The 144,179-nt window shown below is 37.1% G+C and overlaps 3 protein-coding genes across 4 annotated transcripts in view; 1 reads left to right on the top strand and 2 right to left on the bottom strand.

Annotated features, from left to right (window-relative positions):
* Positions 1-48,090: 48,090 nt before the first annotated feature.
* Positions 48,091-74,630, top strand: LOC121389044 (insulin-like growth factor-binding protein complex acid labile subunit). 2 transcript variants are annotated; one of them, XM_041520652.1, is made up of 4 exons: positions 48,091-48,283; positions 55,400-57,687; positions 73,398-73,513; positions 74,336-74,630. In XM_041520652.1, the coding sequence occupies exons 1-3, from the start codon at positions 48,258-48,260 to the stop codon at positions 73,451-73,453; spliced, it is 2,370 nt and encodes a 789-aa protein (XP_041376586.1). In that variant the 5' UTR covers positions 48,091-48,257; the 3' UTR covers positions 73,454-73,513; positions 74,336-74,630. The 2 variants fall into 2 exon arrangements, with proteins under 2 accessions (XP_041376586.1, XP_041376585.1); XM_041520651.1 differs by lacking the exons at positions 73,398-73,513; positions 74,336-74,630 and having other exon boundaries at positions 55,400-58,614.
* A 480-nt stretch (positions 74,631-75,110) lies between these two features.
* LOC121388472 (serine/threonine-protein kinase PRP4 homolog) lies at positions 75,111-125,337 on the bottom strand. Its single transcript, XM_041519821.1, has 17 exons — positions 125,300-125,337; positions 121,713-122,495; positions 119,817-120,062; positions 116,494-116,667; positions 112,438-112,525; positions 110,644-111,001; positions 109,467-109,561; positions 108,321-108,402; positions 99,659-99,806; positions 97,021-97,158; positions 93,805-94,073; positions 91,384-91,622; positions 88,392-88,803; positions 83,484-86,446; positions 80,645-80,763; positions 77,688-77,747; positions 75,111-75,480 (listed from the first exon to the last, which is right to left on the bottom strand). The coding sequence occupies exons 1-13, from the start codon at positions 125,335-125,337 to the stop codon at positions 88,600-88,602; spliced, it is 2,862 nt and encodes a 953-aa protein (XP_041375755.1). The 3' UTR covers positions 75,111-75,480; positions 77,688-77,747; positions 80,645-80,763; positions 83,484-86,446; positions 88,392-88,599.
* Positions 125,338-135,004: 9,667 nt separating this feature from the next.
* Positions 135,005-144,179, bottom strand: part of LOC121388257 (gamma-aminobutyric acid receptor-associated protein-like 2) — an 11,632-nt gene continuing 2,457 nt past the window's right edge. Inside the window, exons 3-4 of the mRNA XM_041519528.1 lie at positions 141,568-141,740; positions 135,005-138,420 (exon numbers count right to left, since the gene is read on the bottom strand). Coding sequence (XP_041375462.1) covers positions 138,309-138,420; positions 141,568-141,740 — 285 coding nt within the window. The 3' untranslated portion in view covers positions 135,005-138,308. The remainder of the gene's footprint in view (positions 138,421-141,567; positions 141,741-144,179) is intronic.

Here is a 144,179-nt window from a genome sequence, read left to right as displayed (position 1 = left end):
ATCGATCCTAGACCGACCGCGCATCAAGTGAACGCTTTACCGCTGGGCTACATCCTGCAACCCGCCACACACTCTTAACTCCTAATGTGTGTGTGTGTGTGCGTGTGTGTGCGTGCGTAACGTGCGTGCGTGCGTGCGTGTGTGTGTGATTGAGCTGATGAGCCCATAAAAATGGGTCAAAGGCTTATTTAGAAATATTATTTTATTTAAGAAAAGTGTAGTGTTCTTTTCTTTTCCATCTCTCTCTCTCTCTCTCTCTCTCTCTCTCTCTTCTCTCTCTCTCTCTCTCTCTCTCTCTCTCTCTCTCTCTCTACAGCATATCCTTACTAGAGACCAACAATCTTTCGTACTTGTCCTTTTCCGTTTATAAACTACTTTATCAATATAAATTATTCTCAGCTAAATCACACGCGATCTTAGTCTGTTAGTGATTACTAACTGTCTTGGAAGACAATCATTCTAGATTCTGTATCAGAATGTTGTTTTATTTCCAAATAGCTGGATTAACCCACATATTCTGAACACAAGTGTCTCGGAAGTTCTGTTAGTGTACAACATTTAAGTGTGATGTCTGGCTAGCGGTCTGGCGTTGATTTGTCAACGAGAACAATGAGAAAATAGCTCTGCGTTCGGCTAAATGTCAAAACCCATTAGCAGAATGCCCATCAAGATCAATCTTGTATTCATTGACTGTTTCTCTGACGTTTTTGTTTAGTCTCCTAAACTGAAGTATCTTCGCGCGCATTTGTTCTATCAAATAGCATTTTTTCCAGTGATAATGTGAGCACACAATAATTACCGTTCATCGTTTTTCAGTGATAATGTGAGAACACAATAATTACCGTTCATCGTTTTTCTTCTGTTGTGTTGTATCTCGTCTAGCGGGTGGGAGTAAGCTTGGTCGGTAGAACGCTCACTTGAGATGCTTGGGTCGAAGGATTGAACACCCTCGGTTGACCTGTTCTATGATTGGGCTTTTCCCGTTCCAAACAGTGCCCCCACAAGTATATATATATATATATATATATATATATATATATATATATATATATATATTATATATATATATATATATATATATACATACATACATACATATATATATAATATATATATATATATATATATATATATATATATATATATATATATAGAGAGAGAGAGAGAGAGAGAGAGAGAGAGAGAGAGAGAGAGAGAGAGAGAGAGATACATACATATACACACACGGCCGTGGTATGTGCTATCCTGTTTGAGGGAAAGTGCATATTAACAGACTCCATCAAATGTGATCATGTGGTGTAGAACAAGTACACCAGGTGTGATGGAAATTTCGACCAGCGACGAGGATGTACTTTATCTATCCCACATGACCGCATATAACTTGTTAACGAGGACAAAGGGAAAATAGCACTGCGTTCAACTAAATGGCAGTTGAACAAGTACGTTACAATGCAATATATAAGTGTAATGCAGAATTACATAGTATTATATCCATAAAGGTTACAACGTAATAGAGTTTGTAAGAAGCGCATGTACATTTTAGTGCAGAATGTCTAACACAGACTGTAAAATACTATAATAGGCCTCAATGTTCATGATGTAAAAAAAAAAAACAATACATGCGTAATCGTGACATTTTCCAATTATATAGACAAGCAATTGTCTACAGAGACTGGGGCCAGAGTGAAAACGACAAAATAACACGAATCACATGGACTGAAAATGACAAAATAATATGAATCACATATGCCTATAATGTCGGAGAAATATCAACGCTGTGCGGCTCTGATACACATGGCGGTGCTGCACTACACACACACACACACACACACACACACACACACACGCACAGAGAGAAAGAGCGAGAGAGAGAGAGAGAGAGAGAGAGAGGAGAGAGAGAGAGAGAGAGAGAGAGAGACAGACAGACAGACAGACAGAGACAGAGAGACAGAGACAGACAGAGAGAAACGGAGAGGGAGAGAGACAGAGACAGAGACAGAGAGAGAGAGAGAGAGAGAGAGAGAGAGAGAGAGAGAGAGAGAGAGAGAGAGAGAGAGAGAGAGAGAGAGACAGACAGAGACAGACAGACAGACAGACAGAGACAGAGAGACAGAGAGAAACGGATAGAGAGAGAGACAGAGAGAGAGAGAGAGAGAGAGAGAGAGAGAGAGAGAGAGAGAGACCCGATCAGGAATGTTTACTGGACGATCCACAATACCCTTATCTAACAACATTGTACCACCAGCAAAAACACAGCAACAAGAAACAAGACAATATTTACTAAACAGAAAAGGCATTACGTAAATTCAATAATACAAACAGTGTTCATGATGTAAAAAAAAAAAAAAACATTTTATTCTGTTTTCACATGGAGAAATAACAATAGATTCGCAAGCGTGATTTTACAACCTGACATTTTCCAGTTACATAGACAAGCAATTCTCTACAGATACTGGAGAGAGTGTGAAAATGTCAAAATACTACGAATCACATGGACGGAAGTTACTGATAAAACCCGGAAAACAATAACTGAAGACAAGCTAGCAATAACAATAGTAGACAGCCAGAGAAAACAGAGTTAACTAGCTTCAACCATGCTCTCTTTTGTGATAATATAGCACAACTCCGGGCTACAACTCTGGGCTACGTAGCGTGCTACGTAGGTTGGCCGATTAACAGCGCGAGACGAGCATTCCTCTTTGTTCCTATTTAAATCATTTCGTATTTCACGTCTTTGAGAATGTAACTTCTAGAAGTTCCGTAGCCCGAGTACTCTGACTGTAAGAGAGCTAGACGGACATTTGGACATAAACACGCTCTCATTACAGTCAGAGACCAACCTATGTCTTTTTTTGGCAATTCCTGACTACCAAACGGTAGGCAACGAGTCCCGCTCTAATACCACAACAATCCTATGTTTGACGTCAAATACCTTTACATCAATCATTTTCGAGTTAAGTGATACAAAAAAATCCACATATTAATCACTAATACACATACTACAGAAAGAAACCCGACAGCACCCACATTCAGCTACGCTTCGTGACACTCCGTCGCAACAATTGCAAAGCTCGGCGATCTATTTCGAGACGTAGACCACGTGATCGCGCACTGGGCGATTCCGCCAAGTGCAGCAGTTACAGGGGCCGTCTCATATCAAGCGAAGTTACAACATGGAAGAGTTGGCTAATGCCGTTTTGGATGAATTTGGATTTCATTACGTCATTAAACCAAAACAATTACACATTATTGATTCCATTTTGAATTTGAAGGATACATTTGGGGTGTTATCGACAGGATACGGCAAAAGTATGTGCTACGTACTGCCTCCTCTTATGAGACGACCCCTGTAACTGCTGCACAAGGCGGAATCGCCCAGTCTCGAAATAGATCGCCGAGCTTTGTAATTGTTGCAACGGAGTGTCACGAAGCGTAGCTGAATGTGGGTGCTGTCGGGTTTCTTTCTGTAGTATGTGTATTAGTGATTAATATGTGGATTTTTTTGTATCACTTAACTCGAAAATGATTGATGTAAAGGTATTTGACGTCAAACATAGGATTGTTGTGGTATTAGAGCGGGACTCGTTGCCTACCGTTTGGTAGTCAGAAATTGCCAAAAAAAGACATAGGCTGGTCTCTGACTGTAATGAGAGCGTGTTTATGTCCAAATGTCCGTCTAGCTCTCTTACAGTCAGAGTACTCGGGCTAGAAGTTCCGTAGAGTATAAACAAGTAAAGTTTGTTTTATTTAACGACGCCACTAGAGCACATTGATTTTTTATCTTATCATCGGCTATTGGACGTCAAACATTTGGTCATTCTGACACTGGGTTTTTTAGAGGAAACCCGCTGTCGCCACATAGGCTACTCTTTTACGACAGGCAGCAAGGGATATTTTATTTGCGCTTCCCACAGGCAGGATAGCATAAACCATGGCCTTTGTTGAACTCGTTATGGATCACTGGTCGGTGCAAGTGGTTTACACCTACCCACTGAGCCTTGCGGAGCACTCGCTCAGGGTTTGGAATTGGTATCTGGATTAAAAATCCCATGCCTCGACTGGGATCCGAACCCAGTACCTACCAGCCTGTAGACCCGTAGAGTATAGCGACAGACAATGAAAACCAAAACATGCCGGATGTAAGCAGTTAACCATTCAACATCCAGCGCGCTAAAATTAAATACACTATGTGGTGTCGGGCCGAGACCTTAGAAGTGGTGGGAAATTTGTTTAACGGCACCACTAGAGTACATTGATTTATTAATCATCGGCTATTGAATGTCAAACATAATTTTGGCAGTTTTAGAGAGGAAACTCGCTACACTTTCCCATTATTATCAAGGGATCCTGCACTTTCCCACAGACAGTAAAGCACATACCAAGGCCTTTGTCCAGTTGTGGTGCACTGGTTGGAACGGGAAAAAACAACCAGCTGAATGGATCCTCCGGGGTGGTTCGATCCTGCGACGTACGCACCCCAAGCGAGCTCTCAACCGACAGAGCTCACGGGCGTTACTAAGTAGGACAGGGCCAGTCTAAGTAGGTCAGGGACAGTGTAAGTGGGTCAGACTACGTAGGTCAGGGCCGGGCCGTGGTCACGTGACAAGCCCGTGACGTCATCAAGGTCAAGGTCACGGACAACATGCCAGTTAATGTTTCAGAGGCAGGCTCAGCTATGTGTTGAGAAGGAGGTTTCAAAACTTTCTGATATTGCCCTGAAAATAGCTAATGGGGAAATTAATAGCAGTGATGTTGCCACACTCATGCAGCTTGAGGATAGCAAAACGTTAAGCACCACTGAACAAGAACTTCCACGCACAAAAACACCAACAGCATATCGACATCAGTATCTATTGATCATTCACATTAATATACCGAGAGAGTATGTATTATGGAATCTACCGTGAGCCATTCCGAAGTTGATATTGAGTAAGAAATTAATGATGACAGTAGCAGTACGCAACCTAAACAGCTGTTAAACAGAACAAATAGAGCAAAACGAACACCGTTGAAAGTAAACAACTTTAAACGCACGACGCGAAAAAGTAACCAGTGCACTGGCATCGCACTAGACTTTACCCATCAGTTCTCTGCTTCATTGGCCAACATGTTCCACAACGTACGATAAAGGTGTCGTTCTACCCCGGTCATGGAGTTAACAAACTGGACAGAACAAGTAAAGAACTTGTCTAAAAAAAAAAACGATTGTGCAGAATGTTGTTATTCACGTTGGAATAAATGACTGCCATTCTCCTCCTGATTATTCCTTTAAAATAAGTGCATACAAACAACTTTTGAATGAAGTTAAAGATAAATTCCTAATGCAGCTATTTACTTTTCACTCATCATTCCTTCTCTATCCCGATGTCAACTCTATGATGCCATCAAAAGTGATAATGAGAAAGCAAAACAATTAGCACACTCCTTGAATATCAACACAATTGATCCTTCAGCCCTGTTTGCCACAGCGTATGGTGCACCAAAAAACCCAGAACATGTATCATGACAAAGTTCACCCCAGTAAATACAAATCTCGTGTTCTCGTCAGCTAATTTTTGGAGTCAACATGGCTTGCATGTAGATATGAGAACAGAAGATTAGGTTATGATATCGGCATTCATTCATACCGGAATTCGGGTACACCCAGCAATATTTCCCATCATTACCGTCTCGTTGTACTTACCAACGTTCAACTGCTGCCCCAACAAAACAACAACTACAGCAGGTACGTTGATCCTACCGAGAGAAACACGCAGAAAGAAAGTGTTATTCAGCCAACGAGACCTGTTAATACTTACCTGCATTACAATGACGGGATGAATGGACAACAGATAAAACAGTTATCCATATAGAGCCAACGGCGTCTCATATTCAAATAACAGAATTAACAGTCAACGGGCGTCAAATGGTAATCCATTCTCATCCTATCTGCACTCCATCTATGCACCAGTTAAGGACAACAATGTTGTCTGGGATGCCCCAGTAATTGCTAACAGTGGACCATCATTCATTGATCATGAGAGTGCCCAGTACGTACTTCAACGTTCAACAAACCTATTCAGATACACATGTGCATAATTGCTTGTAAATGAATGAATGAATGAATGAATGAATGTTTAACGACACCCCAGCACGAAAAATACATCGGCTATTGGGTGTCAAACTATGGTAATGCAAACAAATAACGTGATGATCAACATCAATATAAAAATTCAAGATTTAAATAAAAACAGTGTAAAGAACTGTGCAAAAACACAACTATCACAGATAGATACTGACTTTCACTCAGTATTTCAAGTTGTGCTGTATTGGCCATTCTCAAAGAGAATGATACACCCCTGCACCACGGTGGGGTTACAGCACGCGCAGGGGTGCTTGTAAATGTACATATATTGATATACATAATAGTAGGGAGTAAACAGCCTGCTTATCAGCGTTTTGACAAAAGAGATTTTGAGTAATATTTTGCAATAAAATTCTCAACTTAACATTTCATTGTGGAATGTGCCAGGTTTATTCAACCTAAAACATGACGACTTTAATAAATGTTATTTTGTTAATTATATTGGTCTCTCTGAGGGTTAGGAAGCTAGAGTGACTTAAATTATATAATATATTATTCTATTTCTAATCCATGCAGACATTTTGTGCAAACATCCCGCGATTTTTGTGTGTGTAAAACTGATTTAAAGCCTTTTGTTTCTTTTGTAGTATGTAGTGAGTTTGCATTATCGATTAGACTTAGTAGACAGTTTTTATCTGTTGACAAAGATATATCTGTTTGCACAACCTACGTATCTCCGGAAAATTCAACACACTAAAACAAATATAACAACAGACCCTTTTGATGTGATAAACAGTGAAGTGTTAAAATATTCCCAGCTTGGATCTACTTAGTCTCATAGACCGTTTACATGCCATATATATAATGGGCAGAGCGTTGTGGATTATATCGTTAACTGATGAACACTATGGCTATTTTAAATATTTCAACATTAAACCACTTTCATGGTCATCAGCTCACTCTCTCTCTCTCTCTCTCTCTCTCTCTCTCTCTCTCTCTCTCTCTCTCTCTCTCTCTCTCTCTCTCTCTCTCTCTCTGACAAGTAATGTAAAAGTGCCGTGGCATTGCTCTCAGTAGTTGTATTGGTAAAAAATAAAACCAGACAATTCGGTCAATATATCGGATCATGAGTTGCGAAAGAAGGTAACTATTGACGACCCGGTCCGGTTGAGCTTGGGTGAGAGGGTCTTTGAGGGTCAGGTGTACATATCTGCCCCCCCCCCCCCCCCCCCCACACACCAAGAACAATATATTGTGGGTATCAATGGTTAGAGCGTGTGGACGTTTAGTTTGAGTTGAAAAAGTGACAGCGGCGAAAGAGGTTGTGTTATCGCCGTATTCGGCTGTTCGGTTTAGGTGCATTAGGTGCTGCTGGGGATCGAGCTTCGACATATGTGGGCAACATCGGTGGTAAATTGGTGGTCTTGAAGGCCGGCCAGTTAGTCTCTCAAATAGGGGTGTGGGCGATACTTATTAGACCTGTCTGATAGATCGAGAGTTCAGCTGAGCCCCAAGAGTAATTTGGATTTTAGTACAAACACTACAGTGGAATATTAGACAGACACAGGGATGACTAGGCCCGTCAAGGAGCGGATGCGGCAAACATCACGTACTCATGGACCAGGAGACCTACTTACATATTTTTTCTATGATTTTGTATGGGCTTATGTTTAAACACCTAACATTTAAACTATTTTAGAGGAAAGTAGAGTTCCTTGGTATGGTAATTACAGGATGGAAATGGGACCGGATATATAGCTTGTGCAAAAAAAAAATGGAAGGCCATTGTTTGCCATTTTTACAAAGGAAATAACCAATTGTTTTTAAATATGGGTAAAATTTACACAATATCATCTTACAAATATTATTTTGATGTTCTCTGACCCCACAACCCAAGGATTTGACACCAAAAACACATTCCTAACTGGAACAGCCACCGAGTTATGAACGTTAAACTCTGAAACATACGCCATCTTGGAAAATAGCAGCCATTTTTTCGCACGCATTTTTGACGCTATTGTCAAGTGGTTTCATGCTCACAACACCCCATTGATCATTTCTAGCCATGAGGACAAATGTCACCTTTCCGTGACCACCTACTCAAAAACTAAGCGTCGTTTATGGCTCTGTTTGCAGGAATAATCAGCGAGATGTACGTCAGAGCTATGACGCAACGTTGTCTCTTGTTATCAACTTGCAAACAGTCTCGTTTGAAAATTTTCCAAAAGATAATACAAATTGATAATGGGTAATAAATAAGATATCCAACTCGCTACTCGGCAATATCGTTCATCTTGCACTCGTGAATTGATGTTGCTCGGACAACATCAATAGACAACTTCGGAGCTCCGAACTGCGCATGCGCGACATATGGAAACAGAGTCAGTCAAAGGTCAATACGTCCTAGAAATCACCGTGTGGCATCGTACATAGGATATTGCGAGCTCTGAAGCGAGAGGAATGCAAACATCAACTCACCAAGGTAAACTATTCCACGTTTTCTTTGACTTAATGACGATTTATGTTGCTCAAAATCATGCCATTACTTGCTGGATAATCTGTGAATAAATTTCCTTTGTCGGAAGGCCATTTGAAACAACAGATATTTTGTTATTGCTGCATAAATAACATATTAGCTCATCGCCAATAAATAATCACAGGGACTTGGATACAAAACAAGACATGCAAATTATCCTTTGACTGTCTCAAAAGTGCTGTGCAAGTTACAATATCTACAAATACGTTTATATATAACTGTCTAAAACTCAAAACTGGTGTACTGAAAATTGAGATTACAGGGCATTGTAGTGTATTGTTAATTGATGATAAGACAATCTTGCTTTTCTAGAATAGATGCCTATGCTTGGGTTTTGTTTCCCCAAGTTAAATCTCGAATAACGTATTTAATTACCAATGATTTAGTGTATATATATTTATTCTATAAATAGTATTATACTACAAATTGATGTTATGCAATATATACTTATGTAAAATTGTCTTGCATATGGACTTGACAACCTCATCTGTTGATCTTTCTGGAGTTTCCGAAGAGGTGAAAACTAGAAAGACTATGGAACACAAGTGTGACAGTTGCACGTACTCAACAAATACAATTTCTAACCTACAGAGACATTTGAAAACTCGCTTACTAAAAGGTACAAGTACTCCCGTCAAAGAGTTAAAATCGGTGTCTTTAATGTGCTTACCAGTGTGGAAAATCGTTTAGGTCTCATTACACAGATGTCATCTGCCATTGAAATCCATGTTAAATTGACCAACTTCAAATGAAGATTGACAATAGAACGGGTTCTCGTTGGCACTAACAACATACACCATTGCGAACATACATATATATAAGCATTTTATTTTCACTCCAAAATTGAGAACATTTCCTTCTCAGTTTTTAGCTATATAATCGCATTTGATTGTTGTATCGGTCCGAACAGCTGGTTCAGGAACCCACCGGCTCTTCCGCTATACACCCATGTCCCAAAAGGTCAATGCACAATATTACAAAATAACATGAGCAAAATCCAACCAGAAGGTTTACCACTGAAAAGACCAATTGTTTTAATTCTTCCTTAATTACTAGAAGTGCACATGCCAACCACAACATATGTTACAATTAGGAACTATAGTGGACCGTGATGAATGAACAAGAGGTTTAATCAACGGGTGCAATACAGATTCCACTGCGCAAATCATGTCGGCATGTCATTCGAGAAGGCTTAATCAACAGAACAGAACAGAACAGAACAGAACAGAAACTTTATTACGACTCAGGCCGTTACACAATGGCATATGAGGTTTATGCAATACACAATATAATATAGTGACAAGATATGGTTTACAGGAGATAATATGGTAATTTGCTAATTATTTCGTATTATTTTGACAAAATAGTGATAATATACAAGTAATGCAAGTAGTACCTGTATGATATATAGCATATTAAAGACACGTATGTGAACACTATATACACAATATAAATGAGTTAATAATTCTAATAATAAACAAATCATACACTCGAACATAATTATCCAAAATACTTTTCTGTTGTTCTTTAGGGTTTATGGCATTTGTCCATAATTTCTCTTATTCATTTACACAAATTCTTAAGAACACTTATTTTATTATTTGTCATTAATTGTTTAAATTTAAGCATGTTAGGTTTAATATAGTAATATGGTTTTAACAATGATTTACGAGAGTTTGCAAAAAACGTACACATGAATAAATAGTGAAATTCGTCACCAATATCATTATTACAAAATATACATGTTCTATATTCTACTGGAATGTTGTTCCAGCGTCCTGTTTCGATTGGCAGATAGTGATTGGATGTTCTGAATTTTAATAAAGTTGTCCAGGATTTCTGTGGTAATAAAGTAAAGTATTTCTCTAAACAAAGATTTTCTTTAAATATGGAGTACGTTTTGCCTCTTGATGATGAGGATTTGTCACTATTCCATTGTTGTAAATACTGGTCATTTTGCCTTAATTTAACATGATCAAGAAGAGAACGTACTGAGGTAAATCTAAGTGACAACCAAATATTTGTCATACCTAAGTTATTGAATATATCTTCTACATGTCTCATCCATTTATAATGATAGTTATGTAAAGAAGAGTCGTTTAACATTAGCTGATACAATAAGAACGATATTTTTGTTTGCTTGCCAGAGACAATCCGGGTCCAGAAACCTATAATTCTTTGTTGGATAATAAACTTGAGACGTTTTCTTCCTAGTTCTCCATATAACATGAAAAATGGGGTTCCTTTTTTCACAGGTAAGATAATGTCTCAAAACATTTATGTGGATGGCTTCAATAATGTCTATATTTTCGTAACCCCAGATTTCACACCCATATAAAAGAATCGGAAGTACCAATGAGTGAAATAATTTTAGTTTACGTTCTATTAATAAGTTGTTGTCTTTGGATTTTGATAGAACAAAATGCATTGCTTTTGTTGCCTTTTGTTTTAACTTTTTTTTTGTTATATTAAATTTGTTTAGTTTAGTGAAAGTTACACCTAAATATTTGTAATCATTTACGTTTTCTAGTTTGTGGTTTCCTATGGTATAAGCTTTTTTATAATCATTTCTGTTGCCATTAAATATTATTATTTTAGTTTTATTTGCCATACAGATTCCACTGTGCAAATCATGTCGGCATGTCATTAGAGAAGGCTTAATCAGCGGGTGCCATACAGATTTCACTGTGCAAATCATGTCGGCATGTCATTAGAGAAGGCTTAATCAGCGGGTGCCATACAGATTCCACTGTGCAAATCATGTCGGCATGTCATTAGAGAAGGCTTAATCAGCGGGTGCCATACAGATTCTACTGTGCAAATCATGTCGGCATGTCATTAGAGAAGGCTTAATCAGCGGGTGCCATACAGATTTCACTGTGCAAATCATGTCGGCATGTCATTAGAGAAGGCTTAATCAGCGGGTGCCATACAGATTTCACTGTGCAAATCATGTCGGCATGTCATTAGAGAAGGCTTAATCAGCGGGTGCCATACAGATTCCACTGTGCAAATCATGTCGGCATGTCATTAGAGAAGGCTTAATCAGCGGGTGCCATACAGATTTCACTGTGCAAATCATGTCGGCATGTCATTAGAGAAGGCTTAATCAGCGGGTGCCATACAGATTTCACTGTGCAAATCATGTCGGCATGTCATTAGAGAAGGCTTAATCAGCGGGTGCCATACAGATTTCACTGTGCAAATCATGTCGGCATGTCATTAGAGAAGGCTTAATCAGCGGGTGCCATACAGATTTCACTGTGCAAATCATGTCGGCATGTCATTAGAGAAGGCTTAATCAGCGGGTGCCATACAGATTCCACTGTGCAAATCATGTCGGCATGTCATTAGAGAAGGCTTAATCAGCGGGTGCCATACAGATTTCACTGTGCAAATCATGTCGGCATGTCATTAGAGAAGGCTTAATCAGCGGGTGCCATACAGATTTCACTGTGCAAATCATGTCGGCATGTCATTAGAGAAGGCTTAATCAACGGGTGCAATACACATGTCAGCATGTCATTAGAGAAGGCTTAATCAACGGGTGCAATACACATGTCAGCATGTCATTAGAGAAATGTCTATTTTGCAATAAAGAATTTACAGCTCATGGATCACTAAAAAGGCATCAGATATCATGTGAACAACACCCAGATGGGGTTCCGGAAGACTAGTTCGTTTGCGAAGTGTGTGGCAAGTGAATGAAAAGTAGGCGCAGAACCTGTATTACCACTAAAAAGGCATGCATCCCCCTGAAGGTACAAATGTTATGAATGTGGCAAAAAATTTAAATGGACATCAAGCCTTAAGGTTCACAAAAGAAGTGCCTTCATAAGCATTTTTATTTGGACTGTTGTCGACACAAGAGTATTAATAAACTTTTCACTGGACAGTTTATTGCATCTTTTTTTATTGGTGAAGTTTTAACGTATATTGTTATTTCTAGTCACATCCTTATATTTTTATTACTACAAAAATGTACGCCATATCAGTGGATACTCTTATCATACATGAGAAAATGTATGTTTTACGAAGTTATGACTGAAACTGTCTTTATTTCCAGTGATATATTAATTATTTGTTTTGTGTTTAACCTGTGCAAGAATGTTTTATGCTAACATTATTAGTCCCCTACATGTCCAACCGGAGGGGACTATAGGTTTTATTTCGGTCCTTCTGTCTGTCTGTCTGTCTGTATGTCCGTCCGTCTGTCCCACATATAGTTTTCTGGATTTTTTAAATTCTTTTTTAGAATGCCTTAAGATAATGAGCTGAAATTTTATGTATAGGTGTATCATGTACTGTTAAAGTTCAAGGTTTCGTGTCGTTTTATGTTTCATTTTGGACTGAGTTATGGCCCCTGAATTTAGGCAATGTGAAAATTAGTTTTCGGGACTTCTTTTTTAGAAGGCCTTGAGATATTGAACTGAAATTTTGTATACAGCTTTATCATGTACTGTTACAGATGAATTATAACTTTCATGGCAATGTATTCAGTTTTGACAGAGTTATGGAACAAATATTCCGGACTTTTGTTTTGCAATACCTGGGGATATTGAGGTGAAATGTGGTATATATAGCTTTAGCATGTACTGTTACTGATAAAGTTTAACTTTCATGGTGATTTACCCACTTTTTACAAAGGTATTGCCCTTGAAGTTAGGAGACACGAAATTTTTTGGGGTAACGGTACGTGCGTTGTCCAATAATTCTATGATGTGTATAATGTTTATACATGTTGATATCACATTAAACGCGTACACCAACAAAAACCAAAATTTAGTAGAGCAGGTTTTGTTTCCGTTAATAGCATGGCGGCGTACTCCAGATATTTTTACTTTCTGTTTCACGATACTGCCACGTGATTTAAAGCCAAGGACATTGACCTTGGTAGAGTCAGATTTCTAGTACATGTAATCGGTTGACGGGCACCTGAAACAAACCTACACCGATTTAATTTCAACTCAGCATGTATATTTTAAAATTAAATTTACATTAGGTTGGTTTTGTTTGTTTGTTTGTTAGTTGTTTTGTTTTTTTGTTTGTTTTTTGTTTGTTTTGGGTTGGGGTTTGTTTTTTTGGGTTGGGGTTTTGGTTTTGGGGGGGGGGGGGGGGGGGGGGGGGGGGGGGGGGGTATGGGTTGCTATGATTCGAGTTAGTAGTATAATAAATGGCATGTTAACTACAGTACACCGATAATCAAAGTTAATCTTGTTTGTAAATATATATATTTATAAAAATTGTAGTAAGATATATTTGGGTAGAAAATAATAGATGTTGACATTTTCTGTTATGACGTTATTTTATTTATTTTTTTAAATAGAGAATTAGCAGGTACATAACATGTATATTATGATATCATGATAAATGTGATAACCCTGTGCCATGTGGTTGTTACACTTTTATATTCAGTTCAAAGGTTTGTGTCCATGGAGAAATCATATCATTCTGCGATGAAAACTAAAATTATTGTACTTGTTTAAATAAAACAGAATAAGCACAAACAAATCAGTTTCAATTCCTTATTCATAAATAGTCAACAGATTATAATGATTCAGAATTTTAATGCAACATGATATGCATATAATACATAAGAAATCAACAAATGTGTTCATGGTGTTTCTTTATCTTGACCCATTCCTTCCATCTTTGTGAACAACCATCATATTAGTTAAATTAGGATATTTATTTTGAAAACACAAAACATTAACCCTTAAGATATTTAATTTAGAAACTATTGATCCTCAAACTTAATCATGTTCATGGGTGCAATTCCTCTCGGTCTCTTGCTTCTAATTCTGTTTATTTTGAGGGGTGCGATTTTTTCCTCCTCTGCATTTTGAGGAGTGTAATTTCCACTCCCCTCGTAAGCATTTAGAGGAGTGCGATTTTTTGCACTCCTGGTTTTTTCAAAAACGAAAGTCTGAAATCTGATTATATATATATAATGTGTTTATAACTCTGAGACAAGGGTGGCCTATTGATAGACAAATCAATGTATTAAATAGCAGCACGTTCTGTGATATTGAGAAGAAAACAGTTGTAATAAAGCAAATTAGTTACTGATATTTAAAAGCTCAAATATCCAAACCCATGCATAAACAGTCTCAATACTATGAGTTAAAGTTTGTTTGGTTTCACGACAGCACTAGAGCACATTGATTTAGCAGGACTAATAACCGGAAGGAAGGAAGGAAGGAAATGTTTTATTTAACGACGCACTCATCACATTTTATTTACGGTTATATGGCGTCAGACATATGGTTAAGGACCACACAGATACTGAGAGAGGAAACCCACTGTCGCCACTTCATGGGCTACCTTTTTCAAATTAGTAGTAACGGGTCTTTTATATGCACCATCCCACAGACAGGATAGCAAATATCACGGCCTTTGGTATGCCAGTCGTGGTGCACTGGCTGGAACGAGAAATATCCGAATAGGCCCACAGACGGAGATCGATTCCACACCGATCCCGCATCAGGTGAGCGTTTTATCACTGGGCTAATTTCCCAGTATTATGCAGCGTGGGTTTTAAAGGCATATTGTCACAGACCACTGACCTATGTAATGACCTAACAAAGTATTATTTGAAAATATATATATTGGATCTGTCCTTAAATGTACTTTATTCAACCATTTACGTAACCACCATATTCCACTTATTAAGGATATTTTGTACAAATAATTGAATTATGGCAGTGGTCCATAAATAAACAACTAAAATTGCGGAAAGGGTTGACATGGATTTCACTCCATCATGGTTTAGTTATGGTGATGCGATAGCTAGATTTGGTTTCCAAAAATTAATGTAATTTTCATTTATTATCAATTTTTACAGAAATAAGGTCCTTAAATCCGTGACAGTATGCCTTTAAGAATTTGAGATTAGTAGTAGTATACAGTGGACAGACAAAGTATGGTTCTTCTGATGGCTGACAATCATCTTCCATTAAAGTATTAATGTGGTACACTTTGGCTCTTGACAGTGACATATGAAACTTGCGATCTGACGTCAACATTGTATTTAACAGTTGGCGCATGGTCTTCAGCGCAGATGCAATTTGTTCTGCGTTAATGACACCACTACCTTTGGGATCAATGTCAAAGTCAAAGTATATTTTCTATAACTGCCAAGTGATCTGACGTTATATTTTCCAGACTTTGTGTATGGACATATTTGCTGTCTTCTTTCGACATTAGTAACAAAGCCTTCAAACGTAATACGTGGTATGCCTTTAACGTATGCTCCGTATGGGGAAAAGGTACAAAAGTAAACGCTGGTCAGAAGCCATTTTTCACAATGATATAGAAAAAGCTGCTAAACAAGCTGATAAGGCAACCCAAAAACACAACGAAGTTTCGCAGAATCAGCAGGAAGCTTTACAAACAAAAGTTAACGCTGGTCAGAAGCCATTTTTCATAATGATAATCGTCACCAACATCGCTCTACTGCATCAATTCCTGGTTCATCCTCTGCTTCATAGAATTCACTGATAATTTTACAGAAATACGCCTCATTCTCGTAACCTAATCTCTGCATAGCCAATTCAACGTCCATTGAAAATGTTTCTCGGGCAATCGAATCACTTTACTTATCAGAAAGGTCCTCCAACGTGTCAAACGTTCAATTTTTTGTTTGCTGTTCTCACGTGTAACATCAATCCATGCTTGTTTGTTTACATTTCTTTCCCGAAAACCATCTTTGCACACCTTTATTCGACAGTTTGTTATCAGTTGGGGAATATTAAGAAAAAGAACATGTGTACGATAAGGTGTCGATATTGAATTCAGGCATGGAAAACCATGTGATGTCGCCGATATCAGTTATGTGTATTGTGACACCAAACGAGCTATTCTTTCTCTAAGTGTTCACTTGAGAAATGAAGTCTTGTTCAGTCATTATCGTGTTTAGCGTAGTTTGTTTTGGTATTTGATGTATTACTATTTTACACATGCTGGACAGCTTTGAAGGTGGTCGCCTCTATGCACTTTCTTTTCTTCTTCTTTTTTTTTTTTTTTTTATCCCACTGCCCTCTTTCTGTTTTACTCCTTTGAATTCCATTTCATTTCTTCCCAATCCCGCATCACCTCCTGTCTTTTAACTTATTTCGCTGTTCACCCCTATGCACTTTTCAGTGGCACAGCCTGTTTCCATGGTGGTTATATGCACGCTTGATGAAGGAAAATCTACCACTCTTGGCTTTAACCATGATCTTAAATATTTTATTTCTACCCTGGAAATAGATTCCTGAACAGCTGTTAAACAGATATCAATTTCATATTTTGTCACATTTATAACTGCTGTATCAACAGTCTCTTTTAAAATACTAGCTTTGGTTCTCTCTTTAACCTGATTGTAAATTTTATTTAGTAGTTCCAAAAGTGTCAGTTGTATTTCGTCACTGATTTTAAAAGCTATGGATGTCCATTATCCATCATAAGCAATAGCTGGTGTTTATATGCCGTTCAGTAATAGGGCATACAACACTTGTTGAATCATGTTACGCATAACTTCGGCTTTCATGCTGTGTCCTCTCAAAGCGTGTGCTATAGGATAAGCATGAATAACGGTTTCTGCTTTCGACGTTCTATCTAGGTCATTGAGTAGAAAAACAATTTTGCTTGCACGCTGAACGCATTAGACGTGGCAATTTACAACAAGTTCTTTACATTTCATGTAAGATTTTTTTTTATGAAATCCTTTATGTCTTGCTCACGCTTTACTGCCTCATCTTTTGTGTGCATATGTTGATGATAAATCCTTTTCCCCTTTTGCATATTGGGTGGATGATGGTTTCCAAGAATTAAGACATTTTCGAGAACCTAACTTTAAAGTCAGTGGGTATTTTTATAGTGTTCACTTTTAACTATTAATAAAAACAGACGACTTTACTGGGTGATAATGAAACAAACCAATTCGCAGTACATATAACATTGGATACATTGCAATAAGCTTATACTCAATCTCAATTTGCAACACACCGCAGTTTCTAGTTTTAGACAATTATATTTTCAAATGTATAAATATTTGTGGATATTACAACGTTACTTGCACAGCATGTTCGAGATAGTCAAGGGTGTATTCTACCAAATCAAATCTCATAGACGACAATAGTAACATATGTGGCTAAAACTCCTACCTGCAGCGTATCAATCGATATAAACGCCACGGATATAAATACTTCCACCCCTTACAGGCCCGTACGCAGAAATTTATATGGGGGGTGCATAATCGACAGCCCAGAGGGCCGGAGTTTCTAGCGGGTCCGGAGGCATGCTCCCCCGAAATTTTTTAAAATCTAGAATGCAGGAGACGCATTTTCCTGCATTCTGGGAAGTAAATTTGAAATGTTTCTTTGTCTCAAAATATGTCAAATATATTTTTTAAACATTCACGGACAGACCTCGGCAGACTATGGGGAGTGTGTACGCACCCTCGCACCCCCCACCCCCTGCGTACGGGCCTGCCTTACCCTTAAAGTGAATCAGAAAAAATTGGAGGTCAAGCTGCTCATTTCTGCGATAACGGGTAGCGTCTGTGACTACCCTAGTTCCGCACAAAATTCGAGTACTCTTTTTTACAGGTACCCCATACATGTTTCAAGCACAAGGCTACGTGACACAGTGGTACTAGATGAAATAAAATTGCATACATTTTTTGCCCAGATGAAACTTTTTTTTTTTACAACCAACACACTCACATTTATCACCAGTCACAGGACTTGTGGTGTTCACTTCTTTACCAAACGTTCGGTGCACTTCGAACGTTGACCCAGCCGGAAGTTATTTGGTTTAGTACTACCTCAAAGGATAATTTACATGTCTTGTTGTCACGGGGATTCTATAATTCCCGTAACTGAATAAACACGATTATCCAAATCTCTCTCCTAACTGTATATCTATTAGATCTCTCTGTAACAGGCGGTTAAACCCTAGTATGGCTCGTCTAGGTATGATCAGAGCTACGATCTTATATAAAGTATATATTATTATAGCACGTTTAGCTCACTAGAAACACAACAAAACACAATACACTTTGGAATCTGTATTATCCTACGCTGACAAATGTACAGCCGTAGTAGTTAATTAATAACAGCAATAATAACAACCCAGAACTGATCACTTAATTAGTTAATCTCTAGGTGTCTAGTTACACAATATGCGAATCACTTCACCGTTACACCACACCCACACGTGTGATAATTGAGAAACGCTTCCAGGAGAAGTTAATTAATAAAGGAATTACAACACCATTCCTAACTGGTTAATTTTTAATTAACCCTTACTACTCGTTCAGTAACGTGTGATAATTTAGGAACGCTTCCAGGGGAACTTAATTAATAAAGGAATTACAGCTCTATTCCTAACGGGTTAATTTTTAATTAACCCTAACTACTCATTAAGTAAACTTGTAACACAGAATTAATACTGGTACCTATCACAATAAAGACAATAACCTACAGTTTACCTAGGTCGTCTAGGATGACTGGCTAAGCTTTATATTACCAAATACTCGTATAATGTTAGAACAAAAAGTCTACGATTTACTTCGTCAGATGACCGAAGACACTGTCTAAAGAATATTGGTATAATACAGTATTAAAATATTTAAAGTCACATCAATCACATCAAGGTTATACACAGAGCAGAAATAAAAATATTTACCAAAGTCCAACGGACTACGTTCCCTGGGAGCCTTCCTATTCTGGTTCTCCCAGATATCTCTAAATCCTAGCTATTTATTATAAATCAGAATACGCCTGGGGGTACAAGGCGGTACCTCCCCCTATCATCTGTTATTCCACCTCTACTAGAGTCGGTATATTTCTCTCTGATCGTCAGACTTACTGACGCCATCGTCGCCAAATCACAGTTGTAAAAACCGCACTCGCAGAGGTATTACGTAACTACTCGCCACATGGCCTCCGCACCTGGCTGGATGTGTATTAGGCGTACCGATCGAGGACCGTCGCGCGGAGATATTACGTAACAAGTTGCCCATCTGGGCTTAAGTGCAATTAAACTGCACACGGCCCTCTAACACAATTAAAATCGCCACAGGCGAAAACAAATTTAAGAGCATGTTCCGTCACACACCCCCACCTCAAAAAGGATATTTCCTCTACTCTAGGAATAGGGAAATATACTACATTAAAACAAAAAGGTGCGTTAACCGACGCATACGGGCATTTATAACACATGTAATAATAAGGTGACTACCAGTAATCACACTGAGTCTCTGAGTCCCTGGTATACAAATAAAATATATATAAACAAAACAGAAATAAAGAATGTCAACACATTATCATAACGTTCAACTTCGGGACAGGGCATCAGCGATTACATTGGATGTGCCCTTGATATGTCCAATGGTAATTGGGTATTCTTGCAGAAGAAGACTCCATCTCAAAACTCTCTGGTTGGAGGCTTTCATTAGGATGGTCCAGTCCATTTCCGTCTTCCTGGAACAGCACAGCTCCAGCACCCACGTCACTGGCTCTCACAGCTAGCTTGAAAGGCACTCGGTAGTCTGGTGCTGCCATCACGGGAGACGAGTAGCGCATCTGCTTGATACGGTTGAATGACTTCTCGCATTCACCTGACCACTGGAACTTCGTTTCTTTCTTTTTCAGTGTCGCACGTTTTCCAGGTTTTCTCCGATAGGCATGTTGTCGAATCGGTGTAGCGTTGGGTTCCAGGCGCACATCCTGGCTTAAGGTATTAGTAACCGTTGGAAGGTTCTGACAAATGGAAACATTGTCTTGTTTCGACGTAGTCAACTTTGCTCGCTGGGGGTTCAAGTCTGCTAGAATCTGGCCGTTGGCCAACTTGACCTCTGCAGTCTTGACGTCATCACAGGAAATTGAGTGTCTCTCAATTTGGACCGGTCTCTCTGGAACTATCGGCAGTCTGTCAAAATAACCTTTTAGCAAATTGATGTGACAATACCTACTTTTCCTAACCCTATCAGGAGTGTTTATCACATAACCTGTCTCATTAACCCGTTTGTGCACAACATAGGGCCCGAAATACCTGTTCTGTAATGAACCCCGTTTAATGGGAAGGTACAGCAGCACCTTATCCCCTGGTTTAAATTCCCGACTCTTAGCCTTCCTATCAAACACTGTTTTTATTTTGCTCTGAGCATGGCTCAGTTGCTTCCTAGCTAGTTCGGTCGCCGGCAACCTCCTATCCCTAACTCTTTTATTCATCAATACTCTCTCAGTTAACAATGTAGTGCGAACTGCCAACAATTTTGGATCAGCCCCCTGCTCTAGAATTAACTCTTTTCTATTACAAGGTAAATCCCCTCTATCAAACACAACTGGTTCAATTCCCCTCCGCGGGAGATCAACAGATTCCACCACATTTAATTCCTCAGTTGACTTATCTACCATTTTACTGATAACCTCATCCACTCCAATTTCATGACTCACACACGTATCAGACAAATCACAAATATCCTCTGCGTCTTGGGCTAACCTACTGGCCATAGCCCTAGTCTTTACACACGCAGGATATTTAATCTCATCAACCTCACACTCTTCTATTGGTAACGCGCTGTCTTTAATTAACAGTTGGTCACATTTCGGCTGACAACACTGACTAGTCAAATCATTTCCCAACAAAACTCCTATGTTTTCAACAGGCAAGTCCTTCACAACACCCATAATGACTGGTCCCGTCACAAACTTCGAACACAAGAAAACCTTATGTAACCGGACAACCATTTTTTATCCAGTAACCGAGGTTAAAGCCAAACTACGTCCTATGTCTGAATTTTCAATACCAGCTAAACACTTTTGCGTTATCAGACTCTGACTACACCCGGTATCTCTATAGATTGATATTGCCTTAGGACACAACTCTTGTTTCACATCACAAACCATACCAGTGGACACATACGGGTTTACTTTCTCTGCCATGGGACTAACCATTAACTCTCTCGCTAACGGAGCTGACCTCACTAAACCGACCACTTGCGCATTATCGCGTTTCCTTTTAAAACAATCCCCGATAAGATGGTTATCCTTTTTACAGTAACTGCAATGTGGACGAAAAGTTCGTGAATTGGCTGATAATGCTGGCCTATCCTTACTTTGCCCACCAGGTACATTCCTTGCCTGACTAGCTGACCAACTAGATGACTCTCCCTGATAGTTACTTTCCCGGGGAAAACCTGGCTGAAATTTCTTCTTATCACCCTGTTGTAAAGAGCTACCCGGTACTGCCTGAGCTTTGTGTATTAACACGTAATCATCTGCCACTATGCCTGCCTCCTCTATCTTTTTGACATCACGATCCTACAAATGAATACGTAAGCTAACTGGTAATCCATTTTTAACGTCCTGTAAGATCAACAACTCCCGTAACTCGGTATATGACTCTACCTGATGAGACACCACCCATTTATCAAACATCCCTGCCTTCTTAGCCACACACTCACTATAAGACTGACCCTGCGTTTTTCTCAACTCGCTATACTGTAAACGATAATCCTCAGGTCGTAATTCATAAGCCCTCAACACTGCAGCCTTAACTAGGTCGTACTGACTTGCTCGCTCATCACTCATTGAATTATAAGCTATACTAGCCTTCCCCTTAAACTTAGACACGGCTAACAATGTCCACTTAGACTGCGGCCAATTTAGCTGCTTAGCGGCCCGTTCAAAAAGTTGGAAGAACATGTCTACCTCCTGATCGTCAAATACAGGCACTGATCTATAAGCCTCCGACATGTTAAAACCATTTCCTGCCTCACGTCTAACTTCTTCAGTATTCAACTTTAACTCATGTTCCACTTTTAATTTTTCTAACTGGAATTCTCTATTCCTTTCTTCTTTCTCTCTATCCCTATCTTCTCTTTCTCTCTCTTTCTCTCTATCCTCTCTTTCTCTCTCTCTCTCTCTCTCTCTCTCTCTCTCTCTCTCTCTCTCTCTCTCTCTCTCTCTCTATCCCTCTCTTCTCTCTCTCTCTCCCTTTCTCTATCCCTCTCTCTATCTTCCCTATCCCTCTCATCTCTTTCTCTCTCTCTCTCTCTCTCTCTCTCTCTCTCTCTCTCTCTCTCTCTCTCTCTCTCTCTCTCTCTCTCTCTCTCTCTCTCTCTCTCTCTCTATCTAATGCACGTTCTTCTCTTTTGTACTCAAGTCTTTTAAAAGCTAATTGTTGTTCCACACTTAACTCATTTATCTCTATCTCTGGAACAATCTCACTGTCTTCCATAACAGGACTATCACCAAAAACTTCCTGGATAATAATTGTCCTTATATCTCCTAAGGTTTTAGCTGATGTTAAATCAATTTCTCGCTCACCCGCGATTTCAACTAACTCGGCCTTACGTGCTCGCTTAATCTCCACTACACTGAGCGTAGGCCTATCCAGCAAATTCTTATCCATGTTTAGATATGACGCACTTATTATTAATTAATTTTCTAGTGAACAACGTGCTACTTCTGGTTAATTTGTAAAATTAAATTATAAAGCCCCCATTTACAAACAATACTTTTTTAAATATGCATGTCCCGTTTCAGATCCGGGACGAGCGCCCCAATTTTCTACTCCTGTCACGGGGATTCTATAATTCCCGTAACTGAATAAACACGATTATCCAGATCTCTCTCCTAACTGTATATCTATTAGGTCTCTCTGTAACAGGCGGTTAAACCCTAGTATGGCTCGTCTAGGTATGATCAGAGCTACGATCTTATATAAAGTATATATTATTATAGCACGTTTAGCTCACTAGAAACACAACAAAACACAATACACTTTGGAATCTGTATTATCCTACGCTGACAAATGTACAGCCGTAGTAGTTAATTAATAACAGCAATAATAACAACCCAGAACTGATCACTTAATTAATTAATCTCTAGGTGTCTAGTTACACAATATGCGAATCACTTCACCGTTACACCACACCCACACGTGTGATAATTGAGAAACGCTTCCAGGAGAAGTTAGTTAATAAAGGAATTACAACACCATTCCTAATTGGTTAATTTTTAATTAACCCTTACTACTCGTTCAGTAACGTGTGATAATTTAGGAATGCTTCCAGGGGAACTTAATTAATAAAGGAATTACAGCTCTATTCCTAACGGGTTAATTTTTAATTAACCCTAACTACTCATTCAGTAACCTTGTAACACAGAATTAATACTGGTACCTATCACAATAAAGACAATAACCTACAGTTTACCTAGGTCGTCTAGGATGACTGGCTAAGCTTTATATTACCAAATACTCGTATAATGTTAGAACAAAAAGTCTACGATTTACTTCGTCAGATGACCGAAGACACTGTCTAAAGAATATTGGTATAATACAGTATTAAAATATTTAAAGTCACATCAATCACATCAAGGTTATACACAGAGCAGAAATAAAAATATTTATCAAAGCCCAACGGACTACGTTCCCTGGGAGCCTTCCTATTCTGGTTCTCCCGGATATCTCTAAATCCTAGCTATTTATTATAAATCAGAATACGCCTGGGGGTACAAGGCGGTACCTCCCCCTATCATCTGATATTCCACCTCTACTAGAGTCAGTATATTTCTCTCTGATCGTCAGACTTACTGACGCCATCGTCGCCAAATCACGGTTGTAAAAACCGCACTCGCAGAGGTATTACGTAACTACTCGCCACATGGCCTCCGCACCTGGCTGGATGTGTATTAGGCGTACCGATCGAGGACCGTCGCGCGGAGATATTACGTAACAAGTTGCCCATCTGGGCTTAAGTGCAATTAAACTGCACACGGCCCTCTAACACAATTAAAATCGCCACAGGCGAACACAAATTTAAGAGCATGTCCCGTCACACTTGTTTTGTATCAGTCTCTGTGATTATTTATTGACTAAGAGCCCACGTGTTATTTATGCAACAATAAAAGATCTGTCGTTTCAAATGGCCTTCCGACGAAGGAAATTTATTCACAGCAAGTATCCAGCAAGTAATGGCATGATTTTGTGCAGCATAAATCGCCACTAAGTCAAAGAAAACGTGAAATAACTTAGCTTGGTGTTTACATTCCCCTCGCTTCAGAGCTTGCACTATCCTGTGTACGATGCTACACGGTGGAAATGGCTTGTTTACGTTGAAAGTTTATTGCCGGTGTCTTAAATATATTGTTCTGTAAATAAGACATGTATTGTGGATGTCATTTGAATTTTGTAAATCTATATCAATAAAATGAGAAAAAGGTTTGTCTTCAGCGGAATATTTATAAATTTATTGATTTGTGAATCAAGGTTACGGGTTTGATTTCATTTGCCACGTGCTGTTGATCGTTTACTAAGTGCCCTTACAGGCGCGTGTAAAGGGACGAGTTTTGAGGGTCGATCCCCTACCCTACTTGTTTATTTTCTTCTCTTTTTTTCAAATATATTTTCCAGGGGAGCATGCCTCGACCCCCTCTATAAATCTCGCTTGCCACAGTATAGACCCCCACACCCTATTAACATTCATTCACACGCGTCTGCCTTAATAATGTTTTCGTCATATGACACCTACAATTTAATCTTTCTAGCTTCAATATGACATTTGTCAGTGGAGCTGTTATCATGGGAGTAAGCTCGGGGGAGGAGGCTCCGGACGAATCCCCACTACCCGCTGAGGCTTACAGTGCAATATTAGGCTATTCATGTGTTCCCAGGAAAAATGAAGACAAAAGAAGGTTCCGTGAGCATCACACTATACACCATCTCCCGATCCAGACTACGATACGTACCTGTTTACTAACACCGATTTGTTGGTAGACAGTCACCGATTCTGACGAGACTAACAGGGTTTCAACCTCCTGTTTTAACAAAGCGATGGAAATATATTGGCGAAGCCGGCGTAGGGGAGAAGGGGGCTTTGACCATCGGGGAGGGAAGTAGGGGCTTGCTCCACCTTTTTTCCCACCACCATCTTTTATTACATATTTTCCTGTAGTCCTATAAATAACTAAGCCAGTGTGGGTGCCCCCCTCCACCACCACCCCCTGAATAAAATTCTGGTTATGCTAATACATAAATTATTGTTTATTTAAGGATACCTTGATATCTGCATAATTAATACACACACACACACACACACACACACGCACACACACACGCACACACAAACACACACACACACACGCACAGAGACAGACACACACACACACGCGCGCGCGCGCGCGCGCACACACACGCGCGCTGAGTTTGCCTGGTATCTTCCTTGGACGAATTTTTAAGTGCACCTCACTGAAAGCATATTTTTTATCGTTTTTTCTAGAATATTATAGTTGTTCGTTTCTTCCAGTGTTGGAGAAAATATACATTCCTGACGAAATAAAGACGTGTATACTTAAATGAGATACATTGATTTTAAAATCATAAATAGATTTTATTCTGAATAACGTGGGACAAAATTGTGAACAATTTTCAAACTAAATATATATCACCACAAGAATGATATTTGACATATATCACAAATATTGGTTACAGACTTATTCCGAATCTAATGGGCAAGAAATGCCCTTTTTGTCTAGCTGGAGTAGACTATTACCAGTGACGGATCCACAAAATACATTTGGGGGGGGGGGGGGGGGGGGGGCTCCAATGACATGTGGCCGAAGACCACAAACGTTCCTGAAGTGATTTGTTGAATTTGTTGAATCGCAAAATTTAGGGGGCGAGCCCCTGCCCAACCCCCACCCCACCCCCTAGATCCGCAACTGATTACCATACCCGGAATCTGTTTTACCTCCCACCCTCCGCCCCTAGTTATTCTTGCTGGAATGTTTCCTATTTCACTTGGAAACATGTAAGTGATTTATAACCACTTCCAGCGAAATAAATCAAAAGTAATGTCTCGGAGACAAATTATGTAAATAAAGAACCCATCAATAAAACATTTTAGCCAGGCTTGGTTCACCATTTGATGTGCCTTTGCGAGGATATTGCGAGAATTTTCTCTCTCTTTGCCCACAACATGGAACACTTTTCGTCACATGAATCCGACATTCAAAGAGGCCTTAATTTGCCGAGAGGTTCAAATGACACGTATTAGACTCGCCTCTAGTGGTACGGTAATAATCAGGCTGAATTCAACGCAGAGTAACACTAACCAATACTGACTAGCCTCGAGGGCCTGTCTCTGTGACAATTGTGTTAAATTGGTGTAATCTTCGTCTTATGGATAAATGAATGAACTGGCGTCTGTGGTACGAGAAATCATAGCAATGGCGTCAGCTTTATACATTGACATATAATCATGCGCACAGTGATGAATTCGGTATATATATATATATATATATATATATATATATATATATATATATATATATATATATAAAAAGCCTTGTAACTGCAGACAGAAGAACGAATGCCCCCTGAACGGCAACTGCCAAACTAGCTCCCTCGTATACCGGGCAAACGTGGCATCTGGTAAGACTGTCAGATCATACATAGGTCTTGCTGGAGGTACATTCAAGGAGAGGTTTAACAACCACACTAAATCTTTCAAATATGAACGCTATGAAAAAGAGACAGAACTGTCAAAATACATCTGGGAGCTCAAACGAAAAAAAACCGCCTATCACATCAATTGGGAAATCGTCAGGAAATCGGACACACGGAAACGCAGCTCGGGACAATGCAACCTGTGCATCGAGGAGAAGCTCTCAATACTATTTGAAAAAGGAGACAAGCTACTCAACAAAAGGACAGAACTCATATCAAAATGCCGCCACAGCAACAAGCCGAGAGTCTCACGACTGACGTGCCATGACGTCAGGAGCGCACCGCCGCGTACACACAGCGTGACGTCACCTTAACTGTCACAATTATAAACACTCATCTGATGAAGGCGAGGAGCCTGAAACTCCGAGTAATGAGTTATTAGTGAATACTAAAAATTTAGTGTACCTGCTCCACTAACATTGTGTTGAGCACTTTATGTCCAATAGTGATAACAAATATATTACTATATATATATATATATATATGTGTGTGTGTGTGTGTGTGTGTGTGTGTGTGTGTGTGTGTGTGTGTGTGTGTGTGTGTGTGTCTGTCTGTAGGTCTGTCTATCTATCTATCTATCTATCTATCTATATATATATATATATATATATATATATATATACGTGACTGAAGTAATTCGCTGCATAGTTAACCGAATTGAGATAATCGGTTAAAAAAAAAAAAAAAATTTTTTATATAGGCGTGCCAATTGAGGTTCATTTTGGGGGTAAAGTGGCAACAACCGTTCTACCAGCTAATTTTTGTATTTGTTAATAGTATATGTCCTGACTATCGCACAGGTGAAAATTACCCAGAATTCCTTTAGGGGAAACATGTTTGAATGACGTCATCAAAATAACGACCGTATTTAGTATATGTTTTAAGCAGCCCAATAAAATGTGGACTTTCAAGACAAAAGCATAAAATTTCTTCCACAATTTGCCCATTACCATAATTTTCAACTTTTAATATGAACCACTTACCCAAATTACATTATGGTGGCTAAATTGGATTTTCAAGCTAGCTGCCATGTAAAAAGCTATTAGTACCAAAATCTCAGCACCCATGCCACCTAGGATCGCATTTTCAGGGGTCTAATCTAACATTTGTATGAGTAAGGAATGCAGTTATACAAATAAATGTATTACTAGCTAGATTTTTTATAAAAGGAAATATTATATATAGAAATATTTTTGAGAAAACCAAACGTACGTCTGTTGTGCATTAGTAATTTTTCGCTTTAGTATCGTTGTGTTTTAGATAATCTTTAAGAACAAAATGAACAAAGAAAGAAAGAAATGTTTTATTTAACGAAACACAACACATTTTGGCGTTAGGCATATGGTTAATGACCACAGAAATAATTAGAGAGGAAACCCGCCGCCGCCACTCCATGGGCTACCCTTTTATGCAATCAATTAATTTATGAGAACTTACTTGAAAATAGAGAATATATTGTAGTCACGAAATAGATTAACCCAATTACAAATTGTAATATGTAGAGGTATCTAGTATAATTATTTACATACCAAAGGATATATTGAGTCTCCACATTGTTCTTTTTGTAAAGATGAAATATCAACATTTGGAAAGGGTTGACAGAATGGATCCTTGAAAAAACAGATATATTAATAAATTTTACAAAAGAAAATGTAATTTGGGGTTTTAGAACAAGTAACAATGATCCAATTAATTTAATTATATTATTAATTAAGCAGATTATATTTAAGAGTCACTTGAAAAGTTATACATGTATTCCAAATATGGAATGGATTAAAAAAGAATTAGATATATATTACAATATTACAAAAAGTGTAACCTTTTCCAAGGGTGAATATGATAAATTTGTTAACTTTGGGTCAGTGTGTCACAATTTGTTTAAGGAATAAATTTAATTATTATTATTTAATTATTTATTTATTTATTATTTTAATTTTTTATTTATTATTTTTTATTTTATTATTTTTTTCCATATTCACTTTCAAATAACATTGTTCTTGCAATAAGAATTGTATCTTGATGTTACTATATATTGTTGTTGAAAGTATGTATGTATTTATGTATGTATGTATGTATGTATGTATGTACGTACGTATGTAAATGTTCATCATATGTATGTATGGTTATGTTAAAGGTAGGGTCAACTCAAACAAGAGCCTTATGTGTTGGAAAGATGCATACCTGGACCACCAACACATACTGACACTTTAACAAATGAAAAACGCGTAATTTTAGAGTTAATAAAAAAAACATGATTATTCCTGCTAACTGGGGGCAGCCATTTTGTTTCGTTTTTGTGACGTCCGGTGGTATAGCTTGGGGCGAAGTGACGTCTGGGCCCGTGCTTATAAAACTTAAAGTCTCGACTTTAATAAAGTCCAGACTTTAACGTAATGCCATTTGAATGGCGTTGCCATGACGTTTATAAGCACGGGGCCAGCTCCGTCCATCTCCTCTATGCACAGTGTAAACAAACGCTCTAATTTACGACAAGGCGCTTCGCTTTCATCAACCTGACTTGTAAAACAACATAAATGACTTGATAGTATAATAAACTATTTAACTAAATATATTTCAATTTGCATCAATAGACCGAAATGGAGTTATAGTATTTTTCTTTCTTTAAAAATCCAAAGAAATGAGCAAAAATGACCGCTCACGATACCCAAGTGATACTTTTTTTTTTCTTTGGGACGACGTAATTGGTCAGTTTTGTGATTTTAGATGGGAAAGTCTACTTAATCAAGGGTTTTAGAGAATTACTTACAGTAATAAAGCAGGAAGGCTGATAATGCTAATTACGATTTGAGGGATATCCGTGCGGTTATCACACAATACCCTGTGATCTTAATAAAAGAGGCACGTCTTTTTAGTGTGTCTAGACAGTGTCTGGGGACCGTCTAAATATACACTGGGATGGTACAAAATGGCTGCGCCCGTTATATATAATAGCCGTCACATTTAACCGTTATATTAATTAACTATACGATTATACTTGTTGATATTAAGCAATAATGTGCATTATATATCGTTGAATATGCATACCAGGCCAAATGCCTTAATTGTCCCCACAAAATGGTTAAATTAAAAAAATATATATATTATTGAAGCTGCTTTGCTGATTTCGTGCGCCACTACACAGGCATGGAGTTTTTATTAAAACTTTAATTCTGACAGTAACAAATAGATTTTGGTATACTCTGGTACAGCACATCTATTACCGAATCCCCTCAGACATGAAACTATTCACATCCATTTGTTTAAAATGCCATGTGGTCGAACAATAAAATAAATTGTATATAGAAACAAACGAGTGAATCGCTAATCACCTGACTATTACTTCCATTTAGACCAGTCCACATTTCATTAACAGAACAACAAGAAAGATATAACAATAGTATTTTAATTAACATTTTAGTGAATAATACTTGAGGAATAGTTTTGAAAGTTTGAATGTCCATATTTGTTTAATGCTACTGTCACCCGATTTTATTATTAATATGAGTTAATACAGTACCGGAATATACCTCACTTAACATCATTATTGATCAGTCATAAGACATTTTAAACAAATAGAAAACAATTTAGAGACATCTCATTTAATAATACTTCATCTCTTTTACTGTTATTACTAACAGACCTAAAACGAATAGAAACTGTAATTTTAAACAAATCCACATATAAATACAAATGCATATATCGTATGTATTCACTGCGTTGGCGAATCATAGACACAGTAATTTTAGTCCTTGGTCCAAATATTTGGTAAATAAATGAAAAACTAATTTTGGGGCCGAATTCTCCCGGAATGATTTTTGATGAATTGTGAGTCATAAGTAGTCGAATACACACAGTGTTTAGTAGATAACCGATTGGGACCACTCACCCAGAGTATCCTCCACTCTATAAACATTTCTGGAAGTCTGTATATGAAGCAATGATAGCCATACAAGAAAACACTATAGTGGTGAAAACACTGATATATGTGTTCTGACATCTACCTCACCCCACCCCTCCAAATACAAGTTGAAAATATAAACACAAATGCATATATCGTATGTATTCACAGAGTGGGCGAATCATAGGTACATTTATTTTAGTCCTTGGCCCAAATATTTGGTAAATAAATGAAAAAAACACCTAATTTTGGGGCCGAATTCTCCCAAAATGATTTTTGACGAATGGTGAGTCATAACTAGTCGAATAAACACAGTTTTTGGTAGATAACCGATAGGGACCGCTCACACAGAGTATCCTCCACTCTATAAATATTAGAACCCTTTCTGGAAGTCAGTATATGAGGCAATGACAGCCATACAAGAAAACACTATAGTGTGAACACATTGATATATGTGTTCTGACAACTACCTCACCCCACCCCTCCAAATACGTTTTACATATAAACACAAATGCATATATCGTATTTATTCACTGCGTTGGCGAATCATAGGGGCCGAATTCTGGGGCCGAATTCTCCCAGAATTTTTGACGAATGGGGAGTTATAAGTAGTCGAATAAATTTAGTTTTTAGTACATAACGTATAGGGACCACCAGATCTCTTGTGTCACGATAAAACAAGCATACTAGAAACGGTGGCATGGGCATATGTTTTGTATGTGTGTCTGTTCATGTGTGGGTGTGTGCGTGTGCGTGCGCGTGCGCGCGTGTGTGTTTGAGTTATAGTGCGCGCGCGCACGTGTGTGTGTGTGTGTGTGTGTGTGGTAATACATGTATATGATTGCATGTATGGGTGTGTTAGAAAGAAAGTTATTTCATACATAGCCACACTTGACGAAATTAAATAGAAAACAATGTTTTAAACATGAAGTTGTCTTCGTAACTGAAATATTGTAGTAGCTACAATCAGACAAGTTGCTACGGCTTAAATATAGTAAATCTTCACCATCGCTAAGAAACGGCATTATTGGCCTGGAGACAGCCATATTGGAAGCGATCTCTACAGTTAAAACAAATTATTAATGCCCCAAAATTAATCATTTTAGAATTGTATTATAAAATGTTCAACCTTTGTAATGGTTTAAAATGTCAAACAACTAAAGAGAATGACGACTCTATTGCAACTTGATTTTAAAATATAAACATCGTGGCCGCCATATTGATGACGTCATTTGACCATGTTCCCCCACAGGTATTCTGGGTAATTTGTACTCTGAACTGAACTGAACTGAACTTTATTTACAATTCAGGACCCATACTTTCATTAAAAACAACCCATCTGATATGATAGTTGCCACTTCGGTCATTATAGAACACTTTTGGGCCATCTCCTGCACGTTTATTAGTGTAGTATGGAATGTCCGAACGTAGTTATCATTTATTTGAAAATGTACAATCCTATCTGAAAAAGTACATATAAAAGTAGAGGGGGTTGTTGTTTTGCAAATGTTTGGCTTTTTGTATTAAATACCCCCTTGAAAACATGGTAGTAAACTGAGTGCAAACATGGCAATGTTTCATTAGTTAAGTGATACTATCCCTTTCCCCCATTTTTATTTACTTGAAAATTAGGAGAGGGCTTATAGTCTAGTCGATTTAAAATCCCCCTTGGGGAAATATGCCTAATTTGCATAAATCCAAGATGCCGGCCAGCGCATTTAAAGTGCTGTGCCAGATGTATGATGTATTGAGCTATATCAATCAAGATATTATTTAATATGATTAGAAAATTTTATTTTTTTTATCCTTTTTTTAAAATTATATACCGGTATATTTTCCATTTAAAAATATTCCCCTGAAAAACAGAACCAGCTGAATTCGTTTCGGGAATTTCCGTAAGATTTGATCCGTGACGTCACGAAGGGAACTCCTTTCGATAGTCAGCGCCATTGTTCATTGCTTCTTTTGTGTTTATTATGGTTAAACGGCGTGTTGTTGGCGGCTGTAGCAATCATCACCATGGTCGCAAAGAGGTTTTACAATTTAATTTTAGCGGGTACATTTCACCTTGCTTCGTAGTCCGAATCGGACGTAGCAAATGTGTGGGTTTTTGCAATTTATTGGGTCCGCCTTGGACTACTCTCTTCCATTAGTCTATACGGGGAAACATGTCGGGAATACTAATTCCTCTGACATTACAGGCGCGGAACCACTCCTCGAAATTTGAAGTGCCTCGGGAAAAACATGAAATGTTTAGCAGGTGAATACAATGCATTTATTGTTTGTTTTTTAGTGGAGAATGTAATATATTGCTAGGTTGATAATTACCATGTGGATAATATATATGTTGGTGAATTTTGGCATGAGCTTGGCCATGATTTTATATTGAGGGGTACCCATACGTGGGGAGGGCACCCACATTGTCTTTGAGTCATGTATATAATTATAACAGACGAATATATATTTAACAGGTAATTGGGGATGGAGGGTGGGGATGGGGGTGGGGGTCCTTTTCAAGACTACACAGGGCCCGTGGACTGTATATGAAAATGGTGGCAGTGGTGGAGCGAATGTCTGTGGATCAAAATACATGTATTTGCAGCAAGGGATTTTTTATATGCACCATCCCACAGACAGGATAATGCATACCACGGCCTTTGATGTACCAGTCGTGGTGCACTGGCTGGAGCAAGAAATAGCCTTTGAATTGTAGGTGTTCAAATACATTTAAAGCCTTCTGAACAGTGTAACATGGAAACGTGGGTGGTGTGCCAGGACCTCTTGCTATAGGCGTCCTTTTTAACGTTTAGGTGAGACACGCCCGTGGTCTAACTATGGGATACACCACGGGTAAAATCAAAGGGACCAATCTGATTAAAATTAGCTCTACTGGGTCTACCAGTAGATCCAACAGCATTGCGTGGACTCCCATGTCCAGGTGACATTTCATTTATAAATAACAATTTTAAATATCGACCAATTACACTTCGCCTTTTATAGCGTTATTCGGGAGCATACAAATTCTAAAAATATCGGGCGAGACTATTTATGCAATAGGCGAACTTGTTGGTCAATTTCAACATTGAAAAAACAGGGGGAAAGTGCAGTAATAAACTCTGGATTGTATATTAGTATAAACAAATTTTATGGCTATACCATCACGGGTTTGTTTTCGTCTTAAAACTAATTTTATACAAAATTTTACATTGCAATTAGTTTCCGGCATACTTCGTAATTTACCCGAATCATTTCGTATACCCTCTGCATAATCCCGAATGTTTTCAAATTCTTTTCAAATCACTGGCATGATTTTGCAAGTAAGGTTTTGATTGGTCGAATGAAAGGTCAACTGGACATGAGCTCCAACGGGCTGCTGTTAGATCCACATGTAATAGTGGAGCTAATTTTAATTAGATTGCAAAGGGACCGACACCAAAGCGTAGTACAATTCAATTTAGAATCTAGAGAACATTTTTGAGCCGTTCAGACAATAAAAATAGTTTTGGGTGGATACGAAAGATATTTGTTTAAATTCCTAGTTTAATCCAATACTTCCTTCATTTGCATAATTCCAGTATGACATTTGCAGGGCTCGGACATAACAATTTATCACCCATGGCAAATAAAAAAACAAATTACCGTTGGTGAAAGGGCCCACCGACGGCAATTTTGAGTATGCCAACGGCAATTTTTTTTAACTGACTTTTGCAGCAATTAAACTTGACTGAAAGGTTATATTATTCTTCTAGATGCACATGTAGTCATATGTCAATAAACTTCAATAAACAAGAATTTATTGTAAATGAAATTATGGACTACTAGCATCAGCTAATATTTAACGGAACCTGGTGTTTTTGAGACAAGTTGCCCAAGTTTTCGATAAATATGAAATGAAAATTGTTCTATGGATGACATTAAATTGTATACAGTGTTCTCGTTGGGTGAAAATTAAAGGAGGATAGTCGCGCATGTCCCCACTCCACTCCACCCCACCATTTAAAACAACAACAAACAAACAAACAAAGAACACGTTTGGATACCGTATATCGTTATATGTTAGTCGACTTTGTAGAAATACCTATCCCTTGTTTTGCCCCTCGGTATCTGGTACTGAAAAGTTGGTACGATGTCCAAGCTGCCTTATTTTTTGTGCACTGTTAGTTAAAACGTAGTTCAATTAAACCTGAGAGTCGGTATGACATACACGGGTATTCGTTTTGCTAAACCGATCAAAGTTTTAATATTATTATTTTAATAAATATTTTAAGATATCTGAATTAATTTTTTTTATTATTATTATTTTTTTTTAAGCGATCCCCTACTGTGGGATAACATTTTTCTGTTCTTTTTATTTCTATCTTCATCGAATGAATCGATCACATTGGTGTTGCCAGCTGATAAAAAGTAGTTTCGTTTTTGTAAAGGCAGTGTATATATTATTTGGCACCCAAGATAAATGATTTTAATAATGAACACTACCATTTCCGTTTTTATAAGCGGTGATATCCCCCCCCCCCCCAAAAAAAAAAAAAAAACCCAACTAAACAACCCCCCTCCCCCCACCCCCCCCCCCAAAAAAAAAAAAAACAACACAAAAACAAAACAAAAACAAACAAACAAACAAACAAAACTAAAAAAATAATTAAACGTTTCTAATATTTTATAAGGAATTGCTGAATAAACAAATGACAGTAAGTAAAAATCATCAGTTACGACCAATTAAATTTGCAACTCGGGTTAAAATATCAGACACGAGGTAGTGGACACAAAAGACAGAATGACCTTTCTGATCACGTGTTCATTGCTAAAATAAAATATAACTGTTATTATGTGTATACTGGTATGGGACACAACAGAGGCTGTGAACAAATAGTGTTAAATTACGTTGCGGTAACTACCGTAAACGTCAGTTGCGCTTTCGTACATAACGCGGCTTCTTTCCTTTGATGTCCATTGTGCAGACTGATCGATGTTTTTCCGTGTGAAAAAAGTGTGCATTTTTAATATAGCGGAGCTGGGTGCTGTAAATTATAACAGAATGCTAAAAATAAAGAAGGGCGCTGTGACGGTACATGCTCTTAATTTTGTGTTCGCCTGTGGCGATATTAATTGTGTTAGAGGGCCGTGTGCAGTCCAAATAAGCACTTAAGCCCAGATGGGCAACTTGTTACGTAATTCCTTTGCGCGACGGTCATCGAGCTGTACGTCTAATACACACCCAGCGGAGGTGTGGAGGCCATGTGGCTAGTAGTTACGTAATATCTCCGGTAGTGCTGTTTATGGCCTGGGGATTGCTCGCGGATGGCGACAGCCAGTCTGACGATCAGAGAAAAATATGCCGGCGTGGTGGTTGTGGAAAATCCACATGATACGTGAGGTACCGCCTTGTACCCCCAGGCGATATTCGCTGTCTCTGAGAGTTTTGAATAAATAGCTAGTTTTTTTTTAGATATCGGGGAGAAGCAAATAGGAAAGCGTCCAGGGGGAACGTTAGTCCGTTTGGACTTTGGTAATTATATTATTTCTGCTCTGTTGTATAACCTTGATGTGATTGATGTGACTTTAACTATTTTAATACTGTATTATACCAATATTCTTTAGACAGGGTCTTCTGTCATCTGACGAAGTAAATCGTAGTCTTACTGTTCTATATTTATACGAGTTTTTGGTAATATAAAGCTTAGCCAGTCATCCTAGAGGACCTAGGTAAACTGTAGGTTATTGTCTTTATTGTGATAGGTACCAGTATTAATTCTGTGTTACAAGGTTACTGAACCAGTAGTAGGGTTAATTAAAAATTAACCAGTTAGGAATAGAGTGGTAATTCCTTTATTACTTAAGTTCCCCTGGCAACGTTTTTCAATTATCACACGTGTGGGTGTTGTGTCACGGTGATGTGATTAACATATTGTGTAAACTAGACACCTAGAGATTAACTAATTAAGTGGTCAGTTCTGGGTTGTTATTATTGTTGTTGTTGTTAATTAACTACTGCGGCAGTACATTTGTCAGCGTAGGTTAATACAGATTCCAAAGTGTATTGTGTTTTTGTTGTGTTTTCTAGTGAACTAAACGTGCTATAATAATATATACTTTATATAAGATCTTATCTCTGATCATACCTAGACGAGTCAAAGCGGGTATATACCGCCTGTTACAGAGAGATCTAATAGATATACAGTTAGGAGAGATATTTGGATAATCGTGTTTTATTCAGTTACGGGTATTATAGAATCCCCGTGACAGGAGTAGAACATTGTGGCGCTCGTCCCGGATCTGAAACGGGACATGCATATTTAAAAAAGTATTGTTTGTAAATGGGGGCTTTATAAATTAATTTTACAAATTAACTAGAAGTAACAACGTTGTTCACTAGAAAATTAATTAATAATAAGTGCGTCATATCTAAACATGGATAAGAATTTGCTGGATAGGCCTACGGTCAGTGTAGTGGAGATTAAGCGAGCACGTAAGGCCGAGTTAGTTGAAATCGCGGGTGAGCGAGAAATTGATTTAACATTAGCTAAAACCTTAGGAGATATAAGGACAATTATTATCCAGGAAGGTTTTGGTGATAGTCCTGTTATGGAAGACAGTGAGATTCTTCCAGAGATAGAGATAAATGAGTTAAGTGTGGAACAACAATTAGCTTTTAAAAAGCTTGAGTACGAAAGAGAAGAACGTGCATTAGATAGAGAGAGGGATAGAGAGAAAGAAGAGAGGGATAGAGAGAAAGAAGATAGGGATAGAGAAGATAGAGAGAGACATGTCGGAGGCTTATAGATCAGTGCCGGTATTTGATGAACAGGAGGTGGATATGTTCTTCCAACTTTTTGAACGGGCCGCTAAGCAGCTAAATTGGCCGCAGTCTAAGTGGACATTGTTAGCCGTGTCTAAGTTTAAGGGGAAGGCTAGTGTAGCTTATAATTCAGTGAGTGATGAGCGAGCAAGTCAGTACGACCTAGTTAAGGCGGCAGTGTTGAGGGCTTATGAATTACGACCTGAGGATTATCGTTTACGGTATAGCGAGTTGAGAAAAACGCAGGGTCAGTCTTATAGTGAGTTTGTGGCTAAGAAAGCAGGGATGTTTGATAAATGGGTGGTGTCTCATCAGGTAGAGTCATATACCGAGTTACGGGAGTTGTTGATCTTACGGGACATTAAAAATGGATTACCAGTTAGCTTACGTATTCATTTAGAGGATCGTGATGTCAAAAAGATAGAGGAGGCAGGCATGGTGGCAGATGACTACGTGTTAATACACAAGGCTCAGGCAGTACAGGGTAGCTCTATACAACAGGGTGATAAGAAGATATTTGAGCCAGGTTTTTCCCGGGAAAGTAACTATCGGGGAGAGTCATCTAGTTGGTCAGCTAGTCAGGCAAGGAGTGCACCTGGTGGGCAAAGTAAGGATAGGCCTGCTTTATCAGCCAATGCACGAACTTTTCGTCCACATTGCAGTTACTGTAAAAAGGATAACGATCTTGTCGGGGACTGTTTTAAAAGGAAACGCGATAATGCGCACGTGGTCGGTTTAGTGAGATCAGCTCCGTTAGCGAAAGAGTTAATGGTTAGTCCCATGGCAGAGAAAGTAAACCCGTATGTGTCCACTGGTATGGTTTGTGATGTGAAACAAGAGTTGTGTCCTAAGGCAATATCAATCTATAGAGATACCGGGTGTAGTCAGAGTCTGATAACGCAAAAGTGTTTAGCTGGTATTGAAAATTCAGACATAGGACGTAGTTTGGCTTTAACCTCGGTTACTGGATAAAAAATGGTTGTCCGGTTACATAAGGTTTTCTTGTGTTCGAAGTTTGTGACGGGACCAGTCGTTATGGGTGTTGTAAAGGACTTGCCTGTTGAAAACATAGGAGTTTTGTTGGGTAACGATTTGACTAGTCAGTGTTGTCAGCCGAAATGTGACCAATTGTTAACTAAAGACAGCCCTTTACCAATAAAAGAGTGTGAGGTTGATGGTAGTACTAGACCAAATAACTTCCGGCTGGGTCAAAGTTCGAGGTGCACCGAACTTTTGATAGAGAAGTGAACACCACAAGTCCTGTGATTGGTTATAAATGTGAGTGTGTTGGTTGTAAAAAATAATCGTTTTATCTGGGTTAAAAAAAACCGCAATTTTATTTTATCTAGTACCAATGTGTCAAGTAGCCTTGTGCTTGAAACATGTATGGGGTACCTGTAAAAAAAAGTACTCGAATTGTGTGCGGAACTAGGGTAGTCATAGACGCTACCCGTTATCTCAGAAACGAGCAGCTTGACCCCCATTTTTTTCTGATTCACTTTAAGTGTGAGGGCTGGTAGTATTTATATCCGTGGCGTTTATGTCGGTTGATACGTTGCATGTAGGAGTTTTAGCCACATATGTTACTATTGTCGTCTATGGGATTTGATTTGGTAGTATACACCCTGATGAGATTAGGTATCCTGCGTGTGTAAAGACTAGGGCTATGGCCAGTAGGTTAACACGAGACCTAGGGGATGTTTGTGATTTGTCTGATACGTGTATGAGCCATGAAATTGGAGTGGATGAGGTTATCAGTAAAATGGTAGATAAGTCAACTGAGGAATTAAATGTGGTGGAACCTGTTGATCTCCCGCAGAGGGGAAATGAACCAGTTGTGTTTGATAGAGGGGACTTACCTTGTATTAGACGAGAGTTAATCTAGAGCAGGGGGCTGATCCAAATTTGTTGGCAGCTCGCACTACCTTGTTAACGGTGGACAAGGGAGTATTAATGAATAAGAGAGTTAGAGATAGGAAGGCTAGGAAGCAACTGAGCCATGCTCAGAGCAAAATAAAATCAGAGTTTGATAGAAAAAGACTAGGAGTCAGGAATTTAAACCAGGGGATAAGGTGCTGCTGTACCTTCCCATTAAACGGGGTTCATTGCAGAACAGGTATTTCGGTCCCTATGTTGTGCGCAAACGGGTTAATGAGACAGGGTATGTGATAAACACTCCTGATAGGGTTAGGAAAAGTAGGTATTGTCACATCAATTTGCTAAAAGGTTATTTTGACAGACTGCCGATAGTTCCAGTGTTGCCTGTCCAAATTGAAAGTCACTCAGTTTCCTGTGATGACGTCAAGACTGCGGAGATCAAGTTGGCCAACGGCCAGATTCTAGCAGACTTGAGCCCCCAGCGAGCAAAGTTGTCTACGTTGAAACAAGACAATGTTTCCATTTGTCAGGACCTTCCAACGGTTACCAACACCTTAATCCAGGATGTGCGCTTGGAACCCAACGCTACACCGATTCGACAGCATGCCTATCGGAGAAAACCTGGAAAACGTGCGACACTGAAAAAGAAGGAAACGAAGTTCCAGTGGTCAGAAGAATGTGAGAAGTCATTCAACCGTCTCAAGCGGATGCGCTCCTCGTCTCCCGTGATGGCAGCGCCAGACTACCGAATGCCGTTCAAGCTAGCTGTGAATGCCAGTGACGTGGGAGCTGGAGCTGTGCTGTTCCAGGAAGACGAAAATGGACTGGACCATCCTGTAAGTTTCTTCTCCAAAACGTTTGACAAAAACCAGGTGAACTATTCCATTATAGAGAAGGAAGCTTTGGCCATGGTACAAGCTCTGAAGCATTTCCAGATCTATGTGAAATCGGCAGTGCATCAAGTGGGGGTCTTTACTGATCATAATCCGCTTACCTTCATTCACAGAATGAAAGCCACCAACCAGAGAGTTTTGAGATGGAGTCTTCTCCTGCAAGAATACCCAGTTACCATTGAACATATCAAGGGCACATCCAATGTAATCGCTGATGCCCTGTCCCGAAGTTGAACGTTATGATAATGTGTTTACATTCTTGATTTCTGTTTTGTTTTTATATATTTTATTTGTATACCAGGGACTCAGTGTGATTACTGGTAGTCACCTTATTATTACATGTGTTATAAATGCCCGTATGCGTCGGTTAACGCACCTTTTTGTCTTAATGTAGTATATTTCCCTATTCCTAGAGTAGAGGAAATATCCTTTTTGAGGTGGGGGTGTGTGACGGTACATGCTCTTAATTTTGTTTTCGCCTGTGGCGATATTAATTGTGTTAGAGGGCCGTGTGCAGTCCAAATAAGCACATAAGCCCAGATGGGCAACTTGTTACGTAATTCCTTTGCGCGACGGTCATCGAGCTGTTCGTCTAATACACACCCAGCGCAGGTGTGGAGGCCATGTGGCTAGTAGTTACGTAATATCTCCAGTAGTGCTGTTTATGACCAGGGGATTGCTCGCGGATGGCGACAGCCAGTCTGACGATCAGAGAAAAATATGCCGGCGTGGTGGTTGTGGAAAATCCACATGATATTCGCTGTCTCTGAGAGTTTTGAATAAATAGCTACTTTTTTTTAGATATCGGGGAGAAGAAAATAGGAAGGCGTCCAGGGGGAACGTTAGTCCGTTTGGACTTTGGTAATTATATTATTTCTGCTCTGTTGTATAACCTTGATGTGATTGATGTGACTTTAACTATTTTAATACTGTATTATACCAATATTCTTTAGACAGGGTCTTCGGTCATCTGACGAAGTAAATCGTAGTCTTACTGTTCTATATTTATACGAGTATTTGGTAATATAAAGCTTAGCCAGTCATCCTAGAGGACCTAGGTAAACTGTAGGTTATTGTCTTTATTGTGATAGGTACCAGTATTAATTCTGTGTTACAAGGTTACTGAACCAGTAGTAGGGTTAATTAAAAATTAACCAGTTAGGAATAGAGTGGTAATTCCTTTATTACTTAAGTTCCCCTGGCAACGTTTCTCAATTATCACACGTGTGGGTGTTGTGTCACGGTGATGTGATTAGCATATTGTGTAAACTAGACACCTAGAGATTAACTAATTAAGTGGTCAGTTCTGGGTTGTTATTATTATTGTTGTTAATTAACTACTGCGGCAGTACATTTGTCAGCGTAGGTTAATACAGATTCCAAAGTGTATTGTGTTTTTGTTGTGTTTTCTAGTGAATTAAACGTGCTATAATAATATATACTTTATATAAGATCTTATCTCTGATCATACCTAGACGAGCCAAAGCGGGTATATACCGCCTGTTACAGAGAGATCTAATAGATATACAGTTAGGAGAGATATTTGGATAATCGTGTTTTATTCAGTTACGGGTATTATAGAATCCCCGTGACAGGCGCAGAAAAACAAATAGGGCTGCCAAACGTGAAAAGGGGCGGCATAACACGAAAGCGAGGAGGCAAAATGCAGCGAGGGTACGCGCATGACCAAATATAGTTCCATCACGTGGTACTAACTAAACGCCCATTAGATCCAATCAGCACCCAAACGCCCGTGTTAAATACTGGCAGATAATGTTCATACACGCTTATACATTTTGCCGTCGGTGAGGAGATTTTCCGACGGCAGTAATTTTTTGTCGGCGGCACAAAAGTGCCATCGGTGACACCCACAACCGACGGCAGTTTTTATGTCACCGACGGCAATTGCCGTCGTTGCCGCCGTTAATTTCGAGCCCTGCATTTATGCCTCAAATTATAGAATGACCCTTATTTTTTAATAATTTACTTTTAAAAACAATTTGTCTCTTAAAGGCGCAGACCCTAGTTTTAACTCGTAAAAATGCACACTAAGTTTAGTTAATCTACAAACCTGTAACACATTTGGATAAAGTTACAACACAGTGGAAGAAGAGTCTATGACGTTAAAACCGGTAAATATCCTTAAAAATAGACTAAAACTCGAATCAATAATCGCTATTTCTCAGACGCATGTGCGTTTTTTAAAATATGAAAAATGCATTTTGTGGTATTACAAACAACAGGATGACCAGAAACACTTCAATTCTACGGGAATGGGTAATCTAAACAAGAAAATATAAATAGTGTTTGATTTCAGTGATCATAAACGGCTCTAATAGTGAAAAATAAAATGTTGTAGTTTTTAAACACTAGGGTATGTCCCTTTAACTCCGCGTCTCCGTCAGGCGAAATCATGGTGGGTTTTTTTGGTGGTGGGGGGGGGGGGGGGGGGGGGGGGGGTTACCGTTTTGTATTCTGCACTTTACAATTATCATATGAGAAGATGTTTGTGTAGTCTAATAAGTGAATATTAAACTGCTAAATCAAACTATGTGAATTGTTTTCGACTATTAATGTCTTACCAGCCGGTTATTTTTTTGACGGTTGGAACTGGGCGAAATCGCCGTAGGCCTATTCAGCAGTTTTATCGGTTGAAGCTAGGCGAAATCGCCATACATGACCAGGGTACGTCTACTCGTGTTTGCAGTGGGGCGAAATCGCCATACATGACCAGGGTACGTCTACTTGTGTTTGCAGTGGGGCGAAATCGCCATACATGACCAGGGTACGTCTACTTGTGTTTGCAGTGGGGCGAAATCGCAGTAGAGGATATACAGCTTTTTCAACTTGTTATACGACTGAATTCATGTTAATGTATAATTATATATAGTGTTTCCCCTAGCTTATTTTAACATGTTGCAGCACCATGGCTCAATTATTGTTTAGCACTATCTTGCCTTGATCAGCGTCCTGAGATTAAACAAGCCTTTTTCAACAAATAATTATAAAATTGCCTTTATAAAACACTCAGAAAATGTATTATTAATGAATAAACTATACCTGTTATATATTTTACTTTTCATTTATTAATAAAGATATAGTCAAAATATCCATGTACATGGTTTAGACAGCATGTACTGCGCCATGATTGAATAATGCTGTCTTCATATATTACATGCAATACAAGTTTAATAATAAAAGGTTCAGAAAGTCCTAAGTATAGCATATGTATATACACTGAGACTTATATGTATCAGGAACTGCTTAACTTTTGCTGGCGAGTATAATATATTCATACCACATATAAATACTTTGTGTTATATATGTTATATATTATATGTTATATATGTAAACATGTAGTTTAGCATGAATAACATTCATCATAATAATGGCCTTAAACCTGTTCACATTATGTTTGGATGTTAATTTCAACATAGCCATTCAGTTGTTTATATTGTATATTTGTAATATCTAGGGCATTTCACTTTCATTGCCTCACTATACTTAATCAGATGCCAAACATTTATACTTTTGTGTGTGGAATAAATTTACCAGTTGCCCATCTTTAAAGTCAAAGCAGTGATATAGTCCGGAATTACTTTTAAATATTTCAGAATATTAGCTAAAATATTCACCTCGATCAGAAATTTGCTCTGTTAAAAATAAATAGGGTACCTACATTCAAATGTACCCTACGGGCACACCCACCAACAGATTGCCTGCAGACTACCTAATTTGAATATGTTTATGAATAGGCTTCATAAATATACTAATCGTGAAAAATCCCTGGGAGGTTTATAGTGGGCCCACGTTCTATATATTTTGTAGGTGGTGAATTATTTATTTATACGTACATGTATATATATAATCATCTTCATAAATCAAGGCTAATATTCGTTCCTCGAGGAACGAGTATTAGCCTTGATTTATGAAGATGATATATCATATATAGAGGATATTTTATGTTTTTTGTCAAATATGATTTATATCTCATCGAGTGAAGTTTACAATCATATCTCACGCCCTGCGCGTGCTGTAACCTCACCGTGGTGCAGGGGTGTAACATTCTCTTTGAGAATGGCCAATACAGCACAAATCCCCTTGTTTTTTTCGAGATATAATTGAAATTTTGAGTAAAAGTCAGTATCTGTCTGTGATATTTGTATTTTTGCACAGTTCTTTACACTGTTTTTATTTAAATTTTGAATTTTTATATTGATGTTGATCATCACTTTATTTGTTTGCATTACCATAGTTTGACACTCAATAGCCGATGTATTTTTCGTGCTGGGGTGTCGTTAAACATTCATTTATTCATTCACGAGGCGCGACGAGTGTGATATGATTGCAAACTTCACGAGATGAGATATAAACCATATTTGACAAAAAAACATGAAATTTTCTATTTATAATATAACTTTTGAGAATTTACCTTTATTTTTAAAATGCCAGCAGCAAAATAGTTCCGGTTTTCTTACAGTGAAGATAACACTTACTACAGTGACGATAACACATTTTTGAGTGAAAGAGTGAAATTTTCACTCTAAAATGTGTTATCATCACTGAGTGACTGATAACACTTTTATTTCACTGATATTTTAAGATATTTCACTAAATATTTTATATATATATATATATATATACATATATACATACATATATACATACATATATACATACATACATGCATACATACATACATACATATATATATGTTCAAATATGACGTTGTATATAATGTTATTTTAAAAGTATAATAGGATAAATAGAATTCGCTACTCGTGTTTTTTAATATGAACCTCGTCTAGTTAATCTCTCTCTCTCTCTCTCTCTCTCTCTCTCTCTCTCTCTCTCTCTCTCTCTCTATATATATATATATATATATATATATATATATATATATATATATACACACACACATTGTACTCTCTCACACACACACACACACACACACACACACACACACACACACACACACACACACACACACACACACTCTAACAGGGCATAAAATTTGATTTTTTCAGACAAACGATATGTCGTTCGTGTGGTTTTAGTGTTGCACGAACGATTTTCTCCAGTGGTTCGGATACAAATGAAAAGTTTAACCGGCAACGGTAATCAAATGAGAATCTAAGATGGGCGATTTTCGTAGCTTTTCTCCAAATTCTTATCATAAATACTAAATTATTATTATTATTTGGTATGCTGGGACTAACTTGAAAGCTGCCATTTACATTTCAGCACACTACCCCATCGGTTCTGTTACAGGGGAGTACTTGTTGGAGCCAAACAATGGTCTGAACGAAACGAGGATTTCCGGGTCTGAACGGAAAGACCCGAAGTTCTGCGAATCATCGATCAATCCAATCGATGCTGCAACTCGGTGTTTCATCATGTTCTAATTTCCACTTCGTTATTTTAAAGTCCCTTATTAAACGTACTATTTTCTTCGCTGTGCCGACTTTGTAATTGACTGCGATGTCGAGTTCAAACGGATACATTGTGGTTTTTTCTCACACCTGCAATGCTAGGCCCGTTCTCTTATTAATTTATTCCAAATATAGTTATATTAGCCAAAACACGTCAGTTTACATTTTCTGACGAGCGATTATAGTTTATACAAGGACGATCCGTCGTTCGCGTCGATATTGGTTTTGCATAACCGACAGACGAACGACAAAATCGTTCGTGCCAAATTTTATGCCCTGGTGTACCCTCGATTTTTCGCCCCCCCCCCCCCCCCCGATTTAACGCCAACTTCACGTATCGCCAACTTTCTTTCAAGTACCGTTTGTGTGTACCGTGTGTGTGTGTGTGTGTGTGTGTGCGCGCCCCACCCCAAAACACACACTTTTGGCACCTTCCTACACCTGTGTATATATCTATATATCAGGGCCGTAGCTATGATTTTTTATTGGGGGGGGGGGGGGCAACTGAGTAGTTAAGAGTCTAAAACTCCTTAAACGGTTAAGCAGATAATTTTCTTTAAGTTTCTATAATGCTTTCCGGATTTTTTTTTGGGGGGGGGGCAACTGCCCCTTTTCCCCCACCCCCAGCTACGGCCCTGTGTGTGTGTGTGTGTGTGTGTGTGTGTGTGTGTGTGTGTGTGTGTGTGTGTGTGTAAGAAAAAGGCACTTCAAATGACGGCGGGGGTCACGGGATCTCTGTTGCAGCCCCCCCCCCCCCTCCAACTCCTCCCCTGGATCCGCCAATGCGTAAAGGTACCAAAAAATGGTAGCGTATTAAATTTAGTTAGTTTTTAATCGGCCAGGTCCACGATTGTCCTTAGATAATCCCGAACAGAAAAAAACAAAAATGATCGAAAACTGTGGGTGTGAGGAAACGGTAACGTTTGCTTTTGTTGGAATCCTTTTTAAACTCGTTAAATAATATATTTCCTTCCTTTTTAAATTAAAATAGTTAGCTTTTAAAATGACAAAACGTGTAGATCTAATTTAGACATCTGATTCCGTTCCGTTCCTAGCCAGTGCGCCACGATTGGCATATCAAAGGTCGTGGTATGTACTACCCTGTCTGGGATGGTGCATATAAAAGATCCCTTGCTGCTAATCGAAAAGAGTAGCCCATGAAGTGGCGACAGCGGGTTTCCTCTCTCAATATCTATGTGGTCCTTAACCGTATGTCTGACGTCATATAACCGTAAATAAAAAATGTGTTAAAAAAAGATCCCTTGCTGCTAATCGAAAAGAGTAGCCCATGAAGTGGCGACAGCGGGTTTCCTCTCTCAATATCTATGTGGTCCTTAACCATATGTCTGACGTCATATAACCGTAAATAAAAAATGTGTTAAAAAAAGATCCCTTGCTGCTAATCGAAAAGAGTAGCCCATGAAGTGGCGACAGCGGGTTTCCTCTCTCAATATCTATGTGGTCCTTAACCATATGTCTGACGTCATATAACCGTAAATAAAAAAGGTGTTAAAAAGAGATCCCGTGCTGCTAATCGAAAAGAGTAGCCCATGAAGTGGCGACAGCGGTTTTCCGCTCTCAATATATATGTGGTCCTTAACCATATGTCTGACGTCATATAACCGTAAATAAAAAAATGTGTTGAGTGCCTCGTTAAATAAACCATATCCTTCCTTCCTTCCTTCCTTCTTTCCGCTCCGTTCCGGAACGCGTTTCACAAGGACCCACTAGTTAGTCATAGACTGCTCATATTTTAGTCATAGCGAATCATCGGTGGGGTTTCCCCACAAGCACAGTAATTTCGGGCGAATTCATTAAATGGGCTTACGTAACTAGGGTAGTAAGGTTGTTAAGATTCTTGCAGTGCATTTCATAATAGTTTTATTCTAAACGAATGATTATGTAGTTGAATAGGCCTAAATCTGCATTAATTATTCTTACGCATTGCTAATCTAATTAAAATTAGCTCCACTATTACATGTAATAGTGGAGCTAATTTTCATTGCCAGCCGACTCTGTTCGCCAGAACTCATTCACCGTAACTCACCCGCTGGTAGTAATGAGACAGTCCCTTCACGATATGTAAAGATGGTGGGACTTAAATGCTTACGTGGCTGGGAAAGTCCTAAGTTATTGGTATTGGCGTCTTTGTTTTGTTTATGACAACAGTGAGGGTTTTCCGTGCCTGATCACGCACATGACTTGGCGGGGGCGGCAGTTTAAACACGCTGCGTGCGTTTAGATGAACGGTTCAACATGTTCGGATTAGGATTTATCATGTGGTTCGTATACTGTTTTCTGTACAACCGTGTCCGGTGTATCGGTGCGTCCGGTGATTCGGCGCACTTGGTATTTTGCTTAAAGGAAACATGACACGAGACCATATTATAGCTCATTTTAAAAGAAAAATGATATAAAAATAATATACAAATAACTTTATAACAATAAAATACGTGTAGTTAACTTAAAATGAAGAAATTGCGCTAACCAGTATCAAAGTACGATTTATGCATATTTCTTCGTGAGCGTTCGGAAAAAAAGGGAAGTGACGTCAGAGCCGCTGTACTCTTCCATTGTTGTTAACTGTTTATATATGGAGTAAGGGGCTTACGATCTTTTCAGTCCAACAGTGCCGTACTGCGCGGCCTTCGGGTGTAAAAATAAACAGTTTAAACGATCGGGATTGTCTTTTTATGGTTTTCCAAAGGATTGTATCCGAAGAAAGACGCGTGTATTTTATCGCAAAAGAAAAGATTGGACACCAACACCGCATAGTACTTTGGTGTCCGCCTAATTACAGCCCGGAGCCCGAACGTTACCCGGAGACAAAAAACAGTACTCGGTTGCGAATGCCGAGGTGTACATTGTACATATTTGGCACAAAGATACACCTCAGCATGATGTATTTATATATGTTAAAACAAAAATGTAGAATTTTTTATTTATTAATTTTTTGGAAAAAAAAAGATTTTTCATGTTAGGGCTGTAGGCCTACATAACAAAATCTGTATTCACCGTCCGAAGAAGGAAACGTCAATAAGTAATTAAATATGGCATATACAAACATGGGATTTGGCATGAGGATACATCTCAGTACGATGTATTTAAATATGTTTTTAAAAAACGTGTAGAAAACAATAATAATTTTAAATAATGTTTTTAATCTTCGGGCGGAATACGTTACAAAAACGTTCCTCATCGCCCGAAGCCCCAAAGCAACACGAAGTTCAATACAAAAAACCCCACTACTGTCGGTGTCGAAATAACTATTATGTTTCATCCACGGGCTGACTTGAGAATCGGAGTGTTGTTTTAGTTAATTGGTCCTTTCTTTCCGTGGCCTGCACATGTGATTCCTGATTGGCAGGTGTATATTGCAGGGTATCGACCAGGTAAGTGATTACCACGGTCTAGACATGCGTACAAAATACGTGCCAGTTTTTTTAAGATAACAGGGTATTGTGGCGTAACCTGTCGCGACTATAGTACAATGTTAATGGACATTATTAGCCGCCCTGCTTCATTACTGTAAATAATGCTGTAAAACCCTTGATTAAGTAGACTTTCCCATCTAAAATTACAAAACTGACCAATTACGTAGTACCAAAGAAAAGAAAATTATCACTTGGGTATCGTGAGTGGTCGTTTTTACTCTAACGCACCCTACCAATAAGCCTAATAATATGCTACTTTTTTTTATGAGAGAAAAATACTATAACCCCATTTCGTTCTATTGATGCAAATAGAAATATATTTAGTTTAAAAGTTGATTATACTCTCAAGTCATTTATGTTGTTTTACAAGCCAGGTTAATGAAAGTGAAGCGCCTTGTCGTAAATTAGAGCGTTTGTTTACACTGTGCATACAGATTTCATTATGTACAGCCCGAACATAAAAAATGCGATATTTTCTAAAAAAAAAAAAAAAAAAAAATGTTTGTCCTACATTTATATTTTTTACATATTTAAATACATCATATCGAGGTGTATCTTCATGCTAAATATGAACAGTATACACCTCGGCATTAGCATCAGAGTTTTTGGTTTGTCTCCGGGTTACTTTCGGGCTCCGGGCTGTAAATTGGTCGACCGGTCTGGTCTGGCACCATCAGTTTCTCCACCCTCCGACTCGCTATCCGTTTTTTCTTCAGTATCACTGTTGTAAGTAAATGTGTGTCTTTCTTCATTTACTAACAGCTCATATTGATACGGCAAAACGTTTTGCGAACGAACACTCATTGTTTTGGTAAGCTGTGCAAGTCTTAGATTCTTTATGAGTGGTACGGACTAATGCTTTTAAGTGTAAGGCTTCAGATCAAGCGACGCGTCTCTGACGTCAGGGACCTCGTGATTGCCCTGCTCATTAAAGATCGGCAATTTCCGCTAAGAGCTCGTATCTGGGGTTCTTTTATGGAGATATTTTAAGTAATTAATTTTTTATATATTTTTTTTTTAGGTGATTCAATTTATAATTAATTGTACATGGTTGGTGCCAAATATGGTTTACGTGACGTGACATGTTTCCTTTAAGTATGCTTGGGAAGTTGTCATGTTGTCGGAGTTTTTAACGAATTAAAGTTCAATTCCTTTTTCAATAGTTAATCAAGTATCAACATATTTATTGTTAAGGGTGCCATTTTTTTTTTTTTTTTAGAATTATCAGTAATTATATAATAATTTCAAAATAAATCATTCACCTGTTTTCGTGTTTATAAACGCGAAGTAGGTCATCCTTATTGATATTAAAGCCGCACACCCTAGTTCCATCCAGCGAAAATACATTATAATTTGGTTAATCTACAAACCTGTAACACACTTAGATCACGTTTTTATCAAATGGAGTGAAAAAGCAGGTTTTATATCGATAAATACCATGGGAATCCCCATGTCCCAATTGCTTGAAATAATTTTGAAAGTTAGTATTCTGATGTCACCGGTAGATGTCGCTTGAAGCACAACAATGCCTATGTCATGACAAATTTCACAGAGTGCGCACAGACTTGGGGTGCGTTCTTTTCACCTCTCCTGGACTTGTTCCAACTGTCCTGGTTGTATCCCCTCTCCAGATATCGTAAGACTTAGCAAAATTATTGGTTTTAAGGGTTTGTAACGTTTTGTATTGAGACACTTACTTGTGTGAACTTTATTGTTACTGAAAATGTTCACGAACTGTGAAGAAAAATCTCACAAATGAACAACAACAAATCGGATGTTGATTGCGCGAACCGTGCACGAGAAAACAAACCGAACCAAAATGGTAACGGTCACGTGGTATACCAACGTCTGTGACATTGAAATGAAAATATCCCGTCTAAAAATAGATTAGACCGTGTCTGCTCAACGGTTTTTTCTCAAACATGCGTGCATTTTTAAGAAATAAGAAAAATGCATTTTGTGGTATTATTAAAACCAGGATTACCAGGATTACCAAAAAACACTTCAGGTGAATGGAAATGTATATTCTAAATAATAAACGGTAAGTAAAGTGCAGTTTTATTTGTGAAAAAATGGGTTTAATAGCGAAAAACAACGCCGTAATGGTTAACAACTAGCCGTAACTAGGGTGTGTCCCTTTAAGAATGTTAAAACCAGTCTAAAAACACCTTTCCCGCATTTTAAAAATTATAGTAAACAGTATAAATGTAATTATATTTGTTCGGTCATTTTTTATTTAAACCGAAAAAGAAAACACAGACAAAAGCAAACAAAACGAAAATTTTACACCTTAATTGACAGTCATTCCAGTTCACAATTGTCACATTGTTATAAAAAATAAAAGCGAAATAAGATCCATGTGTGTGCACAATCTACCCGAGAAAAATAAAATCCATGTAGGCAACTTAGCCATGCATGACAATGAACATGTATGCATCTGCAGTACTGTGCCACTCAAGAAAACGATTCCGAAACTGATCATGAGATGGGTCATATGTGATCGTTCATTTTCATAGTAATATTTTTAACAAGACAAAACAAAAAAGTACTAAAATAATTCTGGGACAATAGTGTAGCGTTTAAGGGCTAAAAGTGAGGTCATGGGCGGTTTATAAATAGCGGGGTTTACGAGCCACATCTACTGCGCCGAATCACCGGACATGCAAATCGTTTTGGATACAAGGGGGTGCCTATATTTATGCACCAATTTAAAAATATTTATTTACTACAGACATAAAACAGTTTGTAGTGTATTTCAGATTATGCACTTCTTCATTGGTGAGAGACACATTTTATTAAATATTTCACAATGTTCACATAGAAAATGGTCCTTGAAAGCTTAGGTGCGCCGATACACGGGACAGCACTGTATCCTACGTACATTTTGTTACTCGTGTTTTGATTCTTGCCTATACCGTGTGCGCTAAACAATGATATATGTTGCGCCACTATATCAGTATATGTCACCTTGGTTGGGGGAGGGGGCGGTACGGGTAGGACTTTCCTTTGGCACTGTCAGGTATAAAGAACATTATAAATACTTATAATAGAGTTAGGGTTAGTGACAGTGCCAAAGGAAAGTCCTTCCCCTCCACCTCTACCCCCCAAAAATAAATATAAATAAAATATTACCGCCATGTAGATAGGTTTTTTCTCGTTCCAACCAGTGGACCACAACTGGTCAAAGGCCGTGGTATGTTCTTTCCTGTTGGTGTAGAACGACATATAAAAGATCCCTTGCTGCATTACGAAAAATGTTGCAGGTTTCCTCTAATGACTACATGTCAGAATTATCCATTGTCTGACATCCAATAGCCAATAATTAATTAATCAGTGTGCTCTAGTGTTGTTGTTAAACAAAGCAAACTTTAACAATAGGGATCCATATTACTCCTTTATGCACTTTCTCACAGAAAGCTCCACATAACTTATAGAAACGGATTTTAACCCCGTCAACATGTCTCCCATTTCAGAACAACAAGATGTACCCTCCTAATAGGCAATATATACAAGATATCACGTGTAGGAAGGTGCCAAAATGAGTGTGTGTGCACACACACACACACACACACACACACACACACACATAAATACATGTACAAATATATATAAACCATCGCTACTGTTTGCCACCACCATCCCCGCTTCAGACACCAGTGTAACATTATTTGAAACAGCTGAAAATTATCAGTCCAGGGGTGGATCCAGGAATTTTAGCAGGGGGGGTCCAGTCTTGAGCCTTTGAAGGGCCCCCCCCTCGATAGGAAATTTTCATATTTGAAGATAGCTTTAGATGGATTTGAAGTATATTCCCGTTATCAGCGGGGGGGGGGGGGGTCCAGACACCCTTGACACCCATCCCCCCCACCCCCCCCCCCTGAATCCGCGTCTGCAGTCAGAACATTGCCATTGTATTATAATTTATCTAAGATGCTAAGAAATTATATTTGGCTCATCCAAATGTCGTATCTATCTTGCTATGTTACAGCAGTTACAGTAAATGTTTATTTGTCCCTTACTGATCCAGCCAGAGAGGACTACAGGTTTCGTCTCCATCATTATGCACGTCTGGATATGTTGATCTGTCCATCTGTCCCACATATAGTTTTTCGAACATTTGTTTTTGCAATGCCTCAAGATAAGTTTGTATATAGTTTTATCATGTAAAGTTACAGATAAATTTTTAGTTTCATGGAGATTTACCCATTTTTGACAGTCATGGCCAGACCAAGTTTGACTTTCACAGGAATATATTCAAGGGCCATAACTCTGTCAGAAATGGAAATTATTCCTTTTTGACAGTTATGGCCCTTGAACTTAGGTGAAAATCTGTGGGCTCTCAGTGATGTCGTGGATAAGCCATCGGACAAAAGGCTGGTAGGTACAGGGTTCGCAGTCCGGTACCAGCTCTGACCCAGAGCGAGTGTTAACGACTCCGTGGATAGGTGTTAGGTGACTAGAGCGAGTGATAACGACTCAGTGGGTAGGTGTTAGGCGACTAGAGCGAGTGTTAACGACTCAGTGGGTAGGTGTTAGGTGACTAGAGCGAGTGATAACGACTCGGTGGGTAGGTGTTAGACGACTAGAGCGAGTGATAACGACTCAGTGGGTAGGTGTTAGGTGACTAGAGCGAGTGTTAACGACTCAGTGGGTAGGTGTTAGGCGACTAGAGCGAGTGATAACAATTCAGTGGGTAAGTGTTAGGCGACTAGAGCGAGTGTTAACGACTCAGTGGGTAGGTGTTAGGTGACTAGAGCAAGTGTTAACAACTCAGTGGGTAGGTGTTAGGTGACTAGAGCAAGTGTTAACGACTCAGTGGGTAGGTGTTAGGCGACTAGAGCGAGTGTTAACAACTCAGAGGGTAGGTGTTAGGCGACTAGACCCTCTTCTCATTTACTAACCACTAACAATTAACAACTAACCCACTGTCCTTGACAGACAGCCCAGATAACTCAGGTGTGTGTGCCCAGGACATCATGCTTGAACCTTCATTAGAAAAGCACGAAAATAAGCTGAAATGGGGTTCGACTGATGTCGTGGTTAAGCCATCAGACATACGGCTGGTAGACCGGCCTCGGTGGCGTCGTGGTTAGGCCATCGGTCTATAGGCTGGTAGGTACTGGGTTCGGATCCCATTTGAGGCATGGGATTTTTAATCCAGATACCGACTCCAAACCCTGAGTGAGTGCTCCGCAAGGCCCAATGGGTAGGTGTAAACCACTTGCACCGACCAGTGATCCATAACTGGTTCAACAAAGGCCATGGTTTGTGCTATCCTGCCTGTGGGAAGTGCAAATAAAAGATCCCTTGCTGCTAATCGGAAAGAGTAGCCCATGTAGTGGCGACAGCAGGTTTCCTATCAAACTCTGTGTGGTCCTTAACCATATGTCTGACGCCATATAACCATAAATAAAATGTGTTGAGTGCATCGTTAAATAAAACATTTCTTTCTTTCTTTCTTTTTACATAAGGCTGGTAGGTACTGGGTTCGCAGCTTGGTACACCGGCTGTCACCCAGAGTGAGTTTTAACAACTCAATGGGTAGATGTAAGATCACTACACCCTCTTCTCTGCAACTAACCACTAACAATTAACAACTAACCCATTGTCCTGGATAGACAGCCCAGATAGCTGAGGTGTGTGCCCAGGACATCATGCTTGAACCTTCATGGGATAGGCACAAAAATAAGCTGAAATGGGGTTCGACCAGCCTCAGTGGCGTCGTCGTTAAGCCATCAGACATAAGTCTGGTACATGTAGGTACTGGATTCGCAGCCCGGTACACCGGCTCTCACTCAGAGGGAGTTTTAACGACTCACTACACCCTCTTCTCTCTCACTAACCACTAACAACTAACCCACTGTCCAGGACAGACAGCCTTAGATAGCTGAGCTGTGTGCCCAGGACAGCGTGCTTGAACCTTAATTGGATTGTTTTAATTTACAGAAAATTATGTGTTTTCAGGCTAGTGGTTGTTCCAGTGGTTCTGTTGGCACTGGTTATACCGAGTGCTGTCAGCCGACATCACTGTCCAATGGTGTGTTTCTGCAGCAAAGGTCTGATGTCTGTCAACTGTCAGGGGAAAGAACTGCAGCAGGTACCGCTGGACGTTCCATGGGTGGTGGAGAAGCTGTACCTGGGTCATAACAGGATTTCACAAATTGAACAGAAAGTCTTCAAGAACTTTAAACATTTAAAATATCTCGAGTTGAGTTATAATCTCATTTCCAACATTCCTTCGTATGCATTTGGGAACTTAACGGAATTGAATGTGACGTTTTTGGATCACAATGTGATAGCGACCATCTACCCCTTTGCTTTTGGAAACCTGTTGACCCTAAATAGTGTGGATCTGAGGAACAACCAGATTACTGATATCATGAAGAACGCTTTCAGCGGATGTCCTCTGTTGGCGCGAGTCACTCTTACAACCAACTATCTCGACAGTGTTGATGATGATGCTTTTGAGTATGCTCAATCAGTGAAGTATCTATCTCTTTCAGCCAATCGTTTCAAGGTAATACCCAGCGTGAAGCACCTCACTGGCCTTCAGTCTCTGATTATGGAAGGAAACCAAGTAAGAAATGCCACATTTCCCATTTCTTTCCTTGACGTGCATAACCTAAATGATATCGTTCTTAGCAACAACCCTATTGGAGTACTGACAAATAACACATTCAGACATTTACAGAATTCAAATGTGAGGAAACTTGAGATATCAAGATGTAATATAAAGTCTGTGGATAACGTTACATTCAGTTATCTGAACAAACTTCAGTCTTTGAGGATAGGACAGAACCCACTTGATGCTGAACAGCTGGAGAAGATACTGTCTGGACTGCGGAATTCTGAAATAGTTTCTCTCGATATTAGAAACTTGCAGCTTGATGGGAAGATACCATCCAATACATTTGCAATATTGAGAAATAGTTCCTTAAGATATCTGCTGATGTCTAACAACAAAATTAAAGCTATTCCGGATAAAGCTTTTGCAAATCTTCCAAAACTACTAACAATTGATTTATCTGCCTGTAAAATCGAAGATGTTTCTGAAACAGCATTTGAGAACCTTGCCATTACTATATTGTTTTTGCACGACAACAGTTTAACCGCTGTCCCAAAAGGATTACCACCTTCCATACAGAAACTCTATTTAAATGGAAATAATATCGTCAGTCTTGCTGATGAGTCATTTTATAATCTTAAAAATGTCAGAGAAATCCACCTGAGTAAGAATGGTATCCACGAGCTACACGAAAACTGTTTTACCGGGGTGCGAAATCTCAGAAAACTGTATATGGACAGCAACAAAATTGCAACACTACCCCGGAAACTGTTCAATCCTCTGATTAGAATAGTTTCTCTGGACCTCAGCAGAAATAACCTGAAGGTCATACCGTTGACTCCAGGGTTGTTTACCACCCTTTCGTCTCTAGAGAATTTAAGTCTGGCAGACAACCAGTGTCACTCTCTTCCTTTGGATATATTCCAGGGTTTAAGTTCTCTTATGCACATTAATTTGAAAAACAATGACTTTGGACCCATTTTTGCTGGAGACAGATACAGCCAACTGCTGACAGGACTAACAAAGGTCCAGACCATTGATTTGTCCAACAACAACATCAGTGTCCTCCGTGATGCCACATTCATGGACTTAACATCCTTAAAAGAGCTTAATCTTGAGAAAAATAGGATCTCCAATTGGGGGAGAGATCTGTTTGCATCGACAAACTCGCTAAAGACACTTGATCTGAGTAACAATATGATATCGACACTATCAATGACATCACTGAAAAATCTTCCACCTCTGCAGTCGATTAACATCTCTTATAATCCCTTCGCATGTACTTGTGATTTCAAGGAGTTCTGCCGCTGGATGAAGACAACAAAAACTAAATTACAGGAAAAGAATAAGATACTCTGTAATTCCCCTTCAACATGGCACAACAAGAAAGTGGAAGAATTTTGCTTGGCCAACATTAACTGCATTGATTACACCATGTACTACATTATTGGAGCTGTTGGTGGTGGTTTCATCTTAGCTTTCATTCTGGGTTGTTGTCTTTATAGAAACCGATGGTTTGTCAAGTTGAGATGGTATCGAATGACAAAGTCCTGTAGGTGCACTGGAAAGCGCCGTGGCCAATATGAAGTAATTCCAGGGAAAATCGAGGAATTTGATGCCTACATATCTTGTGCTGAACTGGACCAGGAGTGGGTTGCTGATAAATTTTTGCCTGGAATTGACAAAGGTGAGCTCAATGGAAAGGCATTTGAAGGTAACTTTCATCTTTGTTTTGCTTGTAGGGACTTCCAAATTGGCAGATATACGGTTGCGTGCATTGATGAATGCATCCATAGCAGCAGACATGCGTACATTATTCTGACCAAGAATTATATTGAGTGTACATTCTGTCTATTTGAACTATATCAAATTGTCAATGCTAAAATAGATGGATTGATTGATGATTACACTGTGGTTAAAGTTGGAAAACTCCCACCCAAAAAGATACCAAAGATTCTCCAAAGAATGCTTGAAAGAAGGGAGTTTATTGAATGGCCTGACATAAACACTGCCGAAAATGATTTCAAGGAACAACTCATCAACAAGTTGGATCACGCAGCAGGAGAAACTTCTGTTATGGAGCCACGCGCATCTCGATATCAGACTGTTTGAATCTTTATCCCACAGATAGTTGGTGAAATACAGGCAAGTGGAAGCAGAGTATTACCATTATACTAATGTGTGCCAGTGTATGTCGTAACATGTAAAGTATTTCAAGTCTGCATTACAAATACCCAAGTTAATTCAAGTCCTTACTGTATGCACAGTTTAACACGTTCCCTGTGAGATATTTAAATAAGAATTTAATACAAACACAAATGTCCAAATGCCAGGATTGAGGTTCCTTGCAGCTTGCCAAGTGAGCTATAACACTAAACAAGTCGGGGTCTTGACGTCTGTTAATTGTGTGATTTTGTTTCTGAAATCGCTCCATAATATTATGGTGACTTGGACTTCTCACTACGGCTAATATCTCGGCGACTTGGGCCGACTTTCGGCTAAGAAAACGTTAATTTCTCCGAATCATACAGAGGGAAACTTTTGCACTGCAACAATGCGTTGATCAGCATTTATTAATGTAGTGTTCTTCGGTTTAATAAATATGCACACACGATCAACAATTTTCTCACTGTCCCTCACAATAAATTCCCTAAAAGCGATTTAGTCCATGGGTCAGACCCTGAAATTTTATGAACTGGTATCACCTTGACGGGCAACTTCACAGGGTGGTTTTTGAAAAGTCCTGTGTCTGTGGCTAATAAGATTAATGTAATAGACTTTTAAAAGGATTATCTTTTTGGTTGATATCACCCCGTAAACACAATGAGGCGATAACTAAGTTAAATTTTGTTTTGTTTAATGACACCAGTGACGGGTCCAGAAAATCTGTTTGGGGGTAGGGCGCACAATGACACGTGGCAAATGATCCCGAAGGGATTCCTCGAATTCTCCAATGTAACAAAAATAAATAAATAAATTAAAATTCTGAGTAGGGGAAACAAAATGTATCATAACTTTTCAATCAATAAACACAGCCACACATTACCACTCAGAATGGTTATATTAAACCCATACTGGCCTCGGTGGCGTCGTGGTTAGGCCATGGTCTACAGGCTGGTAGGTACTGGTTTCGGATCCCAGTCGAGGCATGGGATTTTTAATCCAGATACCGACTCCAAACCCTGAGTGAATGCTCCGTAAGGCTCAATGTGTAGGTGTAAACCACTTGCACCAACCAGTGATCCATAACTGGTTCAACAAAGGCCATGGTTTGTGCTATCCTGCCTGTGGGAAGCGCAAATAAAAGATTCCTTGCTGCCTGTCATAAAAGAGTAGCCTATGTGGCGACAGCGGGTTTCCTCTAAAACAGTGTCAGAATGACGATATGTCTGACGTCCAATAGCTGATGATAAGATAAAAAATCAGTGTGCTCTAATGGCGTCGTTAAATAAAACAAACTTTACTTTACTTTATATTAAACCCATCTACAAACTAACACATATGTAGGTGTCATTATTTGTGTATCATTCACATTCTGTGTAATTACGACGAAATAGTCCCTCAGACATGAAATTATTAATGGCAAGGGGTCAGATTTTTTAAAAACACCAACACGTCATGACCTTTTCACACCTGGTAACCTAATTATAAAACCAATTTGTACATATCGTATATCACTTTGTAGAGGGGTTTGTTATGAACACTTTGACTGGTAATTTGTGTGACTATGTTCATTGGTTGCAAAGTTATGATACAGTTTGTTTACTCAACCCTCATTATGTTTACGGGTGGTATGCACCAAATTGCTACTCCTTAGAAAAGTCACATGAATTTATTAACAACAGGCATAGACTATTAAAAAAACATCACAAGAGTTTGCTTGCCCAGGTGATACCAAGTATGGCACTGGCGCATGCACTAATACCAGACCCCCACCCCACTCCCTCTGAACTACTGCCCACCTTAAGCTGTGCTCCAATTAGTACGACTGCACCAGCCTCAATGGTGTTGTGGTTGGTAGGTACTGGGTTCGCAGCCATATACCGGCTGCCACCCAGAGTGAGTTTTAACGACTCAGTGGGTAGGTGTAAGACCACTACACCCTCTTCTCTCTCACTAATCACTAACAACTAACCCACTGTCCTGGACAGACAGCCCAGATAGCTGATGTGTGTGCCCAGGACAGAAAGCTTGAACTTTTATTGGATATTAGCACGAAAATAAGTTGAAATGAAATGAAAGTACGGCTGCGTTGTTCTTGAAGTGTTTCCATGTTTCGATCGGATCGTGGTGCGGATCCAGCTAGCCTGCATATGAATACCAAACAGGATTCCCCCGGATCTTAGGGTTTCCCCCAAATCTTTATAAATCTCGTTAAGCAACCCGTTATGGCTGCTTCATTTCGGTGGGGGCAGGACGTAGCTTGGTGCACGGTCGGTCTAGTATTGATCCCCGTCGCTGGACCCATTGGGCTGTTTCTCGTTCCAGCCAGTGCTCCACAACTGGTGTAACAAAGGACGTGGTATGTACTATCCTGTCTTTGGGATGGTGCATATAAAAGATCCCTTGCTGCTAATCGAAAAGAGTAGCCCATGAAGTGGCGACAGTGGGTTTCCTCTCTCAATGTATGTGTGGTTCTTAACCATATGTCTGACACTCTATAACCGTAAATAAAATATGTTGAGTGCGTCGTTAAATAAAACATAATTTTCCTTCCTTCATTTTGGTGTGTCAAATTATATGTTGCTCTTCTTCTAATAGTCCCGAGTACTCTGGCGGTAAGAGGGCTACCAACCATCCAAATGTCCGTCTAGCTCTCTTACACTGGGGCTATTCGTCTTCACAATAGGTGATTTGAAAATGATATGCTTCTTGGATGCAGTGACCACACTACCTTTCATTACTTTCCCGCGCACAGAATCTGGCACTAGAAATTGCACACAGAATCGTGTTATTGGTTAGATAGCTCGAGTCCCCTCCAGCCCTCCCCTTATTGATATTGATATTGATATGTATGTATATAATATATCTACATGTATTAACCGTTAATAATAATATACCTATTGTTTTAGTTTGTTTAATAAATACATCTCCACACCCACCCCACCCTACATATCAATATCAGTAAGAAGAGGGCTGGATGTGACTTGAGTTAATGGAAAGATAAAGTTTGTTTTGTTTAACGACATCACTAGAGCACATTGATTAATTAATCATTGGCTATTGGATGTCAAACATTTGGTCATTCTCACTCAGTCATCAGAGGAAACCCGCTACATTTTTCCAAATGCAGCAAGGGATCTTTTATATGCACTTTCCCACAGACAGAAAAGCACATACCACGGCCTTTGTCCAGTTGTGCACTGGTTGGAACGAGAAAAACCTCAATCATCTGAATGGATCCACCAAGGTGATTCGATCCTGCGACGCAGCCACCTCAAGTTAGTACTCGACCGACTGAGCTAAATCCCGTCCCTCTAATGGAAAAAGGGCCAAATGTGTAATTTAAAATGGTAACTATTTGACAATGTTTTATAACTCGGGTCAGGGTCAGTGCCTTAAAATTAGTTTGTACATTTACACTTTACAGAGAAACGTCAATTATCTAGTTGCAAATTATATCCAAAACATTTTAAAAGTGGTAAAGCTCAGGTCAAATGTGCGGTCAGTCTGGGATCGATCCCTGTCGGTGGACCCATTGAACTATTTCTCGTTCCAGCCAGTCAGTCTGGGATCGATCCCTGTCGGTGGACCCATTGAGCTATTTCTCGTTCCAGCCAGTCAGTCTGGGATCGATTCCTGTCGGTGGACCCATTGAGCTATTTCTCGTTCCAGCCAGTCAAGTGTTTAATGACTGGCATATCAAAGGCTGTGGTATGTACTATCCTGTCTGTGGGTTTCCTAAGACGTAAAATTACCAAATGTTTGACATCCAATAGCTGATGATTAATTAATCAATGTGGTCTAGTGGTGTCGTTAAACAAAATGTTAAAAAGTTAATTTCATTATTTATGATGGAGTTTTTAGAAATAAATTGTCTACTTGCATGTACTACATATGTATTTAATGTTGGTCTTTCATGGTTTTATTAGTAGCGATGTATTATGGTACTGTGTTAATAATACTGCCTATGTGATGTCAGATCTGAAATTTAGTTGTGCATATTTTATATGAAATCGGGCATTGAAATTGATTGTTATTAAATGTGTATTGTGTTTAGTTTAAACAGACACTTAAGTCCCAAAACACACTGACGCTGTCTTGGGTCTTACTAGCTCGAACAGTTAAAATAAAATAAAAAAAGATATATATATATAGTTAATATTAATAAGGGGTAGGGTTGCAGGGGACTTGAGCTAGGGTCTCACTACTGTGTTTACTCACTAGTTTGTTTATTTTCCTGATGGTGTTAGTTTCACACTGATGAAAAGTCGATGGGTATCGTTATTGACTGCCTGTTTCAGGAGATGGTTGTCATCAGGCGCATATGCAAGTGGGTAGGGGTGTTGGGGTCGAACCTTTCTCTCCCCCCCCCCCCCCCCCCAATACTCCAAGCAATTATTTTTTTCAGTGTATTTTCTGGGCGAGTATAACCGTAACATCTAATTATATATATGCACTATAATGTGGGCTCATTGGGCTATTTCTCGTTCCAGCCAGTCAGTATATAATGACTGGTGTATCAAAGGCTGTGGTATGTGCTATCCTGTCAGTGTGTTTCCTAAGTTGTAAAATTACCAAATGTTTGGCATCCAATAGCTGAGGATTAATTAATGAATGTGCTCTAGTGGTGTCAGTGTGTTTTAAATTTTAAAAAGTTAATTTCATTATTTATGATAGTTTTTAAAAATATATTGTCTACTTGCATGTACTACATATGTATTTAATGTTTTTCTTTCATGGTTTTATTAGTAGTGATGTATTATTATAGTAGTGTGTTTATAATGCTGCCTATGTGTTGCCAGATCTGAAATTTAGTTGTTGTGCATATTTTATATGAAATGGGGCATTGAAATTGATTATTAAATGTGTATTGTGTTTAGTTTAAACAGACACTTAAGTCCCAAAACACATCGACACCGTCTTGGGTCTTACTAGCTAAAGTCCCTTCACCCCACCCCAGCCCTACCCCTTATTGACATTGATATGTAGAGGGGGTGGAGTGGAGGCATATTTATTAATTAAACAAACAAATTAAAACAGTTAATAGACATATCAATATTAATAAGGGGTAGAGCTGGAGGGGACTCGAGCTAAGGTCTTACTACTGTGTTTACTCACTAGTTTGTTTATTTTCCTGATGGTGTCAGTTTCACACTGATGAAAAGTCGATGGTTTTAATATATTTTAAGCTGGTTTCAGTGAAATATATTTTAAGCTGGTTTCAGTGAAAGTTTAGTGAGCTCCGTGGTCTAGTGGATAAGCTGCTGACAATCAAGCTGACAACAGTGGTTAAAATCCTATCAAAGCTGGCTCACACATTCATTCAACTTTATCATCTATCACCTTCTGCCTATCATTCTCATTATCTTAATATAAAAAACTTTCTAGTTTCTCCCACGATTTCAGTTTGTTTCGACCCTTTCTGTCAGTTTCCTCCAACTCTGTCTTCTGAGCCGATGATTAATAAATTAATGTGCTCTAGTGGTGTCGTTAAACAAAACAAACTTTAAACTTGTAGTTTAGAGTGAGACCGTAGAAACCTGCTGTAGCCACATATCTAGACCACTCTTACCAGATGACCACAGGACAGCACATACCACCATCTTTGATACATTAGTCTTGGGGTATTAGTTGGGACAGCAAAAAATACTAAACTTATTAATTTTGGAAAAGAAAGCTTTCTAGCTTAGTTGGTTACTAGATGATAGAAATCTTCTACTCCACTGCCATACAGTTAGTCACTAAAATACATTTATTTGATTTTAATATCATTACTGACTGCCTGTTTCAGGAGATGGTTGCCATCAGGCACATATGCAGGTGGGTAGGGGTGTTGGGTCGAACCCCCCCACCCCCTACCCCCCTATTCCAAGCAATTATTTGTTTCAGTGTAATTTTCCGGGTGAGTATGACCGTAGCATCTAATTATATGCACTATAATGTATTTGTTTATAACATACAAATGTAGGTTTTAAAAGTGTACTTAAAGGGTTTTTTCCCCAGATATTAACTTCAATTTTGTTGAGATACTAACTGGTGATTTGTCAAGACACTAACTTGAAATTATAAGACTAATTAACATTTTGAAGATACATATACACACGTCTACTGCTGGGTAGATACATTTAAAGCGAATTATATGTAATGAATGTATTCTTTTAACATAAATATTAATTACAGAATTTTGTGTGCTACAGAAAATTAAATGTGGACTGTTTGTTAATACTGCAGTCTCCAAGATATTTTAATAAAACAGTTACATTAAACTATATTCGAGACTGCAGTGTCAAGAAGTTACATTAAACTATATTCATGACTGCAGTGTCAAGAAGTTACATTAAACTATATTCGTGACTGCAGTGTCAAGAAGTTACATTAAACTATATTCGAGACTGCAGTGTCAAGTTACATTAAACTATATTCAAGACTGCAGTGTCAAGAAGTTAATTAAACTATATTCGAGACTGCAGTGTCAAGAAGTTACATTAAACTGTATTCGAGACTGCAGTGTCAAGAAGTTACATTAAACTATATTCGTGACTGTAGTGTCAAGAAGTTACATTAAACTATATTCGAGACTGCAGTGTCAAGAAGTTACATTAAACTATATTCGAGACTGCAGTGTCAAGAAGTTACATTAAACTATATTCGAGACTGCAGTGTCAAGTTACATTAAACTATATTCAATATCAAGAAGTTACATTAAACTATATTCGTGACTGCAGTGTCAAGAAGTTACATTAAACTATATTCGAGACTGCAGTGTCAAGAAGTTACATTAAACTATATTCGAGACTGCAGTGTCAAGAAGTTACATTAAACTATATTCGTGACTGCAGTGTCAAGAAGTTACATTAAACTATATTCGTGACTGCAGTGTCAAGAAGTTACATTAAACTATATTCGAGACTGCAGTGTCAAGAAGTTACATTAAACTATATTCGAGACTGCAGTGTCAAGTTACATTAAACTATATTCAATATCAAGAAGTTACATTAAACTATATTCGTGACTGCCGTGTCAAGAAGTTACATTAAACTATATTCGAGACTGCAGTGTCAAGAAGTTACATTAAACTATATTCGAGACTGCAGTGTCAAGAAGTTACATTAAACTATATTCGTGACTGCAGTGTCAAGAAGTTACATTAAACTATATTCGAGACTGCAGTGTCAAGAAGTTACATTAAACTATATTCAATATCAAGAAGTTACATTAAACTATATTCGAGACTGCAGTGTCAAGAAGTTACATTAAACTATATTCCAGACTGCAGTGTCAAGAAGTTACATTAAACTATATTCGAGACTGCAGTGTCAAGAAGTTACATTAAACTATATTCAATATCAAGAAGTTACATTAAACTATATTCGAGACTGCAGTGTCAAGAAGTTACATTAAACTATATTCGTGACTGCAGTGTCAAGAAGTTACATTAAACTATATTCAAGACTGCAGTGTCAAGAAGTTACATTAAACTATATTCAAGACTGCAGTGTCAAGAAGTTACATTAAACTATATTCAAGACTGCAGTGTCAAGAAGTTACATTAAACTATATTCCAGACTGCAGTGTCAAGAAGTTACATTAAACTATATTCAATATCAAGAAGTTACATTAAACTATATTCGAGACTGCAGTGTCAAGAAGTTACATTAAACTATATTCGAGACTGCAGTATCAAGAAGTTACATTAAACTATATTCGTGACTGCAGTGTCAAGAAGTTACATTAAACTATATTCAAGACTGCAGTGTCAAGAAGTTACATTAAACTATATTCAAGACTGCAGTGTCAAGAAGTTACATTAAACTATATTCCAGACTGCAGTGTCAAGAAGTTAGATTAAACTATATTCGAGACTGCAGTGTCAAGAAGTTACATTAAACTATATTCAATATCAAGAAGTTACATTAAACTATATTCGAGACTGCAGTGTCAAGAAGTTACATTAAACTATATTCGAGACTGCAGTGTCAAGAAGTTACATTAAACTATATTCAAGACTGCAGTATCAAGAAGTTACATTAAACTATATTCAATATCAAGAAGTTACATTAAACTATATTTGAGACTGCAGTGTCAAGAAGTTACATTAAGCTATATTCAAGACTGCAGTGTCAAGAAGTTACATTAAACTATATTCCAGACTGCAGTGTCAAGAAGTTACATTAAACTATATTCCAGACTGCAGTGTCAAGAAGTTACATTAAACTGTATTCAATATCAAGAAGTTACATTAAACTATATTCGAGACTGCAGTGTCAAGAAGTTACATTAAACTATATTCGAGACTGCAGTGTCAAGAAGTTACATTAAACTATATTTGTGACTGTAGTGTCAAGAAGTTACATTAAACTATATTCGAGACTGCAGTGTCAAGAAGTTACATTAAACTATATTCGAGACTGCAGTGTCAAGAAGTTACATTAAACTATATTCGAGACTGCAGTGTCAAGTTACATTAAACTATATTCAATATCAAGAAGTTACATTAAACTATATTCGTGACTGCAGTGTCAAGAAGTTACATTAAACTATATTCGAGACTGCAGTGTCAAGAAGTTACATTAAACTATATTCGAGACTGCAGTGTCAAGAAGTTACATTAAACTATATTCAATATCAAGAAGTTACATTAAACTATATTCGAGACTGCAGTGTCAAGAAGTTACATTAAACTATATTCAATATCAAGAAGTTACATTAAACTATATTCGAGACTGCAGTGTCAAGAAGTTACATTAAACTATATTCCAGACTGCAGTGTCAAGAAGTTACATTAAACTATATTCGTGACTGCAGTGTCAAGAAGTTACATTAAACTATATTCAAGACTGCAGTGTCAAGAAGTTACATTAAACTATATTCAAGACTGCAGTGTCAAGAAGTTACATTAAACTATATTCAATATCAAGAAGTTACATTAAACTATATTCGAGACTGCAGTGTCAAGAAGTTACATTAAACTATATTCAATATCAAGAAGTTACATTAAACTATATTCGAGACTGCAGTGTCAAGAAGTTACATTAAACTATATTCCAGACTGCAGTGTCAAGAAGTTACATTAAACTATATTCGTGACTGCAGTGTCAAGAAGTTACATTAAACTATATTCAAGACTGCAGTGTCAAGAAGTTACATTAAACTATATTCAAGACTGCAGTGTCAAGAAGTTACATTAAACTATATGAGTACAGCTCAGATCATGGGTACAGAAACTGTTACACCTAGGTCAAATATTAAACTTTGCACAAATCATGTGAAATGACACTAATTTACTGACTGATATCTAAACTATGTAGATTTATAACTTGCAGATCAAGAACATAAGAATTTTGCTCTTGACGGAGCATTTCATAGCAAGACATGCATATCTTCTGCTCATAACATGGTGTCTTGTGATGCATAGTAACTGACAATAAATAAGGTCATTTCACAATTAAACCCAAAAACAAACATGAATAAGTGGAAGACTATGTGAAGACACCAAAAAACCCAAATTGTGTATATACTTAAAGTTTAGAAGTGACACTGTAAAATAGACACCGTTATGAGCAGCAGATTAAAAAAAAAAAGTTTCCAGGTAAAGAAAACTAACACCATTGGACATATACAACAATGAACACAATATGGTACATGGAAATAGATTTATTCATCATTTATGATAACCCAAAATCAATAGCACACATTGAAGTAGAAAGACTATTTCAAATCACCTTCTGCGCATAACCCAGACACTGATTATGCCAAAATACATCATAAAACACTGCAAATCATACAGATGTGACCCCATTTGACAGAATGACTTAATCATTCCTAGGATGTGTTAGCTTGTCTTGAGTAATAATAAAAAATAAAAAAATACAATGTAGTAGTATATATATGCTATAGACTTGTGACACAGAAAACCGGTAAAATATGTTTTTAAAAACTGAATCTTTGTAATATTTCGAGTTCACTTTTATAATGAATATAAAAGATTGGAAGTAGAAGCTCTGTAAATATACTCAGCAGGATAATATTGCCTCTCAATTAGTGTTCAGTTATAACATCTTACTTTAATGATTGGGAGAAAAAAAAACAATAAACGAAATATGAGGAAAAAATAGTTGGCAATCACTGGAATAAAACTTGTAATTTGATCACTGGGATCCAATACTAAACGGAAATCATGTAGGCAATTTGTGTCTTTAAAAGAAATCCTTGGAACAGGCATAATGTCCAGGATCTTATTGGAGAAAAAAAAACGAGGTGTCCAATACATCAGACATGACATAGTGCTGCCCCATTTTCCTCAGGAAACGCAGCTCTGTTCCATCGTCATCAACACTTTCAACCTGCAAAATATGAAAATGTCACATTATATAACAAGCTTGTAGTTGTACAATGTACTGACAAAATGTAAACATTTGTTTCATGTTTGTGCTGTTGATTCTGTTGTTTATCTTACAAGGTTTGTTGTCAACATCCAAATAAATTTTCAAGAGGTTTAAATAACTAAGTAATTTAATCCAAAACTTAAATCTGTTTTGTACATTCCATAAAGTTTTTTTTGGCACAAATGGCAAAAGGGGGTAAGGGGGTTAGGATCGGTCAGGTAACCCGAGCCACACATATTATTTAATTTGGTCTAATTGTATTTTACTTCCAGGTTCCTTGTAATAAAGTGTTAAAATGTAAAAAAAAAAACTTTCAATGGTTAACATAAAATGATACCTAAAAGTTATGTTTATAGATAAAACAACTAAGTCAATATTTTTTGTAGCATTTTTTTGTTAAAGTTTGTGGTTGCTATGGTTATGAAAATGCCTACATAAATAGCCAACGAAAAGATGGATTTTGATTATTTAAAGTTTTTTCGGCCATAACAAAGACTAACTAAAATAATCCTCAAAAGACTGTTCAGACATCTGCTTAAAACTTTTCTGTTCAAAGATTTTGATTACCGAATAGAAGTACATGAAACACAAAATAAAAGAACTTTAACCCTTTTTTGTTTCACCATCAAAGACTACAAAGAACAAAGTGGCTAGTCTTGTTAACACATCTTTTAGAACAGGTGGCAATTAGGGGCAATAAAAATTCTAAAGGTAGACACAGGTGGGCCACACAGGTGGGAGGTGTTACTATACAATACATTCAACCTCACTTTGAATCTGTAGTATCAAAAGGATGTGGATTATCACATTGGTGATAATTAAAAGTTCAAAATATTTCAAAAGACAACATAAAAGGCTTTTTTTTAAGCTTTGTACTCTTGTACTTCAACAAATAAATGGAGTGTGTTATGAGCAGCATGCCATGAGTTAAAATTTACTTACTTATTACAAAAATTAGGCAGATATATTTCAAGCACTATTTCATTAATGTGGACCAACATAAAGCTGGTTTAATTAATTAGGCACATTGATTTGCAAACAATCACTTCAGCTCATAACAAAGGTTCCAAAAATTAAAATAAAATGGGTGTCTGTGTTATGAGCAGAATACCATGAGTTACAATTGGGTTAAAATTTGCTTATTTATTAAAAAAATTAGACAGATATATTTCAAGCACTATTTCATTAATGTGGACCAACATAAAGCTGGTTTAATTAATTAGGCACATTGATTTGCAAACAATCACTTCAGCTCATAACAAAGACTCCAAAAATGGGTGTCTGTGTTATGAGCAGAATACCATGAGTTACAATTGAGTTAAAATTTGCTTATTTATTACAAAAATTAGACAGATATATTTCAAGCACTATTTCATTAATGTGGACCAAGATCAAGCTGGTTTAATTAATTAGGCACATTGGTTTGCAAACAATCACTTCAGCTCATAACAAAGACTCCAAAAATAAAAATAAAATGGGTGTCTGTGTTATGCGCAGAATACTATGAGTTAAAATTGGGTTAAAATTAGCTTATTTATTACAAAAATTAGACAGATATATTTCAAGCACTATTTCATTAATGTGGACCAACATAAAGCTGGTTTAATTAATTAGGTACATTGATTTGCAAACAATCACTTCAGCTCATAACAAAGACTCCAAAAATTAAAATAAAATGGGTGTCTGTGTTATGAGCAGAATACCATGAGTTACAATTGGGTTAAACTTTGCTTATTTATTACAAAAATTAGACGGATATATTTCAAGCACTATTTCATTAATGTGCACCAACATAAAGCTGGTTTAATTAATTAGGCATGTTATATGCGAACTATCACTTCTGCTCATAACGAAGACGCGATTCTAGTGGTGAGAGAATGACCATCAAAAATGCATTTATCGTCATAAAATTTATCACAAAGTGTCAAGTAAAAAGAATAAATATTAACAAAAGAAATACTAACCTTCCATTCGTGTGCACTGCTCGGTTATCAACCAAATTGAAGAAAAACGTCCCTGGATCAAATTGTCTTCCTCTCATAACATGTGTCAAAACCAACAGACACGAACGCAGATCAAGCTCTCTTTGTAAATCACAACGTGCTTGGCACAAACCAATGACGCGTTGCTTTTAGTAAACAACTTGTGGAATGTATTAAGCAAATTTAGAACATATCACAATTTTACCCAAAGTTGCAGCATGTGTTCTTTCGCTCATAACGCACAGGACACCAATCACTTGCGAGTTACATATATGACCATAAATTACGTAATTTTACAATCACAAATCTCAGTTTTTCCCCGTGTACAGTACTAAAGTGTACATATTAAGCCATGTGGTCTTTGTGACGAAAAAACACTTTGTTGCAGTAGATACATGCGTCGTCTAGAATTAATGTAAATAAGACACTAATGGTTATGAGCGGAATGTAGATTTATCGCCAGTAAAATCATGCAATTTACTTAAATATACATGGAAACAATTTAATGAGAAAATAACAAGAGTATTTATCTTATGTTAGGTGGTAGTTGTGGTCTGTATATTGCTTTTGTACATGGGGCATTTGTTGATCAAAATTTGTAGTCGTCATGATGTAACAAAATGGCCATGGTTTTTACCCACTATTACTGTCGTTTTAGCTTTTTCCTGAACTTGGTGCAAACCAAACATAGCAAACTTTGCTCCTACTAGGTTCTATAAAGTCTTTCCTGGACATAGTTGTAAAAGCAACTTTGAATTTTTTTACATATCCTTTGAAAATTGATTTTTTGTTCAACATACACTCAGTGTACCCATGATCTGAGCCGTACTCATATTCAAGACTGCAGTGTCAAGAAGTTACATTAAACTATATTCCAGACTGCAGTGTCAAGAAGTTACATTAAACTATATTCGAGACTGCAGTGTCAAGAAGTTACATTAAACTATATTCAATATCAAGAAGTTACATTAAACTATATTCGAGACTGCAGTGTCAAGAAGTTACATTAAACTATATTCGTGACTGCAGTGTCAAGAAGTTACATTAAACTATATTCAAGACTGCAGTGTCAAGAAGTTACATTAAACTATATTCAAGACTGCAGTATCAAGAAGTTACATTAAACTATATTCAAGACTGCAGTGTCAAGAAGTTACATTAAACTATATTCCAGACTGCAGTGTCAAGAAGTTACATTAAACTATATTCAATATCAAGAAGTTACATTAAACTATATTCGAGACTGCAGTGTCAAGAAGTTACATTAAACTATATTCGAGACTGCAGTGTCAAGAAGTTACATTAAACTATATTCAAGACTGCAGTATCAAGAAGTTACATTAAACTATATTCAGTATCAAGAAGTTACATTAAACTATATTCGAGACTGCAGTGTCAAGAAGTTACATTAAACTATATTCAAGACTGCAGTGTCAAGAAGTTACATTAAACTATATTCCAGACTGCAGTGTCAAGAAGTTACATTAAACTATATTCCAGACTGCAGTGTCAAGAAGTTACATTAAACTATATTCGAGACTGCAGTATCAAGAAGTTATTTTAAAATATATTCGAGACTGCAGTATCAAGTAGTAGATCTATTAACTGTTTTAATTTGTTTGTTTGTTTGCTTAATAAATATATATTGTAACAATTTGTTTGTTTTTGTTGCCAGTGCCTCTTGATCCCCCCCCCCCCCCCCTCCTCACTCCATCCTATGAAGTTTAGTTAGGCTAACATAAGCACAAGGGCTCCTATTTTTGTAGTGTGGCAGACCGATTTTTGCCTGAATCAAACGAAAATGCCTAAATCTGGATAACAACGTTTATGCATATTAATTACACTTAATTATTATCTATGGATATGAAAGATTATTCCTTTGGACCTTTCATATATATCCAACCACCAGCATCTTCTGACGCCTATGATATTGATAAATAAGGGGGATCGAAGCACCTCGGTAGAGCTACTCAACTAATTGGGGTTTTTTTCGTTCCAAACAGTGCACTACAACTGGTCAAAGGTCATGGTATGTGCTATCCTGTCTGTGGGAAAGTGCATATAAATGATCCCTTGCTACTAATAGGAAAATGTAGCGGGTTTCCTTTCTAAGACTATATGTCTGAATTACCAAATGTTTGACATCCAATAGCTGATGATTAATTAATTTAATGACACCACTAGAGCACATTGATTTATTAATCACCGGCTATTGGATGTCAAACATTTGTCAATTTTGACCTGCTACACTTCTCCATTGGTAGCAAGGGATTTTTTTTTATGCACCATCCCACAGACAGGATAGCACATACCATGGCCTTTGACATACCAGTCGTGGTGCACTGGCTTGAACGAGAAATAGCCCAATGGGCCCACCGATGGCGACTGATCCCCGACAGGCTGCTCTTTACAACTGGGCTAAATCTACTTTTGCTACAGTATTTGCATTTAAAACATGTTACACATGTATTAAATCAAAATGAGTTCCATATTCATTCTTTCAGTTTTGTATCTATACAATATGCACCTACGGTAATTATTCCCATGGAGTTTTGAACTTGGTACGGTATAATTTATAGTGCATTAGTGTAGACTATGCTGGTTAAATTAATCATTCAGTAGTGTACTATTAAGTTAGTTCCTTGTCATGTTTCGCACACTACTGGTATGGAGTATAGCTTTGCTGGTCAAACGGAAGCCAACGATTCCACATTAGAATGGATGTGAGAGTATATTGTTTATACACCAGTCACACACAGCCTGCATGTATAGGCCTATAGAGCTCCACTGTTTAATTTTCAACTTTCATTAGAAAAAATTTAATAATAAAAATTCAAATTTTTTTTTTTCTCCCAAATATCTATTAGTTTGTGGAGAGTGCCCCAGAGGATCAATGTACCAAGTTTCAGAACAATCCAATTGAAATTCTACAAAGACAGGCTTCAAAGTAAAAGCTGAAGGACCGACAACACAAGACAAATCAGTAAGAGAAAAGCACCACTGACGAATGTCATAGAAGAACGTAAAACTTCAGTTTAAATATTCTGAGTTTTTAAACTCTAAGAAAAAATCGAATGAAAATGTTCAGTTAAATTTTTATTTAAATTTTTAAAATTTAATAAAATTTCCAAAATGTCTACTAATTTGTGAAGACTGCCCTCAAGAATCATACTACAAAGTTTAAGAATTGTTCGATCAAAACTCTAGAAGATAGACTATTTCTATTTAAAATTTTATAAAAATTATAAATTTCCAAAATCTCTATTGTGAAGACAGCCCATGAGAATACTTATATCAAGTTTCAGAAAAATTCAATCAAAACTCTAGAAGATAAAGTTTTAAATTTTCAAGGTTACATTTCTATTTAAAATGTTTGAATTTAATAAAAATTAAAAATTTCCAAGATATCTCTATTAGTTTGTGAAGCTGCCCTGATAGAATCATAGTACATGTGTACCAAGTTTCAGAACTATCCGATCAAAACACTTTCAGAATATCAATTTAAATTTTAAAAACATTTAATAAAAATTCTAAAATGTTCAACATATCTCTCTATTAGTTTGTGAAGACTACCCCTAAGAATATTTACACTAAGGTTTGGAACTATCAAATCAAAACTTGAGGACAAAATAGACTTCTATTTAAACAATATAAATTTAATAAAACTTAGCAAATTCAAAATTTTCAAACTACATGTATCTCTCTATTAGTTTGCTTAGACTACCCCAGAGAATAATTATGCCAAGTTTCAGAACTTAAAACATTTAATAACAAAATTATAACTTTCTCTGTTATTAATTTGCAGAGGGTGCCCCAGAGGATCACGATTCAGAACAATTCAATCAAAACTTAGCAGAAGATAGACTTCAAAGGAAACGTTGACAGACGGATGGACTTCAGACAAATCAGTATTAGACAAGTTGACAGACGGATGGACTTCAGACAAATCAGTATTAGAAAAGTTGACAGACGGATGGACTTCAGACAAATCAGTATTAGACAAGTTGACAGACGGATGGACTTCAGACAAATCAGTATTAGAAAAGTTGACAGACGGATGGACTTCAGACAAATCAGTATTAGAAACGTTGACAGACGGATGGACTTCAGACAAATCAGTATTGACAGACGGAGACTTCAGACAAATCAGTATTAGAAAAGTTGACAGACGGATGGACTTCAGACAAATCAGTATTAGAAAAGTTGACAGACGGATGGACTTCAGACAAATCAGTATTAGAAAAGTTGACAGACGGATGGACTTCAGACAAATCAGTATTAGAAAAGCTCCCCTAATGAACATCATAGCGGAGCTAAGAAAACTTCATTTAAACCATAGATAAATACATTAATATAAATTATGTACATTTGGGGAAATATGTAGCAGAGCCACCAGACATCAAATAATAATTGCATCAACTCATCAGAGGCCGAACCCTGGGGCGGACATGCTTGAAACCTTCGTGGTATCTTATCAGAGCATGTTAAAGCATTACGCACGCACACATTACCTCAAACACATCAAAGATCAATTCTGTGACAGCCTTAATTAATGTTCTTATCAAGCAGACAAACAACTATTTTAAAAAATCATCATTTATTTTTTTTAAATGTCAAACTGTTTATGTTAGAACAAAACATCATTTGGCACTGTAAATTCCTAACAAATGTTTTTATTCAACAAGTTAAGCAAAAATGTTTTAATTGGAGCTTCAACCACCAAATTCTCATCAAGGTTTACTTTTCTGCCCTTCTTGTTCATAATAATGTTAATTTTTCACAATGCATGGTTCCCTGGGTGTAAAGGGTTAAGTCTTTATCCACAATATCCTTATACAATGTACGATGTTCTCTGGTTTGATGACATCTTCCATGTATACTTCTTGGCACCAATCACGAGATTACATCCATGTACATGTATCTTTCACAGAGAATTAACAATTTTCTTACCTGGAAAACAAAACATAGCTAAATAAAAAAAACAGATGTCACTGATGTGTATACTAGGCTATTAACTGTGGTGTACATCCAGAAGTCCAAAAATGCTCGATTGATAGAATTTCTTGCAATATTTAACAAAATAGGGTGAGAAAAAAAAGATGTTAACAAAATTAATGAACAATTTTGGCTCCCCCACACACAAAGATTAATTAAGATTTTTTTTCCAAATAAAAAATAACTTGATTTTATAGGATGATTTCTAAAATGTGTTGAGTGGTGATCATTTAGAAATGGACTATAACAAAGCGAGAATAATGTTTATATACATTTACTTTCATTTGTGTTTAGTTTGTAAAACATATTACTCAAATTAAATTATTTAATTAAAACTGAAGTGTGCTGGCGAGTCCATGTATCATGATCTGTTGTTTACTGAGATTTTGTTTATATTTACAAGTCCAGCAGTTCTCATAAAGGAGTGCCCACTGGGGTAAAAATGTTCTCCTGTTCTTTTATTTCTATCTTCTTCAAACGAATCAATCGCATTGATATCATTAGCTGATAAATGTAGTTTCGTTCTAATAATGGTGGTGTAAATATTATTTAAAAGTTAAAATTTGCACATTGGTTAATTAATCATCAGCTGTTGGATGTCAAACATTTGGTAATTCTGACTCGTAGTCATCAGAGGAAACCTGCTACATTTTTCCATTAGCAGCAAGGGATCTTTTATATGTACTTTCTCACAGACAGAAAAGCACATACCACAGCCTTTGACCAGTTGTGGTGCACTGGTTGGAATGAGAAAAAACCCAATCAGTTGAATAGATCCACCGAGGTGGTTCGATCCTGCGATACAAGCATCTGAGGAGATAACTCCATCGACTGAGCTAAATCCTGCCTTCATAAATATTATTTAGCACTTAAGATAGATGAACACTCTACTTCATTTATTTTTTATAAGCAGTTATTTTCCTAACAAAATTAAAAGTGTCTAATGTTAATAGAACTTGAAGAATATTATAAACAAATGACAGTACATAAAAATTATCAGTTATGACCAATTAAATCTGCAAAATGAGGAACAAATATCATAAAGTAAACTGACACCAAAGACCTAATGACCATCTATATCATGTGACAAATGGAAAGAAATGTTTTATTTAATGACGCACTCAACACATTTTATTTACAGTTATATGGCGTCAGACATATGGTTAAGGACCACACAGATTTTGAGAGGAAACCAGCTGTTGCCACTACATGGGCTACTCTTTCCGATTAGCAAGCAGCAAGGGATCTTTTATTTGCGCTTCCCACAGGCAGGATAGCACAAACCATGGCCTTTGTTGAACCAGTTATGGATCACTGGTCGGTGCAAGTGGTTTACACCTACCCATTGAGCCTTGTGGAGCACTCACTCAGGGTTTGGAGTCGGTATCTGGATTAAAAATCCCATGCCTCGACTGGGATCCGAACCCAGTACCTACCAGCCTGTAGACCGATGGCCTACTACGACGCCACCAAGGCCGGTATGTGACAAATGGTGCCAAACAAGTGGTTCTAGCCGGAAATTGCAGACATGATAAAAATAAAATAAAAGTTTTCATTTCTCAAATAAAATATAACTTTTATTGTTTTTATCAAAACAAACTAATGAACACTGGTTTTGGACACAATAGAGGCCGTTAGAAAGACATTTGAAGCCTGGAATGGCCGATGGGTTTTTGTTAGTACCATATATCTGTACTGGATGCTATTATGTTGTATTTTTTTTAGACATAGAGGACAACATGACAAAAGGCTTGTTTCTTTTTAAGTCGAACGTGCAGACTCGCACAAACTGATGTCACAGTGTGGGGGGAAAAAAAAAGAAGAAAAAAGAGTGCATTAAAAAATAGCAGAGCGGATAGAAATGAAGCTAGGTGCCATAAAATAGACTAAAGTGTGGACAAATAGAGGGGCACAGTAATATGGTGGGGGGGAAGGGAAGACAAATGCGAAAGCGGGATGCAGCACCCCACTAAAATGGACCAGTGAGAACACTGATGTACAAATAGTTTTTCTGCATTTTAATACCTTAAAAGACCTACACTGCTAAAAATAACATGGTCGGTCTAAATCTGATCCCGTGATAAAGTAAGTACAACTGTTACAGTAGTAACGTGAAATGACCACTTGTTAACAATGTGCTAATAGAATGGCAGCAGCTATACCCTGGTTTAACCTTATAGCAGCATCTGTAACTGTCGGCTTCGTCCACGTTGCCCAGCAACCTACAACAACAAAGTCAATAGTTAAATATAATGCAGAATAATATAAGTGAAAATTTCAGAAATACACGAGGACTAGCAAAAAATAAAATAAAAGTCTTATCAAATTTTACTGAGGTACGTCATCTAAATCCACTGTTAATAATAAAAGGCCATTGTGGAAAGGCAACATAGAACGACTTAGTAGCCAGATGAGTTAGGAGTTACTGTCTCTTCAGATAAAAGGCCATTGTGGAAAGGTATCATAAAACGACTTAGTAGCCAGAAAGGTTACGAGTTAGCCTCTCTTCATATAAAAGGCCAAGGCCCGGTAACATAAAGCACTCGTAACACTTACGTCAGACGTACATCATACATAATGTGTAGCGTACGTCCGACGTAAGTGTTATGAGTGCTTTGTGTTACTGGGCCCACTGTTTACAGGCAACATAGAACCACTTAGTTGCCAGATGAGTTGCGAGTTGGCGTCTCTTCATATAAAAGGCCACTGTTTACAGGCAACAGAGAACCACTTAGTTGCCAGATGAGTTGCAAGTTGGCGTCTCTTCATATAAAAGGCCACTGTTTACAGGCAACATAGAACCACTTAGTTGCCAGATGAGTTGCGAGTTAGCATCTCTTCATATAAAAGGCCACTGTTTACAGGCAACATAGAACCACTTAGTTGCCAGATGAGTTGCGAGTTAGCATCTCTTCATATAAAAGGCCACTGTTTACAGGCAACATAGAACCACTTAGTTGCCAGATGAGTTGCGAGTTAGCATCTCTTCATATAAAAGGCCACTGTTTACAGGCAACATAGAACCACTTAGTTGCCAGATGAGTTGCGAGTTAGCATCTCTTCATATAAAAGGCCACTGTTTAAAGGCAACATAGAACCACTTAGTTGCCAGTTAGCGTCTCTTCATATAAAAGGCCACTGTTTATAGGCAACATAGAACCACTTAGTTGCGAGTTAGCTTCTCTTCATATAAAAGGCCACTGTTTAAAGGCAACATAGAACCACTTAGTATCCAGATGAGTTAAGACTTAGCCTCTCTTGAGATATCTCGTTGTCTTAGCTAATCCTCTGAAGCCTAACCTCCTGCTTCGGAGTTGGTCACTGGCGATGTCGGAGGCTAAATCCGAAGTGGGCGTGCCTGAACCCTTGTGGATAGGGGCACGTTAAATCCAGTTTCCTTCCTTCCTTCCTTGAAGAAAGATATAAATAACAGAATTTGATCATTTTCATCCACTTTACAACGTGATAAAATTCTCCAAGACTTTCCAAAGAATGTTAGTTTTCAATTTGAGTAAATAAAGAAATTAGAAACTGCATCTTTACCCAAACCATCGTGATTAAAAACTGAAAATTCAACATGAGTAACAGTCATCATTTCTGGAGCCTGCATATGAAACCTTGCACAGATAATGTGTCAATGCTTTCCTTCACTTCCCAGTTACATGTACAATATACAACTGTGTTCCAAGTGCTTGTACATGTGATGAGTATTCTTGACTAGACATTTTTCACATGACCTAGAACAGTCTTTTGACTCCGTCACATGCGAGAAATGGCAATCTGTGAAAGATTGCTTCTATTGAAAAGTTCATCAGAAAATGCTACATTTTGTACCGGCTATTGCCAGGACCTTGAATTCTGGTAACATGCAATCTGGATGTTCTGTTTAATGACACCACTAGAGCATATTGATTAATTAATTAAAATTCTACCCCTACAAATTTCTTCAAGTACTATCGACCTTGACATTTTGCAATCCACAGTCCCATTTTATGAAATTCCAATAAAAATATCCAATAGGTCTGAGACACCTGTAAGTTACTAATGTACAAAGAGATGTCAAGTGAAAGATAATACTGGTAATTGTGCGACTTTATGTGAACGTTACAAAGAGATCTAATGTATTTTAAATCAGTGAAATACACAATGTATGAAGTGATAATCATGGAGGTATCTTCCATAATTTTGTACCTACAATGCAGGTCCTAAATGATCTCAACACTAGATTCATTTTTATACAAATGATTTTTTACCTTTTACTACAATTTAAGCATCAGATCACCATCATCTAACTTTCATTTGGCATCTACATGTATGTTAGTGTCTTACAAGTGCCTCAGACATATTGTAAATTTTCATCTACATGGACATGTATGTTGTGTGGGGAAAACGGGCCATCTGTCATAAGAAAACTTAAGGTAGTCATAGGAGGTATATATACATGTACAATGATAGTAGTGCTACAAACATTTGAGGAACATGGTCCAGATGGATGTACTACAACTAGAGGAAACCCCACTCATACTTCACTAATAAAAAAGGCTGTCTGTTTAACGACTCCACTAGAGCACATTGATTTATTAATCATCGGCTATTGGATGTCAAACATTTGGTAATTCTGACTTATGGTTTTAAGAGAGGAAGGAAGGAAGGACATGTTTTATTTAACAACGCACTCAACACATTTTATTTACGGTTATAAGGCGTCGGACATATGGTTACGGACAACACACATATTGAGTGAAGAAACCCGCTGTCGGCACTTCAAGGACTACTCTTTTCGATTAGTAGCAAGGGATCTTTTATATATGCCATCCCACAGACAGGATAGCACATAACACAGCCTTTGATATACCAGTTATCGTGCACTGATTGGAACAAGAAATAGCCCAATGGGCCCATCGACAGGGATCGATCCCAAACCGACCGTGCATCAAGTGAGTGCTCTACCACTGGGCTACGTCCCGCCACCCAAAATTAATGTATTATGAATATGACAGCAGTGTTGTAATGTGATTATTATGCTGTTAAAATTAAATAATGTAGTTACATCGCGTAATTTCTACATTACTGTTACTTTACATTACATTACTATTACTTTACATTACTGTTACTTTACATTACGTTACTGTTACTTTACACTGCCCAGTCAGGTTTCTTTTCTTTGTACACCTTCAACTGAATGCCTGCTTTTCAAACAAGGTGACTGTGAACTCGGCTGTCTACCAAGCATAACACCTCCAATGTGGCAACAGGAACAAAGAAAAAATAGCATAATTAGTCGAATGCACTTTCAATTAATATGCAAATATACAACATCAGACCACAGATAAGTAAAACAGGATAAATGTTTTGATGACTTTAGATCACTATATGCTACACCAGTGACTGATAACTAGATCTGTAGTGCAAAATGAAGGACATGAATGAATAACATTTTAGCCTTTTAAAGGGACATTCCTGAGTTTGCTGCAACTTTTAAAGGGACATTCCCGAGTTTGCTGCAACTTTTAAAGGGACATTCCCGAGTTTGCTGCAACTTTTAAAGGGACATTCCCGAGTTTGCTGCAACTTTTAAAGGGGCATTCCCGAGTTTGCTGCAACTTTTAAAGGGGTATTCCTGAGTTTGCTGCAACTTTTAAAGGGGCATTCCTGAGTTTGCTGCAATTTTTAAGATGTCATTGACTAACAGAGACTTTTCAACGATTGTAATTACATATCAAATATATTTTTCTTCATAAAAATATTAGTGGCTGTATAATCAATGTGTTTCTGATCGTTCTATTATTTGTACTAGGTTAAATTTCATTTTATTTCCTAAAAAGTTTTTTTTTCATACATACAAAATTATTTAAAGACAAAATCCAGTTTGGGCTTCTTACAAATATTAAGACGACCAGGAACACATTGAATATACAGACACTGATATTATAAACAAGAAAATATTTTTAATATGTAAGTTTAATTGTAGAAATATGTTATTAGTAGGAAACATCTTACAATGCAGCAAACTCAGGAATGTCCCTTTAAACTACAGTTGATGATAGACAATTATCGTTTCGGTAATGCATAACAGAGAAGATAATTGATATACTGTCAAAGCATCAAGTTCTCAAACGAAATGCTGAGAAATAGGTTTACTTTTTTGTGGAGGTATCTTTTTCCTTAAACCATTTCATCTTGTAACCATTTCCTAAGATTGATGACAGACAATTCCTTCTCTTATCAATTTGGCTTCATACACAGTAAATTTAACTATCCAATCATGGTAATTGTTCTATATGTTAAATTTCATGAATGGTACTTTTTTCCCTTTCATCCAAATAAACTTAAACTTAAAATTTTGTCTACAATTATGAAAAATAAAAACATACAAATTGACATGTACCGTTAATAATATTGTCTGTTCAATATAGAAGTCGGAAACTATTTTGACAGAGGTAAAAGTAAACCTTGTTTTTAATGTGGAGATGCAATAACAGCTGGGGTTTTTTAAATTTCAATGATATCACTCTACATCTTTCTAAACTAACAATAAATTGGATGCACACGGTTTCCCCAATGCAAAATTGCTACTGAATTATTTTTTCACCTATATGTAGCTGTATTTGAACAAAATATTAAAATTAAAACATAACTGTACCCTTTACTAAACACATGTATGGGTTTGAAGTGAAATTACCATATAATAACAGAATAATAGTAAGTTATATTTATTTTGAATAACGTTAAAATGATGGGTGTAGAAATTGTCTGTTGTCGATCTTAAGACCATTAGCTCTAAACAGCTGCTGAAACATTGAAGACAAGTCAAAGCTGGTTGACAAAAAACAATAATGGAATTTTCATGATAAGATTTATGAAAGTTAGAAAAGTAAATATGATTGTGTACAAGTCATATTAAGCAGTATTGCGAGCCAAGAACTAAACGAGTTTGTAACATTTTACAATTAACTGTGGTCAGACACTGCATCTGTAATAAAGTAGCCAGTAAACTATAAAACATTCTTCAATCAATTTATTCAAATTGTTATTCAAGACATACTAACATGAAAAAAAGTACAATCTTCATTTTAAATATCCAGGGACAAAATGACTAAAATATTTTTTAAAATGAAATGGGACAATGGTACCAATTTTCATCTAAACATGTACACATGTATGTAAACGTATGAACTGACACAGCAGAGAAATCAAGTTTAAAAAAAAGAAGGTATTTCGCAGATGAATATTAACAACATGAGACTGATATGGTAACAAAAAGGACAAAGAAATGAGCCAGTAACAATAAATAAGGTGGATTTTTTAAAGTGGCATAATCTGAAATTTTTAACTAATATATAACCAAATGAGCAAAATGTCTATTTAAAAATAATCATTGAAGTTCTTGAAGAAAAAGTGTCTTCATGAAAACAGGCTTCTTAATGCTTTAATTTAGTTTAAACCATGATTCCCTAGCATCTAAAGAGCAAAATACACAATGTCATATAGAAATGTTTTCGATGACAATTTTTATTTTTCTACAGAATGAACCAGGTTGAGTGACTGTGCCACCCCCACCTCCCCCCACCTGTGGCTTAAAACTCTTTTTTTGTAGTACATGTACTACCGAATACATGTTGTGTATATAAAAAACCTCTACAGTTGTGCTTCTCCCCCCACTATGTTCATGCACCCTGCTCTTCACATATCATTGTAATAGGACTGCTTACTGTTTTCGTCCGTACATGTACATTCAAGTAAACCTTACTGACCTACGAGCAAATACTGAATTGTAGATTAGTATATTTTTAAAAGTAACACTGTTTGTACTTATTAAATAATATATAGAATTAAATAATATATAGATGTATAAGTATATACACATACATTATTTATATATTGGGGGTGGGGGATCTGCATACATCATACATTCTAAATAAAAAGCAAATTTAAAAATTAACAGCTAAGTCCATTACCAATGCAAGAGAAGACACAGTGTCTGTTTTTATTTGTGAACCCTCTTCACAGGACAAAATCAACACTGTATGGAAAGAAAACACAAAATACAAACATACATGAATAGCACCCCTTAGCATCATTACAGGCAAACCATCATTAACAGCTGTTTCTATTATTTTCAAAATGCAAAAGAAAATATATACTGAATCTAGTAAGAGAAAACATATAAAATGTATACACAAAAATTTTCTAGTAAGTAATCAATTGAAAATACCACATCCTCTCAGTTTGACATATCTACAATAATTGGAAATGAAAGTAATGTTGAAAGTACATGTACAATGCAATAATAATTATTAAACACAGTCTTTTAATTTTAAAATGAAATATTAAAAATAGATGACATATCCTCCTTTTGACCAAATTTCAGTTTCAAAGATTTTATTAAGAAAATAATAATAATGATTTTTTTTTTTTTTTTTTTTTTTTTAATTGGCAATAGATGACAATTCAGGGCTCAAAATATTTCCTGTGAAACTTCATTCAGTTCGTGTATTAATGATGCAACTTTACACTGATGCAAACTACCAATTAGTTACACTGTGAAATGTTAATTTCTAAAATTATCATATACTCCTAGGTCTCATTCAATAAAACATCTTTCTGAATTTTGTTTTTAAAGTGATAGTTTTTGCATCTTTTTTCTTTCTTTGTTTTTTAATTTAAAAAATCCAAAAAAAATCAAACGAAACTTCATTTATATAATTGTATTTCAGCCAGAGATTAAAATTAATGAATCTGTATCTGTTATTTATAAACCGTACATGTTCATAATATAGAAACAGTAATCACAGCCGATTATTTCACTTTTTTTTGTTTCCGTGCATGTAGTTCGTTGTTAGAAAGTCACAGCCCAGCTATATGTCATGTGTCTGCATGGAATGTGATTTGATGTACATGTACTTTGTGTCACCTAATGACAAGTCAGAGCTATCGGGGTCAGAATATTTTTACTCTTGGAACTATGCCTGCACACATACGTTGGTCAACTTACTACCCATTTATGATGGTGTCTAAAGGTAGTTTTGAAGATTATCCTTATTATGGCATCCCATGTTTGGAATAAAATCCTTTATAATGACTAATATTATTGGAGTTTGTATATTTTTTCATCAGTAAAATTGGGGCTGTTACAGATACGACAATACAAGGTAAGTCTCATTTACATGTAGCTACTGCAATAATATATAATATATTTTCACACGATCTCGATACCTAAAATAATTATAAAGATGTATAGTGTCAAAATGAGAATGAATTCGGTTTTCATATCAAACCACACCCAGGCAGTCTTTATACGATGAATAAAACAATTTTATTACCCCAGTGGTCACTCATAACAGGGAAAATATTTTCCATATTTTCTCAGTGGGAAATATTCTGCATTGGTCTAATGAATAATACTTTTGAATGATTTGACATTTACATACCAATGACTGTGTCGGCACTAAATATGATGTCATTACGATTTGGCAAACACAAAATGACGTCATATAGTTTAAAGAGCTTGCATTTACGGCTCTCTGTTTTTGGTGTTAAATTTATAACAAAATGTAACTTTAAAGTTATAGCAATATTCAGAACAGTGCATAAAGTGGTTTACATCATTGCTATTCATGTTGAAACTAAAGGCTTTTAGAGAAAAAATAGCTGAGGTAATAAATAGAATAACAAACTCGGTACCAGTTATTATAAAATTTATGTCCCTCGTGATATAATTTTCATTTGTCACTCACTAAAGCTTGTGACAACTGAAAATTATTTCACTTGGGATATAAATTTGATAATACCTGGTATCTTGTTTATTATCCTCCCTATAATACAATACAATAAAACTTCCTAACCCGTCCCCATTTTGATGAATATCTGTACCATGACAAAATTGTTTCAAAAGTACAATACGATGAATGTTCTGCCAAAAGGAACATTGTCTTTCACAATTTGTCAATCTGACCAAGAAAAAGATCTGTTCTTAAACTTACATATATCAACAAATTCCTGTTAACAGGGTTATTACACTTGAAAAAACACATGAAATTTAAGAAAATGTTCAGTCAATGAATGTTTTTATGACAAATTGTTGTCTGAATTTAGACAGGTTATGTGGACAACAAAAGTAAAGATGCCAAAAAAATAAACCACCACATTTTTGGCCTAAATTTCCAGGACATTTCCAGAACACAATAAAATGTAATGCTTTTTCCAAGGACATTCCACATTAATAAAATTCTGTATATTATTAAGCATTGGCTTATGAACATTAATGTTTTTGTGAGTGAGAACTCTTTATATGGGCCCCTATACAACGAAAGGTTTCAGGCATCATCAATGACCAAGTCCAGGATGGGAGATTTATGTTTTTGTATTAATGTATAGATATCAAATAATCAATGCAATTAGAACAATGGCATCAAAACTCTCAAGACTAATTATTTGAGTATCAACAAACTAATGGTGATCAGGATGACAAAAACATTATGCACACTGGAAAAATCTAACAGAAATACACTGTTGTATAATACACTATGTTAAAACATGTCGCCTTGGTAAGTTAAGCTACTAACAAAGATTGTTATACTTGGGGTGGGGCAAATTTAATATTAATACATTCATTCTAAACACTGTTGACGTGGATATTTAATTTCCACCAGCAAACGTTAAAATACCCACTAAAATGTATGAAATTTATACTATGATTACCAGTAGTCACAAACGTTACTGCTTTTACTACAAGTACATGAAAAATATATAATGTTGCTGAACTTTTTCAATTATACAACTTTTAAAGTGAACATCTGACATAAAGTTGTCTCCATTACTGAAAATAAATGGAAGATAACTTATCTGACACGCCAAAAGAATGTGTGAAGCACTTCAAAAATGTTGGATTATTCAATCATACAGGATTCCATGACAACATCTGAAAGAGAAGTTGCTAACAAATTCATCTGGCTCTTCACAAACAATTGCAACTGTTAAATATACAAACAAGTATTTAGGTAATCATAGATATTAAAACAAATAATAATAATTTTTAAAAAAGAAAAAAAAAGAAAGAAAGAAAAAGTTATATATTTTTGATAAACAATGTTACATATACATTTTCCCTACAAATCAAAAACAGTGTTATTGGACGTGTGGTGATGTCATTGCTTGCACACTTATACTATTACAATTACAAATGGACAATCAGAAACTAAATCATGTGACGGTATGATACATATATTTTAGTAGCACAGATTTGACCAAAAAAAAAAGAAAAAAAAGGACCCCAAAACACATGTATATTATTTTCAGTGTCACAAATCAAGTTAGTAAAATTTATATATATGCACCAATGCCATTTTGAGAAAACATGTTGGTGACCTTTTTTCTTGAACTGTCATCCCGAAAAGGAAAGGAATATTTGTTTACCTACATCTTAGCACATTTTAACCTATAGCTGTTTGGTGTCTAACATACAAGTCTGTATGGTTTCACTGATACCTGGTAGACTGAGAAAGTGGCAGCTAACGTGTTCTTGCCAAATACAAGCCTTGAATTTGGAAAATTAAAAATTAGAAGGCAAGGCCATTTCGCTTAGACTGACACAGGGCTAGCTCTGGCACTCGCCAAATTCACCAAATGCGAATTTTGAAAGCAGTTGGCAAATTTTATTTTAATTGGGCAAAATAATTTCATGTAATAATGGACTTCTTTTTTTTATAAAATAACCGTTGAATTCTGCAATTTTTAAAGTTTAATAGACAATTTGGCAAAATGTTTTTGCTCATCCAGAACTCTGTTGATGGCAAATTTTTTGAGAGCATTACGACCAGAAGGCGGGCAACAAGACAAACTCCAACAAGAGTCTTAATATAACATGTTCAGCACCCATTCAAAATAAAGAAGTGCATGATTGGTTTCAGGTATTCGTAATAAAACAACTTTCTGGAGTCTCATTCAAGGATGATAGCCAATTAGTAACATTACAAGGCAAGGCCAATTTGGCCATGATACTCTGTTTAATTTGTAGGGCATTGGGGCATATGACTACGTATAATGAAAGGTTACCCAAAAAAATAAAAATAATAACTATAGGTCCTTCCTAGGCAAACTGGTGTGGTATGTACAAGTACATAAAAACTGATATGTACACACAAACATGATTCACGTAAAGGTTAACTTTATAACAAAGCCAAGTTAAAACCAGACGAAAGATGTTTTACAGAGTTGTATTTCCAATAAAGGTTATTTCAAATTGTAATAAGAATTATTAAAAATCCTGCATTAAAATAGCTTTTTGGCTAAGAGGAAAATAATACCCTAGAATAGTGATTAATTAGTGAGAATTTCCCCCTGATTAGAGTTGTTTAATGACATACTGAAGATGCTCCCAAAGACGTCATACAATGAACAAGCATTCTGAGAGTACTGCTAAAGCAATACATGTCCCCTACCGGGCACAACAAACTTCAAGGGCCAGAACTCTGTCAAAAATGTGAAAATCCATATGAAAGTCAAACTTGATCTGTAACAGTACATGGTAAAGCTATACACAAAATTTCAGCTCAATATCTAGAGGCAGTATGAATTTTTTCTTCAGAAAACTATATGTGGGACAGATGGACATACAGACAGAAGGACAGAGATGAAACCTATAGTCCCCTCCGGTTGGACCGGTATGGGATTAATAATAATGTTGTTTTTGTTTTCAAATAATTTTTTTAACTTAGGTATTTGTTAGGATGATTTGCAATGGTGACGTGAAAGCAAAATTAAGAATAACACCTTTTTTTACTCGTTATTAATAATACAAATTAGACAGTAAAATAAATTTAAATCATGTAGCTTATAGTTAATATAAATTTTATTATAAGGTTAACCTTCATAATATCCTCAATCAGTGTTAACCGTCAATAACACAGAATGAATGATGAACATAATGTCACTGATATAGATCTACATACTGTAAAGTATGTCCAACACAACCAACCCTCATTTCAGTTTCTACTTGCATGTAAAAACACAAGTGAATGTAACGAGTGTAAAAAGCACTGGTCTGTGACCCTCTGTGTCAAACCAGCAGCAGAATTAGATCTTTTCTTGCATGAATGGGTGTGACAGCGCCATGTTGAGACTGATTCGCTTGGACGGGTCGAGCATCAGAGTCCGATCCAGCAAGTCCTTCAGTTGAGTGAGCTTGCGGAGCTGCTCTTCAGGAAGACGCTGGTAGCCAACCATTTCCGCTAGCAGGTCCTTCGTAGAGTTTATGTTATTAAGAACGGTCACCTTTTCCTGAAAGCATGTTAACATGACATGTATATGAAAGCTTTTTAACAACAATACCTGTTATTAAGAACTGTCACCTTTTCCTGAAAGCATGTTAACATAACATCAGGGTTCCTGCCACAGGGTAAAACGGGTATAGCGTCATACCCAAAATGTTTTGCCGATTTTTTTTTTTTAAGTTAACCTTTTGACAAAAATTAATTATTCTTATCATTACTGTATGATTTTTTGAACCCTAACCCTAAACTGAACCCTAATCCTAAACTGAACCCTAATCCTAAACTGAACCCTAATCCTAAACTTAACCCTAACCCTAAACTGAACCCTAATCCTAAACGTAACCCATTTTCTTGCTGGGGGAGGCTTCCCATACTTCTTGTTGACTCTGGTTGCATTCAATTCCATAGCGCCATAACCACAAATTTCTTTCTGGCAGAAACACCAAATAAGGATATTTGGTCTGGGCTGATAAAAATTATCAACCGAATAACTATAACGCATAGGGCACTAGCTGAGGTTTCTGTAAGGGCTTGCGACTTTCTCAAACATTTGTCAAACGCTGCAATACCTGAGCACTACTGTAACAGCTATTGGATGTCTAACCTACATGCATGGTGGAAGGAAAGAATGTTTTATTTAACGACACATCCAACACATTTTAATTACAGATATATGGCATCGGACACATGGTTAAGAACCACACAAATAATGAGAATGAAAACTCGCTTCCATTAAGACAATGGTCTACTCTTTCTATTTAGCAGCAAGGGATCTTTTATATGTAGCATCCCAGACAGGATAGTACATACCATGGCCTTTGTTACACCAGTCGGCACTTGAAGGAATGAAAAATAGCCCAAAGGGTCCTCAGATGGGAATTGATCTTAGACTAACAGCACATCATGTCAGCACTTTACCACTGGGCTAGGAGAAAGAGAGGAAACCCAATGCCACCACATAAGCTACTTCTAATAATAGCAAATGGATCTTTTATAGGCACTTTCCCATAGCCAGGATAGTACATACCATAGCCTTTGATGTACCAATTGTCAGACACTAAATCGAACAGGATAGAAACTAGTCCATAGAGGGTAATTGATCATGCAAGAGATTACACCTCAGATGAGACACGAGATAGCTGATTTTATTACCCATATGGTTAAAAATATCTTGGTACATATCAAAGTGATGCATGCCAAGTGGGACATAACACTTTGATGTCATTGACTGGCACTCTACAACCTAACAGGAATATCAACCAAACAAGTCGAGTGATATAAATTAAGATCGATTATGGGTAATAAATAGGATATTAAACTTGCTACCATTTCTTATCATGTTTATGATCCTTAAGAAATTATTACCATTGTCACTCGCTAAAGCTCGTGACAAATGAAAATTATTTCACTCGGGACATAAACATGATAGGAAATGAAAGCTCGTTTAATATCTTATAATTATGTGTCACTGAACTAAAGTCTAACAGAAACATAGGTAAAAAGAAATATAAGTTTACTTGCACAGTGTTGCTTCATCCATCTCACAGTGATCATTTCATTTTGATCAGCAACAACTGCTAATCAAGTGAAAAATGATTAATAACGACTAGTTAACATTTTAGACTGGTGTACTGCTCTTTCCAACGTGTGACACAATACAGAACAAACTGTTCTTTGCCTCATAATACAGTAACCTGTAGCTACATTGGTCACAAAACCCAACTGAGTTACAACAAAATGCTCATTTTATATATAAAATCTACTATTATAGTTTTATGGGTCATGCCACATTGCCATTGTATTAAGGTCGACGACATTCACTTTTTGCACCCTTGTTTTGGCTGCATATACAATAAATAGCAATGGTAATTTTTTATGAGATATATTTGACAAAAGGTACTTTTTTATTTCTTTTATCTTTTAAAACTTAAACTTAACATTTTGTCTGCAATTATGAAAAATTAAAACATATCAATCTGTGTAACAGCGTTGTCTGCTTGTTATAGAATATTGAAAGGGGTAGTAGAGCAGTTTTATTTTAATGTGGAGAAGCATTTAATAATACAGCTAATTTCAAATTTGAATGACATCAGTATTCCAATAACGTCACTTTGCATCTCCTTACAATAACTACAAACTGAATACATAACGTTTCCGTTTTAAGAACCCTAGAAAAATTTCAATTGTAATATGTTTGTTTGAACATTAATATAATGCACTTGAATGTGTTTGAAGAAAATCTTGTGATTAAAAAATTGTACATTTTACAAAATATGGATTTCAAGGGAAATTATGTTAAGATACGTTAGATTTATTGTGTACAAAACAGGGCTAGCTCTGGCACTTGCCAAATTCGCCAACTGTGAATTTTGAAAGCAATTGCCAAATTTTATTTTAGCTTGGCGAAATAGTGTCATGTAATAATTGATATTTTTGCAAAATAACTGGGTTTGTGCAATTTTTGAAGTTTCATAGAAAATTTGGCGAAATGTTCTGCTAGCCCTGCCAAATTAAAACAAGGGTGTGAAGAGTGACTGTCATCAACCTTAAGATCCAAGTTGAGAGATAATGAAACATGTTTACTTACACGCTGTGTCACTTTATCGACCTCGTGGTACAGGAAGTTGTAGCCTGGGTCGAAGTGCTGATCCTTGAACATTCCTTTTCGAATCATCTTGTTGGGAATCTTACCCTTAACATCCATCATGAACTTGAGCATTTCGTTGTTCGACTGTCCCGCAAAGAGGATCTTGCCAGTGTACAGCTCATAGATGGTGCACCCTACAGACCACAGGTCTATATTGTGGTCATAACCCATCCCAAGAACTGAAACAGCAACATGGATTATAATATTATCACAGGTCTATATTGTGGTCATAGCCCATCCTGAGAACTGAAACAGCAACATGGATTACACTATGACAGGTCTATATTGTGGTCATAGCCCATCCCGAGAACTGAAACAGCAACATGGATTACACTATGACAGGTCTATATTGTAGTCATAACCTATCCCGAGAACTGAAACAGCAACATGGATTACATTATGACAGGTCTATATTGTGGTCATAGCCCATCCCGAGAACTGAAACAGCAACATGGATTACGCTATGACAGGTCTATATTGTGATCATAGCCCATCTCGAGAACTGAAACAGCAACATAGATTACATTATCACAGACCACAGGTCTATATTGTGATCATAGCCCATCCCGAGAACTGAAACAGCAACATAGATTACATTATCACAGACCACAGGTCTATATTGTGGTCATAGCCCACCCCGAGAACTGAAACAGCAACATAGATTACATTATCACAGACCACAGGTCTATATTGTGGTCATAGCCCACCCCGAGAACTGAAACAGCAACATAGATTACATTATCACAGACCACAGGTCTATATTGTGGTCATAGCCCACCCCGAGAACTGAAACAGCAACACAGATTACATTATCACAGACCACAGGTCTATATTGTGGTCATAGCCCACCCCGAGAACTGAAACAGCAACATAGATTACATTATCACAGACCACAGGTCTATATTGTGGTCATAGCCCATCTCGAGAACTGAAACAGTAATATAGATTACATTATGACAGGTCTTTATTGTGGTCACTGCCCATCCCGAGAACTGAAACAGCAACATGGATTACACTATGACAGGTCTTTATTGTGGTCATAGCCCATCTCGAGAACTCAAACAGCAACATGGATTACACTATGACAGGTCTTTATTGTGGTCATAGCCCATCTCGAGAACTGAAACAGCAACATGGATTACACTATGACAGGTCTTTATTGTGGTCATAGCCCATCTCAAGAACTGAAACAGTAATATAGATTACATTATGACAGGTCTTTATTGTGGTCACTGCCCATCCCGAGAACTCAAACAGCAACATGGATTACACTATGACAGGTCTTTATTGTGGTCATAGCCCATCTCGAGAACTGAAACAGCAACATGGATTACACTATGACAGGTCTTTATTGTGGTCATAGCCCATCTCGAGAACTGAAACAGTAATATAGATTACATTATGACAGGTCTTTATTGTGGTCACTGCCCATCCCGAGAACTGAAACAGCAACATGGATTACACTATGACAGGTCTTTATTGTGGTCATAGCCCATCTCGAGAACTGAAACAGCAACATGGATTACACTATGACAGGTCTTTATTGTGGTCATAGCCCATCTCGAGAACTGAAACAGCAACATGGATTACACTATGACAGGTCTTTATTGTGGTCATAGCCCATCTCGAGAACTGAAACAGCAACATGGATTACACTATGACAGGTCTATATTGTGGTCATAGCCCATCCCAAGAACTCAAACAGCAACATAGATTACATTATGACAGGTCTATATTGTGGTCACTGCCCATCCCGAGAACTGAAACAGCAACATGGATTACACTATGACAGGTCTTTATTGTGGTCATTGCCCATCCCGAGAACTGAAACAGCAACATGGATTACACTATGACAGGTCTATATTGTGGTCATAGCCCATCCCGAGAACTCAAACAGCAACATGGATTACCCTATGACAGGTCTATATGGTGGTCATAGCCCATTATTTGCTACAGTACAACCTAGACAGAAGTGTTCACATTCACTGTGGGGCCATTCCATGGTACCTAATGATTTAAGCCAGGACATGACATTCTGACTCTTATGATCTCCTTCACTAAAAATTATTTTTTAAATAGAAATGCAGTTTTATCATTTATACTCATTACATATAGTAGTATAAGCATGTCAAGCCTGATGCTTATAAAACTTTTAGAGTCTATACTCGAGACTCTAATAGAGTCTGAGACACTAATGTCATGACAATGCCATACTAATTGTATGCGTGTGACGTCATTAGAGATTGAGTCTGGACTCTAAAATTTTATAAGCACGGACCCAGGTCTAATTTAGTTTTTTGTAAACAATTAATTGACTTATAAAGTGAAAAGTAAAATATGCCAGGACATGGTGAGACTCACTGATTTCTGGCGCCCTGTAGAAGCGACTGACGAGGTAGGGCGTGATGTCGTTCTCAGAGACGTGGGACGCCGACCCAAAATCACACAGCTTCAGCAGCAGCTTCGAATCGTTCACGAGGATGTTGTCCGGCTTGATGTCTGCGTGCAGGATGGATGCGCGTCGCAGCAGCTTGAGCGCCAGGAACAGCTGCTGGGTGTACGACCGCACAGCCTTGATGTGCAAGCCAATGTCCTTGCCATACTTCTTCAACACTTCGCGAAGATTCATGCTGTAAGGGTAGGCATTTCACGATTGTTAAACATGTAGTCTCGAAGTTTAAAGTGTCATATTTTGTTATTTTTACACTTATTTTTGATAAGAACTAAACATTAATAATCAATCATCAGAGTTCGAGATACTAACAGTATCCCGATAACCCGGGGATACCAGAATTTAATTTTGGATACCAGACTTCAATTTTGGATACCAGACTTCAAGAACTCAGTATCCCACCGGGACGCCATATAATGTTGTTGGGTTTTTTAATCCTGCGTTTTTAGTTTTCACTAAAACAATGAAAGTCGTCATTTATTGGTAAGTTAAGTAAAAGTATTTTCGAGCTCATACCCAGTCTAATGCTATGCCATAACAATACCCCCCCCCCCCCCCCCCCCCCCAACTTGTACCCAGTCTAATGCTACACTGGAGCAATAGCGGCATAGCAATAGACTGGGAACCGCTAAGTCGCTATTGTTTTTGTTGGATGTTTTCTCCCTTCAAATTTTATTTGAGATATGGATTCCACATCTGCAGAAAATTGATACAGGTAAATTTATCATTAGTAATGTCAGAAACACTTATAGATTACTGCTAAATATTAATTTATGTCAGTATTACTCAAAAATAGATGAAACAAATCTTTTTACTGATTCCGTTTGATTGCGAATATCACAAATTCTGTGATTTCGATTGCGACATAGCAATAGACTGGGAATGAGAACATTGTCGTCAAAGTTTGTTACGATGTTATTTATGAATTTCATTGTTATTTATGAATTTCATTTAAGTGGGATACTAAATTCTCAGGTGGGATACCAGATTTGGAAATGTTAGTATCCAACTGGGATACTGCCCAAAAGTTTTAATCTCGAACACTGCAATCCCACATACATTTGGTATAATCTCTGTTTAAAGTTTGTTTTGTTTAACGACACCACTAGAGCACATTAATTTATTTATCATCGGCTACTGGATGTCAAACATTTAGTAAATTCAACAAATAGTCTTAGAGAGGAAACCCGCTACATTTTTCCATTAGTGGCAAGGGATCTTTTATATGCACCATCCCACAGACAGGACAGTACGTGCCAATAACCTTTAATATACCAATCGTGGTACTCTGGCTGAAACGAGGATTATTAAAGATGTACATGTACTCTCAAAGTTTTAAGTGTCATATTTTGTTATTTTTACATTTATTTGAGATAATAACTAAAGATTAATAATCAATGCCACATACATTTGGTATAATCTCTGTATAATTAACTCAAAAACATCAAAATTCTGTGTGTTGCTACCCACTTAAGCAGTGGTTTCCTCAGGAATCCTTGAGGAAAAATAAACAAGAGGCCCACAGACCTAAACGGTCACTTATTTGAGATATATTGTTGACCTCACCTCATGAATACATTTTTGGGGGGGGGGGGCCCAGAGAGCAGAATGTTTGTCCATAGGTCAAGGAAGCAATAACACTAAAACTTCAAACTTTATTTCGAATCACTTTTGCTCAATGAGACAACTTGCCCATATAAAATGACATCATTAGTTATGATATTCCCTGACAATGTAATTTTTACGTGCATCAAGAATTGAACTAACTGCCGTTGCTACACCTGGACCAATGGGATGATGTTATGTTGTAATGAATGTAACGGAAATGTTTTATTTAACGACGCACTCAACACATTTTATTTACGGTTATATGGCATCAGACATATGGTTAAGGACCACACAGATTTTGAGAGGAAACCCGCTGTCGCCACATAGGCTACTCTTTTACGACAGGCAGCAAGGGATCTTTTATTTGCACTTCCCACAGGCAGGATAGCACAAACCATGGCCTTTGTTGAACCAGTTGTGGATCACTAGTCGGTGCAAGTGGTTTACACCTACCTATTGAGCCTTGCGGAGCACTCACTCAGGGTTTGGAGTCAGTATCTGGATTAAAAAACCCATGCCTCGACTGGGATCCGAACCCAGTACCTACCAGCCTGTAGACCGATGGCTAACCACGACGCCGGTACATTTGAAAAAGGCTTCATACAGCAAAATAGACTTTCAGTCATGTTTATTTGCTACTTTAAAAAACAAATTGCCGTAGTGGGGCTCATTATTGTCATCAGTGGGACGTTTCACCCACGGCAGGTTTTTTTTTAAATTGCCATAGGTAACAAATTCTAAATTTCGAGCCCTGTAGTCCCTTATGCCTGTAGTCTTTCAAGATCAATATCTCCAGCAATTACATGCTTAGTAAAGTCCTGTATGCCAGTTACCAATAGACATAAATGTATCATAAACACATGTCGAGTAATCTTATTATATGAAAGGTACCAGTAAAATATGTTCAGTCACAGTGATGACGAATGGTATCATTAAAATATGTGATGGGGTTATTTAAGGCAGTGATGTTACAAAGATCGATTATAATCGAAAATTTATCAGTTTGGCTCTACCGATTTAATGATCGATTATAAACATCCATAATCGATTGTGTGGGGAAATGTTAATTGCAACTGTAACCCCAATTTAGATGCTAGAATTGATTTAAATATGTTGGGGTTAGTGTTTATTTTCATGTCTACATAAATAAAAAGATATATTAAATAGTTATTAAAAGTAAAATGTACCATGTGTAGGGTCCAGATCCCGGTGAACACGGCAATAGGTACATGACCCTTATTATTCAAATCCTTTTTATGTTCATATAATTCTAACCGATTGTGTAATCGAAAGTGAAAACCGATTATAACCGATGATCGATGATGAAATTACAATCGATTCCCAACATTAATTTAAGGAAGTGTCAATTCCCTCTAAAATATGGTAGATTAATCCACGTTGTTGAGGTTCATATCTTGTTTTAAACATCAAGGGTAATGTTTGCGGAAAGCAGAACAAGCTTCATTAATATCATCGCACAACTGCATACAAAAAGAACTGAAAAAATCAGTCTTTACCTGAGACTTTCAAAAACCAAACAGAGATGGTTTTTATGAAAGAAATGTCTATAAAGACGAAGACAATGAAACTTGTCATCTGGGTCAGCATCATTTAGCTTGCGCAGAAATTCAAGTTCTTTCAACCCTGTCTTGTGCCTGAAATAGAAAAACAAACCATGTCCAATACACGAAAAATTCAAGGTTTAAAATGCTCCAAATCAACATACATGTACCTTGTTTGTTTTAGCTAAGGAGGCAAATGTGGCAAGAAACACGAATTAAAACACATATATGCAGGCAAACTTTACCTCTATGTTGAAGAGAATCGATCAGTACTGTGTCTAAAATAAACACACTATCCTAACTCCAATACCATATAGTGTTTTAGTACACTTATGATATTAAACTAACATGTCAATGATCAGTACAAACGCTATAGAAAAACCCCGATACCCCTATTCAATAGCAGGTCGCAGTGTTTCCAATAGGCTCATCGGTTTTCTTCTTGAAGCATTTGTACTAGTCAACATCATGCAAGTTTGCTTTACATGCCGTAGTTTAAGAAAAAATACCTTTAGATACATAATTTCACTCTCTTTATAAGCTATAAAAAAATCAGGTGATAATAGCAAGAAATAACAATGTAAATAAAGTAACACTGCTTCACGACATCATACGGCTCAGTCCATGATGTCATTCGAGTATAGAACGAAAAAGGTTAATAAAAAAATCTTTCCAAATTCCTTCCTTTGTTTGTTCCAAGATAAACATAATAAATTACTCAAAGTTTGTTAAGAATCATGAATTCCAGATTGTTCAGCCTTAATGTGTTCAACATTAATCACCATATTATTTAGTTAACACTTATGTGCAATAGTTAAATGTTCAATGAATGGAACCTCGACAGGAAAATAGCTACATGTACAAGATATAGAATGAACTCATGTGTGAGAACTCGTATCATCATCTCACAGTAGATAGCCACAAGTAAAGTTTGTTTTGTTTCACAACACCACTAGAGCACATTGATTATTAATCATTGGCTATCAAACATTTGGTAATCTTGACATATAGTCTTAAGAGAGGAAACCTGCTACGTTTTTCCATTGGTAGCAAGGGATCTTTTATATGCACCATCCCAGACATATACCATGGCCTTTGATATACCAGTCATGGTGCACTGCCAAGAGAGAGAAATAGCCTAATGGGCCCACCTACCAGGATCGATCCTAGACAGACCGTGCATCAAGCGAGCATTTTACCATTGGGCTACAGATAAAGATGTTTGACTGTATATAAATATTATCTTTTTGCTAACCAGTTACTTAAATTTCATGGTTCATACAGCCACTCACCACTAAAATTCAAGGCCTTTTCAAGGCTTTTTCAAGTCAGCAAAAACCTTTTTCAAGGCTCCTTACATATGTGACTTGAGTGCACTTTTGCCCATTTTAGATAAATCCAACGTTTTCTTGCAACATGAACACATCGCCTTTCTATTGTCCAATTTGCATTCTCTAACCCAGTCATATTCGGATAACCACTAGCGGTTAAAACTGGTTTTCTCCATTTTTACAAGTAGTACCTATATTTGAAACAGGAAAACTGGCTTCTGTTGCCGCCATTTGCATACATGCTTTTGGCATGTTACGGCACAGAAATTACCGACTGTCAAAGGGAAATAACTCTTTATTTCATACCATGCAAAACAATATCGTCATCGATTTTAAAGTAATTTTTCATAGCTAACAACTGTTTATTTGTGGATTATTATTTTTAAATATATCAAATAATATTAATAGTAAGTGTATTAAAATATATAATTCACTACATATGATTATCTACTAAATTCAAGGGCTTTTCAAGGCCAAACTACAATATTCAAGGCCTTTTCAAGGCAATTTTCCGTTTCAAGACCTTTTCAAGACTGCACCTCAAATTCATTCCAGCCAGTGCACCAGTTTTACTGTTATCCTGTCTGTGGGATGATGCATATAACAGATCCCTTCCTACTAATGGAAAAATGTAGTGGGTTTCCTCTCTAAGACTATATGTCAGAATTATCAAATGTTTGACATCCAATAGCCGATGATTAATAAATCAATGTGCTGTAGTGGTGTCATTAAAGAAAACAAACATTTATTAAACTTTACTACAGGTTCCAATGTCTTCTGTCTAGTCAATATCAACTCACATCATTTCATGGTTACGGATAATCTAGTCAATATCAACTCACATGATTTCATTGTTATGGATAATATAGTCAATACTGACTCACATCATTTCATGGTTACGGATAATCTAGTCAATATCAACTCACATGATTTCATTGTTATGGATAATATAGTCAATATTGACTCACATCATTTCATGTTTACGGATAATCTAGTCAATATCAACTCACATGATTTTATTGTTATGGATAATATAGTCACTATTGACTCACATCATTTCATGGTTACAGATAATCTAGTCAATATCAACTCACATGATTTCATTGTTATGGATAATATAGTCAATACTGACTCACATCATTTCATGGTTACGGATAATCTAGTCAATATCAACTCACATCATTTCATTGTTATGGATAATATAGTCAATACTGACTCACATCATTTCATGGTTACGAATAATCTAGTTAATATCAACTCACATCATTTCATTGTTACGGATAATCTTGATGGCCACTTCCGAGTTGCCCCGGGCTGCGTCGCGCGCCCTCACCACATTACTGAAAACACCTTGTCCGGTGAAACCATAGACCGAATAACGCTTCTCCAGCACTTCTCCAATACGCACTCCTAAAACAAAATAATACACATTAAAAAGAGGGGGTAAAACAATACATTAAGAGAGACGTGAATAGTAGTTAGCATGCAAGTAAATTTTAGATTCCAAATACATAAGAGAAAGACAAATTAGATACAAGACATGGTTACTGTATATCGTTGTCTGTTGGTCAATAGTGTGGACAGCTCAGAAGACAGAGTCGGAGAAATCGACAAACAGGGTCTAAACAGACTGAAATTGTGGTAGAAACTGGAAAGTTTTTTTTATATATTAAGATACTGAAAATGATAGTAGGAGGGTGATAGATGAAAAAAATGAATTAAAGTGTGAGCCAGTTTTCACGGGAGTTGAACCACTGTCGTCAGCTTGATTCTCCAGCAGCTTATCCACTAGAACAATGAGCTCACTTTGGTGAATGCACTAGATACGGTATACAGTATCTTAACTTAATATGAATTGTTGAATGCACTAGATGCGGTATACAGTGTCTTAATATGAATTGGTGAATGCACTAGATATGGTATACAGTGTCTTAATATGAATTGTTGAAAGCACTAGATATAGTATACAGTGTCTTAATATGAATGGTTGAATGCACTAGATACAGTATACAGTGTCTTAATATGAATGGTTGAATGCACTAGATACGGTATACAGTGTCTTAATATGAATTGTTGAATGCACTAGATACAGTATACAGTGTCTTAATATGAATTGTTGAATGCACTAGATACGGTATACAGTGTCTTAATATGAATGGTTGAATGCACTAGATACAGTATACAGTGTCTTAATATGAATGGTTGAATGCACTAGATACGGTATACAGTGTCTTAATATGAATTGTTGAATGCACTAGATACAGTATACAGTGTCTTAATATGAATGGTTGAATGCACTAGATATGGTATACAGTGTCTTAATATGAATGGTTGAATGCACTAGATATGGTATACAGTGTCTTAATATGAATGGTTGAATGCACTAGATACAGTATACAGTGTCTTAATATGAATGGTTGAATGCACTAGATACAGTATACAGTGTCTTAATATGAATGGTTGAATGCACTAGATATGGTATACAGTGTCTTAATATGAATGGTTGAATGCACTAGATGCGGTATACAGTGTCTTAAAGGAGACCGGACACCAAAAGACATGTAGTGTGTAATGGATTAAGTTAGCGTCAAAGACCGCATTACTCTTAACGCCTGGCTCGTTGCGAGGCACCAGTCAGCTGCACGTCTTAGGTTTGGGGTAAAAACAGAAGTGGGCGGGATTATGCATAGATCTGAACGAAAGCGAGGCAATACGTCATCGGTGAGAGTTACCAAGCAATACCGGTACACGTGTTGATTCTTTAGTTGTGCCTTTTAGTCGTCTTTTTTTTTGGGGTCTCCAGGTTTATCGGAAATTTAATTTACAAGAAAATTAGTGTTATTATATATTGTCGACGTAATTATATGATGGTTAACTGCGCAGTGTTTAACTGTAACAGTAACAGCAATGCATTCCAAGAAATGGTCAACATCATGGTTTCGATTTCCAAAAAAACGAAAGTCGTTTTAAAACATGGACGCATTATTGTCGTCGAACGGGCTTTACACCAACTAAATACAGCAGGTTATGTATGGTACATTTACAATGTGAAAATTAAAACAAGTATGTACTTAAGATATACATTAAATAAAGGTATTGCAATTTGTTAACATACGGATATTTAAACTTCACATTTATTTACCTATAATTACCAAATTAATTTTCACCGACAGCCCATAACGACTCCATACTAACGTCTCTTTATCTAGTTGGTTTGTTAACCTTATAACAAAACACCTTCAAAACATGAATTATTACGTTGGTTAACAATGTTTATAGTCAGTTCAGTATGTTGTCATTAAAATTAAAATGCTAACACTTTGGCAGGAACAACATATGTACTGTGGCCAGAAGGAATGATGGTTAATTAGTTTTAAAGCTAATGTCGATTATTAAAGCATAATAAAATTGTACTTTTCAATGCTTTCTGTATATCATATTAAAAATACTCTACACCAAATAATTATTTTAATATCCTGGGTTTCTGCCAGAGGGTGCGAAGGGTAAACTTACACGTATGTACTAAAAAATCTCAGAAGTTATATATATATATATATATATATATATATATATATATATATATATATATATATATAATGTTTTATTTTTTCGATAGATTATAGTAACATAATTGCTGTTTAAAATTTTTATAAAAGTGCATGAAATAAAATGTTTAATAAAAAACCCATTTCAAACCTATAACCACCGAATATACTCCTTTGAATATATTTAGTTTCTTCAGTTTTCCTCTCATCGATGACGTCACGGGTCTAGCTCATCAATTGTCGACAGTTTCCGGCAAACATCGGAGATCGGCGAAAAAAACACCCCAACCAAGACTGGCACGCTTAACTTAGTCAATAAGGGGAGCGCGGTAGTTGCGTGTTGTGGTTTATGACGGCAAACAATTCATTACGCTGTATATATGGTTTGGTGTCCGGTCTCCTTTAACTTAATATGAATTGGTTAATGCACTAGATGTGATATACAGCGTCTTAACTTAATATGAATTGGTTAATGCAATAGATGTGGTATACAGCGTCTTAACTTAATATGAATTGGTTAATGCAATAGATGTGGTATACAGCGTCTTAACTTAATATGAATTGGTTAATGCAATAGATGTGGTATACAGCGTCTTAACTTAATATGAATTGGTTAATGCAATAGATGTGGTATACAGCGTCTTAACTTAATATGAATTGGTTAATGCAATAGATGTGGTATACAGCGTCTTAACTTAATATGAATTGGTTAATGCAATAGATGTGGTATACAGCGTCTTAACTTAATATGAATTGGTTAATGCAATAGATGTGGTATACAGCGTCTTAACTTAATATGAATTGGTTAATGCAATAGATGTGGTATACAGCGTCTTAACTTAATATGAATTGGTTAATGCACTAGGTGTGGTATACAGCGTCTTAACGTAATATGAATTGTTGAATGCACTAGATGTGGTATACAGCGTCTTAACTTAATATGAATTGGTTAATGCACTAGGTATGGTATACAGCGTCTTAACTTAATATGAATTGGTTAATGCAATAGATATGGTATACAGCGTCTTAACTTAATATGAATTGGTTAATGCACTAGGTGTGGTATACAGCGTCTTAACTTAATATGAAATGGTAAATGCACTAGATGTGGTATACAGTGTCTTAACTTAATATGAATTGGTTAATGCAATAGATGTGGTATTGTAATGAACCATGTTTTTATCCATTTAACTTTTCTGTCCTAGTTTCTTTTTTTAGTTGTAATTTTATTTTGTTATATTCTCTATTTCTTCTGTATTAACTATACTAATCACTGTTTACTAACTGAATAATACTGCTGGGATAAAAACATGGAATTCATTGTTGTTAAGATAAAATTTTAAGTAGGGTAATATTTAAAGGTTTTACGGTAATTTAACAGGAAGTAAAATATATATATGTTTATTTGTATTTTCTTTTAATTAATTTTTTTAATTTTGTTAAGTGGATACACTATTGTAGTAATAATAGAATATTTTGGTGAATTTTAGGCGTAATTGTTATGGGTAATAATTTTTATATGATTGTTTATTTGGGATGAACCAATGAGATACGATTTCGTCCTCGTGTTGCCCGTGTGGTCAAACTTGGAACTTTACTTTCTGATGTGTTTTCATAGGGTCAACACGTAAGTTATTATGGTTTGGGTAAAATTAATGTTTTAGGGGGTGTTAAAGCCTAGATTTTAGAGTTTCTTTCTCTCTCTCTCTCCGTTTCCATATGCTTTATTACTGGCTATGGGGTTAATCGTTGTACATTGTTAGTAAAAGAATTGTTGTCATTTTGTTGGTTGTGCATGGGGGTGCACGCCATTTATTTTTCTTGGAAATATTATTTCTAAACATGCAGACAAATTTTAGTTATTTGTTTTCCGATATGTTTATTTGAGGTTTGGGAGGTGTAGTGAACTCCGTGATAATTCGGCTTTCAAACCAATTGTTGAATTTCTATGTGGGATATTCACATTTGCAATAGGGGCTGTTGCGGAAATTAATTGTAACATGGAAGAATTGTAGTTTTGGGATTTTGGTGTAAATCATCTTTCAAATCAAATTGATAGTTTCCGATAGGGACTAATTTATTTGTAATAGGAGTTGTAGCCTAAATTACCGATATTATAAGTTTTCATGTAGACCGGTGTTTTATTTGGTATGGAACTTTCAAATAAGTATATTTGTCGGAAATCTCAGGGTAATATTATTGTATAACTTGTCAAATGTCCACAGTATTTTGTTAAGAGCTCTTTGTCTTTGTGTTGAATAAATGTTTTAAAATTGTTGTGTTTTGGTTAACCTTGTGGCAGGTCGTTAGATTACTGGACAGACCATTATTATAAAATGTATTAAGTTGTAGAACCTTTTGGAAGTCCACAACCGAAAGGGGTGGCCGGACCTGGCGTGGGAATTTATCCTTTTTGTAAACACCGAGTCACATGATTTCAAGTGAACTCTGGGTTTCGTTTCAGTATACAGTGTCTTAACTTAATATGAATTGGTTAATGCACTAGATATGGTATACAGCGTCTTAACTTAATATGAATTGGTTAATGCAATAGATCTGGTATACAGCGTCTTAACTTAATATGAATTGGTTAATGCACTAGATATGGTATACAGCGTCTTAACTTAATATGAATTGGTTAATGCACTAGATATGGTATACAGCGTCTTAACTTAATATGAATTGGTTAATGCAATAGATCTGGTATACAGCGTCTTAACTTAATATGAATTGGTTAATGCAATAGATCTGGTATACAGTGTCTTAACTTAATATGAATTGGTTAATGCACTAGGTATGGTATACAGTGTCTTAACTTAATATGAATTGGTTAATGCACTAGGTATGGTATACAGTGTCTTAACTTAATATGAATTGTTGAATGCACTAGGTATGGTATACAGTGTCTTAACTTAATATGAATTGTTGAATGCACTAGGTATGGTATACAGTGTCTTAACTTAATATGAATTGGTTAATGCACTAGATATGGTATACAGTGTCTTAACTTAATATGAATTGGTTAATGCACTAGGTATGGTATACAGCGTCTTAACTTAATATGAATTGGTTAATGCACTAGATATGGTATACAGCGTCTTAACTTAATATGAATTGTTGAATGCACTAGATATGGTATACAGCGTCTTAACTTAATATGAATTGGTTAATGCACTAGGTATGGTATACAGCGTCTTAACTTAATATGAATTGGTTAATGCACTAGGTGTGGTATACAGCGTCTTAACTTAATATGAATTGTTGAATGCACTAGATGTGGTATACAGCGTCTTAACTTAATATGAATTGGTTAATGCACTAGGTATGGTATACAGCGTCTTAACTTAATATGAATTGGTTAATGCAATAGATATGGTATACAGCGGCTTAACTTAATATGAATTGGTTAATGCACTAGGTGTGGTATACAGCGTCTTAACTTAATATGAAATGGTAAATGCACTAGATGTGGTATACAGCGTCTTAACTTAATATGAATTGGTTAATGCAATAGATGTGGTATACAGTGTCTTAACTTAATATGAATTGGTTAATGCACTAGATATGGTATACAGCGTCTTAACTTAATATGAATTGGTTAATGCAATAGATCTGGTATACAGCGTCTTAACTTAATATGAATTGGTTAATGCACTAGATATGGTATACAGCGTCTTAACTTAATATGAATTGGTTAATGCAATAGATATGGTATACAGCGTCTTAACTTAATATGAATTGGTTAATGCAATAGATCTGGTATACAGCGTCTTAACTTAATATGAATTGGTTAATGCAATAGATCTGGTATACAGCGTCTTAACTTAATATGAATTGGTTAATGCAATAGATGTGGTATACAGCGTCTTAACTTAATATGAATTGGTTAATGCAATAGATGTGGTATACAGCGTCTTAACTTAATATGAATTGGTTAATGCACTAGATGTGGTATACAGCGTCTTAACTTAATATGAATTGGTTAATGCACTAGATATGGTATACAGCGTCTTAACTTAATATGAATTGGTTAATGCACTAGATATGGTATACAGCGTCTTAACTTAATATGAATTGTTGAATGCACTAGGTATGGTATACAGCGTCTTAACTTAATATGAATTGTTGAATGCACTAGGTATGGTATACAGCGTCTTAACTTAATATGAATTGGTTAATGCACTAGATATGGTATACAGTGTCTTAACTTAATATGAATTGGTTAATGCACTAGGTATGGTATACAGCGTCTTAACTTAATATGAATTGGTTAATGCACTAGATATGGTATACAGCGTCTTAACTTAATATGAATTGGTTAATGCACTAGATATGGTATACAGCGTCTTAACTTAATATGAATTGTTGAATGCACTAGATATGGTATACAGCGTCTTAACTTAATATGAATTGTTGAATGCACTAGATATGGTATACAGCGTCTTAACTTAATATGAATTGGTTAATGCACTAGATGTGGTATACAGCGTCTTAACTTAATATGAATTGTTGAATGCACTAGATATGGTATACAGCGTCTTAACTTAATATGAATTGTTGAATGCACTAGATATGGTATACAGTGTCTTAACTTAATATGAATTGTTGAATGCACTAGGTATGGTATACAGTGTCTTAACTTAATATGAATTGTTGAATGCACTAGGTATGGTATACAGTGTCTTAACTTAATATGAATTGGTTAATGCACTAGGTATGGTATACAGTGTCTTAACTTAATATGAATTGGTTAATGCACTAGATATGGTATACAGTGTCTTAACTTAATATGAATTGGTTAATGCACTAGGTATGGTATACAGCGTCTTAACTTAATATGAATTGGTTAATGCACTAGATATGGTATACAGCGTCTTAACTTAATATGAATTGTTGAATGCACTAGATATGGTATACAGTGTCTTAACTTAATATGAATTGTTGAATGCACTAGGTATGGTATACAGCATCTTAACTTAATATGAATTGGTTAATGCACTAGATATGGTATACAGCGTCTTAACTTAATATGAATTGGTTAATGCACTAGATATGGTATACAGCGTCTTAACTTAATATGAATTGGTTAATGCACTAGATGTGGTATACAGCGTCTTAACTTAATATGAATTGGTGAATGCACTAGATGTGGTATACAGCGTCTTAACTTAATATGAATTGGTTAATGCAATAGATCTGGTATACAGCGTCTTAACTTAATATGAATTGGTTAATGCAATAGATCTGGTATACAGCGTCTTAACTTAATATGAATTGGTTAATGCAATAGATGTGGTATACAGCGTCTTAACTTAATATGAATTGGTTAATGCAATAGATGTGGTATACAGCGTCTTAACTTAATATGAATTGGTTAATGCACTAGATATGGTATACAGCGTCTTAACTTAATATGAAATTGGTTAATGCACTAGATATGGTATACAGTGTCTTAACTTAATATGAATTGTTGAATGCACTAGGTATGGTATACAGTGTCTTAACTTAATATGAATTGGTTAATGCACTAGATATGGTATACAGCGTCTTAACTTAATATGAATTGGTTAATGCACTAGATATGGTATACAGCGTCTTAACTTAATATGAATTGGTGAATGCACTAGATATGGTATACAGTGTCTTAACTTAATATGAATTGTTGAATGCACTAGGTATGGTATACAGTGTCTTAACTTAATATGAATTGGTTAATGCACTAGATATGGTATACAGTGTCTTAACTTAATATGAATTGGTTAATGCACTAGGTATGGTATACAGCGTCTTAACTTAATATGAATTGGTTAATGCACTAGATATGCTATACAGCGTCTTAACTTAATATGAATTGGTTAATGCACTAGATATGGTATACAGCGTCTTAACTTAATATGAATTGTTGAATGCACTAGATATGGTATACAGTGTCTTAACTTAATATGAATTGTTGAATGCACTAGGTATGGTATACAGCGTCTTAACTTAATATGAATTGGTTAATGCACTAGATATGGTATACAGTGTCTTAACTTAATATGAATTGGTTAATGCACTAGATATGGTATACAGCGTCTTAACTTAATATGAATTGGTGAATGCACTAGATGTGGTATACAGTGTCTTAACTTAATATGAATTGTTGAATGCACTAGATATGGTATACAGTGTCTTAACTTAATATGAATTGGTTAATGCACTAGATACGGTATAGTATCTTAGTATGAATTGGTGAATGCACTAGATACGGTATACAGCGTCTTAACTTAATATGAATTGGTGAATGCACTAGATATGGTATACAGCGTCTTACTTTATGGCATGCTGGGTGAGATTATCTCACGTGTAGTATCCTGAAGGTTAAAACTAAAATACATACTGTAGTAGCCTTCCGCATCATCCCAGTTATCCATCAAATTGGGGTTGTCACTGAATCCATGAAATCTCGTAACCCCGGGGCTCTACAAAACAAAACACAAAGTAGAAATATGACCGTTTCCTTCAAATCTAGATGCCTGTTAGTTCACATTGAATAAAGTCTTAAAACGACTCCAGGACGGGACATAGCCCAGTGTTAGAGCACTCACCTGCTGAGCGGTCAGTTTGGGATCAATTCCCGTTAGTGGGCCCATTGGGCTATTTCTCACTCCAACCAGTGCAGCACGACTGGTATATCAAAGACTGTTGTATGTGCTATCCTGTCTGTAGGATGGTGCATATAAAAGATCCCTTGCTACTAATGGAAAAATTACACTGCTGGCTGACTTAAATGTGTGACTTCTTGTTTACTGGTTCCGGTAACGTAGTGGTATCGTGTAGCAGGTCAGAAAACTCATAGCACTAAAAATTCATTACATAATCCACCATAAACATGATTAATAAAAAACCTTCTTGTGATAATCTAAGAACGTGAAGCCAAAAAAGTGCTTGGGCTTCCTATCCACATACATTTTTGTGATGTATGCTATTAATGTGAATAATGTGAATAATGAATGAATGAATGAATGAATGAATGAAAGTTTGTTTAGTTTAATATCACCACTAGAGCACTTGATACATGCTCAGGTTAGAGAATCGAACCCACTACTGACAGAACTGTCAGGGCTTGTGGATTATTTTTCACGAATCTACACCCCCTTGTACATTCTCCATTACAGAAACCACGCTATCCAACACCATACAGATTAGGTAAGAACATCTGAAAGTCCTACACAGAGGTAAGTATATATAGAATAACTAGTTAATGACGTCGGATATCTGCTTTATCCTGTGAAGGCAGAATTTCTCATTCACCCTAAAGTAGATATCCGACGTCATTAACTAGTTAGTCTCTTTATCCTGCAGACCATAAAAATTAAGGGAAAGCTATAGTTTCTGTTTTTTTCAGCCACATTGTACAAGGACCTAGAGGTCAAATGAGCGATTCTGTAATGTAGCTATGCATGTGACGTCACAAGAGTGATATGACTTTGCTTTATCCATCATCATATTCTAAAGTCTTTACTTTGTTATTCCTTATACTCACATTATAACTTGCCCCAGCTAGTTCTGCACTTTCAGAGAACATATCAAAGTTGTGGGCAGACATCTTCTTTGGAGGTTCATTTTCATCTTGTAGGTCTGCACAACATAAAGAAATTGTTAAATCATACATATATACAGAGAATATTACATGAGTAATTTTTTCATGTTTATAGACCCTTCCCATAATAGGGTGCATTATCTTTACCTTCTCTGTGTTTAGAAATTGAGAATAATACATGAGTGGCCGTTAGATACCATTTATCTTACAACGAGTTGTTTTAAAATGTATCTAACAAGCCAAAGCGAGTTTGATATGTTTTTAAACAAAGAGTTGTGAGATAAATGGTATTTAACGGACACGAATGTATAATTCTATTTCTTACACATCCTCAAAAAACAGGTTTTAAGCAAATTTTAACATCTTTTTTGAATAAAAGTTATTTACAGCCGTTGCACTTGTAGCTAACTTAAGCGTCACAGACATATGATTGTCAGGTTAACTATACATCACAATGTAATCTATTTCCACCGTGTTGTTTCCACTGGCTGCATGGCAGTGGTGATCTGGTCATCATCTAGGAGCAGCCAGTCATATGTCTTGAAATTGTTAACACACATATAAAAAATAACGCATGGTGTTCTCACCAACGGGTGTGTAAGAAATAATATTGTTTTTAACATAAACTGCCACCCTCCCCAATTATTACAATTCCTGTTCTTATGGTCCTTGTATCCTTTAACAATAAAGAAGGGAGGAAATGTTTTATTTAATGACGCACTCAACACATTTTATTTATGGTTATATGGCGTCGGACACATGGTTAAGGACCACACAGATATTGAGAGAGAAAACCCGCTGTCGCTACTCTTTACGATTAGCAGCAAGAGATCTTTTATATATGTACACCATCCCACAGACAAGATAGTACATAACACGGCCTTTGTTACACCAATTGTGGAGAACTGGCTGGAACAACTTTTAATAATAATATCTTGATTAACAATATTGAGATTCAAGTGAATTTCTGTTATTACAATTAAATCAAAATCGCACAATTCCATTTTGATAAGAGCAACTTTTATACAAGACAGGAAAGCATATACCACGTCCTTTGACCAGTTGTGGTGCACTAGTTGGCACGAGAAAAAAATAAACCTCTGACAAATGCTTCACTTACTTTTCGAGTCTTCTAGTATTTGTCTCTTTTCATTCATCGAGATCTCGAAATCCTGCGAGTCTTCCCCAAACTCCCGCTGGACTTTGTCTGCGCTGAACTCCGACTCAGAGCTGCTGTCACTACTACTGTCAGTGTCGTTGTCCTCAGACCTCTTCACACGTTTAGGCTGTGGGAAATCTGTCGACTTTTCCTCTGATCCATTTGTAGACATATCTGTACGTTCAACTTGCTCCTGCGCTGGTTGTTCTGGTTGTTCTGGTTGAACTGGTGGTACTCCCTCACTAGGTGGCGCTTGGCTGTCGTCCATCTCTGCAGTTGGTTCTTCCGTAGGAGGCTCATCAGGATTTTTACCTAGCCGCTACAAGGGAACGACATGATTAAGTTTATTATTATGCTTCGTAAATCTTCTTTGTGTTACAAAATATTATGGACTAAATCTTGTGTTGTTTCTCTCCTTCACAAACTTATTTACTTCTGAAAGTGGCAAATTAACTAATCTTAAAATTGGTTTTAGGGCCCGTGGATAATACAGATTACTCGTGCCATTATGTCTATTTTTGGTGTCCCATGGCAAAGTGATGTCATAAACATTGAATGGAAAGTAACTTTTATAAACAAATCTTATAAACCGTGTATATTTATTTAGTACTTACATGCAGTGATAATAAATTAATCTAGGGTATACATGTATTTAGTGGGTAGGTCCCACAGTTCCTCACCCCTGGTTCTGCCTCTGATGGTTTAATCAGAAAATAATAATAATAATAATAACAAGCATTCTGAGAGTACTGCTAAAGCTTTATATGTCCCCTACCAGGCCCAATTTTTTTTCATATCTCCTAAATTCAAAGGCGATAAAATTAGATATTTCATAAAATAACAGCACACGATAATTTTTGCTCAGTATCTTGAGGCATTCAGAAAAACCTGTGCAAACATTTTTTGTTTGTATCTCCTAAGTTCAAGGGCCATAACTCTGTCACAAGTGGGTAAATTGCCATGAAAGTAAAACTTGATCTATATAAAGCTATACATAAAATTTCAGCCAAATATCTTGAGGCATTGTGGGCTGCATTGAGACACAGACACAGACATAAACACACATACATATGTACAGACAGCTACATGTATGTACATAAAAGAGCAAACATTGTTAAAAATGTATTTTTATCAAAATAAATGTTCCACAACTATATGACAATCTCAAACACTGGTATACTGTCGCTGATAATTGTATGTATTATAGCGAGGTTCTATTAGCTTGGAAAACACATGCCAATTCCTGTTTGTTTTTTAAATGCAATACAAATGTTTCAATTCAAATGGTATTAACATTTACCACAATCTGCAATATAGCAGTCATGCAGCAGTGGTTGGAGTGGGATGCTGTTCAAGAGAGAGAATTTGTCGTGTTTAGCACCACTACTAGAGCACATTGATTTATTAATCATCGGCTATTGGATGTCAAACATTTGGTCATTTTAAAATAGTAATTGTAAAATAGTCTTAGAAGTTAAGACAGGAAACCTGCTACATATTCCTATTCATTTGTAAGCACCATCCCATAGACAGGACAGCACATACCAATGCCTCTGATATACCAGTCGAGGTACATTGGCTGGAACGAGAAATAGCATAATGGCCTACTGACGGGGATCGATCCCAAACTGACCGTGCATAAAGCAAACGTTTTATCACTGTGCTACGTCCTGCCCTCTGTGTTCCAAATAATAAACTGATTATACATTCGTCTGTTGTACACTGATTGGGTGAAATGGTGAATATTACAAATACCATCAACATGGCTTTCCGAAGACGGCGTCGCATGGCGATCTCAGCTTCTTCTTCCGAGTCGTCAGGTGGGATTTCTACATCAACAATTCTGAAATCACATCATGCATATCATTCAATAATTATAAATACCTCAAAAATAAAACTCAAATGCAATATACTTTAATCCCATTCACAGTGCATGGGAGCACTTTTATATTTATTTATCATTTCACTAGCCAACTCGCAAAGTAATATACAAAGTATTAATATGATTATACATCAGGCATCGAAATAAGTCGAGAACGGTCGTTCAGGTTACAAGAGGTTACCACATGGAAGAAAAGTAGTTTCGTTTCCGAACGTAAACCAGGCAATTCATTCCAGACTTCGGCATTTCATTTTCTCGTAAAGAATTGCATCGATGTTCTCGCATACCGTATATCTTCGTCTATAAGTCGAATTTTTTACACCAAAATTTTCTACAAATAGCCAGGTGGTCGACTTACAAGAGAGTCAACAAACAAAAAAAAATGACGTTTTGCAAGTCTGTCATGGGTTTGTTTTTAAATCACGATCTCATCTTAAAGTAGCCTCAACCTGACAATAGTACTATCTGTACTTACCTTTAATGTTTATTCACTGTAATAAAAGGTTCTAATAAAACATTATTTGATTATTGTCATCCATTATTGTTGTTTTTACAAAGCCACTTAGCGCGTATCGGTAGACAAACGCACCCGTCTCTGAACCAAAAGACATGAGAAGAGGTTAATTAGGTGGCTTACAATACTATCCACAGATAGTGACATAGGGTCATAATCCGGTCAACTTGAAGGTAGTGAAGTCGGTGTGTTTTTTAATGTTAAAACAACACAGGCAAATCGATCTTTGTTTTAATACTCAGCCAGTGATATGGCGGGGCCGGTAGTAAGAACTCATGCATTGCATAACTTCCTGCTCCCAAAACAATACCTCGTCTGATTCCGATACCAATGAAAACGAGGCCATCCTAATGAATATTAAATACGCAAACCCGGCTTGTTTCATTGGCGCAGTAATCAATTACTTACCAACCTAATGAATATTAATTAGGCAACACCAGCATGTTTTATTGGTGCAGTAATCAATTACAATTACACGAATTAATTTGGATATAATTTATATATACATAAAATATTACTTTATTCATTCCTCGATCGTCACAGCTATTTGTATACCGTTTTTTATTGCCACGATTTTTTTCCGTTAACAATAATGCCGAAACGTAAACAGAATTCTTATGATGCAGCATTTAAGCTTAAGGTTATTGCCTTTGCCGAAGAAAACAATAACTGTGCCGCAGAACGTGAATTCGGTGTTAGCGAAAAATTAGTGCGAGATTGGAGATGTAAGAAGGAAAAACTTCAAACATGCACCAAAACACTCAAGTGTAGTAAAAACTGTAGTAAAAATGTAAATATAAAAAACCCCAACTTGTTTGTTGTATTTGTTTACATACATTTAGCTTCAAATGAAAGCAATGTTTTACGTTACTATAAAACGTAACATCCTTCAGAGGGTGCTCATACTGATATGGAGGAAATACTTTCAGTAACAAAATAAGTATGGCGACGGTTGTTGTTTGTGAAGCGAAAATCTTGTAGCACAACCTTATAATAAGAATGATATGTTTGTCATCATTTAGTAATGTCAAGAACAACTTGCCACAGAAACTGGGTCGTCTTATAAGCGGGTCAAAGCAAAAGTAGCTAATTTTATTACCAAAGAAAGGGGGGTCGACTTATAGGCAGGGTCGACTTACAGACGAAGATATACGGTACTTGTGCAATTGCAAGCAATTATAGTCATTCGGTATTTAAGCAGCGTCCACTGGATGAATTTACTTCAGCATTTCGTTTTCTCGTACAAAATTGCACCGATGTTCGTGCGCACTTGTGCAATTGCAAAGCAATTCCGGCAATCCGCATTTTCATTTACTTCCGGATTTCGTTTCTCGAACCGATGTTCGCGTGCACCAATACAATTTCAGAACGTCCGCGTTAAAAGTAGTAGTAACAGGAATTAAATTCTAACTTTCATATAGTTGTGGTAACCTATAGGTTACCAGGCTATATTTTGTGGTAACCTGTAAATGGGTTACTAGACACAATGCTTATTTCGATGCCTGTACATGAATGAAATAATCTTAAACTACTTTATTGTTTTATTTTACTCAAAACTGCTTTGAAGATGGGAGTCAACAGCAGAGGAGAAAATATTCAATGTTTCATGCACTTCACCCTCAGTCTCGAGGAATTAAAAAGCATTACAACATCATTAATACGATCACTGCGAAAACAGATTGCAAACAAGCGATCAAATTCAAAGTGAAAATTAACTTGTCTCGAACAACTGTCAGCCACATCAAAGAGAAGGAAGGAAGGAAATGTTTTATTTAATAATGCACTCAACACATTTTATTTATGGTTATTATATGGCGTCGGACATATGGTTAAGGACCACACAGATATGAGAGAGGAAACCCGCTGTTGCCACTTCATGGGCTACTCTTTTCGATTAGCAGCAAGGGTTTTCGTATATGCACCATCCCACAGACAGAATAGTACATACCACAGCCTTTGTTCACCAGTTGTGGAGCACTGGCTGTAACGAGAAAAAGCCCAATGGGCCCACCGATGGGAATCAGGCAAGTGCTGTACCACTTAGCTACATCCCACCCTCCCCCATCAAAGGGAAGTTAGAGTAATTACCAATATTTCACTTGAACCTGTGACCCATTACATTTAAAGTTGCATCAATACACCCTTCGCAGTCATTATTACACACTGCATGTACACGTATACGTAGTTGCAATGAAGTACAGCCTGCACAAATTGAATGAACTGAACATTTTTAGTTTTAGTACCATCATGGTGACTTTTCATGTCAGTTAAAAACTCACAAGATGTTTTCTATAATGTCATCATTGAGTTTGTCCAGGGCATATACATTATACAGCCCCACTCCCATGGCTAGTGATATTCAATGTTGGGTTAGTGAATAACTACTATTGCCATGCCCGACAGCTAGAGACAAGAAATTGTCAAATGTTGCAGTTACGTCCATTTTATAAATATGAATATCCTGCCCCCACCCTAACCCCCCAATATTAGTGTTTTTAAGCTCTATCTCTCTCTTTTGGTGGCATATCTGATTATTACTGCTAGTATTATTTAGTAAAATTGTATTAACTTAAAGTAAAGTAGGGCCAGTGAATTTTTAATTGTGGATAATACATTTTTTAAATCACCGATCCCATGGCTAGTGGATATTGTAAAAATTCTAGAAGCCCTGGTTTGTATGACCTTGGTGGTGTAGTGGTTAAACCATCGAACATACGGCTGGTAGGTACAGGGTTCGCAGCCTGGTACCAGCCCCCACCCAGAGCAAGTTTTAATGACTCAATGGGTAGGTGTAAGACCACTACATCCTCTTCTCTCTCACTATCAACTAACAACTAACCCACTGTTCTTGACAGACAGCCCAGATAGCTAGCTGATTGTGTGTGTCCAGGACAGCGTGCTTGAACCTTAATTGGATATAAGCACGAAAATAAATTGAAATGAAATGTATGACCATTTGCAAATCATGTCTGACATGGATGATTGAATACTAATTACATATAAATTGTATACAAGTTTACAGTTTGGAGGGGAGGGGTGCAGTCTTGTTACTAAAGAATAATATATAATTTAAAGTATAAAAAAAGGTGTTTTCTTTTTTAAGAATACTTCAACTGGCCTCAAACAAACCCTTGAGGCCAGGTGAAGCAGAAAAGAAATGTAGGAAACCTGAAGTGTTTTTTCTTTTTAAGAATACCTCACCTGGCCTCAAGGGTTTGTTTCAGGCCAGGTGAAGTATGAAAGAAATAGTCTACGTTCTCTTATTCTAAGCAGCTGACCTTTGGGAATGTAGCTAATTAGTCCGAAAAAAACCCAGGTAACTAAATTTTCTTTGCAGCAATATAAATCTTTGAAATTCCCCATTTGGGAAAGTGTATCTTTCGCAAAGACATGACAATAAGAAACACAGCCATACTCTTCATCATCCGATGACTCGGGTTTCAGTGCCATGCCCTCAGACAAACTGCCAGCGAACTTGTCAGTTGGTTTATCTCCCTCACGTTTCCTGTCACCTCGGTCCCGAGACCGATTTCTGTCACGGTCTCTCGATCTCGACCGGTCATGGCCCCATCGGTCACGTGATCGTCGTCTGAAATCAGTTATCATAACAAATCATATACATATGATAACAGTTATCATAACAAATCATAAACATATGACAGTAGTTATCATAACAAATCATAAACATATGACAGCAGTTATTATACTAAATCATAAACATATGACAGCAGTTATAATAAATCATAAACACATGACAGCAGTTATCATAATAAATCATAAACATATGACAGGAGTTATTATAACAAATCATAAACATATGACAGCAGTTATTAAAACAAATTACAAAAATATGATAGCAAATACCTTGAATTTGGCAAATTAGACAGCAAAGCCATTTGGGCACGAACATATTTTGCCTTACTCTGCCACCATCTCTCATTCTTGTACTCTCCGTCAATGAGATACCCACAGCCCTTCCTCAACAATGAGCTACCCACCACCCTTCCTGAACACTGAGCTACCCACCACCCTTCCTCATCACTGAGCTACCCACCACCCTTCAACACTGAGATACCCACCACCCTTCCTCAACACTGAGCTACATGCCACCCTTCCTCAACACTGAGCTACCCACCATTCTTCCTCAACAATGAGCTACCCACCACCCTTCTTCAACACTGAGCTACCCACAGTCCTTCCTCAACAATGAGCTACCCATCTACCTTCCTCAACACTGAGCTTCATGCCACCCTTCCTCATCAATGAACCACCCACCTACCTTCATCAACACTGAACTATCCACCGCCCTTCCTCATCACTGAGCTACCCGCCACCCTTCCTCAACACTGAGCTACATGCCACCCTTCCTCAACACTGAGCTACATGCAACCCTTCCTCAACACTGAGCTACATCCAACCCTTCCTCAACACTGAGCTACATGCCACCCTTCCTCAACACTGAGCTACATGCAACCCTTCCTCAACACTGAGCTACCCACCATCCTTCCTCAACACTGAGATACCCACCATCCTTCCTCAACACTGAGCTACCCACCACCCTTCAACACTAAATTACATGCCACCCTTCCTCAACACTGAGCTACATGCCACCCTTCCTCATCACTGAGATACCCACCACCCTTCCTCATCACTGAGCTATCCACCAACCTTCCTCAACATTGAGCTACCAGCCACCTTCCTCAACACTGAGATACCCACCACCCTTCCTCATCACTGAGCTATCCACCACCCTTCCTTTGAGCAACACTGAGCTACCAGCCACCCTTCCTCAACACTGAGATACCCACCATCATTCCTCAACACTGAGATACCCACCGCCCTTCCACAAAACTGAGCTACCCGCCACCCTTCCTCAACACAGAGCTACCCACCGCCCTTCCTCAACACTGAGCTACCCGCCACCCTTCCTCAACACAGAGCTACCCACCACCCTTCCTCAACACTGAGCTACCCGCCACCCTTCCTCAACACAGAGCTACCCACCACCCTTCCTCAACACTGAGATACCCACCACCCTCCTCAAAACTGAGCTACCCACAGCCCTTCCTCAAAACTGAGCTACTCACCACCCTTCCTCAACACTGAGATACCCACCGCCATTCCTCAACACTGAGCTACCCAACGCCCTTCCTCAAAACTGAGATACCAACCACCCTTCCTCAACACTGAGCTACCCACCACCTTCCTCAACACTGATCTAACCACAGCCCTTCTTCAAAACTGAGCTACCCACCACCCTTCCTCAACACTGAGCTACCCGCCACCCTTCCTCAACACTGAGCTACCCGCCACCCTTCCTCAACACAGAGCTACCCACCACCCTTCCTCATCACTGAGATACCCACCACCCTTCCTCAAAACTGAGCTACCCACAGCCCTTCCTCAAAACTGAGCTACCCACCACCCTTCCTCAACACTGAGATACCCACCGCCATTCCTCAACACTGAGCTACCCACCACCCTTCCTCAAAACTGAGATACCAACCACCCTTCCTCAACACTGAGCTACCCATCACCTTCCTCAACACTGAGCTACCCACAGCCCTTCCTCAACACTGATCTACCCACAGCCCTTCCTCAACACTGAGCTACCCACCACCCTTCCTCAACACTGAGCTACCCACCACCCTTCCTCAACACTGAGCTACCCACCACCTTTCCTCAACACTGAGTTACCCACCACCCTTCCTCAACACTGAGCTACCAGCCACCCTTCCTCAACACTGAGTCACCCGCCACCCTTCCTCAACACTGAGCTACCCGCCTCCCTTCCTCAACACTGAGCTACCCACCATCCTTCCTCAACACTGAGCTACCCACCATCCTTCCTCAACACTGAGCTACCCACCATCCTTCTTCAACACTGAGCTACCCACCATCCTTCCTCAACACGGAGCTACCCAGCATCCTGCCTCAACACGGAGCTACCCAGCATCCTGCCTCAACACTGAGCTACCCACCATCCTTCCTCAACACTGAGCTACCCACCATCCTTCCTCGAAACTGATACCCACCATCCTTCCTCGAAACTGATACCCACCACCCTTCCTCAACACTGAGCTACCCACCACCCTTCCTCATCACCGAGCTACCCACCACCCTTCCTCATCACCGAGCTACCCACCACCATTCCTCATCACCGAGCTACCCACCACCATTCCTCATCACCGAGCTACCCACCACCATTCCTCATCACCGAGCTACCCACCACCATTCCTCATCACCGAGCTACCCACCACCCTTTTTCAACACTAAGCTACCCATCACACTTCAACACTGAGATACCCACCACCCTTCCTCATCACTGAGCTACCCACCACCATTCCTCATCACTGAGCTACCCACCACCATTCCTCATCACTGAGCTACCCACCACCCTTCCTCAATACTGAGCTACCCACCACCCTTCCTCAATACTGAGCTACCCACCACCCTTCCTCAACACTGAGCTACCCACCATTCTTCCTCAACACTGAGCCAGCCACCACCCTTCCTCAATACTGAGCCACCACCACCCTTCCTCAATACTGAGCTACCCACCATCCTTCCTCAACACTGAGCTACCCACCAGCCTTCCTCATCACTGAGCTACCCACCACCCTTTCTCAACACTGAGCTACCCACCACCCTTCCTCATCACTGAGCTACCCACCATTCTTCCTCAACACTGAGCTAGCCACCACCCTTCCTCAAAGTGCTGTATACAATAAGGCAAACCTTCGCAATCCCGGACTCCTTGCCCTCCAGTCTTCATCTCGTCTCCTCTCCTCAGCCCGCCGTCTGGCAAAGTCCTCTCTCCGTCTGTCCAGATCCTCATGTCGGCGCACGTCACGGTCGTCGAGGTGGTCGGAATGTGGGCGTGGAGGTGATAAACGTCGCCGTGGTGACCGTTCTCTGGATGGTTGTGGTTCATGATTGGTCCTTTTCCCATGCTCCCCTCTTTCCCGCGATCTGTCATTTTTACTATTCGAACAAAAAAAGTTTGTTTGTTTTGTTGAACACTTAAGCACCTTGATTAATTAATCATCAGCTATTGGATGTCAAACATTCTCTATTCTCTGATCACTATATCACAAGAACCGTAACTCTGGATGACCTCTGGCTATACCAGCACTCTGTCTCCAAACAGAATCCAAACAGATAGTCAGTGTAACAGCTGTGTATGTCAAGGTCACAATGACACATTAAATTAAAAATCTATATTTAAAGTAGAATAACTAAAGTTGCTGGTAAATTATGCTTTCTTATGTGTAAATATTCCTCGATTGCTAAGTTGTAAATTTTAAAATAAAAAATACTGCCTAAGTCAGAGTATGACAAATATTTTGAAAAGTCACTAGCCACAGGGCTAGTGGGTTTGTGAAAACCACTAGCCCACCAAGATAAAGCACTAGCCCAAATTCTTGATCAATTATAACTGGATTTTTATCTAATTTTTGTAAGATTACACATTTACGATTATAACAGTAAAATGAAACAAGCACTTAAATTATGTTGTAACTTTCAGTTTTGTCGTGTTGTACATGTACGTTTGGTCTTTTGTCAAGTGTGATCCATCATTATTGTCCCATTTTCGCTTTTGACCTCTCCCGGGGAAAAATAATTGATTAAACTCTTGGTTGGTATCTAAAACCACTATCAAAACAATTAAATTTAAATGAGGGTACGACAGTGTGACACGATAATAGATGGTTCAGTGTATTTGGTAGTGGGTTATGTTTTTAGGGCCTACTATTCATGTCGCCAGGAACGGTACTGCCAATTGCTCAAATACAGGGCATTATCCCATGTCAGACCGATATCAAAAGACTGTAACGGCGACATCTAATCCGTTGTTAATTGATGAACAAAAAAGGTATTATCTTGTATCGGCAGCTGTGAGACATTATCCAAACGTAATAGCCCAAGCCGAGTCATTGCATGTGCGGTTAGCATTAAAGTAAATTGTTTTCCTGGTTGCCGATAACCATATGTAAGCGAAGTGTTAAATTAGAAAACAATAGGTAAATAAAACAAACACTGAAATTCAAAGCATGACTGGGGTTTACTTGATTGAGATTAACCTGTCGTCGCGATTGGTGATTTCCAAGTTAGCCTAAAACATAATTATGTGCGAGATTAACTACCACGTGACGTGTCCAACCAATCAAAACATGCATGTCATTAGACTTATTTCCTGTGCCAGAAACTTGAAAGGGAAAAGTAAACAATGCATGCTGTAACCGTGACGATGTAGAGATAGCATGTTACTGCAGTTTGCAGACCTAGTTCAAGTGGATTATTATTATATATACAGATGATGTTGTTGATATTATTCTATGACAAACGTCACAATCAAATTTATTAAACGAAATTTCAGCCGAGACAAAAAGAAGAAAAAACAAAAACACGATCAAGCGATAAGGAGAGGGGGTGGGAAAACCACTAGCCCGCAGGGCTAGTGGTTTTGCGTTTCTCACTAGCCCGAACTTAAAAACCACTAGCCACGGGCGTCGGGCTAGCGGATTTGTCGAACTCTGCCTAAGTACCAAAAGGTTATTCCAGTGGACCCTTCATATATATACATATAAACACACACAAATATATAATTATATGAATATGTAAACATATTACCGTTTATCTTTTTCTTCACTCTGTGAGCGCTTGCTTCTGGATTCCGAATGAGTAGGCGACTTGGATCTCCTACGAGCCCGCGAGCTGGTTTTCCGATGACTTGCCTCGTGATTCGACTGTCTGTCATGTTTACACACATGTTTTGTAACCGGAGTAGGCTGTACACGATGTCCAGCCTCCTCACCCATGAAAATAATGTCCTCACCACTATCGCCGTCATCAACGACTTCAGCATTGCCCGAGGCATCTCCACCACTGACACTCCGCTGTCTCAGGATCTCCTCATGCAGTTTGTGTTGTATGTACTCCTTGTCATGGCTGAGTCTCCGCTCGAGGATCTGAACGTCATCGTTGTCACTCGTCTCCTTGATGTTTTCCTTCTCCTGTTCATTGTACGGATTTTCTAACTCCATCCACAGCTGCTCATCTTTGATTTCTCCCTCTTCTTCCGAATCGGTGCCATAGCCTTGTGCAATAAGTCCCATAGCATTGACGCTTTTCGAGACACCGTTACAGGTGCCACTGCCATCCAGCTGGGCTTGTAAAGCCAGTCTAGCTGCCTCAAGTCTTTCCAAGTCATTTTCCTCGATGGACAACTTAGAACGTTTACTTTCCGATACGGATTCCGAGTCCGTTTTGTCGTGTTTGCGTTTCTTCTTCTTCCGTTTGTGTTTGTCATGTTTATCGTTGGTGCTGCTGTGTTTATGTTTGTGTTTATGCTTGTGTCGGTGTTTACGCTTCTTTTCTTTAACTGATTCACTGCCGTTATCATTTTCAGATTCACTAAAAAAAAAAAAAAAGATTGCACAAAATAAAATTATCACTAGGCCTTACAGCCATAAATTATTTTTAAAAAAGATTTTTTTTTATTATCATTAAAAACATGCGAGTACATGTATACATGTGACTGGTCATTATGTGTTGTTAAGTTAAAACAAGCATTCTGAAAGTACTGCTAAAGCAATATATGTCCCCTAACTGGCCCAACAAATGTTCATATCTCCCAAGTTCAGGGGCCATGACTTCGTAAAAAATGGGTAAATCGCCATGAATGTTAAACTAGATCTGTAACAGAACATGGCTAAGCTATACACAAAATGTCAGCTCAATAGCTCACGGCATTGCACAAAAGAAAAGTGAAAAACTAATTTTCATATCTCCCAAGTTCAGGAGGCATGACTTTGTAAAAAATGGGTAAATCGCCAAGAATGTTAAAACTAGAACTGTAATTTTCTCGACTGAACACAGAAACTGGTGAAATGTTGCGAAATATACCGATAAATGTTCACTTCGCCAATTTTTTATCAAACTTCGCTCCTTTCTTCTGGGAAGGGGATTAGTCATTTCTCCTACTTTTTCAATTCTAAGATTAGGGCTGGACTATTTATGATAAGTATTTATAATGTTCTTTATACGTCACAGTGCCAAAGGAAAGTCCTACCCAAGAATTGAAGAACTATATTATTAGAGACCGTACCGGAAGACTGGTTGCGCCACTTACATCCGTTACACCATTGCCGAATGCAAGGTTTGAAAAGCACATGTTAGTTAACGTCTATAAAACATTTATTGTTTAATATTGGAAGAATACCAGTACTTGTAACAGGTATAAAATACATTGATAAAACTTTATAACAAATATAGAACTCATGTTACTTGCCACTTTACGTTTTATTCAGTGGCAAAGTGAAAAAGTAGCGATATCGCATTTAATTATTGAAAAATAGTGTTGATGTCGTTATTGCAAGTATTTATTTTTGTGAAGTAATTATATTTAATTTATTACTCTGGCAGTACATGACAAAATTTAGATGTTTTGATTTATTGTATAACTGTGATTGCCCGTTAACAACATCTTCCTGTTTGTCTGTTTACTACAATCCAAGATGGCGGATATTTGTTAGGGAATCACATAAAAATATAACCATCTTTATAATTAACGGATGTAGGACAAAATGTCAAGTCAAAATATCAACTATTAAAGTGGAAGGAAGGAAGGAAGGAAATGTTTTATTTAACGACGCACTCAACACATTTTATTTACGGTTATATGGCGTCAGACATGGTTAAGAACCACACAGATATTGTGAGAGGAAACCCGCTGTCGCCACTTCATGGGCTGCTCTTTTTCGATTAGCATCAAGGGATCTTTTATATGCACCATCCCACCGACAGGATAGTACACACCACGGCCTTTGTTACACCAATTGTGATGCACTGGCTGTAATTAATTAAAGTTGTACCCAGGTAAAAATGTCAACTTTGACATTATACTTAATGTGTAAAAAAACTTTTTAAAATCCTAACCATGTATTCTACGACTTTTTGTTTCACCAATTAAACCACTGTTTGCACACCTTTGACAGCACTAAATGTGTATATAATTGTCTCAATAACACAGCATGGGTGATGTAATTTTGTTTTTTAATGCCTCTAACTTATTTTTTTAAAATCAAAGACAGGCTGGCTAATAAGCCATACAAACAACAATGAAGCATTCTCTAATTATTCCAAATTTTGTAATTATGAAGAAACTCAATTTCCCAAAACCTAACACATACATCTGTTATCGGACCATTCCGTGGTAATGATTTAAGCCAGGATGTGACATTCTGACTCTTATGATCTCCTTAACTAAAAGTCCTTTTTTAAATAGAAATGCAGTTTTATCATTTATAGGCTCATTACATATAGTAGTATTAGCATGTCAGGCCTAATTTTGTTTTTTTGTAAAAAAAATTGACTTATAAAGTGAAAAATAAAATGTGCCAGGACGTGACGAAAATGGACATGACTTTTTTAACACTGCAGTCAATTCCAAAACTCTGCTCTCCTGGTAGAATGTTTGCTTATTGAAATACACTGTTTAACACAATATCCAGTCTATTTCTAAATGCCATATAGCAATTTACTAAAAAAAATATTCTTTATGATGTAACATTTACTTTTAAAAATTTCAGTGCAAGCCAGGACGTGACGAGCCAGGATGTGACTTTTTGTCCAGTTCACTTATACTAATAAATGATATGTATATCAAATACTACTAATGAAACACTGTTAGTTTATGAAACCAATGATATTTACTGGTTTTAAGCAAAACGGAGTTACCTACCCTGATTACAATTTTTTTATTTTGGGGGTCAGGGCTAATTGAATTGTGTTTTTTTTTTTGGTTCTTTTAAATTCTTTTAAAGGTATTTCTTCAGTATAACAAACAATCAATATCATTCTTGTCATATTTATTATTATCATTATGCTCACAAATTTAAATTTCCAACAAAGGTATTAGTTTATTTCCTTGTTTAAGATGGCCACAATAAGCTGTGGTATACACATGTATGTGTAATGAGGCATAAATCGTCCAAAAAACACTCGACTGGCCAACAGTCACAGCGCCACCTGGTAATGTTTGCTTGGAACATTACATCTTGCCGTGGCGTGAAACTGCTTATCTACGGATATTCGAATAGCTAATCATAAATATTGAACAAGTAACAGTTCCTGCTATAAAGTATTTAAAACTGTCAATTATTTGTAGCTGACAATATGAAAGGAAACTCGAAATGTACACAAACTATACAATTTACCTCAGTTGAATTACATTTTCTTCTACGTATGCAGCCATCTTTGATTGACAATTTAGTTAATTCCGCTAATAATTCTTGAGCACCGCAGAATTCATCACTTTCAATCCTGGTTCACTCGCCCCCTACCAACTCGCCCTGTAACGCTCCGTAACGCCGTAATGAGTGTAATATAATTTTAACGTACTGTTTTGCCATTTGAGAAAGTGCATATACGCATATCAACTCGATTTTTAATCCTTATATTATATTGTATGTATATGCCTAGCTATAACTACCTACATTTAACATTGTTGCCGTGACAGAGCGTTTATATATACAAAGAATAATAATAATAAAATATTTTAGTAATAAAAAATAAAAACTGCGTTACGTAACCCACCTCCTGTAACGCTACATGACGTTTGGACCTACACCCACACACCCCTTCGAGCGTTACGTAATATTTGAATGGTCCTAATGGTTGGTCAACTCACCCCAGTGTTTGGTCAACTCGCCCAATCCCACTTTAATGGCCACAATTGTGACGATTCATTAAAGATTGACGTCTACTACTTTGATGTGTTATAGTAGTGTTTTGTTTTATTTTTTAATATTACGGTAAATCTCTGCTATTATGACCACTTGTGTGGGAATTTTTTATTATTAAAACTTGTGTTGTTTCGCAGACTCGTATGCATGAAGGTTTTATTTATATATTTATATGATTTTTTAATATATACTGGTCACAAAACGTGTTTCAACATTTATTTCCAGATTAACGTATACATAACTTGTATGTGCACTGGATTCCACTGGTTTTAACAACCTAAAAGATATTAAATGTAATGCCAGTCAGGGGTGGAGTCATGGAAATCACAAGATGTCAATATCGTGTTGGACCTCCTCTAGCATTAATACATGCATTACACCCCAGTTACATGATTCTAATACGACGGCCTATCGTCATTTGTGGAACTTGGTGTCACTATTCATGCAGTACCCCGCCTAAATCGAACATGAGTTCGTGGTGGTAGTTGACGTTGCTGAAAACGTCTACCAAGGATATTTCACACGTGTTCTATGGACGAAAGGTCATGGGACATTGCTGGCCAAGGCATCGTCTGGATTTTGATGCCTCTGTAGATGATCTGTGACAACACGTGCCACCCCTCACCATTATTGACCCACTTCCATGCCGACCATGAGGTACCATAGCAGCCTCTTGGTCATGTTGACCTAGCCTGCGCCAAACCCTATACGACCGTCACTGAAGTCCAGATTAAATCTGGCGAAAGTTCAGCCAACCGCTTGTCGCTAACGTTCGCTACACTGATTTTTACTCTACACAGTAAACCGAATTAGAATTTCGGTAACCAATCAAATAGTTCGCGAACGTTAGCGATACGTTTACTGGCTGAACTTGGGGCTGGATTCGTCACAAAGCATGACATTTGATTAACGAGAGTTTGTTCATCGCAGATGATGCCGACACCATTCCATCTGTCAGTGCCGGATTTATAAGGGGGCAAAGGGGGCAAATGCCCCCCCCCCCCCCGCCAGAGGGGCCCCCAGACTAAGAACTTCCTTTATTTAAAAAAATGTAATAATTATAAAATTAGTTTTTTTATTTTTATTTGTCATGTAATTTAATTTCTATGTTGAGAGCCCCTGAACCTGAAGTGCCCCGGGTCCCCCAAGGTCTAAATCCGGTCCTGCCATCTGAGTTTAGCAATGACTTGCAGTTATAGGTAAATACTGTATCTCTGTGCAAGACTGTTGCCAAGCGTTTCCAAACAGGAATATTAAGTTGGCGCTATTAATAACTATCAGTCAAAGCAACCCAATTATGTATTTGAAGCATTTAAAATCATTGACATATCTTAGCCGCCTAATTTACAAAGCTCTCTTTAAAAGCTCATTTAAGCAACGTTAATTCTAGTTCAACTGTTATCACCAGACCCCAAGACATACTCTTATCACCAGAGCCCCTCCGTAATCGTCAGATTAATGCAACTCAGCTACAACAACAAATTCAAAACAGGATTCCGAGTCTGCACACAAACAGTTCGTAACCACCTGCATACTGCTTTGTTACACGCCAGTAGATCGTATATTCCTTTAATATGCCAATGGCTGATATGTGATCTAACCTCCCATGGGCTTAACGAATACTTTTTAATAATTATTATTAATATTAGACCTGCCCATCTAAATTTGCGCCGAAATTATATAATATTAATAATTTATATAGGTTAGGAATGTTAATATTTTTCATTACGGGCGCAGCCAAAATTTATTAACCCCAATTTTCCTCATTTTTTAAATACTTATGGGGTTAATATTAAAAATTGACTGTATTTGTTAGGTTATTCCTGTCCTAAGTTAGACCCCCGATCCTATCGGAGGCCGGATTCGGGATAGGCGTGTTCGAAACCCTAGTGGTATATGACGTTTTCCTTTTGAGGGTGTAGTCCCTTTAAAATCTGAATTAACATCCTACTATGAAACATAATTTACACCGTGAAATTTAACACGCAACTGCATGATCAGTTTTAGAGAGACCTTTGGTTTTGGGTGTGTCTTCAAGTGGTTCATGGAAATTTCGATTGGTGAGTCTTGTATAGCAAACTAACAACCCGCTATCCAGCTGTGATCAGATCATGATGGTTTACCGCTTGTTCTCCAAGTACCCCCAAACCAACATCATCTTTTTATATTACTAATACAGCAAACGTTTTTCCCTTGCCAACAGGTAGGCATGCTTAAATGGAGTCACATCATGTAATGATATGCACTGCAAGGAACATGAGAGATTTGTAACCCAGAATAAAACGCATACAAGTGGTGTCTGATGATACTGGTATATTTTCATTGCCGATATACTTCTGTTGGAAGTGGCAATATTCTGTTAAAATTTCAATGAAAAAAGTCAATGGTCAAGTGTTGACATTGATACCGCAGATAAAAAAACACTAAAAACTTGGTGACCAATCTGTCTGTCTTTGCAGTGCATGCCATCACAGGATGTAACACAGTCAGTTATTTGTTTAGTAATGGTTGTATCAATATTGTTGAAGCATGATATTGGTGCGGAGGCACGTGTACACGAAGAACAGTGGTTTGGTAGTGTGTCATACAACACGAAAGAACGCAACACCTATATAAAAATAATTTAAAACACACCATCTTCACAAGTAAAAGAGACACTCCTAAAATCAAAAGTCTGTCTCCTACCGATTGTTTTGTCTGAGCACACCAAACAAGCAAATCTACAAAGCATGCTGTATGAAAAGCTGCCGATCAACTGAACTCACCGAATATGAATATATCAGACTTTGGGTGAGACATGCTTTCGTCCTGTCCTGGACGGAGAAGCCGGCCGAGATTGGCACCTGTGCCCATGGAAGGCGTGCGTTATAACAGCTTGCTTTGAATGTGCACGTAAAACCCTCTGACCCGACTTGACCTGACCTGACATGCTTTCCATTCCTTGTATTGATGATGTGTTTGCAATTATTCCACCAGAGTTTATGGAAATAGTGGTATATTGCTGCACTGTTACAAATTTCTGCACCAGGAATAACTGCTCATATAAAACAGCAGGGTCAACTTATTATTAGCATAATACATGGCACTCTACATTCGCAACAATCATCAACCATCCACGACGACTTTGATGAAAAACACTGGTAGCTCAATCGGTTGAGTCCTCGCTTGAAGTGCTTGCCTTACAGGATGGAACCACCTCGGTAGATGCATTCAAATGATTAGTTTTTTCTCGTTCCAACCAGTGCACCATAACTGGTCAAAGACTACGTGTCTGAATTAAATGTTTGACATCCCAATAGCCGATAATTAATAAATCAATGTGCTCTAGTGGTGACGTTAAACAAAACCATTTGGGTTTCAGATAGTTTAACATATTAAACAGTGCCTGAACCTTGAAAGGATACAGGCACCAACAGATTAAACATTATTGAATATATACTAACTTCTAAAATTTAAAAATAGCTGCCATTTAAAAAGTGGCCGCTATATTTTTCTATTACTTTGGATTTGAAGTTCTTTTAAACTGTCACTCACAGTGCACGTCTGCTATCGAACTCGTGACAGTATTTAGTCTTAAATGAAGTTTACCACCCACTGGGTTACATTCCTAAATAATCCGATTCTTAGGACACTTGGAGCAGACGAGTCCTACGCCGGCAAAGGCCTGAAATCACCATTTGAGAGGTCCTGATAAGGAGGACTCCCAATAGCCCGAGTACTCGGGACTATCAGAGAACTAGAGAGATAATTATTGGAAGGTTATACGCTCTCATTACAAATGTCCGTCTAGCTCTCTTACAGTCAAGAGTACTCGGGCTAAGACTCCTAAGAGAGCAAATTGACGTTGGCATCCCTAACAACACGGGTCCTGGCAGCATAAGTATGTGTGATTCGGTGATGAAAACATATTTGTTGGTTTCTTCCCCACGCTTAGTAATATGCAAGTTCAGAGGATGGTCTTGTCTGAACGAAAGTCAGATTTTCAACCAAGCATAATTTCATTATTTTGGTTTTCCCCATGGAACGTGTCAAGATGGGTTTGGCTGTCCCTCCTCCTGAGGTCAGACTTGGCCTCAGACCACAATTAATTTCGCTATATGTTTCTATATAGCCTTAGTGGCTATAACATTTTTATTAATATCAGCAGGCCCGTGAAGTTTTGTATGTACCTTTGCCTGCATGGGGGACACATACCCTGAAAAGGACAACCCCTGTTGTCCAGCTCTTTCTCCCAGCATATTGGTTTAAACAGACACACCCTCTAAACCAGGCCGGAGTACACCCATTTTACACAAAAAGCACTACTTTTGCATGGGCCGGAATTACCACAAACAAGTCTTCAATGTCAACAAGTTACACATGTTTACAAACTACATGCTATCCCCTGTCACTTCAGTCAAACAGTTGCTACTTCATAGCTGTCTGCCATGAAATAATCACAGTCAAACAGCAGACTACTTGCGCGGTCAAATTTCCGGATTTTGGACAACCAAATGGGAAGATAACTGTAATCTGAGGCCACTTTCGCTTCCATCATCATCGCTTGCAACGTGCCAACGCTTTCTCGATTTGCTTTGTCGCCACGAGCAAGAACGATTGGGCGATTTGCATTCAGTGTCACTGAATGGTATCAGCATTAATTGTGAAGCGATTACAATCATATTTAACGTTTGATATAAATCAGTTTGTGGATAATACATACATTATAACATTTTCGGGACTGCCATAAGAAATTTATGAATTTGACGTGAGTTCCCTCCCATTTACACAAACCATCTTTTTCGTCCTCTTCCTCCAACTACTCTTAATAGCCGGACACTAAAGATAAAATGACAAATGTGTTTCTATTGTTATTTCATTAGTTTAATTTTTTTTAAATGTACAAGAACCGAACTGAAACAGATTATATCAAGATGGAAATGTATATACATTTGTACATACGACAACACTTTAAAATAAACTTTAAGGACATAATTTACGAAGCCTGTTTTTCTTAAACGCAGATGTTTAAGCATTGTATATGCATGTAGTTATACGAGTGTAAGTCAAAAACAGGCTTTGTAAATTCGGCACTAAATGCTCCTTGATCGCAACATACTAAATCGAGTTCTCAACAGATTAATGGTTTTAGTCACCATACGCCACATTAATTTTCCTCTCCCTCTCTGCATGACTAGAATTCCAAGCATGCTAAAACAGCAAACAATACTGTCAGTTTGACCATTGTTTGTTAGTAATTAATACTTTATGACCTTATAAATTGTAGGTAGTTGGCACATATGATGGATTCTTATAACCTTACAAGGTGTTGAAATGTTTCAAAATTTATCTAACAAGTAAAAGTGATTTGGATATGTTTTTTAAAGAATGAGTTAGAAGATAAATGGTATCTAATGGACACATAGTATTCTATTGCTTACATACCCACTGCAATAATTGTCCACGTCAATCGGGGATTCTCCACAACAGCTTTATGCTTGGACTATATTCGGGGGGGGGGGGGGGGGGGGGGGTCAATGGCAAGGATTTGGTTTTTTTTTGCCGTGAATATTTTCTTAATTGCAGGGGTTGTTTACATATCTTTTTTAAAAACAGCTTTAAATAAATTTTAACATGTTTTCCAACTAAAACCTATTTACAGCACATGTAGTGTCAGTTTAAACATCACATGCTACTCCACTCACTACTACTGTGACAATAATACTGACTAGATCCGTGATCATAAATACCACAAAGTATAACAATACTAGACTAAACATTTACACAAATTATAAATAGGAATTGATTTAGATGGTTCTGATTCGATCACTGCATGTAAAAAAAAAACCCACAAAGGAAGAATGTTTAACATAACAAGAAGACTAGCTGAGGTGAACCTTGCGATTACACATACCAGTCTACATCAGAATGCGATTGTGTCACAAATATGTGGCACCACCGTCGTTGGTCCCATTGGGCTATTTCTCATTCCAGCCAGTGCACAAAAACTGGTATATCAAAGGCTGTGATATGTGCTATCCTGTCTGTGTGTATGTGGGGGGGGGGGGGGGGGGGTAGTGCATATAAAAGATCCCTTGCTACAAGTTTAAATGAACATATGTTTGACGTCCAATAGCTGATGATCAATAATATATCAATGGTGTCGTTAAACAAAACAATTTATTTTAAAAATATGTGGCACATATTTGTCGCCCATTCACTGTGAATTTTACATGGGTAACTTCCTCGAGTTGTTATCTGAACATAAATTGTTTTGGGGTCCTAACTTTTGGAGTCTGAGCTGTACAATTGCAAGATTAACCTGAGCTGTGTAATTGCAAGGTTGACCCGAACTGTGTAATTTCAATGTTGACATGAGCTGTGTAATTACAAGGTTGATCTGAGCTGTCTAATTGCAAGGCTGACCTAAACTGTGTCATTTCAATGTTGACCTGAGCTGTGCAATTGCAAGGCTGACCTAAACTGTGTCATTTCAATGTTGACCCGAGCTGTGTAATTGCAAGGCTGACCTGAACTGTGTAATTGCAAAGTTGACCTGAACTGTGTAATTGCAAGGTTGACCTGATCTGTGTAATTGCAAAGTTGACCTGATCTGTGTAATTGCAAGGTTGACCTGATCTGTGTAATTGCAAGGTTGACCTTGGACTCAATTATTACAGTTGTGCACAAGATACATCACATAGGGATTACTAAAGCGGCCAAAAAAAGTTCATTAACTGCCTCATAATCATGGCAAAACATTCAACTTTGGTAAACTATGACCTTTGGTGGTCTAACATATGGTCATTTCAAAACTCGGTCAAAATGTGGGAGAAAATCCACTGTTACAATACAAGCTACTCTTACTGAATAGCAGCAAGGGATCTTTGGTATGCATTATATCAGACAAGCTACCACACACCATGACCTTTGATATAGCATTCATGGCAAAATGGGGGTGGGGTCTGTTTGTCTACTAAGTGTGATTGATCCTATGACCCACTGCATCCCAGGCTAGGACTCTTCCACTGAGTTACATGTACATAACACGTCTTTGGTCCAGACAGAAGTGTGTGGCAATTGCTCACACAGAGATGGATGAGCATATGCTAAGAAAATGACAAGTATGACTCTTCTGTTTAATGGTCAAATCAGCAATATAAAACACGTCATACAGAACGGCCGTTCAGGTTACCAGGAGGCTATCATGATATACCGGTATGTCAAGAAAATCAAGAACGGTTCTCCACATATCTTTGGAAACAAAAATCTAGATTATGATCATTTGTTTATAAATGACACACATATAATATCTATAACGTGAGAACAGTGATATGGACCAAGTCCTGCAATTGCCCACAGCAATCGGCAACGCCGTGGAGGTTCTAATTATCCACAACACTTTTTTGCCTTTGATTATATTTAGTGTTTTTTTTCAATGGCATGTTTTTTTTCTGTGGACATTTTCTTAATTGCAGGGGTTGTGAATGAATAACAATTTGTATTTGAGAAGGGATTATATTAGGTATTGTAAACTCCATAAATGTGTGATAACCTATATTTTAGAAGACACATAATTCATAGTAACCTGCACATGGCTTATCTGACACAATGCTTATTTCAGTGCCTTCGTTAGTATTTTAATTAATAGGTATTTAATTAAACATATTAAGGGCTACAGGGGTAGCTAACACCAGCACAGTATATACACAGACTTCCCAGAACAACATATGATTAAGTATACGAACATCTCTGTAATTATCAACAAAACAGAAAACATGTACTTAATACCTATTGAGCAAAATATATATAAAATATATCCGATGGAATATATGGTCATATTTAAAAACAGCAGCTTGGTACAATAACATGACTACTCCTTTGTAGTTTAGTACACTAATTTATCCTATAACTTACCCATGATATCCATGCATGTCATAAACAAATGTGATAATTTAGTGTATTACCCCGGTTAATAATGCAAATTTAAAGGTATATGCAAATTTGCAGTCTCTAGGTAATAATGTGTTGCTATGAATGGTTGATTTGTTTACAAGCCAACAAGACCTGTATACCTGAGAGTAATGTTTTCATAAGATTTAGTTAAAGTGCGTGATGTCAAACTAATTTGTGCTAATCATGATGATGTCATATTACCGATGGAGGTGACCAAAACTTGAATTAAAATATTATTTTAGAAGTGTTATACAATAAACAGAATTCGCTACTCATGTTTTCTAATATGTAAAATATCAACCTCATCTAGTTAATTGGTATTTGTCGAAGCTCTACCAAGTAACAAAGATTTGGTTGATATTTTCCATATTAAAAAATACCCGTGATGTATCTTTAATGTGTGACACAGACCAAATATATAAAGTTTTAATTATGCAAGCTATTATTACTGTGGATTAACATTGTACGCATACAAGCATGTGTATTCAGAAATTAATATTTGTTATAAGGTAATAATGTTTGGAATGACTTGAAAAATATAACATTTGTACATCACAATGTTTTTCAAATAATTATTGAAAATCTCAAGCCAATAACAGTATAAATAGACCACACCTTCTATCACAGTCATTTGGATCCTGGGTAGAGTTTGCTTGTAATTAGTGAGTTTCAAGCCTGTAAAAAGCCTAAATATTGCTCTCCACCATGTATGGGGAATGTCAGATAATGCTCCCCATCTATATATTTTGTTAAATATATGCTCTTTGGTGCATTCCTAAGCAGATGAAAGAAGTATTTAGTGATATTTTAAGCAGGATTAATGATATTATGCAAAATGTTTTACTTATTAAATAAAAAATCAGGCCTATAGGAACGACTTTAGGAGTGGGGGAGGGGGGCACTGACGGATTGGGTACAAACTCTATATCAGATTTTGGTTACAATGGCAAACATTAATGTGTGAAAAAACACAAAAAAGGCTCACAAGTGGGGGGCATGTACCCCCGCCCCCCCACCCCCCATTCCTACGAGCCTGCAAAGCCTGACCTTCTGCTTCCTACGGCTTTAAGTTTGGAACATGTTGAGCATGCTCTGCTGTAATGAGTCATGTATTACATGTATGCAATACAAGTGAGCGCATTCCACTCATTCCGTGAAATACTATTCGTTAACACACTTCCACACAATTGATAAACACTCCAACCAGAACACAAATGGCTGAAGCTTAAATTCAAACTGCAGTTAACACAACTTATTTATTTCACATGATGATTACATCTTCATAATATGAAGATAATGTGACACAATTTGGAAATTCACAATTAAAACCCCCTCCAAAAAAATCCAAACAACACTGCACCAATAACTTTAAACCTAATACTAGTATACATGGACTCCATGACATAAAATTAAAAATTTAAAAGTTTGAACAAGTTATTGGTATACATGTGGGTAAACCATAAACAAAAACAAGAATTTCACAGAATGAAATAGTCTTGCCTACCATAAACTTATTCAGTATCACTGCTGGATGTTCATCACAAAAACTACAGTAGAATCTCGATGGGTGGAACTCGGAAGTGTGGAACTCTGAAGGGTCGAATATACCGCAACACTCGAACCAAAAACAAAGACCCGAGTTACACTTACACATTGTTGACCGAATGGTTAGGTCGAACTACCCAATGGGTTAAACACTTTTTCGAGCACCAACGGGGTTCGAGCCAATGGGATTATACAGTAATTATATTAAACTACACGTAGATCTATATTTTAATGAGATCTAGATTATAAATGACATCTAAGTGAAATTGAAGAAACACATCATAGAAAGAACCAAACAAATGATGAACTATTGCAAATGTTTAAATATTATTAATATACTTCAAGGCTGCGTTGCTGAACCGAGTGGGAAAACTTCCGCTAGACTGGTTTATATGATTCACAGTAAATCAAATGGCCACGTTGGAAAGCAATCAAATAGTTCACGAAACATTTGCTGGCAGAACTTTAGGCTGAAAACAGCTTTAAATGTTCATAAACTATACCAAAGATCATCAACAAGGTTATTTAGGACTTAAAGTTTGAGAGAAATGGAACCAAATGCAAAACTTTAATGTTAAGCCAAATGAAAATGTATTTTAATTAAAACATTTAAATTATTTAATTTTAAATTCTTTTCACATGCATTGTGATGAACATCCATGGGACCAACTATACAACAGGTTTCATCGATCTGTGACTAACATAGTTTGTTAGTAATGGAGTTAAAGGGAAAACTTTAACTTTAAGCAAAATGCAAAAGTATTTTAATTAAAAATGCTTAATTAATTAATGTTTTTATTCTTTTCACATGCACTGTGATGAACACCCAAACGTGCAACTACAAACCAAGTTTCATTGACCTAGGACTTATATTTTTATGAATCTGATGCAGATGTGACACTTTAATACTAAAGTTGATGCCATCACCATTGCAGACAGCGCCACTGGAAAAGTAATCCTCATATCTTGCCATTTGCCATTTTACTTGACAAAGGCAAGACAAAAATTATATTAGCTGTTAGTAAGTCTTTCTAAAATGGTTTTGTAAAGTAAAACATTCGTCAAGTATTTAAAAATAATGCCATTAAGACAAAAAAATTAGTAAATCAGTATATGACCAAATTAATTAACATGTCATAAATAATTATAATGAAAAATATGTTGCATACCTGGCATATTTAATACACTGAACATATTTAGGTCCTTACAAACTGATTTAGTAATATCAATGTGGTCAATAATTAATGAAATTTGTTAATATATGATTTTGTAGAAAGAAAGAAATTTTTACGGACAACCCTGGATATTTCAATCTATGTCTATCATAATAATTATGTTTGTGATTCTTGTGATGGCGGGGGGGGGGGGGGGGGGGGGGGGGAAGAGAGATGCTTGGTGCTGTACATTAGATTACTTGTCAATTAGAAATTTAAAAAATCCTTTATACACTCTTAACACAGAAAAGATAGCACATTCTGCAATGGAAAAAAACAAGAAGAGCCAATTTTTTTCTAAAATACATGTACCTATTATTAAAGTGGCAAAGTGATGCAATAAAATTAGAGCCAAATAATAATTTTTGTCAGAGTTAACTTGAAAATATTTCCATTCATTTGCCACTGACATCCTAAAAATAATATTAACCTTAACTATGATCTAGGAAAAGATATACCTATCTCAAACTTCACTGTAATACTTGCCATAGTTGTCATAAACCACAACACAAATAAAACAACCAATAACCTAGTTATAACATGGAACAAAGTAATCAATATTTAACCTTAAACACATTCATGGAAAATTTTACCAACTTTAAACTTAACAGTAACGGTAAAAATTAAGAAATATTTAAATACAAAAATATGTGTCATCCATAACTGTAACACAGGGCAATATTTAACATTAAACACAGTAATGAGAATTTAAAAGTTTTAACGTTAATTTTAATGGCAACAGGTCTCTGAAAATTGCGAGAGAGCAATAGATTTGTTCGTGCATCGCTCGCGTAAATACAGTTTTGTGTAACCCATTTGTTGTTTTTTTGCACATTGAATTTATGACATCATTTACATGGTCATCACGGGTTACGAAAAAATCGAAATAGGTTACCTGAATTAGTTTTTGCGTAACCCATAAATGGTTTACACAGATTTTCAATTTTCAGAGTCCTGCCGTAACAAATGGAAACACTGTGAACACAGGAAAACTAGTGAACATTTAACATTAATAATAACATAGGAAAATATAACCAACATTTAACTTTAACCTCAATGAAGTATTGAAGCACCAAAACTATTCAAATTATGCATGGAATGTGCTTTTAGCTTTAAAATTTTTACAAAATGTGTTTTTCTTTTCTAAACACCAGTCTATTATGATCTGCATTACGACATTGACAGATTTTTGGTGTAACAAAGCCTCGTTTTCAGTTCCACTGGGAAACTAATACTGTAACAAAAAGTTAATTTAGTACTGCAGAACAATGATATGATGATCAGCTAGGAAACCACCAGTACAATATCACTGTCAAATAAGAGGTTACATACATACAACAGGGCTCGAACTTAAGGAATTGTCACTCCCAGCATTTAAAAAAAATATTTGCTGTTGGTGAAATGGATTACCGATGACAATTTAGAGCCTGCCAACGGCAATTTTTTCAAAGGTGACTTTCACATCAAATAAATATGACTAAAAGGTTATTTTGTTGCATGTAGACACATTTCAAACGTACAAATGTTAAATACTGGCAGACAATGCACACCAGATATATTAATTTTGCTGTTGTTAAGGAGTTTAACCGAAAGCAGTAATTTATATCCAGCAGCACAAAGTATCAATGGTGATGGTCCCAACACATGGCAATTTATATCTCAATGATAGCAATTGCCATCGGTGCCGCTGTTAAGTTCAAGCCCTGTACAAGTTAACTGCCATTACACACTGCTACTGCAGTCATGGCAAGTACTTGTAGTCAGAGTGGATAAAACTGTGATGTGTATTAAATATAGATCTGTAACTGTAACTCCCCAAACGTGTTTTCTCCACTGTAGGCGATATAGAGAAAACCATCGTCATCTTTGTGGTCTTCATACACTTGACCCATGCTTGCACTACAATGGAATAAAAACACTTTAATTATTACACACCTATTCAATTTTACTATAATGATAAAGACATTTTCAAACTATGAGATAAATTTATCTTGTATCACATATATGTGCAATCTGGACCGGAACTCATAAATGGGGAATTCCCTTTTTGTTTTTACTGGAGTTAGCACCTTTTTATTACTGGTGTCATGTCTGATTTACAAATTACTTCACATCACATTTGAAACATTACACAAGATTGCCACAGAGTATTATTCATAACGTTAAGTAAATCTATGAAAGGAGGATTGATTAATAGATTTAAGAAAGAAGGTACAGTGTATGTAATAAATACACATACTTCACACACATTGCTTACATTTCCTATTTATTGCACTTGTTTATTTTGAGCAAGAATATACCACTCAACCTCTATGCGGTCTCGTGGTATATATATATATATATATATATATATATATATATATATATATATATATATATATATATATATATATATATATTCTTGTGCAAAATAAACTTGTGCAATAAACAGGAAGAGAAAACAACATATCTGGTAGGTGAAGTTCTGTATATGTCATGAATAGTAAAATATGATTTGCAGAAAATAGTAAATTATTACAAATAATATAATATTCAGTTGATTTTGTCAAATGATTTACCTGAACCCTGCATGCAGGGGACAATATTTCAAAATGTTAGGTAACCTGAAGTCGGTTCACGTGAGTTTTACTTAGGTAACCTGAAGTCGGTTCACGTGAGTTTTACTTAGGTTACCTGAAGTCGGTTCACGTGAGTTTTACTTAGGTAACCGATGTGAATTTAGTTCTGGTACCGGATGAGTTATACCTACCTAACTGCAAAACACTTGAACTACGGTTCTGTGCTACACTGGTGGTTCAAATGTTTAAAAATAATAATAATAAACTGATTTTTAATTTTACTTCTAATGGTACTTTTAATTTTAGAAATTAATTGTTCACCACGTAACATGATTTTAAAGTTGTGTAACCGACATGCGAACAGAACAACAGTTCTCGTGAAATATTGTGCCCTGTGCATGCACAGCATAATTTTTTAAATTTTATATATCATTTACTGTAAACAATAAATATTATAACTTGACAGCAACTGTTGTATGAAATTCAAGATATCTCACTTGGCTGATATCCTGTCAAAAGATTTTTTTTCACCTGACCAATGCTTGCACTGCAACTGTGGAAATGTCTAGTGAACTCCACATAAAAACAGTGCTCACCGACACTTAGTTTAGGTAAACTTTCAAACATGCAGTTGGTCAACTCATTGTAATGATGTCTCTTCAATAATGTTAGTCCGATCCTCTTAGCAAATATTTAATATTGTAATAACAAATTACTAAATTAGTCGAAATTCATGACGATCATATGTTCTATTAATAATGGCCATTTGCGGAAATCAGTGAGTGTATCAGTACAGACACAATGTATCGCAAACCGTATTATTTGCCTTTTGAATCATAATATATACTGGTATACTGATAATGCCGTACATCCCTATATGGTATACTGATAATGCCGTACATCCCTATATGGTATACTGATAATGCCGTACATCCCTATATGGTACTGATAATACTGATATACTGATGCCGGACATCCCTATATGGTATACTGATAATGCCGGACATCCCTATATGGTATACTGATAATGCCGGACATCCCTATATGGTATACTGATAATGCCGGACATCCCTATATGGTATACTGATAATGCCGGACATCCCTATATGGTATACTGATAATGCCGGACATCCCTATATGGTATACTGATAATGCCGGACATCCCTATATGGTATACTGATAATGCTGTACATCCCTATACGACAGGACTAGCTCTACTACTCTGCAAATACAACAACTGCTAATTTTATACAAATGTAGTACTGAGCCTAAATAATGTCATGTAATGATTGATTTTGGGGTTTCTGCAATTTTATAGGTAATTTGGTGGACTTTTCTGCTCACAGCTATATAATATTATATAGATTATGATACAAGATTGTGTGTCATATTGATTTTACGTAACGAGCAATACATGAAACGTGACACAAGTTTCATAAAATCAGTATGATTCACATGAGGGTAATAATTTCTTTATTATCCATAAAATTATTGTGTTATGAATAACAAGCTAGGACCATGTCAAAACGTTTCAAATGTAACTAGAAGCCTCAGGTGACGAAACGACAGCATTTACACAGAGCTAAGACTGGGGAAGCCACTTCCCAAAATTATGTAATACTGGTTATATTTCCCGGAATATCTTGAACTATGTGGATAATAAATATAGCCCCAGGGCTGCAGAAAGTACTCACCCACTCTTCAAATGCGAGTAAAAATTCCTACCAACGATTTAAAAATGCACCCTACCAGCCCGACGGTCTATCTGTCTCTTTGACTTTGTTTGACACGTGGTGTTGATCACTTACCAACGTTATTAATAATGTTTTGTCAATTTATCTATATATTTTATTTGAAGTGAAGACACTGTTTATTATAATATTGTTAATCATATATTTATTCTATAGACTGGCAGTCTAGTAAAAATCATGGCGGGCTAGTTAAATATTTTCCATTTCTGCATCCCTATTATAGGTTCTGTATGAAAAGTATGTTATGATTTTCATATACTTGATTGACGTTTGTTTGGTTCACAACAAATTTTAGAGATTCCTAATGGCAACTTAAAATATACCTCATGAAATTTATTAAATTAATTCTCAAATGTTTCATAAAGTTTACACTGTAGAATATATATAATTATTATATGTATACATGTATATTCTACAGTGTAAACTTCATGAAACATTTGAGAATTAATTTAATAAATTTCATGAGGTAAATTTTAAGTTACCAGCTTAATGAAAGAAAAAAAATCATCAACTAAATTTCTTTTTCCATGATGTATTTTCATTATCCAACTCAAAATTCCATGACTTTCCAGACCTGGAAAATGAAATTGGAGAAAACTTGAAGTGTTTTATGTTTGTCTACTAACCATAGGGAATATGCACTAGTTATGAGGACAGGTGATGTTAAAAAGAAATAGCAAATTCTAAGACTTTCCAAGTTAACCTGTGTACCCAGTATTTAAATACAGACTTAGTACCTGGACTGTGGCAAAACTTTTCCCACAAAGAGGAAGATGGCTTTCTCTGAGGCGAGCTGTATCCGCTTGCGGATTATCCACATGAACTGAGCAACAGAAATGTCATTGGGCACTAAGAACTTCCTCTTGTCGATGTTCTGAATCTGACTCTTGGCATCCTTCTCAACAATCACCTGCAGCACAAAACACACAGTCAAACTGTTAAAGGGACAGACCCCTAGTCTTTAAACGTTAAGGCAAATTTTCACATAGACTCTAGTTTCAACCCGTAAAAATGGACACTAAGTTTGGTTAATTTACAAACATTTAACAAATTTGAATACAACAGAGTGAAACAAGAATCTGTGACATTGAGATGCCCTTAAAAATAGACTAAAACGTGAATCTATAACCGTTACTTCTGAGACACGCACATGCGTTTTTAAAAATATGAAGAAAAAAAAGAAGCATTTCATGGTATTAGAAATACTTCGATTGTACGGAAATGGATAATCTAAACAATAAAATATAAGTAATGTTTAATTTCAGTGATCATAAACGGCTCTAATAGTGAAAAATATGCTGTAGTGTTTAAAAACTGGGGTGTGTCCCTGTAAAGGAGTGTTGGTTTTCTTTGACACAGATGCACATTTTGAATGATGATTATTTGATGTCTAGATAATTGTGGTAATTTTAAACCAGGTCTCACCCTGTGTGATGGAGACAACCATCTTCATTTTCATTTCAACTTATTTCCATGCTTATATTCAATTAAGGTTCAAGCATGCTGCCCTGGGCACACACCTCAGCTATCTGGGCTGTCTGTCCAGGACAGTGGGTTAGTTATTAGTTGTTAGTGAGAGGGAAGAGGGTGTAGTGGTCTTACACCTACCCAATGAGTCAATAAGACTTGCTCCGAGTGGGAGCCGGTACCGGATTGCGAACCCAGTACCTGCCAGCCGTATGTCCGATGGCTTAAGCATGTCACTACTGAGGCCAGGAATACAAGCATCTCACCATTACATTTTGACCAGGGTGTGAAACAACAGGCACATCACTTTTAATGATCGAAAGCCAAGTCACAAGTAGTTAGCTCAGGGATGTCACTCTATTCGTCAGATGGTGTCTGTATTGTTTGTGGTTTCAGATAATAACTTTTACTAGTGTATCTGCTGTAGTCCATAAATGGCAGATCTGCCAGAAAGAGGGGATAAAAAGTCGATAGCACTTTCTGTATGGGGAGTTGGTGACCACCAATGCACAGAGAGTAAGTGGGATAGTCGTCAGCTGGGTGAACTACATGTATATTAGTTCAGTATATTAGTTCAACCAACTTAGCTAAATATACTTTACGGATCTGTAGTAACTGAAAGCTATTATTGTCCGAACCGAATTGTTAACAACTACAAAAAATGACTCTCCTACCTTTAATTGCCGTTAGATTTCCTCCAAAGTTTGTCCAGACACAAATCGTAAAAAACCCACTACAAATATACAGATTCCACACACGAGACTGCAACAATGTCGCCGATATCGCCTTTGCTGAGATTGCATAGGGAAAAATACATGCAGTTTTCTGCCGTCTGCCATGTTGCTTGTTTATGGAATACTCTTCAAGAGGGATGAAAGCCTCCAAAGTATGTGACACAATTAATATGAAATCAATGATCTCTTGTGGTATCATTAAACATTTTTTAATAATAATAATTAATAATATGACGCCATCATGTCTGCTTTTATATCATAACATGTTATGATGTTGTTAGATCAAGTCCTATCCTTTCACCCATCTTGGAGAATATTCCATAAAAAGTCAAAATTACATGCTTTTTGCCCTATGCGCTCTCAGCGAAGTCGATATAGGTGACATAGTTATCATCTGGTATGTGGAAACTGTGTCATTGTAGTGTTTTTTTCAAGATTTCTGTCTGGACAATACTTTGGAGGAAATCTAACGGCAATTAAAGGTAGGAGAGTAATTTTTCGTAGTTGTTAACAATTTGGTTCGGACAATAGGTTGTGGCATTCACAGGGCTCGAACTTGAGAATTGTTTTTTTTCCCATGGCAATTTAAAAACAAAATTGCTGGGGGTGAAATGGCCCACCGACTGCAATTTAAAGCCTACACATGACAATTTGTTTAAAAATGATTTTCACAGAAAATAAATAAAGGCAGAAAGGTTATTTTTCTGTATGTAGGTATATTTCAAATGTACTAATGTTATATACAGGCAGATAATGTACACCAGGCATAAACATTTTGCCATCACTGAGGAGCTTTAACAATGACACATTTGTGCCGTTGGTGATGCTCGCGAGCTACGGCAATTTATATCCCAATGATGGCAATTGCTGTTGGTAAGTTCAAGCCCTGCATTCAAATAGTACAGATCTGTGTATTCTTGTTATGCTAAGTTTGTGGAATGACTGCTGGTAACCAGAAGTCAGACCGACTAAAGTAAAATGTAGTAGCCATCTCTTGCCTCAAATTTACGAATACATGTATTTATAATAATATCTATGACTGGTAATCCTAGTCTTATGACATGGTAAATTCTAGGTGTTTTAAATGTTGGTAAGAATTAGAAGAAGAATAATAATTAATTATTAAGTACAAACATGCTGAATGGAAA

Source organism: Gigantopelta aegis, chromosome 14, assembly GCF_016097555.1.
Source record: "Gigantopelta aegis isolate Gae_Host chromosome 14, Gae_host_genome, whole genome shotgun sequence".
Lineage (NCBI taxonomy): Eukaryota > Metazoa > Mollusca > Gastropoda > Neomphalida > Peltospiridae > Gigantopelta > Gigantopelta aegis.
The sequence above is the reverse complement of the archived record's forward strand: the minus strand, read 5'-3'. Positions and strand labels throughout refer to the sequence as shown.

Bases quoted from the DNA above. Each gene is read 5' to 3' on its own strand.
- LOC121389044 (XM_041520651.1), top strand. From the start codon at position 48,258: ATGTTCGGATTAGGATTTATCATGTG. The intron at 48,284-55,399 runs GTTCGTATACTG...ATGTGTTTTCAG, and splicing joins GGATTAGGATTTATCATGTG to GCTAGTGGTTGTTCCAGTGG.
- LOC121388472 (XM_041519821.1), bottom strand. From the start codon at position 125,337: ATGGCTGCATACGTAGAAGAAAATGTAATTCAACTGAG. The intron at 122,496-125,299 runs GTAAATTGTATA...TTTTTTTTTTAG, and splicing joins GAAAATGTAATTCAACTGAG to TGAATCTGAAAATGATAACG. The intron at 94,074-97,020 runs GTAAAGACTGAT...CTACCCTTACAG, and splicing joins TTGGTTTTTGAAAGTCTCAG to CATGAATCTTCGCGAAGTGT.